The 144,179-nt window shown below is 42.7% G+C and overlaps 1 protein-coding gene across 1 annotated transcript; it reads right to left on the reverse strand.

Annotated features, from left to right (window-relative positions):
* Positions 1 to 43,852: 43,852 nt before the first annotated feature.
* LOC144770853 (killer cell lectin-like receptor subfamily B member 1) lies at positions 43,853 to 116,864 on the reverse strand. The gene is made up of 7 exons (XM_078655633.1): positions 116,480 to 116,864; positions 93,498 to 93,584; positions 88,828 to 88,935; positions 87,735 to 87,842; positions 82,429 to 82,583; positions 54,222 to 54,334; positions 43,853 to 46,755 (listed from the first exon to the last, which is right to left on the reverse strand). The coding sequence occupies exons 1-7, from the start codon at positions 116,568 to 116,570 to the stop codon at positions 46,617 to 46,619; spliced, it is 801 nt and encodes a 266-aa protein (XP_078511759.1). The 5' UTR covers positions 116,571 to 116,864; the 3' UTR covers positions 43,853 to 46,616.
* Positions 116,865 to 144,179: the final 27,315 nt, after the last annotated feature.

Consider the following 144,179-nt stretch of genomic DNA (forward strand, 5'->3'; position numbering starts at 1 on the left):
GCTTTTCTCACTGCCATCAGTATCACTGCTGGCCATGAGAAGAGAAAGGGTCTCTCTGCATGAGGTGCATGCAAGGGGGCACATGGACCCTTGTAGGGTTGCTCCCTAAGTTTCGGCATGGGAAGGAATACATGACATGGTGCATTCCCTCCCATGCAGGAAGGTACACTGGCGGTCCCACTGTGGTGCTGTATAAGGCACACAATGAGGCCACACCGGTGGTCCAACTGCCCTATTAAGACGTTGATGGTCGGATTGCAATTTCAGTGCCGCAACAACCAGGGAATCACGTTTGATGGTGGTCCCGCTGTTTCCTGAGGGCCAAAATATGCTTTTCTCACTGCCATCGGTGTCACTGCTGGCCATGAGAAGAGAAAGAGTCTCTCTGCATGAGGTGCATCCAAGGGGGCACATGGCCCGTTGTAGGGTTGCTCCCTACGTTTCGGCATGGGAAGGAATACATGACATGGTGCATTCCCTCCCATGCAGGAAGGTACACTGGCAGTCCCACTGTGGTGCTGTATAAGGCACACAATGAGGCCACACCGGTGGTCCAACTGCCCTATTAAGACGTTGATGGTCGGATTGTCATTGCAGTGCCACAACCACCAGGGAATCACGTTTGATGGTGGTCCGCCTGTTTCCTGAGGGCCACAATATGCTTCCCTCACTGCCATCAGTGTCACTGCTGGCCATGAGGAGAGAAAGGGCCTCTCTGCATGGGGTGCATGCAAGGGAGCACAAGTCCCCTTGTAGTGTTGCACCCTCAGTTTCTTTTGAAGATCTCATAGCAGTGGAAGATCACAAGAGCTTAGTGCAAACTACAATGGAACCCCATGCTAAACAGGACGCATAATAACAGACAGTGAGTGGAAGAAGCCTATATAGCAATTGGATGTCTGACAATCGGTGCATAAGGGTGTAAAAACCTTTATATATTCTCTTTATTATACCACCAAACCCTGTCCACCACTGGCTTGCATAGGGAACCTTGTTTGCAATGCAGTACTCAACATGGCATGAACAAATGGACATTTGCTAATGTGTCAAGGGTGGAAGGAAGTTTTATTTGAAATTAAAGGACACTTGAAGACACAATATTATGGGTGAAGGATGCAGAAGGTGAAACTTAATCACTCAGGAAACAGTAAGTAGGTGGGAACTCGAGTGACATCTGGAGGGATCCCGGATATATATGAATTGTTGGTCCTGGATTCTAATAAGGGACTTCTCACATTTAAGGGATTAAATTACTATAAAGGAACGAAGTTCAAGATTTTGGGGGCTGCAATCTCAGTCTGGTCTATGATTCGGAAAAAAATTAAACTTGGGAGAATGAATTTTTACACCCATTTGTATAGGAACGAGTCACTCCGAGAGGTGTTCCATGACCAAGTGAGGAAACGGTGGGATAGTCTCGGGGTTGGGACAATAGGAGATTTAATGGATGAATGAGGCTTAATTACATTTGATAAGGCGCAGCAGTTAAACGGTCTGGATCGGAGAGACTTTTTTAAATACTTGCAGATAAGATCAGTGTTACAATAAAATGCAAGCGGGTAATTGCAAATTTAAAAGGGAGGACCTGATGGAGTATGTACGAGATGAGGATGGTTGTTCAATCTCACAACTTTATCGCGAAATATGCCAGTATAATGATGATGACCAGGTAAAGGTATACGAGAAATGGAGAATTAAGCTAAATTTAGTCGGGAATGAGGGTGAAAAATCACTTATGCTTGCAAACACTATTTTAAAGGTGGCGAATATGCAAGCACAGCATTATAAGACCATGTATGAACTCTATTACACACTGTATAGAATAGCCCGCTGGGGGGGAACTAATAGGATATCTTGCCCAAGATGCCAAAGCTTACAAGCAGATACGATACATATGTTCGCATCTTGTCCTAATTTAGACCCTTTTAAACAAGCGTTAAAAAAGTTCCTTGAGGAGGAATTGGGGATCTCTATCAGCCTAACTAACGAGGTTATGAGAGGGGCATGAGACACCTCATCAAGAATTTATTTTTATTGCAATGACCCTGAGCCGACTGTGTATTGCAACGCTATGGAAAGAACCTAACCCTCCGTCATTTCAACAATGGCTTTCAAAGCTGCTAGCTATTTACACCTTGGAGAAAGCTCTGTATGAGAAAAAAGGCTGGAAGGCGAGGCAGCTTGGCAAACGGGTCTGGGCACCGGTCGAAGAATGGAAATTAAGGCTAGATGATTAATCATAAAAATAAAAGGGATGGTTGTCTTCATATGGATTGGGCAACATGTTGCCTCCTTAATCTATATTCTTCGTTTTTTGTTTTTTGTTTTTTTTTCTCTTTCTAGTTCCTCCGATTTCTTTTCCTGTATATTCCTTTATATTAGCCTTTGTATACGGCGGTATGTTTTTGTATCTCTTAAATGAAGAATATATGTTGTATTATGCCTACGCATCGAATTGATCAATTGTTGATGTTTAATATCTGATGATGAATAATAAAAAAAAAAAAGGAAACAGTAAAACACTATGAAACAGGCAAAACAGGCAGGCAAAGTGGGAACTGATTCCAAACATGGGATGTGGGGCATTTGCTCATATTGAGAATAACATAGGAATATGACTAAATGTCTAAAGCCTGATGTATAGTTTAGTTGACAGGGTACTCCATCGCAAACATGATGAAATACCATGTCCGCCATACTCTTGGTCCACTGCAAAGGTCAAACCGAGCAGGGAAGGGCATTCCACACACCCCTATTTAGGGTGGACAGTGTAATAGCCTTTATTCTGTCTGTCAGCACCAATCTTTTGAGGGACACAATAAAATAATGATGGCCACTATAACCTGGGAGGAAATTTGCAATGTATGGGGATCATTAGGTATTTATTTTCATGTTCTTGTCAAGATGGTAAGTGCCTGTCCGCTGTGCTCATTGTGTGAATTCACATCAGATGCTTGCTATTGTCAAACATGTGATTTTGCATTCAGTGCTGTCAATGTAATTTGTCTTTGTTCTATAAAATCATTAAAATTGATTGTAAAAAAAAAAACGTTAAAGTAGAAAACGCAAAGGCTTCCCCTATTTATCTGCATGTTGTGTAACTGGTGATACACTTTCAATTTACCAAGACGATAGCATATAAAATAAAAATAATATCCTATTTGATACTGCGTTGTGCTTTGTGAATGGTAGGGAGTCTAAATGCTCCAATGGGCCCGTATTCTAAGTTTTGTTTTGTGTCTGTGGGAAAATAGCTTGCCAGAATTTGCAATACTAATTGGTGCCTCCCCATACACAACATGAATTTGTTTCCCCTGGAAAGCAGGAATAATACTGGGTCCAATTTTGCCTGCTCCTATTCCTTCTGGGATACATTATGGGCTCAAATTTAGAAAAAATGTTCACTTCCTAGGAAAAGTAATAAATATAATGGGGCTCTTTTTAAAGGGACTAGGGGTGGCTGAATGGTACATTCTTTTTATCTTCATCTGGGGTGGGCTGTTTTTTGCTCGCTCCATTCGGAAGTACAAGAGTGGGTGGGAGAAGCAGCTGCCAGAAGCACCCACAGATGTCTAAAGGTTATGTCTCACTAGGCATTGAAATTTCAAGTCTGCAATTTAGGATCCAAATATCTCTGGTCCCAGAGACACCTAAAATTTGCAGTTGCATCAAACAGTATTCATCTTCCCCCTTGGAGATACTACAGTGGGCGACTAGGTGAAAGCAAGCTATACTGTACCTCTGATCTGTGACTCAGTGTCAATACATATACGTTTTGATGTAGAGTAACTTGCAATAATTGTTCCTCAGATATCTGTAACAAAGTGGTTGGTGGGTCTCCCTTTGGCTCTGCTTACCTGTCTCCTGATGATTACTCTATGGGGACCTCTGAATAGTGACTAAGAATGAAAACTGGTGCATGATTCCATGGGTACTCCTGGGCGAATACTACACTGGGGTATGGTCCACTGGTTTGGAATATACAATAGGCCTGAATTCTGAGATTCATCGCACATTACATTTGGACACAGATGCCTTAATAATCCAGCTGTGATGCCGCAGCACCTGAAGAGCACACTAAAGAAACAGGGCAAGCTTGTGTCTAAGGAACAAGATATGAGCAAAATCAGACATACCCCAGGTGTCACTGTGGTCCACAAATCCCATGAAGACCTTCCATCCCAGCCATACTTGAGAGCAGCCATGGGAAGATGAGCCCTAATGAATGTATTGATTTCTAGACACCTGGCACTTCCCATGTTGGAATGCAGGGCTTACTTGAAAACAAAACACCCAGGGCAAATACAGGGAAGGCTGTGCCCATACACCCATGAGTCCATGGAACACTTAGGGCCTGATTTAGGTCTTGGAAAATTGGTCTCTCTATTGCCAAACTAGAAATCCCATTATATCCTATGGGATTATATTTCAATAGATGGATCATCCGTCACTGTTGTGATGGAGTAACCCATGCACCAAGATGTAAATCAGGCCATAGTATGCTGTGTCCCACTGCTCCTTCCCTAAAGGTGAATCCTCTTAAGGCCATTATTCTTACAGCATGGCATAAGAACACGCAAAGAGAAAAAGTCTTAGGTCTTCTCGTCTAAAATCCCAATGGAGTTGGAAAAGATTGGCAAGTTCCTCACAAGCGTTGGAAGGCTCCAACATGCTCCATTAACCATGAACTAGCACAAACTTACCTAATGGACTTGCAGATCCGAGGACTAGCAGTTTTTTCCCTGTCATGGTCTGTAATGCACTCTATGCATCGTCTTCATTGTATTTATTGTTCCTTTTCATGTAACCCATATCTTAAATTGTTGTTTTGAAATTTTGCCGCAGGCTGGTTTGCACAGCATGTCACATTTTTTGAACACTTTTGAACTTATTTGCACTTCATGCTTTACCTTCAAGCCCTGTGCTCTTGCTCATGTCAAATAGACTCTGCTGAACCCCACACAGCAGTATGATCTTGGGACCCTTGCAATGAGACAAATGACATACACTACTTTCATTACAACGCCTTGGGGCTAATAGCACTGCACTCTGCACTTTCTTACAGAACACACCTGTGCTGGCCTGATCTATAGGTCATTTTAAATATAATAAGGAAATGAGGCCCTGTATTAATAGATATTGCACATATCATGATTTAGCGAAATGCCTTTGTTTTTATTCTAATGACTTCATTATGTGACTGTAACTTGTTAATTTTAAACAAAATTGTAGTACTTGCTTTCTGCCTGCAATATGATGGCTTTGTAATAAATTCACATATTTACTTACTAACTGGAACCTTGCTTAAAGGGTTCTTTAAGTAGGCTTTCATAGATTCTGTAATACGTAATGCTAGATTTTATCACCTACTCTGTGCAGATGGGAAATATCCATTGTAGGGACTATGTGTGTCAAAGGGTGATGAAGAGGAAGTGCATAGGGCATCTGGGACTGGTGAAGCTGTGGCTTCTCTGAAGGAGCCCTGTGTGCTGAAGTAATTGTGTGGTGGCTAGGTAGTGCCTCCATTCACAGCCCCCATCTCATCTTATTCCTGTTACTTCAAGATGGAGAAACTGGGTCCATTGTTTTCAGATTCAGTAATTTCAGGTCCCGAAACACTGGACCATTTAGAATTGCCTGGGTAGCATCCCTGTAGATTTACAACTATGGGCATCTCATAAAGGCTACTTGAAAGTGGCTGAAGCTGCAGTGTTGAATATATGTAGGTGGCCACCATTTCACCAGCAAGCAACACAGATTTAAGGACCCTGACTGTAGGCTACTAGCAGGCTGCAACTGTGATATGGGAGGTGGATGAAGGAATTATACTTGAATTATACGGAAGGCAACAGAAGTGCAGTGCTTATTTATAGTTTTAAGTTCCAAAGTTTAGATGTTTTAATGGAAGTTATCACATGCAGATGTGCATCAATCTGTTTGCTGTCAGCAATGTTTGGTTTAAAGTGATAGACTCACCCCTGAATTGCATTGTGTGGGTAGATTTTAAGTGTGGTTGAAATCATTGCCTGTTTAAAATCCGTGGTGATTTTTTGTGAACTATGTAAACATCAACTGCAACCCATAAGCACTATAAACCTTGCTTTCAAGGTTATGCAAAAGTGAATTTCAAAGCTTTATTTAAAAATCAACACATATTGTCTTTGGCGATGTTTGTTTTAGTGTGGTTCCCATTCCTTCTTTCAGAATTTGAGTATGGCTTACTTTTCTCTCTTTGCCAGGAAGGAAATGTTAAAAGTAATGTGACATCGGGCTGAATTCAAATGAGGGTAGCACCATTTGCATTAGTCAAATGATTGTGGACGTGAATGTAATGTTAACTTACCACAAGCATTTCACTGAATTTTGTTTTCTGTGCCTTGGCCACTGTAGGAAATTAACAGGATCGAATTAAAAAGAGTGAATAGGAGACAGGTTGATAGCATTTCAAGAATATGCAATTATAACATTGGTCAAAATTGTGGAGTTGGCCCTTTCTGGGTTCTTCTTCATTTTGGGACTGATGGGAAACACTTTCATTATCACAGTGAATATTATGAACTGATTAAGCAGCGTCAATGAACTAAATCCCATTCACCTTCCTCTTTCAAGCCTGGGAGTCAACTAATTTTGCCTCAGTTGTGTGTCTTTTATAACTGATGTATGTTACTTTTGCTGGAGAAAAATATATTTTCTGGAGAAAGTCTACTGGTTGGCAAGTTGTGTCATTTGGTTTTGACCTGGTCCTGTGTTTACTACTGCATGAGGATTGTGTACTTCAGTCACCCATCATTCATCCGGATAAAAGAGATATTCCTAAAGATTACGGTCCATTTTCTGATGGGTTCAATAATCATCTCATTGGCAATCAGAAGTTCCCCATTCTGGGGTATCAATTCTATGTCAACAACTAACCTGTCCCCTGGTCTTTTATCCAACACTTCCTACATTACCTGTTGGACTTGGCCTTTTTTGCAAGGTCATCCCTGAACGTTTTGCCTTCCTCCAGTATTTTCTTTGACGTGTTTCAGTTGGTTTTATGACTCTGGACACTTTACCACTGCTGACCAGTGCTAAAGTGCATTTGCTCTCCCTATGGTAAATTGCTTTATGGATTAGTCACTCCATGGTTGGCTGGTTTGGTTTACTTGTAATTTGTGTAATTTGTAATTTATATTTGTTTAGCGCATTATCACCAACGGTCTCTAAGCGCTTTGAGAGAGGTGCCTGCTTAGGTTAGGGGTGGGGAGACGGTGCTTTACTGTGAACCCCAGGCTTCCTTAAACAGGAGGGTTTTGAGTTGTTTCCTAAAAGGTAACAAGGAATGTTCCTTACGGAGGTTGTCAGGCAGTTTGTTCCAGATCTGTGGAATGATAGACGCGAAGGCTCTGCCTCCCTTGGAAGACAAGCGGGAGCGGGGGCAGACCAGCATCCTGGCTTCTGAGGATCGAAGTACTCTGGATGGGGCGTAGTTAGTTAGGCTGTTTCTGATATAAGTCGGTGCCTTGCCATAGGTAGCATTGTGTGCAATGCACAGGCCCTTGAACTTAATCCTCTGTCTAATGGGGAGCCAATGTAGTTGGCACAGAAGGGGGGAAGCATGAGTGCGACGTGGGACTTTAAACACAAGTCGTGCCGCGTCGTTCATAGTGGTCTGAAGTCTGGCCAATTGGTAATCTGGGAGTCCTAGGTAGAGCCAATTACCTTAATGCAGTCGGGATAGGATAAGTGCTACTACCACTCGCTTGAGGGTCTCAAAGGTGAGTAGCTGGGCCAGTTTTCACAGCTGCCTAATTATGTTAGAGCAAGCCCCGACTGTGGTGGATACCTGAGGAGCCAAGGTTAGTTTGTAGTCAATTTTTATTCCTAGGCTTTTAACTACCAAAGCTGGCTCTGGGTATTTGCCCAGCTCAGGTGGCCAAAAAAGACAGTTCCAGGGGTTGGCGTCATTGGTGACAGCCAGCACCTCCATCTTATCTGGATTGATCTTGAGGTGGTTGGCCGACATACAATTGATTGTGAATTTTAGGATGTTCTGTACTTTCTGGTGAGCTGGCAGGGCGTTGTCTATCCAAATGATAATTTGGGTATCATCTGCGTAGTTGTATATCAGGCATTCCAGCTGGTTGAGGGCAGCTATCAGGGGCTGGATGTAAGCATTGAATAGAAGGGGAGACAGTGCAGATCCCTGAGGGACTCCGCATGGGAGGGTGCCTGACCTGGATACTGCATCCCCCAGCTGCACTCTCTGAGAGCGATCTTTCAAGAAGAATGCAAGCCATGTCATTGCTGTGACCTGCACCCCGATGTCAGACATCCGCGACAGAAGTACCTCATGATTCACGGTATCAAAAGCCGCGGATAGGTCTAACAAAATCAGGGCGCAGGGGTCCCTTGAGTCAGCCCTCAGTCTCAAATCACCCAGGACTGCCAGCATCACTAGTTCGGTACTGTGATGAGGCCTGAAACCAGCCTGATTGAATTGCAGAAGATCGTTATCCTCTAGATGGTGAGCAAGATAGGCAAGGACATGCTGTTCGAGGACTTTGGCAAGGAAAGGGAGCTGAGAAATAGGCCGAAAATTTTTCAGATTTTTGATGTCGGCCCCAGGTTTTTTCAAGAAGGGAATCACATGCGCCTCCTTGAAATTACTCGGGACCACTCCTGTTTCTAGAGACATGTTCAGGAGTGATAGAATCTCGCCTTCGATCTCAGGGAGGGCCATCTTGTAGATCCTGGGTGGGTAGGGATCGGCTGGGGAACCAGACTTCACACGTCCAAAGAGTGGCCCCAAGGCCCTAGTCAGACCCTAGTACAGTGCACTGCGTGTGCCCAGGGCTTGTAAATCAGATGTGTACAGCACTGATTGTGCGACCCACAGAAGCAGCCTGTAAAGTGTGCCTAAGGCCTGCCATTGCAGAGCCTGTGTGCAGTCTGGTACTGCCATGTTGACTGGCAAGTACACCCACTTGCCAGCCCCAAAACCTTCCCTTTTCTTTCTATCAGACACCTCTATGGTAGGACTTTGTCAGTATTAGGTAGGACATGCCCTGGTGTGTGTGGCATGTCCTAATAGTGAATAACAACCATTTTCCTTTTTTACAATTGCAAGGCTACCTGTTCCCGATAGGCCAGAATGGGCAGTTTGGTTATAACATCCTAACTGACCCAGGAAACATGGTAGAAATTCCAGTTTAGTGTGCCTGAACTCAAAATACCTCTTTTAGTGAAGTTGGTTTGAACATTCTGTGTTTGAAAATACCACTTTTAGAAAGTAGGTATTTTCTGGCCTAACTATCCAAGCCTGCCTCTGCTAGGTTGTGTATTCCATGTCTGAGTTTGAGTGACAGGGGCTGGGGGATTCCAGGAGATGGGGTGAGTCAGCACAAGGCTGAATAGAGAGATCTATATGGAGAGGGAGGGGAGGAGTTACACCTGGGTCTGAATAGGGCTGTGCCTTCCCTCCACAATGCTGGCTCCACTTTCTGTGGTGCGTCTGATGTCCCTGGCCTACACTGTCAAAGGAAAGAAGGAGTCATGTAAACAAAGTGCTCCAGGACTGGCCAGAACTGGTTTGGACTAGGCAAAGGCCTCTCTGCCTTCAGAGAACAAAGGGAATATGAGTATAAAAAGGGGGACCCAGACCCCAGAACCTTAGATCACTTTTGGGAAACAAGAAGAACCTTTGCTGAGTAGAGGAACCAGAGAGAAACTGGAGGAGGAAACTATCCCTAAGCTGAGTGCTGTTTGGGGGATTGGCCTGCAGTTGTTTTCTGACTGACAAAGAAAGGAGAGAGGAACTTTCTGCTACTTTCATCAACTTGTAAAGGATCCCCAAGGGCTTGAAGAATAGGCTTGCCTCCTGCTGAAGTCTCATGGACAACAGACTTCACCAACTAGCTCCCCTGCATTCCCTTGCTGGGAATTTGAAGTGCCTGCTGTTGTGTGGGGCCTTCTGAGAGACTGCATGTTGCTGGGAGCAAGACTCACGGAGAAGTGTGATGCCGCAGCAGCCACTGTTGTCGCATCACTGAAGTAGGGTTCAGCCGCTGCCGCATCACCAAAGCACCTCTCATCGCCGGAGAAGAGTGTCGCCTTCGCAGCAGATGCCGTTGCATCACAGGAGAAGCGTGACGCGCTGCAGCCGCTGTTGTCGCACCACTGAAGAAGGGTGCCGCCGCTGCCGCTCTTGATTCGCATCATCAAAGCGCCTCGCATCATCAGAGAAGATTGTCACTGTGCAAGCAGATGCAGTCGCATCACCGGAGAAACATGTTGCAGGGCCTGTTGCGGCTCAGGAGATTCACAGAGTCACCACAGGGCCGTTGGGCGTGCACGCATCGCCTCGTAGTTGTTGCATCAAGGAGAAGACGCCATTTTTTTTGCATTGCATCGGATCATCATTGCATCACGGCGCTGCTGGTCGCATCGCCACGGAAGCGCAGTAAGAAACCGATGCATCACCTCCCCACGCCGGTGATTACTGTATGTGTTCACAAATTCTTTATACACTGCCTCTGAGATAAGCCTGTCTATGCGTGCCAAGCTACCAAGGGGATGAGCAGGGGTTATTTTAGTAATGTACCCCCTTTCCCTGACTAGATGCAAGGGTCCCTATTTGGTCAGAGGTACCTATGTCGGCCAACCAGAGACCTCCAAATCTAACAGTACCTCTGTTAATGGCAGTAAAAAGGATGTGTGGACTGGAAGGGGTTTTCTGCTCATTTGGGGCAGATGTAGGTCGCCAAATACCGGTCGGTAACGGCCGATTTCTGCCGTTACCGACCGGTATTTGGCTTTTGAGATGTAGGTGGGTCTGAATTTACAGAATCTGTATATTTACCTATTCGGTAAATTTACCACTTCGGTATTTTACCGAATCGGTAAATATACCGATTCTGTAAATCCATATGTAGGTGACACTCCTAAGAGTGCCACAGGCCCTTAAGAGTCGGGTATTTTACCACCCAATTCTATTGGGTGGTAAAATACCGAATTCAGGTGTGCATGCACATCTGTGCATGCACACCTGTGCCATGTGACACACAGACATGCGCTTAGGGCATGTATATGTGCCACATGGCACACATGCCTGTACTTGGGGTGCTAGAGGGTGTCAAAGTGACACCCCCTGCACCCTTGCAGGATTCGTTATTTACCGAATCTGTAAATACCGAATCGGTATTTCACATTGATTCCTATGGGCTTCAAGGCCCATAGGAATCAATGTGAAATACCGAATCGGTATTTACAGATTCGGTAAATACCGACTCTTACAGATTCGGTAATTTTTTACCTACATCTGCCTCCTTCCTATTTACCGACTCTTAAATACCGATTCGGTATGAGTCGGTATTTAAGAGTCGGTAAATAGGAATTACCTACATCTGGCCCTAAATTCCTTGTTACATTAGTAAGTCTGCATATTATTATTTTTCTCTGGTGTAGCAGAAGGTGGATGGACTACAATGCAGATGGGGTTGGACTCCACAACTATCAGATTGTTCTCAATGCCTTCCCAAAACTGAGCTCTATAATACTAATACTGGGAAATGTCTGTCTGAAGAAGACACTGATCAAGGTCTTTCGTCTCAGTAAGTGCTGCAAAGGAGAAGGAATTGAGCGTGCTTCCTGAACTGGAGATCATTCAATTTCTTACATCACTACTAACAATGATAGTACTAGCTTATTTAGGTAGAGGCTGACTGATAATTTTTTTTAAAATTACTTCAGTGATCATAATCTGCTGGAACACGGTAAAACCTATGACATTTATTAATGGCCAATATTCCAACAATGTAGATTCAACTGGAGTTGCTCCTTTACTGAGAGGCACAACTGGTTAGAACCTGTGGCCAAATGTAAATATTTATTTCTGAGACAAGATGTCCTTAATTTTCATAAAATGCAGCAAAAGTAAAAAATGTGCTTTGTGAAATGAGTAGGGGAGAAATCAGTACAGAACCATACTTACTAAGATTGGCCTGCTGCCAATCTCCTGCAAGGCCCTTAAGGAGGCTGCATTGTGTGATGCACAGCTCTGCGGAAGGCGAGATTGCACTCTGTAGTGTAAGATTAGTACTGGAAGCATACCATAAATTCCTGTGCCTAGAAAAAGTTAGAAGAATTCAAAGCGCTGAATGTGCGCTGTGCACTGCAGCATACATGCAAGGCCTTTGTTTTGCAGAAATACATATATCCCCAACTTAAAACATACTTGAAGGAGGCATTAATTGTTTATGCAAAGTCTACATTGAATATTTTAGAAGACTGTCCTTTGTGTCACGACCTATGGGCATTTGGACTTTAATCTTGTGTTGATCTTAATCTTTTACTTTTTTTAATTCCTTTACAAATACCAGTACAGCTCCAGATGCCTATTGTTTCAAAAAGTGTGAGCAATCAGTTGTATTTCATTCAATGCAAAGAGTGCAAAACAACCCTTCAGCATTTAATCACCACATGATTAAAAAGCATAAATATCAACAGGAAAACTGTCTCCAGACAGACAATAAATAATTTGAAATAATCGTACCCATATATCCTACACCCAATTTGGTGGCAGAAACTTTAGTTCAACGCAATGCCTGAGGTCAAGTCAAGTCAAAACAGCTTTATTCGGTGACAACAAGGCAAACACCATAAAAGCATACTAACACACATATTTCAAAGAGAAAAAATAAAAATGCATTCTGAAGATATCTTGTATATGGAAATTGATTATAGTAAAATATGTGCAAATTTACAGTACATGGAAATGACACAATGAAATATTAAAATCCATTTTCAAAAGACTCCTAAAAGTATGATCTACCACTAATTCGTCCAATAAAGTGCAAACGCGTTCAGCGCAAAAGGATGCGGTCAAGAAAAGAGTGGTATTACTCATCAAATTTTTCATACAACAGAGCATCCAAAAGAGCATATTCTTTTCTTTTCCTGATTGATTTTTGTATGTAACAGGTTATAATTGTCATTGTATCCAAGCTGCATAAAAAATTAAACGCATCCTTATAATTAAAAAGCATATTTTTTTAAAATAGTGGTTTCAATACAGTTTTTCGAATATCCATATAAAAAGGGCAAAAAAGAATAAAGTGCAAAGTAGACTGGGCGGTTCTGCCATCACATGGACAAGGGGGCAGGGTACTATGCAATTTCTCTGTTCTTGGGAAAGCAATTAAATAATGTAAGGTGCCCAACCTTAGCCTAGTCAAGTAAAAACGATGCTGGACATTTCGTACCAAGGTAAGATATAACTGGGTACCGCTCATACATGGGCGTTCACAATAAGCTACTACTGTTTCTTTTTGCTTAATCACCCTATCCCTATTTCGTTTTATAACTGTAAGATATCTCATTTTCAGGTCGCGTTTGCTGTATTCTTGTATGCTTATGGGATCGTCTATGCATGATATTTCACATTTAATCAAAAGTTTAGAAATGTGCCCCAACCATGGTATTTTCATACACTGATCTAGTGCTAGACAGTCAACGATTAAATCCTTTGAAAATTGTGTTTCTTTCTTTGTCCATAAGCCATGCCACAATCTAAGTGCAGCTATATTGAGAATTTCACCTAAATATGGGATGGACAGTTCTTTGTGAACAATCATGTTTGCGGTCACACTGGGGACTGCCAACAGTCTTTTTAGGAACTTGTTTTCATTAGTTTGAAGGATTGTCGTGTTTGCTCTCCCCCATATGGCAGCTCCATAATTAACTGCTGTAACACATTTACTTTTGTACAAAATAAAAATTTCTCGTAGGGGTTTATTCCCAAGTTTTGCTGCAAACCTGAGAATTCCCTTGGTCGTTTTTAAAAACTTCATTTTACATAATTCAATGTGCGAATTCTAAGTACCCTTATGACAAAATAATAACCCCAAATATGAAAATGTCAGAGCTCTACTTATTGGAATCCCACCCACGTGGTGCTGTCTGCACTTTTGTCTCTTTCCCCCACATGCCATTACGAATGTTTTTTTTTAAATTCAACTGAAGGTCTATATTAGTCATGTATTCCCCGGATTTTCCATACCGTACCCTTAAACAGGTGTAGATTTGGGATAAAAAAAACAATTATTTCTAGGGGAGCACCAAGCCCTCTAAAAGTTTCCCATAATTGTTGGTGATTAACTAAATCGAAGACGCTGGTCAAATCTACAAAGCCTAGATGAAGAGTACCTTCCTTGGCTAACGTGTACTTCCCTATTAACAAATCTAAATTTAAACATTGCTCCACCATCCCGATTCCCCTTCTGAAGCCATACTGTGCCGCTGTTAAGATGTCACTGGCCCAGTCTTCTAGCCTCTCTAACATGATTCAACCCATTATCTTAGAGGAGGAATCAAGAAGGGATATTGGGTGGTAGCAATTTGCCTTTTCCCTGTCCCCTTTTTTAAATATGAGTACGATTATGCTTTCAACCCATGTAGTTGGCAAGGCTCCTCCCAGGGTGGCATTAAAAACTATCACTAGTATCGGTGTCTAAAAATCCCAATCATGCTTAAAAACATCTATCGGCACGCCGTCGGGGCCTGCTGCTTTCCCACTTGCACTTTTCTGAAGAGCAATTTTCACTTCCTCTGATGTAACTAACGGGGTAATAACTGGGTTGACTTTGATGCATTTTGTATTTTTTTGGTCTAGGAAGTTTATATCGTCTGGGTTAAAAATGCTCTTAAAATGTGACACCCAATCTTCTGGTGGTATAACGGTGTCAATCGTAGCTGCGTTATTGTCTTTGAAATATGGGTGATTAACTATCTTCCAAAAGGAAGTTGGGTCTTTCAGCTCTGCTACCCGGTTTAAACTTTCCCAGGCCTCATCGCGGATTTCCCTTTTTCTTATTTCCAGTGTCTTTTTATAGTCTCTCCTGGCGGCACTTATTTTTTGTAGATTTCTAGGTATTTGTTTAAGCTCCAGTTTTAATTCCCCATTTGTTCTTGTACACTCATGGTTAAACCATCTTTGTATTGGACTACATGGTTTTTTCATTCTTTTAATCTTTAAATCACCTGCTATTACTCCAGTGATGTTAGAAAAAGCGTTAATAACTGCAGAATTTATAGATAAGCCATCCAAACAGATTTCTAATTCTTTTTGTATTTTCCCATAAAAGGGTTTCTATAAATGTGGAGGGATTAACACCTGTCCATTTAATGGAGACACCGTTGTTACCTTGGGTGTCAATAGCAATGTTTCCATCCTTACCCCTTTTTTAGATGGCAAACTTATTTTTAGGATCAAACTTAAGGACTGATGGTCACTAAACAAACTAATGTTTAACACAACTTCCTGGACCAGTTTTCCACCATTAGACGATCTCATAATATGATCTATATTTGAAGATGACCTTGTTCCCACAAAGGTATGCCGGTTTTCTTCACCCTCTAAGTTAGTTGACTCTAAAATAGATAGATCATATTTATGTATTACGTTATGAATGGCTTCCCCGTATCCATCATGTTTAAAGTGTACGATCTTTTCACCAGTGTGGTCAAAATACCCACATACCTCACCAGCTTCTATATCACATGTGACATGATTAAAATCTCCAGCCCAACTTAAAACATAAGACCCTTCAATTTCCTTTATAGAGCAATCTAAGTCCTTTTCTAATGAATCAATTACAGTGCTCCTTGAGTTGTCAAAGACATTATTATACGTTCACCATGACAACAAATGCCCATCAATCCAGTGCATTTATAGCCCTTATCGAAATCATTGTCCTTATGGCTTGCTGTTACTTTTCATATGTAGTTCATTTGACATGGGGAGCAACAGCAAGGCGTATGTTGAATAAATGCAGTAGGGGTGTTTGCACTGTTGAAATGCATAAAATAATATTGAATTGCTTAAAATCTAGAAAGCTGCACATACCTTCAGGTTTGCTCACATATTGAATAAGGATTAAATAAAGCTCATAGAGGATTTACTTTGTAGATTTTTCATGATGTAAAGTGTGACAAAGCAGCTCAATGGGTTTATGACCTGAGCAAAGGGCATCTTCCCAGCTCTAAACATCTTTTGTACACTGTAGAACATACCCATTCAAGACTTTGGGGCTTTTGGCTGTCAGACCGCCTGAGAACCGCATCTGTGCCCAGCAGTAGCCCGCAGTGCTAGCGTTTTTAGACAGCTGTATTACGGATTGACCATGATGCCTGCGATGTGGATGTGGAGATATTGTGGCGGTGGTGAGAACTTTTTTCTAAATATATTGATGCCAATGTGTGTATTGCAACTGCACATGTGTTAGATGCACAGATATGCATGATACATGCGGGAAAATGCCATCTAACAAGAACAAAATAGAGGGCCCCTGTAGGCAAATAGGGAGAGAGGAAACAGGGGAAACAACATACGAAAAGGAAAACATCCTCTAAATACCCCCTTGTTGAGCAACAATGGTATACTTCCAACAACACAGAAATACATTTCAATAAAGCAGATTGCCAGCATCCAGAGACATAGCACATCAAATATTAATTCACATTTCTTTTTATTTTCACAGAAACTTGAATTTCATATACTTTTTATCTGTTTATCATGAAACTTGGTATATACAGAGTTTAATTATACACAAAATTCTCCTCTACCCATCAAAAACATAAACCTCACACATCGAACACACATACCGCACTATCTTTCATACAACACATTCAATTAAAAGCTAAAATATACAGCCGAATACCTAAATCTTCTCATAGCTGCTTGATAATACAGTGTCACTATTTAATGTATTTTGTGAAAATATCAAAACAGGGGAGTCTTAATAACTCATAGTCAAACAGATATGGACATTTCATAATTTGTATGCCACATAATTAAACTCATAATCTCATTTATTCAGCAATTTGAGGTGACAACTTCTGCAGGGTGAAAAAAGATGAATTGCAAAGGTAAAAACAAGGATGGGGAGGGCGGCATTCCCATACAGGCTCTGGAGAAAACAAATATGCTCATATTAGAACACTTCGTCACCATAAAATGGAATATCGCCCAACACACCAAAATCCACATGGGGTAATTTAGGAAAACCAGTGAAGTTTCAAAGAGCTTACAATTGGTGAAAAAGTCACAACGTTTTTTTTATTACTATTAAAAAACCTAATAGAGTATAAGTCCCAGAGTGTACCAACAGAATTCCCAGTGATAGTGTAACAGCTGAAATAGATGAGATACCCAAATCTTATAAAGAGTGGTACGTTTAGAGTAACGCAAGTCATACCTAATCTGTGCCCCCAAAAGGGCATCAATGTTGGAAAAAAACGACCCCCCTAAATATCCAAGTGTAGAGGAAAGGGAGAGAGAATCCAAACTTGAGCCCTGAAAGGGGTGTCACTACACTGAAGAACAATGGTTACTTGGAAGTGGCTGTAGCTTCAGTGCTGAATATCTGTAGAAAGCCACCATCTCACCATTAAGCAAGGCAGCCTTAAGGCCCCTGTCTGTAGGCTTGGAGCACATTCCTAATGTGATATGGAAGCTGGATGAAACAAATGTACTTAAAGTAAGTGGAAAGCAACAGAAGTACCATAGTTCATTGTAATTTTAAGTTTCAAAGTTTATATGTTTTCATGGAGGTCATCACATGCAGATGTGCATCAATCTGTTTGCTCTCAGCAATTTTAGGATTCAAGTGATAGAATCACCCTTGAATTGCACTGTGTGAATAGGTTTCAAGTGTGGCTGAAATCATTGCCTGCTTACATTCTGTGATGGTTTTTTGTGGGTTATGCAAACATCATCTGCAACCCATAAGCACTATAAGTGAAACTCCTCTTCAAGGGCATGAAAAAGTGAATGCCAATGTTTTATTTAACAAAGCAAGATGTATTGGTTTTGACAATGTTTGTTTGTGTATGTTTCTAATTCCTTATTTCAGAATTTGAGCATGGCTTATTTTCTCTTCTTTGTCAGGCATGGAAACTGATGTTAAAAGTAAATGTGACCTCAGGCTGAATTCAAATGAGGGAAGTACCATTTGCATTAGTCAAATTATTGTAGACATGAATATAGTGTTATTTTACAACAAACGTTTCACTGAGCTTTGGGAATCTGTGCATTGGACACTGTAGGGAAAGAACGGGATTGAATTAAAAAGACTGAATACGAGGCAGATTGTCAGCATTTCAAGAATCTACCATGCTGACACCGGTTGACATAGCGGAGTTGGCCCTTTCTGGATTCTTCTGCATTTTGGGACTGATGGGAAATACTTTCATTGTTGCTGTTAATATTATGATCTGGCTAAGGAGCATCAGTGAGCTAAATCCCAATGACATTCTTGTTTCAAGCCTGGGAGTCAACAATATGTGTCTCACAGGTTTATCTTTTGCAACTGATGTCTGCTACTTTTGCTGGAGGGAAATCTTTTTTCTGGAGATAGTCTTCAAGTCCACAATGTGTGCATTGTGGTTTTTAGGTGACTCCAGTCTCTGGCTTGCAACCTGGCTCTGTGTCTACTACTGCATGAGGATTGTGAATTTCAGTCACCCATCATTCATCTGGATGAAAGAGAGATTCCAAAAGGTTGTTCTCCAACTTCTGATGGGTTCCCTTATTATCTCATTGGCAATCAGAACTTACCAATTCTGGGGTATCAATTCTATACCAACATCTAACCTGTCTTATAGTCTTTTATCCAACACATCTTCCGATACCTACGATAATGACACTAATAACGATGTGTGGACCGAATGTGGATGGTTAAATCTTGTGATCATTGAATTCCTTGTTACTTCAGTAGCCTTCATATTATTCAGTTTATCAGCTGTAGCAGTCATTGCATCCCTGTACAGGCATATGAGGCGGATGGACCACCATGCAGATGGATTTAGGAGACCGCAACTCGGTGCTCACGTGGGTGCAATGAAGACTGTGACCACACTTTTAATCCTTTATGCCTCCAATTACCTTGCAAACAGGCTCATAATGTCAGATGTCTTCCCACCTGACACAGTAGGATCTATAATATGTCAAATTGTTCTCAATGCCTTCCCAGCACTGACCTCCATAATACTAATACTTGGAAATGTCAGTCTGAAGAAGACGCTGTTCAAGATCTTTGCTCTTGGCAAGTGCTGCAAAGGAGAAGGAACTGTGCAAGCCTCCAGAACTGGATCTCATTCAATTTCTTACATCACTACTAACACTAATAGTACTAGCTTACTGAGGTAGAGACGGACAAATCCAATTTTCTTTTAAATTACTCCAGAGACCACAATCTGCTGGAACACGGTAAAGCCTGCAACATCTATTGCTGGCCAATATTCCAACAATGTAGATTCAAACTGTAGGTACTGTTTTAGTAAAAGATGCAACTTTTTAGAACTTGTTCTCAAATGTAGATATTTGAATCTGAGACAAGGGGCAAGATGTACAACCGTTTTTTAGGTCCCAGAGCGGTTTCAGACCCCTTTGCGGCCGCAAAACATGAGTTAGACATGTGCTATTCTCATTTTGCGAGTCTCAAATTATTTGCAACTTGCAAAATAGGAATGACGAGTCACTATTAGGAAGGGGCATTCCAAGGGTGTCCCTTCCTAATAGCGAGTTCTCCAGGTATGTATGACTCTTTTGCGGTCGCAAAAGAGTCACAGTTTACCATTGTTCTCAGAAGGGTGGTAAAGCACTTGCAAATGGGAAGGAGTCCCCACGGGACCCCTTCACCTTTGGGAATGCAGGGAAACATATGTTTTAAGGGCGGGCAGTTGTCCAAGGGACCACTACCTGCCTTTAAAAAATGAAACAAAAATGTTTCATTTTTTCTTTTTTAAATGCATCCCGTTTTCCTTTAAAAAAACTGCTTTATTGAAAAGCAGTCACAGACATGGTGCTCTGCTAACCCCAGCAGGCCACCATCCCTGTGAGGCTGGCCATTCCCAATGGGGTCACAAATTGCAAGTGTCTCATGAATATTGATGAGCCTCTCATTTTGCGATCCAATTGGAAATCGCTAACAGTGTCTCTGACACTGTTGTTCATTGGATTCATCACCTCGCGATTTGCGACTCGCAATTTGTTGCAATTTGCGAGGCACTAAATCCAATGGTCATACATCTGGCTGAAAATTCCTTAATTTTTCACATAATGCACAACTACAAAATTTGCTTAGCGGTATGCGTAAGGGAGAAAATAGTACAGAAACATACTTACTAAGATTGATCTGCGCCTGCTGCTACTGTCATCCCCTGAAATGGCACACAAAGTTGCTGCATTGTGTGATGCATAGCTCTGTGCAGGTGAGATTGCACTGTCTAGCATAAGATTGGTACTGAAAGCATACCCCTCTAGTTTAAATTCTTATGCGTAGACAAATTCAGAGGAAAACAAAGCGCTGAATGTGTGCTGTGCACTGTAGTACACATGCAATTCATGTGTTAACAGGAAATTAAAAATTTCCCCAGTTAACACATACTTGAAGGAAGCATTGTTTGTTGCTGCAAAGCCTACATTGAATACTTTAGAAGACTCATCTTTGTGTCACACACAACCTGTGGGAATATGCACTGACGTGCCTCAGTAATGCTTTTTAATGCAAAGTGTTATCTAAGTGGAACATTACTGTAAGGCCTCTGAGGTTATAATAGAGTTTAGACAGTAGAATTCTGCAAAGTAAATCCCTCAGTAGGCCATTAATGCACGACAAGCTGCAATACATATCAATACATGGACTTTATTCTTGTGATGATCATATTTTTTAATTAAATTAAATTAATTAATTCCTTTACAATATGTCTATACTCCTCCAGATGCCTACTGTCTTCAAAATGTTATGCAATGCAGATTTGTTTCATTCAATTCATAGAGTGCAAATATCCCTTTCGCATTTAAATTGTAAAATGGCCATCAACCCTGTACACCAATAGCCATCATCAATATGTAATTGTCCATATGTGCTTGCAGCTTATGTTAGTTAAACACAGATGGGGTGCTTATGCTGTTGAAACGCATGAAATATTTTGAACGGCTTGAAATATAGAAAGCAATACATATCTGAAGGTGTGGTAGCGTATTGAATAAGGAATTAAATAAAACTCACTGAGGATTTTTCTTGTAGATTTTCTATGATGCAAGGTGACACAGACCATCTCAATGGGTTTTTGACCTGAGAAAAGGGCAGTTTCCCAACACTAAACATATTTTGCACACTGCAGTACATACCCATGCAAGACTTTGTGTTGCTTTGAGTCAGCAGAAAAGCTTAGCCTTAGTACCCAACCAAGATATTGAGATCCGTTCAGATTTGAGATTCCTCCCAACCTTACAACAATTAATGCAGCCTTGAACTTTCAATGAGTTGTGAGAAGGATGGACACTTGTTAGCACAGAATACATGTTTTCACTGCTGCTGTAAAACATAAACATAAAACTAAAAACTTTGCATTTTCAGGTGTTAACTCTATTTCTATAATGTAATCAGTGATGTTTGATTATATATTTCATAGCTTGCTGCAACATGTGTCAGACTATTTTCAATATCTAGCTGCATATAATACCATAGATCACTGAGCTTGTACATGGGTGTACTGTATGCTTCACATGATTATATGTTTACCTCTGACCTGGGTACTAGAAACATGTGTATGTATATTAATTGTATAATTTAGGATTTCCAATCATATCTGACATATGTAGTGGTACAAATGGGAGCAAATAATAGCTGCACTATTTCAGAAGTAGCTTTGGCAGCTCCCGATGTCCACCTGTTCAATGAAATCTCTTATAACTTCTCAGAGTCAGGGAGATTGCTCACCCAGGGCTAATCCAGCTCTGTACCATCCATCAATCATGGGTGAAGATCCACCAGATTGTCCTCCGCCTGTTATCAGTGCAAGCAGATAAGGTACAGTGGATTAGACTCATGGACCACATCCACAAAAGAGCCCTTCAGGATCCTCAGTTTACCACTACATTGTGAGCAGCTGACCAGTCTGATTTCCTTTAGTTTCTGATCTCTAATTTTGGAGAGTGCATTGCTGACAGAGCTGTTTGCAGTCCCCAAAGACAATCACACTTGGATTTATTGAGAGCAGCAAGAGGTCCCTCCTTTAAATTCCATGTACAGATTTTGGAACTTTGTATTTTTTTTTTCTGTCATTATATTGTTTTGTTGCGTTTGATTTGTCAAAGTTAGTGTGGAAGTAGATCAAGTTTTTGTCATGCTGTTTGAGGTGTGAAATCTCACAATAATAAACACTAATATTCTTCTGCTGCAAACCTTTTCATATTTTGCATCCTACAGTCCATTGCTGAGTTAGATATATTATTCTTTTTAAAGATGAAAATGGAAAAATCCCTCTGTGTGACAATGTTACAGCTACTGCAAAAAGTACAGGGAAGTACATTTTGTCTACAAATGCCCAAGCACAGACAACATACATTGTGTCTGAATCTTTATACTGGTTTGGCATTGCCCGACGATGGTACACGATGTAAGTGACAGAACTGAAGGGGAACAGCCTTTACAACGTGGGCATTGCCGCGCGCTACCATTACAACACTGCTATTACAACGCAAGTCGTTACAATGACTTGCGCTGGAGGGCGCTGCTGGATAGGGAATAGTTTAATTTTCTATTCCGACACCTTCCCTACTGTAACGTGGGCTGGAGTTGGAATAGAAAATTAAACTATTCCACTATTCAGCGCTTACAGCGCAAGTCGTTGTAACGACTTGCGTTGTAAAAACAGCGTTGTAATGGAACGCGTGGTAAAAGCCCGCATTGAAATGTCATACAACCGGACTGAATGGGTCCTGTATTATGGTTTTGAATGTACAATGTGCCTGCGAGGGTCCATTCAAAGATTAGTAGAAAACCTGTTAAAATAATCCATGGATGTTCTGACAGCTTTCCTTTGAATTATCGAATAATAGTTTAATAATGAAAATTATTCACATCTCCTACAGGTGCTGCACTGCGGAGGAGTCTTAAGATATGACTCAGATATGGGCAAAACTCCTTGGGGTGGGCATCACCCCCAGAGCAGGGGACATACATGGTGACGTTCAGTTCACTCTTAAAACATGAAAGTCTGCAACAGAATCCTGTCCTTCATGTCACGTTCTGAGGGGGAAAGTAGACTGATTATTTGCAATTTTAGTAATCATGGGATTCTCTCCTGAATCACTTTCATATGTCAACTAGAGAAGGGAACTCCATGGGTAAGAATAGTGTATGAGTATTTTATATATATGTACAATCTGATGGGACAATGTAAAGCCTGTGACATCTTTTGCTGGCCAATATTCCAAAAATGTAAATACAAATTTTAGGTATTCCTTCGGTAAAAGGGGCAACTGGTTAGAAGTAGTTGTCAAATGTAGATATTTAAATCTGGGACAAGATGTCCTAATTTTCCCATAATGTGACACAACTTCAAAATGTGCTTTGTGGTATGAGTAAAGGAGAATAAAGTACAGAACCATGCTGCTACTGTCATCCTCTGCAAAGGCACAGAAAGATGCTCCATGGTGTGATGCACAACTGCACAGGCAAGCTTACACTGTCTATCGTAAAATTGGTACTGGAAGCACACCTCTCAAGTTTAAATTCCTATGTCTATCCATAGTCAGAAGAATTCAAAGCACTGAATATGTATTTTGCACTGCAGCACACATGCAATTCATGTCTTTGCAGAATATTCATAATTTCCTCAGTTAACACATACTTAAAAGAAGCATTAATTGTTGATGCAAAGCCTACAGTGAATATTTTAGAAGACTGGTCTTTGTGTCACAACCTGTGGGTATATGCGCTGATCTGCCTCAGTAATGCCCTTTATTGAAAAGTTTTTATGTAAGAGGAGCATTATTCTAAGACCTCTGAGGTTATATGAGAGTTTAGACAGTAGAATACTGCAAAGTAAATCCCTCAGTGTGTCATTATTGCACAACATTATTTGATGCCTTTACAATATGCTATTGTCTCAAACACTTTACGCAACGCAGTTTTATTTCATTCATTCTTGGAGTGCAAAATACTTCTAGCACTTAAATTGTAAAATGGCCATCAATACAGTGCCTTAATAGAAATTCTCCATATGTCTTGCTGTTACTTTTCATGTCAAGTTGATTTGACGCGGGAAGCAACAGCACAGCTTATGTTGGTTAAACACAGATGAGGTGTTTGTACTGTTGAAATGCATGACATCATATTCAATGACTTGAAATTTAGAAAGCTATACATATCTGAAGGCGTGGTGGCGTATTGAATAAGGAATTAAATAAAGCTCACTAAGAATTTACTTTGTAGGTTTTCCTTGATGCAAAGTGAGACAGAGCAGCTCAATGGGTTTTTCACCTGAGAAAAGGGCACCTTCCCAGCACTAAACACTTTTTGCACACTGCAGTAAATACTCATGGAAGACTCTGTGTTGCTTTGAGCCGGCAGAAAAGCTTAGTAAATCTGGGCCTTAGTACCCAACCAAGATATTGAGATCCATTCAGATTTGGGATTTCTCCCATCCTTACATAAATGAATGCAGCCTGGCACTTTCAATGAGATGTGAGAAAGATGGACACTCATTAGCACAGAATGTATTTATTCACCTCTGCTGTAAAACATAAACATAAAACTATAAACTTTTTATTTTTAGGTGTTAACAGTATTTCTATAATGTAATCAGTGATTTCTGATGATATATTTCATAGTTAACTGCAACATGTCTCAGACTATTTTCAATGTCTACTTTTTAGGAAAAGTGCTGATAATGCCATAGATCACTGAGAATTAATGTGACATAACAACATGCTTTAAATAATTATATTTTAAATTCTGACTAGGGTACTAGTAAAATATGTGTGCATAATAATTGTGTTTTTTAGGAAGATTATCTGACCTATCAAGTTTTACAAAAAGGAGTGAATAATAATTGCACCATTTCTGAAGTACTGTTGGCACCTTGTCCACCTTTTCGATGAAATCTCGTAGATCATTTTACAGTCAGTGGCATTGCTCACCCGCAGCTAACCCAGGTCTGTATCATCCATCCATCATGAGGGCAGTCTGTGCCTCTACAGTGAGGTGTGCCTGTAACCAGGCATTTCCAATGAGTGAGGATAATTGTTGATGTGTATGTGACAATGGTGGTATTGAGCATGTAAGTCATATGTGGATGTGACAGGGCCCCAGTGAGACAAGGTGGATAAGTGTATGTGAAGGGTATACGTCAATTGTGTACTTTGGTGTGCAGAATGGTGAGATGTGTGGTGTTGTATAGTTGATGAATGTTGTGTTTGCATCTGTGTAAGCATGTGTTTCAGAAATGACAATCTGTGGAACTTAAGCAGAGTGGGGTATGTATGGGTAATCTGTGACTGACTGAGGACATATCCATTGAGCAATGCAAGTGTCTTGTTGTGAGATGTGGTGATGTGTAAAGTGTGCATGTCAGAGTGGACAGTAATGCTGCACGTTGTGATATGGGTGCAGTCCAAGACATTAGAGAGGGCGCAACTGGTGAGGTGCGTGCTCCTTTTTACATGTTGCGTTTGACATCTGACGAGGAGGTGATGAGTACAGTACATTGTGTGCATGTCATGTATGTGAGAGTTGTTGTATACATAGTGATGAAGAGTGGTGCTGTGCATGTAGGTGTGTATGTGAGAAGGGCAGCAATAGGTTGAGATTGTGAGAATTGTGTTTGAACAGTTTGAGTACAAGGCTGTAGCTTGTGGGGCAGACATGTTTTCCATCTAGCTGCAGCAGAGGTGGCTAATGACATGCCTGAGTGTTTGATAGTTTTGAAAGTTGAGCATGTACTTTTGGGTTCATGCAGGCCATGATGTAATGTTGACATCTACTACATATGTGTAGATTTTTTGTATGTAAGCAGTCAAATACTGTTGCCAAAGGAAATATGAAGATGTGGAATGTGTTTTCTGCAGCTTGCTGTCTGCCAATGTATTTTCACGAAGGATTGTGTGAAAGGTCTCTTTAAGAACACTGTCATGTGCAAGAACTATTGGCATCACTGGAAGAGTCTGTGCCACCTAACCTTGCCTTGTCTAAGTTGTGGGTTGGGATAAGTGGCATTTCACCCTTTGTAGTTAGTTGAGCTCATCATTATTGGCCTTGGAAAGTGCCCTGGGATAGATGTGGTAATTGCTACATTTGCAATGATATAATCCTGGAACAAAGGATGACAAACCATTCTTTTGAGGGGTACAGCCCCATCTTTGCTCAAGTAATGGATGTGTGTCCTTATTCCACCTGGGGAAAGACGTCCCCGGTTAGTCATGCCCACACTTGCCAGTACTCTACACATGCATGGTTACTGTTGTCATTCTGACTTTGAATCTCCGAGGCATGGTGACACCAAGGGAGATGGAGTCATTGTTGTGATGTCTCTGGTTGTGTTGAGGAAAACACATTGCACTGTGAACAAACACACATTTGACACTGCACTAGTACACCCAGTTGCATGAGTGTTTGCATTTTCAAAACTTTTGTTACCTCTGATCTGGTTATGCAAGTGTCGCCCTTGTGCGTGTCCATGAAGGTTGCCATTGTGCCCCAAAAATACTGCCTTAGGGCCTGATGGTTATATGTGTTTGTTCAAAGTCTCCTGGATATTTTCATAGATGTTGGACATTGTTTCAGTGCCAAATGTGGATAAAGCGGATTTAATCTACACATGTCTTTCATCCTCACAAGATGTACCCATATACCCTGGATGACTGTGTCAATTGTGTTTTTGAGCCACAGATTGAGCCACCACTCCAGCATCCTCCCCCTTGCTGTCAGCTTATCGTACACAGTGATGTGCGCACTGGACACACCAACACTGTGTGTGGATCCTACATTGTGAGACTCATGTGTACTCCTACTACTATGCAAGACACAATTTGCAGATTAAAAATGTGAATATTTATTTCCAGTACAACCAACAGCTTGAGGGGCTAGATGCAGATTAGCTGCGAATGACATACTCCAAAGATGACGGTAGACACATGCAGATTGGGAATTGTGTGCAGTGGCACCAGTCCTCACATAAAGACTGGTTCCTACATTGTTATTGGCCTATGCTTCTTTCAAAACCAATATGTAATTGATTATTGATATTGACACAACCACTTCTGTGTTGTTGTAGTTGGGGACTCTGAAATCAGGACTGAGTGGCTGTGTACGTGTGTGTTGTCTGGGCCTCTATGCTCTGTGCTTTACTGCACACAGATGCTTCACAATGTCATACTTTTGTGAGTACATTGGAGTTCTACTGTCCTGCATTGTTTCTGTGTGTGTTGTGTTGGACTCATGCATTCACTTTGTGATACACACATATGTGTATTTATTGCAATTCCTGGTCCAGTGTCAAATATGTGATTCTCCCAGTATTTAGCATGCTAACTGTACCTACCTAATGATGATTTTCCCTCATTATACATACATGACATGCTTTTGACCTATGTCCGTATTGTGATCACAGTGCTCATCAGGGCCACAGAAAGGAATTGGCACACACTCTGTGATCATCTCTTGAACCTGGTCTTTGTGTTTTTACCTTGCAGAGGATGTATTGTAAAAGGCACACTGCAGCTGATCAAGGGGGTGGTATGTAGGTCAGATTGTCCAGTGGTGACTTGCCTCCCTGCAAGGCCCCTACATACAACGCAACCTCCCTGCACCTGGCATGACCTGAAAGTGTTGCTCGTGTGGTGGAGATGATACTACCTCTGCAAAGGCATGTAAGGCAGTGCACCATGGTGGATATGCTCCAAAGGCTGTCCCCCGGCCTCTGTTCACAGAGCAGCTGGTGAGCCATGAAAATCCTGCCACCATGTTGCAGTGGCCTGGTGGGGACAGTATACGTGAGTAAGTCCATTGTGTGGTATACGAAGGCCCCCAAAACTGTGGCTAACAGGTGACGCTGGTGGACCTGCCCATCAACCAAAGCGCAATTGCCATCATGGCTAATCCAAAGGTGTACTGGACACTTTCTGATTTGATCTCAACAACCATATGGGTCTATGGGCTTTAGCCCCCAGTCGTGTGTGTCATCCCAAGCTAAGACAGCTTCCCCACACACACATACAGTTCTTCAGCTTTTGTACATGGCTGGTCTGTCTTGTTTGCGCGTCAGCCGCAGGATTTTTACAGTTTTGTAAGAGACCATTTAGTAGATGATGAGTCTTTGTTTGTTTGTTAACGGTCCCTGGAGCACTTGCATCTCCACTCTACCCATTCCTCAACATTGCCAGTTACTTTTGCCGCAACAGTATGGGAATACATTTCATTGAAAAAGTCCTTTGTTTTTGTTTATGTAGACATTCCTGCAGCTTGTACTCCACCTCTAGGGATTTATGCACTTTGCATGAGCAGAAGTTATATTGTTCATGTACATATTGCTGGGGGTAATTGCCCCATCAACCCCAGATATGTATCTACATGTAGGGGGTATTTCCCCACCAAACCTCAGATATGCATCTACACGAATGGGGTATATCCCCAACCCTAGATATGCATCAACAAGTATGGGGTATTTTCCCTCCAACCTCAGATATGCATCTATGTATTTGGGGTATTTACCCCCACCCCATATATGCATCTACACATATGGGGTATTTCCCCACCCAACCCCAGATATATATCTACACATATGGGGTACAACCCCAGATATGCATCAACACTTATAGGGTATTTCCCCACCCAAACCCCAGGTATGCATCTATACGTATGGGCTATACCCCCAACCCCAGTTATGCATCTACCTGTATGGGGTATTTCCCCCAACCCCAGATATGCATCTACACTTATGGGGTATTTCCCCCAAACCCAGATATGCATCTACATGTATGGGGTGTTTCCCCCAACACAAGATATGCATCTACACCTATGGGGTATTTGCCCCAAACCACAAATTTGCTTCTACATTGCTGTGGGTATATGTACCGACAAATTGACTCTACATTGCTGTGGGCATTTGCCCCCCCCCCCCCACCACCAATTTGATGCTACATTGCTGTGGGTATTTGCCCAACCCACATTGACTCTACATTGCTGCGGGTATTTGCCCAACCCATATTGACTCTACTTTGCTGTGGCTATTTGCCCAACCCACATTGGCTCTACATTGATGTGGGTATTTGCCACCCCCCATATTGACTCTTCATTGCTGTTGGTATTTACCCCCCAACCACCTCTTGGACATTACATTGTTGTGGGTATTTGCCCAACCCACATTGCCTCTAGATTGCTGGGGGTATTTGCCACCCCCATATTGACTGTACAAGACAGTGGGTATTTGCCCCCCAACCAACAATTTGATACTGCATTGATGTGGTTATTTGTCCAGCCCACATTGACCCTACATTGCTGTGGGGATTTGCCACCTTCCATATTGGCTCTACATTGCTGTGGGTATGTGCCACCTCCCATATTGAATCTACATTGCTGTCGGTATTTGTCCAACCCACATTCACTCAACATTGCTGCCGGTATTTGCCCCCGCATATTGACTCTACATTGTTGTGGAAATTTGCCAGCTCCCACATTTACTCTACATTGCTGTGGGTATTTGCCACGCTCCATATTGAGTCTACATTGCTGTGGGTATTTGCCCCCAAACACCAATTTGACACTTCAATGGAAGTGGTATACCTCCCTTTTGGCTGTGGTTGCGGCCCTGCTTTCTGTTGTATTGCCTTTTCCCTGGTATTTACGTTATTCTGTATGTGTAGGTGTCAGACTTACCTTAAGCGACGAACGTGTGGGTTGTGGTTTTAGTAGTGCTCAAAGAGGTAGAGTATAAGGATGACATGCACAATCAGATTCATGGCTGCACCGTCATGTTTGCAGGAAGCATATTCTGGTGTGAATCAGAGCTGAAATACTCCGGATGCTCTTACGTGTTGTTTGTGGTGACGGATTTGGTGCATGGGAAGTACGCGACGTACTTTGGCGTTTGGAATCGGGTTTGTAAATACCTCGGGACAACTCCATTTTGGGTTTCCAGAGGCTTCTCATTTGAAAAAGGGGGATGGAATCGGAGTGACCTGGGTTACCATATTGTTATTATTGATCAAGGACAGTACAAGCTGCTGCAGAAAGACCCCAGTTCAGGACATCAACAAGGTTGTCATAGAGTGTTTAAACAAAATATCTAATTAAAACATCGAGAAATAGATATTATGATACAGAAATATTGTGATAAACAAATATCATGGACCAGATTATTGTTTTTAGGTAAGCATTATAGTTTTTAATAATATCGGTTTTGATATAGTTTTTAATTATATAGTGGTACAAACATCACTTTTCAAATTATTTGAATTTTGTTTTGTTAATATATTGATTGTATGTGTTACTATTATTTATATAAATGTTGTTTTAATGTAGCTTGTAATTTGAAGTAATATTGAATTTTGTATTTTATTTTTTATTGTAGCAGGTTGCCGGATTCATAGGGGGTTAGTTAATTAGTTAAAAATAATTATGAATTATTTAATACATTTTATTTATTTATGTGATTGATATTTGTGTTACATGATATATGTTGGCTATTGGGTTTGTACGGCTACAGGGTGGGAAATAAATAAAAAAATAATTAATTAACAATTCACTACTAATTCATTATTAAATTGATTATAATTATGTCATTTAGGTAATTATTTTATTTATATTTTAGTTGTGGGCTTCTAGGTTTGTAGGAGTCTAGGGTGGGACGATAAATAACAATTAATTAATAATGTTATAATGATGTGTAATTATTTATTTAATTGATTTTAATTACGTAAATTATGGAATACTGATCTATTGTACTAATATTGTTACTGGATACCATGTTTTTAGGGGTATAAGGTGGACAGTTATTTGATCATGGAAATAACATTATTAATTACTATTTGAAAATGATTAAGGTGGGCAGTTATTTGATGATGAAAAATGCGTTATTAATAATTATTTGAAATTATTCATGTAATAGGATTTTGAAAATTTAATATATATATATATATATATATATAATATATTATATATTATATAATATATTATATAATATATATATTATATAATATATCTATTTAATATATATTTATTATATATATATATAAATATATATATATGTTATATTCACTGAAAAAACAAAGGGTACAGGGTTGTTACAGTGAGGCTTAGTTTTCAATTGTAAAAAAACTTTGAAATTCAGCAGTTCTAAATACCTGAGCTAACTATACGTTTTGCCTCCTCAATGCACTGCTTATGACCTAACATTTTACTTCACCCATGAAATTGTCAGTGACATCACTGATGACATCTCAAATCACATCACTGACGACAACATCCAGTGATCGTGAGTGTTTTCCAAAGGTTTATGAGTGTTAACCTTATATACTAAGCTACTGTAAAAATTATATTAGTATACTTTTGTACTGCTGATGAATTATACCATGTCTATGATATGTCATCTCAGTGGCTATGTGACTGGTTTGTATCAGTGTGAGAATAGGTATCTGTTGGGTTGCATGGGTGTGTGAGTCAATAGGTGGGTGTATGAATAGATGTACGAGGTAGGGACTGGTTGTGTGAGTACCTGTACTGGTGAATGAGTGGGCATGTGAGTGGCTATATGGATAGATGAATGCCTGCATGCTGGGTAGTGCACCTGAGACACCGCATTTCATGGGTCTTAATCATCCTCATCCACTTTTAAAAGAGTGCAGAGTGCAGTGGCATAGAGTGCAGTGGTGTGGTGTAACGTTGAGTGGTGCAGAGTAGAGTGGAGTGGTGTATAGTGGAATATGCTTAGGGGCTACTTCCGATTCTGGTAGGAAGGGCTCTGAACGATATTCGGACCTCTTCCGACCGCATCGGAATGTGCCGGCCCGAATCCTTTCCGACCGAGCCATTCCGATGGGCTCGGTCGGAAAGGAATCCGACTTGGATTTTCAGATGGCTTACGGCAGGCTCGGAGAGCTAGTCTGCCGTCCGGAAATCCTCCAGTGCTCCCTCAGTCGCCTCTTTATGACCGAGGGAGAACAATGGCAGATTTTCACTGCCTTTTCATGCTAGTGTTTCCGGCACCAAACGGCAGTTGGAAACTGTCTCTAGGGGCCCCCAGCAGGGCCCCCATGGGTGCGAGGCCACTTATGGTGCCCCTCCGTTCATCCCTGCACCCGGTGGCTGGCACCTTGGGGTGCCGGCCACAGGGTGCAGGGATGAACTGCACTCCTGCTTTACACAATGCAGGCAGGGATTCTGCTCTGAATGCATGCTCCCATTGTGAAGCATACGAATGCGACCGAACATACGAATGCGATCGAAGCATACGAATGCGAGCGACTTCGTCAGAAGCGGTCGCTCCCACGCCCCCTGGCTCCTGGTGGTATGGTTACTCACTTTGACTGTCTGTGCCTTTTAAAACTGTGTGTTTCGAAGACGTCACTGCGCTCATAGCGCTTCTGGTGATTTTAGCATTTGCATTGTTTGTGCCATTTAAACTGTGTGTTACGAAGACGGCACTGCGCTCATAGCGCTTCTGGTGATTTTAGCATTTGCATTATCTGTGCCTTTTAAAACTGTGTGTTACGAAGACGGCACTGCGCTCTATTTTTGCCCACTAGCGCCGCTTGTGTAAAAGCACTCCGAGTATACTCTCGGTGGCCCCAGCCTCACTCGGCTTTACACCGCCTCCATTTTGTTTGTTTGTTGTGCCCCAGAGCCCTTCCTCCCCGCCCCGCTCCCGCCTCCCAGCTGCCCCTCCCACACTCCGCCCCCCTCCACTCTCCATTTAGGACAGATGGCCCTACGCGCAGCGTCCACGCGCTGCGGCCGCGCCGAAGGTGCGCCAAAGGTAAGCCCGTCTATGCCCGTCCGCGCCTGGACCGCGCCCAGCACCTGTCCCCCTGATCCCCGCCATTCCCAACCCACTAAAACCACATATGATGCCGCAACTCTCCACGCCCTCAACCCCGGACGCACACCACAATGCTGCCAAGCCACCCCAGGACGTACCCACGGCCCATTCGCCTGCCTCTCCTGCAAGTACAACTGCTTCAGGACCCTCACCAAACCCACTCCCTCCACACACAACTCCGACTCCAACCGCCTGAAGTGCATCCTGCTTAACACCCGCTCGGTCCACAAACCCACCACTGAACTCTGGGACCTACTCGACACTGCATCACCGGACATCGCCTTCCTCACAGAAACATGGATGAACACATCATCAGCACCCGACATCGCCATAGCCATACCGGACGCTTACAAGATTATCCGAAAAGACTGCACCAATCAAACAGGAGGAGGCATCGCCATCATCCACAGGAACACCATTAAAATCACGACCAGCTCCGACGATAATCTTGCAACAGCCGAACATCTCCACTTCCAGATCCACACCGACCCCAGGACCACACTTAGAGGCACCCTCATCTACAGGCCTCCAGGCACCCGCACTCAATTCTGCGATGACATCACGGACTTCGTCAGCCAACATGCCCTCGCCTCCGAGAACTACATTCTTTTAGGAGACCTCAACTACCACCTTGTAAATAAACACGACAGCAACACCACCACCCTTCTAGACAACCTGACCAACATCGGACTCAAACAACTTGTTGACACCCCCACCCATGCTGCCGGACACACACTCGACCCTATCTTCACTTCCAGCAAGCATATCACCTTCGATCGCACCACAGCTCTCCATTGGACGGACCACAGCTGTGTTCACTTCAGGTACAAAACCACTCTGAACCACTACCGCCCACAACCTATCCCTCGAAGAAACTGGAACAAAATCACATCCGACCAACTCCTCACATCACTCAACCAAAACCCTTCCACCCTCTCACTGGACCCAAACCAAGCGGCCGCCAATCTCAAGCAATGGATCACCCTCAGTGCGGACGAATTAGCACCCCTGAAAAAGCACCAGATCAAATCAGCCAACAAAAAGGCTCCCTGGTTCAACGATGACCTTAAAAAATCCAAGAAGCTATGCCGCACCCTGGAGAAAACATGGAGAAAAAACCCAACCACCGGCAACATGGCCACCCTCAAGGCAGCCACCTGCAAACACCACCAACTGATTCGATCCGCCAAAAAATCAGCATTCAAGGATCGTCTCGACAACAACTCTCACAACAGCAAGGAACTCTTCAACATCGTCAAAGAATTCACCAACCCCACCGCAGCATCTAACGACATCACTCCCTCCCAAGACCTCTGCGATGCGCTATCCTCCTTCTTCCACAACAAAATAGCCGACATCCACAACAGCTTCGAGAATACCCCCAGCGATCAGCCCTCCCCACCCCCCTCAGATCCTAATCCGCCAACTAACACCCTTAGCAATTGGAACCCAATCACCACTGAAGATACCACCCGCCTAATGAACTCAATCCATTCTGGCTCGCCAACCGACCCCTGCCCCCACTACATCTTCAACAATGCTGACTCCATCATCGCACCCCATATCCGTGACGTCATCAACTGCTCGTTCAACTCTGCCACCTTTCCAGATAGCTGGAAACACGCCAAACTCAGCGCCCTCCTGAAGAAACCCACAGCAGACCCCTCAGAACTCAAAAACTACCGACCCATATCCCTCCTCCCATTCCCGGCCAAAGTCATTGAGAAAGCCGTCAATAGCCAACTCTCCGTATTCCTTGAATCCAACAACTCCCTCGATCCATCTCAATCTGGGTTTCGAGCCAAACACAGCACCGAAACCGCCCTCATCGCAGCGACTGACGACATCCGAACACTACTTGACAACGGAGAAACTGTGGCCCTCATTCTACTCGACCTCTCCGCCGCTTTCGACACAGTCTGCCACAGCACCCTTATACAACGCCTCAGCAACATCGGCATACAAGGAAAAGCCCTGGACTGGATCATCTCATTCCTCGCTGGGAGAACTCAAAGAGTTCGACTTCCCCCATTCAACTCAGAGGCCACTGAAGTCATCTGTGGCATACCACAAGGATCCTCACTCAGCCCCACCCTCTTCAACGTTTACTTGAGTCCTCTCACCTCCATCGCGCGTCAACACAACCTCAACATCATCTCTTACGCCAACGACACCCAGTTAATCTTGTCCCTCACCAAAGACCCCAAAAGAGCCAAAACCAATCTTCACGAAGGCATGAAAGAAGTAGCCGAATGGATGAAACATAGCCGCCTAAAACTCAACTCAGACAAAACCGAGGTGCTCATCCTAGGATCTTCCCCCTCTGCCTGGGACGACTCTTGGTGGCCCTCCGCACTGGGCACAGCACCCACTCCCACAGACCATGCACGTAACCTTGGCTTCATCCTAGACTCCTCTCTCTCGATGTCCAGACAAGTCAACGCAGTCTCATCCTCCTGCTTCAACGTACTTCGCATTCTCAAAAAGATCTTCCGCTGGATCCCCCTCGAGACAAGAAAGACTGTCACCCACGCACTGGTCACGAGTCGACTGGATTATGGAAACACCCTCTACGCCGGAATCACAGCAAAATTACAGAAAAAACTCCAACGCATCCAAAACGCATCAGCGAGACTCATATTAGACGTCCCTTGCCAAGATCACATCTCCGGACACTTAAAAGACCTCCACTGGCTTCCCGTCAACAAAAGAATTACTTTCCGCCTTCTCACCCACGCACACAAAGCCCTCTACAATCTAGGACCCGAATGCCTCAACACTCGACTGTTATTCTACAAACCCACCCGCCAACTAAGATCGTCCAATCAAGCCCTCGCCGCAGTCCCGCGCATCCGAAGATCCACCATGGGTGGCAGATCATTCTCATTCCTTGCTGCCAAGACCTGGAACTCACTCCCCACTCACCTCCGCCTTACTCAAAACCACATCTCCTTCAGAAAAGAACTTAAAACATGGATATTCGACAAATAATGATCCCCTCCCCAAGCGCCTTGAGACCCTCTGGGTGAGTAGTGCGCTATACAAATGCTCGAACTTGAACTTGAACAGGGTTCGGTCACATCGTCCTTGCAGGGCCGTAACCGATGACAGCAGGTCGGTCCGTTACAGCTCCTGACCGATGTCAGACGGACCTGAGTCCGTCCGACATCGGATTCAGCCCCTTGGTGTGATAGCACACTGCTATTACAGACAACACATTTTCAATTGAAATTACCATTGCATTTGCACAGATATACACTGTTATTAATAAAAGTATACAGTGCATAGACAAAAATGTGTGGAAATTGCATCACCTCAGTGTAATGTTTTGATCATATTAAAATATTTGTTTCCAACGTACTTCAGAATTAACAACACATTTGCTAATTCTAATATATTCTGAAATATTTACACAGTTCTTTTAAATATTGTGTGCTAGAAAAAACTCCTTCCTACCTAACCTTAGTATCCTCCAAGATTGTCACATAAATCCCCTCACTTTGAAGTCATAGAAAGAAAGGTAAACAAGCGCCCTTGGAAGACAGCACCTGACATTTGACCTTTGTGTTTGAATTCAGAGCCAAAAATAACAAGATTTACAGAGCTATTTACGGAAAGAGATCACTCAGAAGGATAAGACAGTGCCTGACATTTGACCACCGTCTTTCAATGCCCAGAAGACGTGACGAGATAAGAACAAGATATAAAGGTCTGTATACAGAATGGGAGTTTGTGAAAGAATACCATAAATATGACTCAGGTAAGGGGGGATGATTGAAATTAGACAGCGTAAAACAAATAAAACCACTAAATGGAAAGCAAGAAAACATGAGTTTCAAACCACAAAAGCCTATGGGAAGCAACGGGCGGAATGCATTCCTAGGTCAACTTTCTGAAAGTCCCCAAAATGTCTTTAGCAAACTCAGACATCTGTGGTATCTGTTAGGCTGCGACCTAAAAATTAGTTCCCACACAGTGCTCCCTCTTTGGACCATCTCTTTGGCAATATCCATTAATCTTGCTCCTTTCCTCTTTCTCCTGGACCATTACTGTGAGGCCCCAGGGGTGAGGAGGATCAGGGCTCAGCCTCTGAATTCAATCCTAGTGGCCTTCTCCGTGCCACTTAAAGGACTCAATTTTCACACCAAAAAACTGCCTTGAATGCTTATTGCTAACTTGGAGATGCCCCTGCTTGAAAGAAAAGGGTGTGGTGGTAGTGCAGAGAATTATAGAAGAAACAAGCCCTTTTATCAACTGTTAATTGATCGAGTCACTTAAAGCCAGGCCCCCTGGAATTATGAGTTTCTGCAGAAGCAGCATTTTCTGTAAAATGATGGGTTTACCGCATTTGCTACAAAATACATCATCTGCTGCAAAATCTGCAGATTTTAACAAAAAAGATTTGATTCTAGCTCAAATGGATCAAAAGTTACTGTATATGTGGCAACGTGTTCCAAAGCAGTGGAAGATTGACTGGTAATCTTCTAGTTGCTTATTGCTGTACCTGGGTCAGCGCTTAATCTGCTCAAATTAAAGAATAAGTGCCAGGGCTCAAAATGTCACTCAGAAGCCCATGGCGGTGGTGGGTGGTGACTACGAAGCCTGTAGTCTTGGTTCCACCTCATGCCTCTTTATTTCACCACCAAACACTCCCTGGGCTTTTGTCTCTGTGTTTTTCCTTCTTTCTCTTCCGCCTTCATTTCCATTTTGTGTTTTTCTCCCCTTTGCTCTGAATAAAAGTATGTTGAGGATTAATAAATGGCAGTCCTCAAAAAAGGGTACAGGTGGGCCCCACCTGCAACCACTGTCTCGAATTAAGCACTGACCTGGGTGTTAAACTGGTGTTAATGTGGTGAAATATTTCCTCTGACAGTGTTACCAGGAGTTAAAGTGGCAAAAAAAGGAAGTAATGCTTACCACAAAATGTGCCGCATTGCGCTGCATAATTTACCTTTTCTTGCTGCATAATTTAGTCAACCCTGATCCATAATTTAGTCCTCTCCTGCTGCATAACTACAGTGGCTCTGCTTAAAGTTTCATTGTGGAAGAGATGTATTCTTTTTGAGATGTAATGTAGGGATGTTATTAGCTGAGTTCTGGAATAATAAAGACACTTCTAAAATTGTTTGCATTAGATACAGTCTGATTACTATATTTTGTAAGAACTTGTTTTGTCTCCAAAACTGCACCATTTTGCAGAAGCCTGCCTTAGACTGTGTAAAATACTATTTTAAAATATTGACTTACATATTCACATTGCTTTCTGCCACAAGCAGGGACTTTAAAGCAATGTAAACATGGCCACTGGAATTTTGCGGCAGGCCAAATTATGCAGCATGGTTGACTAAATGATGCTCATGAAAAGAATAATTATGTGCCATAATGTGACACATTTTCTGATAGTTTACCTGCACTATTTTGTCAGTGTCCCTGCATATATTGCCCCTCATACATACCAGTTTAACACCCACACATAGCAACAAGCAACAGAAAGGTGATCAGTCATCCTTTGCACAGGGCCTTCCACTGTGTGGCAACAGGTGTTTTTGCATTTTTAGTAACTTTTAAACCATTTGAGATAGACTTTTTTTTGTTAACATCCGTAAATTATACAGCAGATGATGGATTTTTTGGCAATACAGACAGTCCATAATTATGCGAAAATTGCTGCAGCAACACAATCACATAGTTCCAGTGGCCCTGGCTATAAATAGAAAAATCAGTAGTACTCTATGTGTTAAATATTGGACAGATTTTTTGGCATGAGCTGAAAGCCATTTTGTATATCTGGCGGCCATTTTGTCTGCCATGTGCTCTGTCCTACCTTTCTGTTAACTGCTCTTGTAGCCTGCCTAGAGACAAACTATGTTTAGCATCCTCTACTTCACACATGCCCAGAAGGGCCTAGCTAGTAGAATGCACCTGCCTCTCTAGTATAACTGTCAGGCTATTTTTGCTGCTGTATGGAGAAGTAACTCTCCTCGCGCTTTGTTGAGCAAGCAGTTCTTGTATGCCCATCTTGGTCATTTTGTATGCTTACATGAACCAGGACTGCCCCTTGCATTATGCTTACTATGTAACTCTAAAGCATATATAAAGCCCCAGTTTTCTGTACTCTTTAGACTGCCTCATTCAGTTGCTAAGGCTTCTGTGTGACGTAGTCTCACCTCATTTGAGGTTAATAAAACTCTCTGTTATATTTCAGCTTATTTGCCAATTTCTTCTTTGTTGGTTAAAATGGACTAAGGTTCAGTGGAAACCCTGAGAAGTGGATTTTTGATTACAACATATGCACCAGCATGGAATCAATTATGAGGCGCTAAGATTTAAGAAACGCAGACATCTGCAATAGGTGGTAAGTGAGGTTACATAACCTTAAAGACTACATTTATCAATGGTTAGTTTAACCTGCATTTACTTTTCACTTAAGCCATTAGTGCATTATTTTAGCTGCTGTTGCCTCCCAATGAAAAAGTCAAATCACTCCTTTGACCCTGCCACCACACTCACTGCCACCTACACTCCGATTCCAGTTCTCATTCGTTTTTAATCCACTTCAAGGGCTCTGTGTAAATGAAGACAGCCTGGAATTGTGGCAAATAAACAAGGCCATACTCCCAGGCTGTCTTAATTTACATGAACTTGCTAAGGTATTTGCACCCCAAGCGAACCCTAAAACGGCCTCCCAGGGGGGCTACCCAGAGTTTGAAGACCTCCGACTTAGTGGCACTTGCATTGAACACATTGATTTAGCAAGGTGACAAAAAATAATAACAGTGGAGCACATAAAGCCCTTTATGGTCTCATAAAATGGAAACTCTAGATGGATAACTATATATACTTTTGTATTAGCCTGAAAATTGGCGTATCCTGATATTTTGCTACTCTCCTCTCTCTTTCTTGCTTCTTCTTTCTCTTACTTATTTCTAGCTTATATAGTCATTTTTTTAGTTTTCTACTTCCGAATAAGTATTATTTGTTACCTTGTTTGAGTAGTTATTATGTAACATTGAAGGGAGGAAAGCAGCAATAGAAGGAGATTAGCGTTGTCAGGTGTTTTGGTAGTGAACGGGGAGGTGGATGGGAAAGAAGGTTGGGGTGGGGCAAGTGTGACGATGGGGTCAAAAGGTGACACCGCTATGAGATGGATTTCTTTTAAGACAGAATCTTATTAAACTGGCTGAGCAAATTTGCTAGTTGCATAGAATCCCACAGGGTCACTGTTAATAATTGTAGGAGCTTTAATGAAATGTATTTGTGGTGATTGCATTATCTGGCTGCTGATTCACTGATAAACTGAGTTGTAAAAGCAATAGTAAAAAAGAGATGACATTTCTCATAAACAAAACAAATCAAACAAGCATTGGCATAGCCAATAGGTCTCGCTTTTGGGACCTTATAAGTGTTTAGCCATGCAACAGTTGATGTTGTTGCACCAAGGATATTGTGTTGCATAACTAAATACTTATAAGGTCCCAAAAGCGAGACCTGTTGGCTATGCCAATGCTTGTTTTAATATGGTAGACGGCTGGGTGGATGGTTAAACGTGCTAGTGTATGTGGCATAAACAGTATGGACTTTAAATGTGCAGTCTGGAGAGTTTGAATATAAACCTGTAGAAAACAAATACAACCTATTAGAATCTGTTTTCTACACATAACAAAATGTAGTGGCTTAGTGGACTAATGCATGGACTCTATGGGTCTATGTTTGACCTTATGGTCACAGGTTCAAACCTGGCATCTTAACTGAGCCTTTCATCCTTATAAGGCCGATAACAATAATAATAATATTGCCACGTGGAAACGGAGTGTCAGTGTGAAATCACCAATGAGGAGTTTGAATTACTTCAACATTACTGAATTGCGTATGCCTCAGGGTTGTACAGCCCTCCCCAGCCCGGTAGGATGCAAATGACAACACAACACATGGAGCTCTGTCGTGCACTTCTTTAGTCTTCAGAGCGCAACCGTTAACTACATGCGCTGCATCATAAACTATATTAACCACACCCAGACACACCTAACCAATTACGTCATTATCCTACAGAGTCCATCAGGGACCAGAAGAGTCGTGTGATGCATATTCACAAGAAAATGACATCGCCCCCTTTGTTTGTTAAAAAGTACAAATATTACATATATACATCATAGTTCCTTAATGAGTTGTTGGTGCTTGAACCAATCTTCCAGATCTCGTTGTGCAACGGTGAGGTGTAGGAGAGAGGCCTACCTCAGGTACAGGCAATGCAGAGGCAGGTGTATGAGTTGGGCTCTCTGGACATGTCTCACTTCTAACATCTAACGCGTATAGAGGCAGGTGCATGAAATGTGACAGGTCTCTCGCGATGGACTCTCTGGGACATTGAGCAGTCAACATATGTCCTTTGCTCATCACTAACCTCTCGGGACCAGCATCAAACAGAGCATCAGGCTTGTATTTCCTTTTTTGTTTGACCAGGACCCAGTCTCCTTCCTTGAAACTTTGTGCTGAGCAAATCAGTGTTTGTCAGCATAGGGCTTCATCTGGACTTGTGAAAGGAATCCGTTGTATGGATCTCGTCAGCATCTGTTGACCTATTAGTTGTCCATTGTGGATATTCTGCTTCCATGGCTCTCCCAAACATCAAGGTGGCGGAGCTTTTACCTGCAGTGGAATGGGGAGTTGACCTGTAAGTACAAAGAGCTGAACATAAAGCTGATTTGCAGTCACTTCCTTCTAGCCCAGCACACTGAACTACTTTCTTTAAGGGTGCCCACGAATTGTTCAACGACAGCATTTGCCAGTGGGAACAGAGGTGTTTCTGATGTTTAACAATCGTATTGGTGAGAAAGTCGTTCAACTCCAGGCTATTGAAAGTTGGGCCATTGTCAGACTTAATAAGGAAAGGAACACCCAATGTTGCAAGAATGTAATTTAATGTCCCAATGACTTTGTCATGAGTGGTTGATGATATGTCTTCCATAAGGGGAAATTGTGACTACTCATCAATGACTAATGTTTGATTTTCCAATAGAATCAACTGAAATCCTCTCCAACACTTGCTTTTGAATGTTAGATGTAACTACTGGATGCTGTGCTGTTTTGGGAGATATGCAGTACCACAATGACAGGCCTTTAAATCACTTTCAGCTCTTTCAAGAAGATGAGGAAACCACACTCGGTCTAGGAGAGGTCTCTCAGTGGCGACAATGCCACGATGACCCTTGTGTGCTTGTTCAATAACTTGTTGTCTCAGACTCTCAGGAATGACATCTCTTGAACCTCCTAATATAATGTCTTCATTAATAACAGACAGTTCCTATCTCACATATTTGAACTTTTGATTTTCAAAGTCATCCGTAAGTAGATGAGTATGTTTTCTCCAGGAATGCTGTGTAATAATGTCCTTGAGGGCAAGCAAATCTCGATTGGTGTTCTTAGCAGCAAGAATTTGTTTCACAGCCATAGCTGTAGGTGTGATTTACTTGACCATGAAGCTAATATATGCCTCAGCTTCTTTAGATGTTGTACTCTGACACTGTAATTGTACTTATGAAAAATAGTCAGCAGGTGTTTGATCTTTCCCTGATCTATTCACAATAGTGTAATCATACTCTTGCAGTAGCAACCCCTACCTCTCAATTCTAGGGGGCATCTTGGATTTCCGGATATAGTGAGAAACGTCAGGTGATCAGTGATGTCCTTTCCATATAGAAACATATGAAAGTGATCACAATCCATAAAGGACCCCCTCCCTGTAAATTTTAGAGGGGTACCTTCCTCCTTTTTGACAGTGTTCACAATCCCACACTACAGCTAGGCTTTCTTTCTCAGGTTGGGAATAAGCATGTTTGGTCTATTGCAGACTATTGCTCACATAAGCCACAATGTGTCTCTGAGCTTTTTCCTTTGCGCTGGGCAAGGATCACACCCAGGACTACCGGGCTTGCATCTACCACAATCTCTGTATGGAGTCACGTTCTCAATTGCATGTTTGATTTTCTTAAAACTCTGATCATATTCATGCGACTACTTGAACAGAGTACTCTGTTTTGTTAAATCTCTCAATGGGGCACTGACTGTGACAAAGTCACAAATGTTCCTGGAATAGTAAGTGCCCATGCCGAGGACAGATCACAGCATGTTCACATCCTGTGGGGACAAATGGATGATACAGCTTGCACTTTAGCTGGATCTGTTGTAATCCTCATTTTAGAGAAAATATGCCTGAAGGCATACTTGTAGGGGCTTTGTCAAATTCCTTTTGAGTGGCCCCAAATACCAGTATACCAGCACTGTAATAAAAAGCAATGGTGACACGCTGTATTATGTGGCGAATGACATCCTGAAAATGTTCTGCAGCTGACAACACCCCAAACCTCAGGGCCTGATTTTAATCTTGGCGGATGGAATACTCTATCACAAACGTGACCGCTATCCTGTCCACCATATGACGATCTCCGTAGGAAATAACAGGATCATAATACGGCAGTCGAGACATCCGTCACATTTGTGATGGAGTATTCCCCTCTGCCAAGATCTACATCAAGCCCTTCGTCTTTTATATCTGAGCAAACCAACCTGGGTTGGAAAAGGTAGAAATGTACCTTCAGTTTTCTTCTACTTTGAGTTGATGATACCCCTTGTTCAGATCAGGGTGAGAAAAGACTTTGATGCCATTCAGCTGTGTAATCATGTCTGCAATGTGGGGACCTGGATGTCATTCTCTCTCCATTGCCTAGTTTGCTTGGCGCATATCAACAGAGCACCTCCACCGTCACATTTTGGCCCTACCACTTTTGGCGAAACCCATGCTTCAACAGTATTTCGAGTTCTTTCTCAACAGCCTCCTGTAGATGAAAAGCAATTACAATTTCCTCCTGTGCCTTCTAGGAATATTAGGAAGAAGCAGTGTGCATTGTCACCAAATATTGGTCCCAAAAATAAGAAACAGTTTATTAGCACAGCTGTATTTTATTTTCTCTAGAAGACAAACAGAAGTTCAGCTTATAAAGGAAAAAATTAACATCAATAATGTGTTAACAATAATTAAGATTCCATATCATGCTATCTACAAATATTCATAAATGCTACCACTACACATAACATTCAAATCGCGACAATGCAGCATAAATTGCAACTAACAACCTTACAATGAAAAACAAATGAAAGGAAATTACATGCTATGCGAGAAATAGACCTTTAAAAGAGACCCTCACAAAATTCAGCCCTAACGAATCCAAAGTGAGCAGACTAAATCATCATTGAGATTCTAGCAAAGCAGATTGAGGCAATGCAATCCACAATCATTTTAGTTTTGTTTAAAATAATTTTCAAAATGTCTTCCTCTAATTGTATATAATACAATGGCTGGTTAATGAATGTTATTAATGTATGCAGTGAAGGATTCTGTTGTGCTTAGATACGCTTGTTTGGGTTCTATGCAGAACCTCATGTGTTGTCATGCTAGGATGTAAGGAATTGAGTCAGTTGGTGCCTCTCTTCTGTCGTGAGAGGAGCGGTGGCTCTTTGTTCCCACAAATATAATCAGAAGAAATCTGCCAAGACAGTCAATTTTTGTCCAGGTGACATGGTTCGCATCAAAAACACTAATTTTGTAAAAAAAAAGGAGGAATGTCCTTTGGTGAATCTGTCTGTGTCGAGAATGTTTGTGGTGGTGCCCTTATGGCACTTGGTGGGCATTGGTGGAATTCAGGGAAAGCTGTGAAAGTTCAGTCTGCTGTTCATAATTGCAATGGCATCAGAGGTGATACTGTTTTACCTTCCGGTATAACCAACGTTTCTGCAGGTATCTCTAATATTTCTGCATGTAATTCTCTTTCTGTACCAGCCAATGTACCTTCAGGTAATGCTTTTGAAACCACTGTAACAGGACATGTACCAAGGAGGTCTATTCATGTTTGACGTGTTCCGTGGAGGTTGCGGTAATCTTTGTTCTCTCTTATGCATGAATTGTTTAATATTTTAAAAAAGTGTTCCTCTATCTCCATGTTTATGTATTTTTTCTAATTTGTATCAACTGTTTCATACTATATATTTATTTTAGTTTTTTCTTGCTTTTTGACAATTGTTATTGTTTTCTCTGCTTAGATTATTTGCTTGAATTTGTGTTGGTTTTTTTTAACAAAAAGAGGTAATATGTTGTGCTTAGATATGCTTGTTTGGGTTCTATACAGAACCTCATGTGTTGTCATGGTGCTGGGATGGTGGGAATACCAAGAAGAGTCAGTTGGTGCCTCTCTACTGTCGTGAGAGAAGCGGTGGCTCTTTGTTCCCACGAATAAAGGATTAAGAGTTAAACTACTGTGTCCTGTGGTGACAAATTAACCTAAGATTCATGCTGCAGGGATTATGTCTTATTTGAAATGATATTTAACATGTTCAAAATACTTCTTCTAAAATGTGCTTTAAAATGTAATTCCAATAAAATAAAAACCTCACACTTTCTTCATGTACTGGACGTAGTATGGAAGCTGAGAAAGTTTGCATTAAAGTACTTATTGAACTTTCACTTAATTTTTCCTACCAAAGTATGCAAAGACTGATACGTCAAGCATGCAAAGACTGAAACATCTAACACTTGGGATCAGAAATAACATAACTGGACTGTAAATTTGTTAAGGTAGCCGAATAAACATCGTTATCTGGTAAGATCCTGCATTTGTGAAATCAGTGAAAACCCCAGTGGATCAGTGCACACCCTCCAAGCTGGCCGGTGTTTCTTCAAAGTAAGCCTAGTTGGTAACAGTTACTTGAAAACACGGTTGACCTAATGAATTTGATCATGTTAACTTTATAGTTGAGGTGCAACAGAGTAACTCTGATAACTGTAGTTGTCTTGAAGTGAAGAAACGTAAAACTATCTGTCCATGTATCCGTAAATAATAAGCCTACAGCAGTGATCTTACAGGTCTCCCATTTGTGGACTGGAAATGTATCTCCGTTGAAGGCTGTTAACTTCTTTTTGCCCAGGTTCTTCCAACTCATGGTGGTATGTCATCACAATATGAGGAATCAAAGCGTACTGGAACAGATTCCTAAATAAGAGCATGTGAAAGCCTAAGTTACATTCATCTTGAGGGGTCTAGGTTTCCTGCATTGTGCTGTCCTATGTGTATGTCAGCATATAACATATAAGGTCCTGATTTAGATCTTGGTGAACAGGTTACTCCATCACAACATTGACGTATATCCCATCTGCCGAAATATAAATCCTAAGGGATATAATGGGATGTATATTATGGAGGACAGGATATCCATTATATTTGTGACAGAGTAACCCGTCCACCAAGATCTAAATCATGCCCTATTTCAGTTGTTCTGGCTCTGTCAGGTGGAACGATAAAAGAAGTGAGAGCTTTGTGGTTTTGCACATTCTAATGCAGGAATCTAGGTCAGTTCATACTGAGATGCCAAGAGCAGAGTTCACCTTTGATCGTAGTAGGGTGCTTACTGAGTGTACTGCTTGTAACACAAGCATAGCTGGAGTAAGGAAGCAATGAAGATACCACATCCTGCTCATCATCGTTGTAAGCCTGCTGCTTTAGGACATACAATTTGCATTGTGTCCCAGCCTCAGCAACAGTGTCCTTTGTTGCCTGAGTTTGCAAAAGTCCATGAACAATGTGGTTCCACAAACAAGAAATGGCTCTGGCATCCTAAATGTACTTACTTAACTTCAACCCCAAAGGTTAAATGTCTGGTGTGTTCATTGGATGGTGGTCCATAAACCTACAACCCACAAGACTGCATCACAAATTAAACCTAAAAGCAGATTTTACACATATCCACTGGTTCGAGGACATACACGAAGCATGGTGTATCTCTCGCGCTCTGTAGGCTCCACAGCTATCGCCCTGGTCCCACAAGTCTCCACTCCGCATTCTCACTCTGAAAGAAATTAGAAGAATAATAAAAACCATGCTTTTTATGCACCATAGCTAACAGATTGTTGTTTCTGTCTTATTCTCAGTTGAAGTGATCTTTCACTTCTGTTTACCCTTGTTTGCATCCTTAACAATCGCTAACAATAGGTTTTCTGCAACATTGTTTTATTTGATGACATTTGCTGGGGTTTTGGAATGTATTGTGACATTGTTAACTGCAAGCCCGCTTTAATGTTAAAGTGATGGAATTATTAATATCTGATCACTTTCCCACCATTTGTTCGTCCACCAAGACTGATTGGTCACAAAAGGTCTTACTTTACTTTTTCCCACTATAGGGTATCTGCCCCAAGGGTAACAGTGGCCTGGATGGGCATTGGGGGCCAGATGTAGGTAATCCCATTTTACCAACTCTAAAATACCGAATCATACCGATTCGGTATTTTAGAATTGGAAAATGGGATGTAGGTAATTTTTCTGTAAAAAATACCGAATCGTTAAGATTCGGTATTTACCGAATCGGTATTTACCGATTCGGTAATTGCCATTCAATCATATGGGCCTGGAGGCCCATAGAAATAAATGACAATTACCAAATCGGTAAATACCGATTCGGTAAAAGGGGGAAAACATTGAAGGGTGGCAGGGTGTTACTTTGACACCCTGTTGCACCCCTCAATTGTGTATGGGTACACATGTTGCAGACATACATGCCCTAAGGGCATGTATGTCTGCAACATGGCACTGTTGGAAAAGCAAAGAAAAATGCTTTTTCAAACGTTTTCATTATTTACCACCAACTTGTAGTTGGTGGTAAATAACGAATCCTTAACTGAGGAAGGCACTAACTTGAGTGCTCCCTACCTCCAGGATTCGGTAATCTACTGAATCGGTATTTTAAGAATTCGGTAATTTACCGATTTCTTAAGTTACCGATTCGGTAAATTACCGAATCCTTAAACATGGCCCCTACATCTCAGATGCCTAATACCGGTCGGTAACGGCCGAAATTCGGTAATTTCGGCCGTTACCGACCGGTATTGGGTGACCTACATCTGGCCCTGAATGCCCCTAAGATCTGCAAGAAGTTATTAAACTGAACTATAGGAAACAAACTGGAATGGAAACTGAAGTAGGCTCCCCTTCCCCTAGTGCCAGTCATAAGCAGAAACTCTCTGAGATGGACCTCACAGTGAAATATGCATGTATACGTCAATACACCCGACTCTGCCTAGTTCTACCTGTGGTATCCTGAGGTTACTTACCCAGTCTTTACTCACCAGACCCTAGACTTTTTTATAGTCTTAAAAACTGGAATACTCTGTGTGGAGAATCAGGGGTCCCTACCTCATCTGAAGGGCGGAGCAGACAGGGGTCTCCCGCCCCCACGCCGGCACGAACAGCATCCCTAGGTCATCGGACTTCCTCTCTTCACCCACAGGATCCGCTAACCGACGACGACCCGGAAACTGACAAACCGGAAACCGGAAGTGAAGTCCCTACTAGTGACCCGGAACCCGAACCATCCGGAAGCGGAAGTGCGTCAACTACGCTCCACCCGGAACATAGAAAAGTCGGGAGAGCAGTCAAGACAGGGTTCAGCCCAGCGGACTCGTGGCAGGAGAAAGCGAACGGCGCGGAACCCCCGACGGAGAGCGGAAGACGAGAGGAGATCGTAGAGAAGACGGAAAGCGGAGAGGAGGAGGACGAAGAGGACCTGTGGTCGGAGGACTGGTGGCGACCTCCGGAGGTGGCTGGAGAGCGGCCGCAACTCGGATGAGAGTTGCGGCGGGGCACGTGAGTACCCTCTATCCTTTCTCCGTGTCCCTTTGTAATTATAGTGTACATACCTGTAAGACCTGTATATAGAGGGTCACGAGCACCCTGCACTGTCCCCATAGATAAAGGAAGTGTCACGAGCACCTTGTATATATATCTCACCCTCCTCGCACTGACCCCGACACCCCAGGCACCGTACCCCTCCCGCTTGCTCAGTCGACCTTACCCCTCCTCTGCCCTTCCCCCTCCCACACGTTTCCTTTCCTGGCCACTCACTCCTGGTGAAGGTGACAGTACTCGGTAGTCCTTGTCGGACTGGACTAACCCCACTTTGTTCTCTCTCTTACATATCTCCGAGGAGACCCATCACTCGACCGACATCTGATGACAACAAACCACCGAGGACCCGGAACAAGACATCAACCCTACAACAGAACCCACCCGCCACGACGTTCTCTCTGGACTACCTCCCCTATATCTCTGTGGAACACTACTGTGTGTGCTTTACCTGTGAATAAAATCCTAAACCATAGCTCACTACCTCCGGCCTCCCAGCCTGTTATTCGGGCCCGCCCAACCCACATCTCTACACTCTGCTAATCCATACAGCCCATACGACTAGGTAGTTGTAAGTAGTGAAGAATGCAGTTGCTTTTGATGCTGAGTTGTGTCCCTCTCCTTTCGAGCTGATTTCAATGGTCACCTTGGATCCAATATGTCAATGTCATGTAGATACTAATGGCATGTATAGGACTGCAGGGTCCACCTGCACTTTCAGCATGTGTGTGTCATAGGTCTGATGTTCACCAGTTAGGAGCCTATTAATACATTCCTAAAAGCTCCTACTGGTTTTTGTGGACCCTTGCTAAGGCCTGGTTCTTTAGATTTGCTGTCTTTGATGAAGGTGCAATGGACTAGAGCTTGAAATAGAGGTGATATCTCTTCTTTAACTGAAAGAAGATGGGACTGGGACTCCCATTTCATTTTTCAGGCAGAGAGCCGGGAAACATCCTTTACAACGCAACTTTTACCACGCAGTGCTATTACAACGCAGGTTTTACAACGCAAACCATTACAACGCATTGCGCTGGGGGGCGCTCTAGGATAGGGAATAGATTTAATTTACTATCCAACACCTTCCCTAGTGTCCACGGGGACTGGAGTTGGAATAGTAAATTAAACTATTCACTATCCAGCACCCCAAAGCGCTATGCGTTTTGATGGTATGCGTTGTAAAAACCGCGTTGTAAAAGCATGCGTGGTAAAAGCATGCGTTGTAACGTCATACATCCCAGAGAGCCATCTTAAGGAATTATGGGTCCTTGGGCAAGCTATATTTTGGGCCCCCTGTTTGAAGCAACCTTAAAGGTATTACCACTTTTCAGCTGATTTAAGCCTGTGTGATGCCAAACAAAATCAAATTATATGGTAAACCTTCAGAAACATGAGTCAGGAAAATAAGCCAAATAGAACACCAAGTAAGCTTGAACTAGCATTGATAAAGCCATTTATTTTTGGAGATTAAAGCTAGATTTTTTTTACTTTTAGCAACAATATTTTAATGTGGAATTCAGTGCTTAAACTGCTTGTCGCTCCCATTGTAGGAAAAACAATGGACTAAGGTTAACTTGTTTTATGTTTAGTGAACTAGTGCATGATTCTAAAGTAAGACATATGCACTTAGTGATTGAAATTAAAGCTTTAGTTGCTGAATATTTGTAACCAAAAATATATCCCTCTTCACTACTGGAATACTTGCTGCAGCAGTCAAAAATAAAGCGCTGCTCTGTGGATTTTCACCATTCCATTGGTAAAAATCTAATAACTTTCTCTTAATTTTTCACCCCCTCCTTATCCTTTTTCTAATCTTTATATGTTAGCACCTCTCTGGCTCAACAGTTACACGGGACCCTCCTGAGTAAAAGAAATGGTACCAGCTGCAATCCAAGAGAGGTACAGGAACATAAAGAGTAGTTCAAGAGACCTGAAGTAGAGAGAGAAGGGGTAGAGGCATAGACAATGTAGCAAGATAAATGAGACAGTGAGAAGTGAAGTAAAAAAAGAAAGGTGCGGTACCCATAAGAAAGAAAAGGAGAGGTAGAAAGAGGACCATCTAGGTAGAAAAGACAGGTAGAGAAAACGAAATGGTTCTGAAGTATGGTAGAGAGAGCTGGAGATAGGGAGAAGGAAATGGAGTGGCAGAGGAGCACAAAGCTCCAGAGGGCGAGATAAAGAAAGAGTTAGTGTATAAAACGGAGAATTAGAGCAGGGTAAAGGCAACGACAGGTAGGCATAGGCAAAGAGAATTTAGTAAAATCAGAGGGAAGGTAAAGAGAGCCAAATGTGGCACTGTATAGAAAATATGCAGTTATTTGTGTCTTGTTTTTGTTTTGACTTATTCTGTTTACAATAATAATTTACAAGAATTGTTTTTGATTATATGTTGTCACTTTATTATTATGATTATTATTATGCTTGTGGTAAGGCCAGCCTGGATATCTTCAGTAGATCAAGCTTTGCTGCAATATAAAAAAAAAAAAATGGGTGTTTGAGCTAATCCACCCACGTCATGCTTTCATAATGCTAAGCGGTGCAAAGCAGAGCACTTTGCTCATGCCTTAAAACGTCTTCGCTCGGGCATGCCAGATGAATATGACACTGGTCTCTGCTCCACGTGTGAAAACCAAACTCCATGTGCTCTGCTCCCTCCAATGCGACACCTGTGCTGTTACCGAACTGCACTTGCTTTCCTAGTTAGGCAGAGTTTTCTAATGATTTATAGGGGAATTATCAATCAAATTGTGTTTTTGACATTAAATACCACACAATACAAAATCTAGGCATCAGGGAATCATATTCTTGTTCACTATGTGACTTCTGTAACTTTTTAAGTCAGTTCGTTTCAGTTGTCTGTTGACAAACACAGCTGTTGAATCCAGTTTTGAAATACAGTGGATTTTGTGTCCACTCCTTGGTCATGATTTGATGGCTTCCACTGATTCTTTAAAGAAGTACTAAGACTCTATGTTGCTTCACTTAAGTCTTATGCCAGCTTTGACCCGCGAAGAGAACACTAAGGGGGCCATTAGGATGGCGGCGGGATTCCGTCCGCCCGCCAACCTAGCGGTACTGGGACCGACCGCGAGTGGTGCGGCGGTCCTGCCCCGACGATTAGGATGCCACCCCCACCGTGGCGGTGGCATCTTCCAATCCCAGCATTGTCATGCACAAGGTGACAGGCACCGCGAGGTGCCTGCCACCGTGTCCATTAGAATGCAGGGGGGTACCTACCAAGTGCACCCCACGCACCCCCAAAAGCAGAATCCGCATGCAATGCCGCCAAGGAAAGGCATGTTTCTGCACCCATATTAATATGGATGGCGGTGTCTAGCAGACACCGCCACCATATTAAACCCTTTTCCGCCAGGTCGACTTGTCCACCGGACGGAAAATTGGCGGACGGTCTACCCATCCGCCGCGGTACCCCCGCCATACTAATATAGCGGGGGTAAATGGGTGGCGGGCAGGGAAGGATGTAAGGTGGATTGCCACCGCCCGCATGGCGGTGGCGATCCGCCCTACATCCTAATGACCCCCTAAGACTTGGAATTTCAATGGGATATATTGGAAACCGTAAAAGTTCAGTCACCCGAGCATGCATTGCACTAAGTTAGTTATATAGATGCTGTCTGTCTTTTAGATAAAATGAGGCTGCGCCACCAGAGCATAATTTTTGGCGACACTCCTGTGGTGCAGCAGCCTGCTCCATATTTACCAGGCAACACTAATCCACTTTACGTGGCTTAATACGGCCTTGTAAATATCGTTCATTTTGGCACCGTTTTCTGCATTAAAGGGGAATGCAATGGGTGTTCCCACCAACACCTATGGCTTTTTGACACTGTCCCAGATTTACAAAGAATTGTAACCCTGAGGCAGAGTCAAAAACATACGGCTCCCCAGGGGAGGCGTAAGGGAGGCGCAATGAGGAGAAATAGCACACTTAGGGCCAGATGTAGGTCGGTCGGTAACGGCCGAAAATCTGTATTTTCGGCCGTTACCGACCGGTATTTCAGAAATGGTATGTAGGGGCATTATTTTACAGAATCAGTAAATTTACCGATTCGGTAAATTTACTGATTCTGTAAAATACCGAATCGGTATTTTTACCGATTCGGTAAATCTGAGATGTAGGTGGGACTCTTCTGAGTCCCACAAGCCTTACCGAATCGGTATTTTACCATCAAATCCAATTTGATGGTAAAATACCGATTCCGGTGTGCATGCACATGTGTGCATGCACACCTATGCCATATGACAGGCAGACCTGCCCTTGGGGCATGTATGCCTGCCACATGGCACCCGAGCCTGTTTTGGGGGGGCCAGAGGGTGTCAAAGTGACACCCCCTGCACCCTTGTGAAAATTGGTATCGGTAATGCCCATTCATTCCTATGGGCTTCAAAGCCCATAGGAATGAATGGGCATTACCGATTCGGTATTTACCGAATCGGTAAATACCGAATTGTTCCGATTCGGTATTCCAGCACATCTGGAATACCTACATCTCCACCCCTCTGATTTACCGATTCTTAATTACCGAATCGGTAAAATTCGGTAATTAAGAATCGGTAAATCAATTTTACCTACATCTGGCCCTTAGAAAGAGGAAAACGCCTCTAGTGATTATTTTTGTGCAGGAAGGGTTCCCTTCCTGCATAAAAACAATCATCCCTCAGTGCATGCACCCTTGCAAATTGACGCAAGAGTGTTTGCTTTGATGCATGGCAGACCCTTGTGCGCCAGCGCAAGGGAAAAGGACAGGAATGCACCATATCTGATAGATACGGCTCATTCCTGCCCTTTTCTTCTGCTGTAGGGCAGCACAGTTGGAAGGCCTGCGGCGCTGCCCTACAGCAAAATGTTGTAAATAAGGCCATTAGTTTATTGTACACTGCTTGACTACTGTCTGAAAAACGTCTCTTCAATCTCACTGACTTTAACTCTGTTAAAAACAGTACCTTTCTGAACACATTCCTCTCCAATTAAGATGCACAACACAACTAACTACCAAATAAGACCCTCGGCATTGTTAATCACAATAATGCCTATGAACACAAACACTAACAATTTACAATTCTGTGACTCTGGCAATTTCTTGAAAAATATAGATTTACCACTTGCTGTATAATCCATATCTGCTGCATAATATGCAGATTTGGTGTGGTTTCTAACTCAAATGGATCAAAAGCCGACTAAAGAAACATCACTAGGTGCAATGCAGTGGCAGCAACTTTGTGAAGGTTAACTGATCACCTTGTAATTTTTGATTTTATGGTATGGTACTTTGCAGTATCCTATAAAAATTACAAAAGTGCACATTATACCATCTAACATGGCATATTCTGTTGTGTTAAAGTGACATAATGGTGGAAGAATACCACAACAGAATATGCCATGTTAGAAGGTATAATGTGCACTTTTGTAAATTTGGTAGGATAATGCATTGAGCCTTGTCACATCCTTTGGTATCCCATTGTCACATAATTGTAGGAGCACAGCCTATGGCCAGTCTAGTGATATATAGGGGCTAGTAAGACATTTATATGCATACACTCTTACAGGTTTGCAGATCACAATGCCATGGAACAGTTTGCTCATAGCACTGATCATATGTTATAAAAATTGCCTACTTGTGTCCTTGCACCAAGGAGTCATTCGGCCAAATCCACCAGTTCTTGGTCTTGCTGAAGCGAAAAGCCGTCCAGAGGAAGTCCGCATCATCTCGCTTTCTGTCCAGTAAATCCTGAAATGAATAATTGTACGGTATTGTGTGGTTGTTTATATAGCGCTTTCCAGACCCCTGGTAGGGTCTAACTATTGGCAAAATTGCCACATTTTTCATTTCTAGGACAGAGTCAGAGCCACTAGCTGTATTCCCCAGAATGCCCAATGTCACCATGCAAATGCTTCTTCCATTTGCATGCTATTATGCCTAGAAGATCACAACAGGCAGGTGCTATGTTTCTGAAGTGGTTAGATTAAGGGAAAAGGAAGCAAGAGGTGGAAGGGAAAACTACCTTATCATGTCGATCACGTTTCTGATGGAGTTGAAAGTCATTCACTTGATCGGATGTCCATCATTTAGTTGCATGTTCAATGATGGCCCAGACTTGTTTCTATAAAAAACTTTGCTTGTGCTTGCTGTTTTGTGGTCTTTGTAGTGAATTAAAGGGTTTTTATGCAGGGCGTAGCTTTAACAGGGGTATTTAGGGTTTGAGACTCATTCTTGGGTTGGTAGTTTGGTCTAGGGTCCCAGAGTTGGGTCTGCTATGTCTATGTTGGGTTTTATCATCATCCTCATTTCACTAAGAGGTTTTTTTGTGTTCATTTTTGCATCAGCAATCTAAATATATATAGTGACCGGTTACTGAAAAAGTGTTAAATTTACACCCACAGATGTTTTCCTTAAATGGGGGCTAATTTAGAATTGTTGCTATTCACAAACATTAGTAGAAGTAGACTTGAAACCTGCACCAGTGTGGGGTTTCCAGGCTTACTTCTGGCAATCAAACACCCAAAAGGTGATGGGACAAATGCTTGCAAATAATCTCGCGACTGGTGTAGTGTTCCACATTTTTCTCCCACTGTGCCGCTCCAGAGGCCCATGTAATTGAAATAAGTACTGACGCAGTTCCTCACAGGAATAATCCATCCCAAACCATGGCCATCTCACTCCTCCAATCCTGCTTTTTTTTAGTTAGGAAATTTGAGGTTCACACCACGCGGATCACACTGACCAAGCTTCTCCCCTGTTTGTATAATATCAGTGGCAGACTTACTGTACACTTCATTATCAAAAGTACTTCATACTACATTGCAGCAATAATAGTTAGTACAAGAGGAGAAAGCAGGGTTAGAATGAGGGCAGGCAGTTTAACTAATTCCATAAGCTCATTGGTGAAGTGATGGAAGCTCTACCGCCACCAGTGTCAGGGTAAGAGACTTGCTTGTTCTATCCATCCTGCAAGGAAACAGGCTTTTTTCAGGTCCCGCCAATACGTTTTGCCCTCATTCAGACTATTGACTGCTGTTGTTTCAACACTGAGAGGGCACTGACTTCTCATAGCCAGACCTCAGTGCCAGTGTACAAACCCATTACAAAGTGTATGTGGCTTTACCCCCCCCAAACATGGCATAAGCTGACTTACTTATAAGTCCCTAGTTTATGGTACCCAGGGTAACCAGGGCATGTAGGTTAGAGAGTCCACCCAGAGCTGCAGCCCTGATTGTGCCACTGAAGGAGGCTGGCTCTTTATATGATATATCAAAGTTACATATATTGTGTGTTGAGTCAAGGGGTTCCGTTATGAGTGGACAGGGGCTTGCTCTATCAATCCCAAGCTGCTCTTCTAGGAGGTGTGGTCAAGCAACCTTAGGCTTATCTTACAGGAGCGCAAGACATCTGCAAATACATGCAATAATCAACACAATATACACCCGCCTCAAGAAGAAGATTCACACCAATTTATAAAAGTATCAAGTATTTTTATTTATGTTTAGGCACCAGGATCAATTCATTTAGGTAAGAAAGTCTTTATGGAAATAAACTTTAGAGTTCAAAACATTGACAAAGTGCAATTCTTGAGATCTGCAATGTTAACCTATGGAAGGAAAATCAATTGCGGTTTACAACCTCTTGTCAGCAATCAAGACTAGAGTCAAGAAGAGTCAAGCCACAGTATAACCCATCAGTTGTGACAGAGGAGCATGATGAAAGGCCTGGATGAAGAGGTGAGTGTGCAGGGAGTTCCTGAGTTTGAGGAGATCATTTTCAAGTCTCAGATGTGGTAGGGAGTAGATTAGGTTTGGCAGACCCTGGGTAGGATAGTTTAAGTAGAACCCATGAACAGCCTTGTAATGAGGATGGAGTTTTTCAATTTCAATCTTGCTTTCCTCAGCTGTCAGGGGAGGAACAACAGTGCTGGCAAGACATGGCTTTGGTTTATTAGGCTAAATACCAGCCAAGCCACACAAATCTCTTTATAGTTTAAGTAGTGATTTCTCGCAATGCTTTGAGAGATTGTAGATAAAAACCCTCCTCACATCCTCCTGTGTTTGGGTCATGGGTTGCTTCAACAAAGATTGGAGCGACCGTGTAAATCAACCAGGCACTCTGGGCAATACATGTAAACAATCAACAGTGGTGTGCTGTTGTATTTATGCAACAGGTTAACACTAAAGCCGTCAACTCCTCATCAACTAACTGAAATATGAAAAACAATGTTAAAAATATTGCTATCATGATAAGCAGGCAGAAAGTTTAATTATGTTTTATAATCAAAAGCTATAGGAAAGGTGATTAGTGCTCTTGCAATCACAGTGATAAAGTAAAGGCCTCTATTAGAAATAGGAGCAAACTACTATATGAAGGTTTGAGAAAGGCGATTATTAGTTGGGGTGAATGGTCGTCCACTGCAAGTAATAATGTTACTATTCTTGATTGGTACAGAAAAGAATGTATTCTTTTAAACCTGAGCTCAACCCTTGTGGTTATGATACAGAAATGAGAGGCTCTACTTAAGAAAATAAGTAAAGCATTTAAATGTACTAGAAGAGCTAAACTGTTGAAAATACAACACTATAACAAATCCCACTATAACTTATAAAACAACAACAAAATTACAAAAAAAATCAATATGGGACCAGAGATATATATTTTCAAAGTTTTAAATAAAAATTGCTCTAAAAAGCACAACTTCGGGTAACTGGTCACAATAGACTGGGGCAAGAGTAAGGTTTAAGGCCAACCACAATGGAGTGCCGATCATCAGATTTGCCCCAGTCGGAAAGATACATTCACACATACAAAATTTCATCAAAGGGAGAGTCTTCAGTGGGGCAAGGCTGCAGGGCGTATCCGAAGACTGATTTGTAGACAATGGGTTGATGAAGGAACTAGGTCTAGGTGAAGCTGTTGACTAATGCGGAAAAGTTCAGAGCAGGAATAGTCTGAAGTTTGCACCAAGAAAATCATTGATTTTAATCAGATGCTGCTCAAAGTTGGGCCTGGAGACCCTTTCTTCCTTCGGACTTAGACTCTTTCCTGGAAGTCAGATTCCCTCAGCAGACAAGGCTGTAGCGAAAGAGGGTTCGACATTGAACCCGCTGAAAAAGGTTTGCTGCTGTTGGGAAAAACATAGCAAGAACTGCAGCAAAGTTATTTCTCCAGTGATGCAACCTTGGATGACCAACTGGTAGGTTGGTTCTGGTCCGTTGACTGTTCACCAGGCAAAAAATAAACAGTTTCTAAGTCCCATGTTCAGGGTTAGGTATGGGACATGCACTCGGATGCCAGCCAAGGGTTCTAGGACCTTTGGAACAGCACTTGGGGGTAAGGTCTCACTTCAACAGAAGCCACTAGCAGGGTCGACGGCAGGTCTAGTTGAAACTGTACAGCTTTGCCCTTCCAGGAAAGAGGGCATTTTGCAGCTTTTGCGTCCCTGTAGCCTAGCAGGAGGTCAGCCAACTGACCCTTAGAGTTCACACCTTAGTCCTGTGTACAAGTTAGAACAGGTCCAGCCCTTAGGATTTTCCTCATAGGTTTCAAAAGCAAGTGCATCCTTCTACCGTCTGTCACAGGTCCTGAAATGATCTGACGAGGGTGCCACGTGGTGCTATATTTATCACTAACACAAGCTTGTGGTTGGGATAACTCCTAGCCTCTCACTAACCAAGAAGGAAACACTTCCCTGGGCTAACTTATTCCACTTTTAAAGCACTGCAGTTCCTGTTTGCCCTATTGCAAACAATCTCAAATTGCCCCTCTACCTATTTGAAACATAGCTGAACATTTCTTACCCTGTGCACAGCTCCTGTGCCAAGAGGTGTGGCCAGGGGAATGACCAGCCATTCATCTGTGGTCACTCAAAACCAGTTCTGGGGGCAGTTCCTTTCCCACTCAGATTGGTGCCTGGCTAACTAGAAGAACAGACGATTGGGCAGGTCCTGATGTTAGCTACATCTGCCTGTGACATGTAGGCCACTTTGAAGCAAATTAAGTTCCTGGGCACAGCTCAGATGGCATCCTGACAAAGGAGCAGAAAACTCCCCAAATGCACAGCCTTTGTTTTAGCTCAAGCAAGAAAGTTCACCCCTCATCAAGGTCCAAGCTTTTACAGATCCTAATTTTAAACACCATGCAGCCTGCCATATGGCCCTTTAAGACCTTCTTAGGAATTACTTATTATATGTAAAAGGAGGGTTTAGGTCTGTCAAAAGGGATTATTTTGGTAGGCTAAATGTGTAGTTTTAAAACTGTGCAGACAGACCACATATGTAGGTCTGGAGTCATGTTTTACACTGTCACTCTATTAGTGGCTTAATGAGACTTGAAGTAGTGACATTTAACTTACAGGCCCTGGGTAGACTTTGTACCATATACTATAGATTTATATTTAAGTTAAATAGGCCAACAAAAAGACTGCCCCCATCGCCCAGGAGGAGGACTCTCCATTGCACACAAGAGCTCCAGATGACTCTCCACCTCCATGAACTACATCCTCATCAGAGTCCTGAACTTCCACCTTGACAACCGCAGCAATTCCGATTCCACCACCCTCCTTGACAACCTCGGACTAAAGCAGCTCATCACCAGCCCCACCCACACACCCTTGACCCCATCTTTGCAGGAGGGTCAAACATCCACTTCAGCCACACCACCCAGCCCCTCTGGACAAACCACCACTTGCTACACTTTACCTTCAACACCACCACTGCACCCAAACCTGCCCCGCACCCATCACAAAGGAACTGGAGCAAGATCACTGAGGAACACCTCAACACCACCTTCCTCCATGACCCCCCACAGCCATGACTGAGCCCAACTTTGCAGCCAAATAACCACATCGCTGGATCTCCTGCTGCGCTGATAAGCTCGCACACCTCCGTCACCCCGTGAAACAACACCCCATGAAGGCCGCCTGGTTCACCACCGACCTCCAAGAATCTAGGCGCTCCTGCAGACGCCTCGAGAAACTCTGGCAGATAAGTAAGACTACTGAAGACCAGAACAACTACTGGAACGCCATGAATGAATACCACCAGCGCATAAGAACTACCAAGTGGACCTTTATCAAGACAAAATCCACACCAACGCAAGTAACACAAAAGAACTCTTCAACGTCAGGCAGCAGTTCACAAAAAACCCCAGCGCAGCCACGGACATCACAACATCTCAGGACCTTTGCAACCGGCTCAGCTCCTACTTACACCTCAAAATCAAGACCCTCTACGACAACTTCAGCACACAGACTCCGGAAACCACCCCCTCTCGACCACCGACAATGAGCCGACCATCTCCACCTGGAAACCTGCCACAACTGAAGACACCATGAATAACACCCACTCAGGAGCCCCCATGGACCCATGCCCACTGAACATCTACCACGGACCCGTTGCCGCCATAGCACCCTAACTAGGCCAGACCATCAACACCTCCCTAGCATCTGGCATCTTCCCCAAGGACTGGAAGCGGGCAGAGGTCAGGCACCTCCTCAAGAAACCCTCAGCCGACCTGATGGACCAGAAAAACTACTAGCCCATCTCTCTCCTTCCCTCGTAGCCAATGTCACCGAGAGATTCATCAACACCCAGCTGGCCACCTTCATCGAAGAGAACGCCAACCTCAACTCCTCCCAGTCTGGATTTCGCAGCAACCACAGCACCGAGACTGCCCTCCTCGCCCCCACTGATGACATCCGCATGCTACTCAACCAGGGCCACACTGAAGTCCTCATCCTACTAGACCTCTGCGCAGTCTTCGACATGTCTCACACCGCACTCTCGCAGCCATACCACACAACGCAGGTATAAGAGGAACCGCCCTTGACTGGATCCGCTCCTTTCTCTCTGGCAGAACCCAAAGGATCAGACTCCCTCACTTCTTCTCCGAACCTACAGAGATCAACTGTGGATACCCCCAAGGATCCTCACTCAGCCCCACACTCTTCAACAACTACATGGCCCCCTTCGCTGCCATCGTCAGACAGCATGGACTCAGCATAGTATCTTATGCCGATGACACCCAGCTCATCCTTTCTCTCACGAAGAACCCCGTAAACACCAGACTCAGCTTCCAAGAAGGAATGAAAGATGTTGCAGCGTGGATGAGCGACAGCTGCCTAAAACTCCGGCTCCTCCCTCACCTTGACCCGCCAGATCAACGCCGTCACCTCCACCTGCTTCAACCCCCTCTGCATCCTCCACAAGACCTTCAAGTGGTTACCCCTAAATGCAGAAAGACAGTCACCCACGCACTCATAACCAGCAGACTGGACCACGGCAACGCCCTTTACGCCGGGATCAACAAAACCCTGCTACACAAGCTCCAAACCATCCAGAACACTGCAGCCAGACTTGTCCTCGGAACCCCACGACACAAGCACATGACCCAGCCCCTATGAAACCTCCACTGGCTCCCCATCGAGAATAGAGTAACCTTCAAGCTCTCTCCACAACATCAGACCAAAAAACCTCAACGAAAGAGTCTCCTTCCACGCACTGAAAGGAACCTCCGCTCCGCTGACCTCGCCCTAGCAGAGACCCAACGCATATGCAGAACCAGAGCAGGCAGAAGAGCCTTCTCCTATGTCACAGCAAAGACCTGGAACAAGCTCCCAGTCAACATCAGACGCTCCCTCACCCTGCACACCTACAGGAAGAGCCTCAAGACCTGGCTGTTCGACTGATCCGAGCTGCCCCCCCCCCCAGCGCCTTGAGACCCTCACGGGTGAGTAGCGCGTTTTATAAACCCCTGATTGATTGACTGATTGATTGAGTTAGAAGAATAGACAATTTTAACATGTTTTATTGGTCAGAGCACATGCACTGGGGCCTAGTTAACAGATTCCTCGTATAGAGAGTAAAAAAACAGCAGTGTCAGTTGAAACAATGGGTGTGATCATGCAAAAAGATGTATTTTCCTACAAAAGACAAACATTAGAGGTAGAGAACAACATGTTATGATATTCTAGCAAGTCTAATTTAGGCACAGAGTTTCCAAGTCTCATTGACCACAACTCCAGAACAACTGCATGGTCGTTATCAGCCAAGAACAATTTTAAAACATTAGCATAAAGCATTCCTAAAATGTCAAATAACAGATTTATAACTATTAAGCATGAAATTGGAGACTATTTAAATTATATGTTGCAGCGCCAGTATGACTCTGTACCACTATAGCGCCTGGATACCCCCCAGGGCAATTAGTGCGCTCTACTAATCTCTGATTGGTTGATTGACTTACTATTTACAGATTTTTTTTGTTGATATTTCAAACTGGAAAAAAGTACCCAACAGGGCTCCACATTCTGTTAAATAACTGTGCAGAGCACATATCACGGTTATTAACTGTCCCATTAGGGGAAGAGGTGTTGCTTGGTGGCCAGGGCGACTGATGCTGGATATCACGATTCGATCCCCGGCTCCGGCGGCAGGGGTCTGCCCAGCACCATGCGACTCTGGGCAATAGCTCGCTTAATCTTCCCATCGGTCCCCAGCTCTGGGATACCCCTATGGGGGTGAGACGTGTGCTATACAAGTACTGGATTTACATTTTACATTATGTAGCCTTAAATATTTGAGTGCAATATTGTCACTAGTTACCTGGTGCTATGATCATAAAAAAAAAACATAAGGACAAACATTTACTTGGGTGGATAATCCAAACGTTAGGGAGGCCGAACAATTTTTTAGACTTTAATATATAGAAAAAGAGAGGAAAGGATCTAATTTTGAAGAGTACCTACAGCTCTCACTGGTTATGCAATGTGCACCTTCTCTCATGTTCAAAGTACAAGTTGGAGTTAACCCAACCAACAGGAGTGAAGTAATCGTGAACTGAACACACAGGGCCTTATCAGAGCGTAATGTATAGGATACCCGTTACAAATGTGGAGGATGTCGCTGCTCCCGTATTTCAAAAGCATCATACACTTTATCAATATGGCTGACAGAATATCCACCATGTTTTGACGGAGTATTTCATCTGCCAAACTCTAAATGAGGCGAATTGATACTAGAATTTTTGTGAAACATGACTTACTCTAGTCAGGGGAACTGTAAGCTTGCTGTTGTCAACATCAGTGCCTGTATTAAGCAAAGCATGGAATGAGAAGCACTGACGAGGTTAACAAATTCATCAAAATGCCACTTAACCCCTTCAGTGCTCAGGACAGTCCCCGGTCATCAAGCGTCATGGTGGGCGTGTGCTAACGACAGCTGGGGGCCGTCCAAACTCTCCATTTCACCCGCACAGCGAGGAAATTTGGCCAGCGCTCAAGGGTTTCAACAGTTACAGGGCAAGTCCTACCTCGCACAACTGACACGTGCCTGAAATTCTAGGTGTGCAGCTTTAGATCATTTGAGGAGACCTGTATGGTATGTTCCCTGTAAAGTGCGCATGTGTGTGCACACTACACTTTCACAGCTCCCAGCACCTCTGCAGGAGCGCACATCGATTACTAGCATGGAGAGAAAGACTTCCCCAGCTGCTCATTTAAAAATAATGCAACGGCGTGGAAGTTTTCTCTTCGTGTGAGCATTGCAAAAGGGGAATCCAGTTGAAAAGAGATCCTGTAGGGGTCCCATCAGTATTCTGATGGGGCTCTTCAGTTTGGCAGTAAGATGAGGCAGCTCTTTAAGTAAATATGGTAATGCTCTTCACACAGTTGCAAGGCCGTTTGCTCTATCCGTTTGCTTGAAAGGACTTGACGAGATAATTTATGTGCGATACCACGTCAGCAGACTGCAAGGGAGACATGCAGGTTCACTGGTCTATAGGCCATCAGCCTGGTCTTGCAGGCCCATTTTTTGCCTGTTTGTGGCCTGTTTTATGGACCGTTTTTTACTGTTGATTTCCCTGATAAACACAAACACATGGAGTGTCGCCTGTCTTGCAAAACACTTAGAGCCTGATTTAGATCTCGTGGACAGGTTACTCCATCATAACGGTGACAGATATCCCATACACTGAAATATAAATCCAATTTTTTCCTATGGGATTTATATTTCAGCGGACGGGATATCTGAGATCTAACTCAGGCCCTTAAACTGCATATTTTTACATGTTCAAAACTGCCCTAATTTGCAAATGTGGGCCACATTTTTTTCATTCTCATTCACTAATGGAGGCTACTTGCTTCCATATCCAAACCTGAAGACATATGCATGGCTACAGTAACAAGCATTGGCAAAGCCAATAGGTGTTACCTATGCAAGATCCTTTGGTTTTGTCAATGTTTTATTAGATATGTTGCACAGCAGCACAGGCTTAAAGTAAAGAACAAAAAGTGCTATGACACAGCCTGCGTTGACCGTGTCATAGCACTTTGTTTCCTATTTAAACCATGTTGCATAGCAGCCCATGCTGCTTTGTAGCATATCTAAAAAAGCATTGACAAAGCCAAATAGTTCTCTGGTATGTGCGTGCAATTTGGCTTCATTTAATGCTTTTGTGGTGGACATGAGGTGGAGGACATAACAGAGTGAAACAGCCTTTAACACGCATGCCACTACCACACAAGGTAAGTGCAGTTAAGGCAACTACACACACACACACGCACGCACGCACGCACGCACACACGCACGCACACACACACACACACACACACACACACACACACACACACACACACACATATATTACCTACTGGCGGTCGCCAGTAGGTATATATAGTTAGGATTTTTTCTCTATGGGTTTTTTGAAAATTCTATGTCTAATAACTTTGGCGTTTGTGGACGGAATTGGCTGAAATTTTCAGGAAAATGGCACATTTTGTTTCTGAGCAGCCCCTGAAAATTTTGGGGGGGTTCGTCAAGGGGGGGCCGAGAAAAAAGGGGGGTCCCAAAACGTGTTTTTAACATTGAGTTTTCCATAGGGCGGTTGGCCTCACTTTTAGCCCGAACGGCTGAATGGATTTGCACGAAACTTGGCAAAATTGTAGGGACTGGTAGCCCGATGTGCCTTTTGTAGGTCTCAATATATATGCTCCAGTGGATTTTGAGAAATTAACGTTTAAAAAAATATATATATCTGTAACAGCGGACCGGGCAGCGCTCTGGTTCGCGGACTTTTCGCGCAACGGAGCTTTGTGAAGCGAAGCTGATTGGTTCTCCGGCGTCTGTCAACATTCCAAACAGTCCGTAGCGGCCGCCATCTTGTCTCTCGGTAGGATCGAGAGACAAGAGGAGGCCGAAGCGAAGGGGCAAATGACCATAAGGGGGCATAGTACATTGTCGCTCACCCCCTAGGTTTGATGTGGAGGTTTTAAAAGGGCCCCGCGGGGCAAAAAAAAATAAAAATAATAATAATCGAACAGCTGAATGGATTTGCACAAAAGTTGGCAAAATTGTAGGGACTGGTAGCCCGATGTGCCTTTGCTAGATCTCAATATATGTGCTCCAGTGGATTTTGAGAAATTAACGTTCAAAAAAAGATATATATCTGTAACAGCGCACCGCTTCGCGTACTTTTCGCGTTACGGAGCTTTGCGAAGCGAAGCTGATTGGCTCTCCGGCGTCTGTAAACATTCCAAACAGTCCGTAGCGGCCGCCATCTTGTCTCTCGGTAGGATCAAGAGACAAGAGGAGGCCAAAGCGAAGGGGCAAATGACCATAAGGGGGAATAGTAGATCGTCGGTGACCCCCTACGTTTGATGTGGAGGTTTTAAAAGGGCACCGCGGGGCAAAAAAAATAATAATAATAATAATCGAACGGCTGAATGGATTTGCACGAAACTTGGCAAAATTGTAGGGACTGGTAGCCCGATGTGCCTTTGCTAGGTCTCAATATATGTGCTCTAGTGGATTTTGAGAAATTAACGTTCAAAAAAAGATATATATCTGTAACAGCGCTCCGCTTCTCGTACTTTTCGCGTTACGGAGGTTTGCGAAGCTGATTGGTTTTTCGGCGTCTGTAAACATTCCAAACAGTCCGTAGCGGCCGCCATCTTGTCTCTCGGTAGGATCGAGAGACAAGAGGAGGCCAAAGCGAAGGGGCAAATGACCATAAGGGGGCATAGTAGATCCTCCCTGACCCCCTAGGTTTGATGTGGAGGCTTTGAAAGGGTCTCGCAGGGCAAAAAAAAAATATACAGTTTTTTTTAGTTTTTTTGCGTGGAGTGCGCTCGGTTCGCGAACCGGGAAGCGGTCTGGGGAGCGTACTTTCTTGAAAATTAGTGAAAAAAGTTAGAGTAAAATAATAATTGTGAGTGATCAGATGTAGGGTAGCTCTGAGAAGAGCTTTTGGGTTTATGGTACATTTAGGTACTTATAAGTAGGTACCAATGCACAGTCTTAAATTCAGAGTGAAAACTCTGTTGCCCTCATCTGAGAAGTGAACTCCATCTGCTCTGTAGATATCTTGCATGTAGTAACGCAAGTTATTGTTGTACAGGGAGCCCATTCCATGGTCTCTCATGTAAGCTGAAACAGATTTGTTTACATGCTTCCTCGATTTCTCAATTTGTGGACAAAATTGGTTCGACCACCTCCATTTCTGTCTTTGGCATATATTTGAATATACCAAGGCAGTCTGAGGAAAAAGTGCCATCAATTGCTCAAAGGTGTCCTTTAAAAGCATTTCCAGACCTACCCCAGTCAAAGTGCCCAAATCATTACCTCCACAGTGCACAATTAACAGGTCAGGTTTTGGCAAATGCATAAAGGTTTTCACCAATGGTATCAATTGGTGACATTTTAATCCTCTGTGGCCAAACCACTTAATTTCCACATCTTGTAAATTGAGGTTAGGTAAATTCCTGTTTTCAGCGTACCTTTGAGCCCAATAGATGTAGCTATGTCCAACAATCCAGACAGAAAACATGGCGAGAGAAGGTTCTCCTGCAGTCAGATGAAGTGTGGCAATGAAATGGCAGTTGAAAAAATGAGAGTGTAAAATGAAAAAAACTGAGGAGTTTCTGTGTTAATGAAGCAGTAAGAGTGATTGGTGGATTTTGATTGCTGAAAACAGAAAGTTAGTGTGCATGGATGAGTTCGTTGAAAGATGTATTTTGAGTGGCGAAGAAAAAATCATTAAATGAAAGAATGCTTTGGATATGCAGGTGCACTGAGAGTTCAGAGTTCAATTGCAACATTGTTGTGTGAGAGGTCTTGCAAGAGGTGGTTGCTATGCAGAAAAAGCAGAGAGGGGGCAGAGGGGGGAAGGGTTTTGCTTTGAAAAAAAGTGAGGGAAGAGTTTTGATTGGGTGACATGAGAGATCTGTGTGAGGAATTACAGCATTTCTGTGCTTTTGATAGCTGCAGACTCTGGAGTGCATACCTTTTGCTCTGCTGAAGACAAATTGGTGTGTTTCTGAGACTGTTTTGAAACTCAAAGTATTTGCTAAGGTGAGAAAAAATGTCTTTAATTTAGATAGAAAATAGTGTGCTTTAAGGAGAAAATTATGAAGAAAGTTGTGTTTTTCAAATGTTGTTTTGTCTCAAGTGTTTCACAAATAGATTTTGTTTCTTTGAGAAATTGTAATTGGAGAAAATGTGAAGTATTAGTACTGACAGGGCTTTTATGTGCATAGGAGCTGTGGAGTGTTTTCAAATTATGACTTGTAAATCGTTTTTGAGAAAAAGCAATGGTTTTAATATTGATGAGAAGGACATAATGGTGTCTGCTTCTTTATAAGGTAATTGAGAGTCTCTGATGTTATTTTTCCCATTTCAATGTAAGAAGTTTGTGTGTGGAGCAAATTGCTTGTAAATATGCTCCCACCTGTGCATGGCAAATTTAGATTTTGAATGTTTCCGTTACATAGGCATGTTAAAGGTGACTGAAACATGCTGCAAAGGCAATCAAAAAATGCTTTTATGTGTCTTAAGGACATTTTAAGTCATTTCCCCATGTGCAGTGTTTTCAAATTATGAGTTGAAAATCGTTTTTGAGGTAAAGGAATGTTTTCAAAATTTATGTGCGCCATATGACCCCAAATTTTTTTTTCAGGGGTGCAGCAGGGTGTTCTTGAGACACCCCTGCACCGTCGGAAAAATTCGTAATTTGCGATGAGGTAATTGCTAATCGCAAATTGCACCTTCATTCCTATGGGCCTCCTGCTGCATGGAAATGAATGGGTAATCTTGCTGAAATGCAAAGTCGAATCTGTATTTAAAAGGGTCTGCACCTCTGTACGGGTGTTCGCTATGTGAAGCACGAAAGTTTCACGGGCCGAACTCAAGGCCACCTCTCTCTGAGACAAAAGAACTCTTATTCTTGCCATGCTGTTGAAATGTGCTCCCAAGGTTGGTATTTGTGGCCAGATTGAAAACTCCCTATGTTCATGTGTGGGAGGAAATAGAACATTTCTGCAGCAAATAACCCGTTCATTTACTGTTACGATAAAATGAATACTTTTAATTAACCCAGAACAATCTTCATTATTGAGCATCAAATAACTACCATTTTCCAAGAACTTGAACGTGGGGTTGATAGCAGGAACTGGCGTGCCTTGCAACACGCAAGCCATATTTGGTCGGTGTTTGTTGCATGAACCGTGTAACTGTATGTGCCTACACATTAGTGAATGATCTGGCGTCTCAGTGCATTCCTCTCCATTCAGATAAAGGTCTTGATCATCTTTGAAAATCTGTATGTGTATGGAAGCGACCAGACCTCATGAAGAAAACCACTACCTAAAGGTTAATAACGACCTATTGGTATATATTTCATACAATTTGAAAACTTATATAAAGCAAAAGGCAGCGTTATTAAACCGTGGATAAGGCACGTTGCCAAAGCAGTGAACCTTTTGGATTTATACTGGAAATGTTAAAGGAAGAATTACGGAGTAGGGCCTGTAAATCTTTAATGGACAACGAGTAAAATTACTCCAACCATCATATTCCTCTAACTCCGGGATAGTAGGGGTGTTTAATTTTTTAGAAGTAGCCAATCCAAAGCATTTGGTCTGGGAAATTGTTTCATTCACAAACAACATATGATTTGGGATGAGACATGCACGGTGGAAAGCCGCAGTGCCTTGTACCTGCCAGGTTCGTGAACCCCAAACTGATGTAGATCCTGGATATTTTTACACTGTGTTACGTTAGCATGGGCTCATTACTGGTTTAAACGCCATTTTTCCTTTTTTGTAACTTCTGCACACGATACTTAGTTGTTGCTTTAGCTTTCAGCCTACCTGCGTCAAGATCTATGCCTGCTTCAAGCAGGCGCAGGGTTTTGATGTAGCTTTGTCCTATCTGATTGTAAATGCGGCACACCGAGGGTGGCAGAGCAGCGGTGCACGTTAACTGGTGCATCCCTGGGGATGTGCTAGTTAATATAAATCTGCCCCTTTACATTTAATTATGTGCAGGGGACACAGAGTAGGTGAGGTTTATCCAAGGTTAAGAAGAGATGAGTCCTGTTCAGTGAAAAATTGGAGATAGGCTTCAGTATATTATATACTTAAGTAGTGTGTTAAGTTTTTGATGACTGTTATTAATTTACTGTTGGGTAATAGTGGTTAATAACATTTTTTATTATATTTTACCACAGATTCAACTGCAGATTATTTCAAGATTTTAGGATGCCTAGCAAAGAAAGAGTAAGAAAGGCTGCAAAACGTCAAAGACAGCAGGACCATGGAAGAATGCAGCAGTCCTCTAACAAAAAGATTTGTCAAGTCACCAAGAAAGCACCGGGTAAGAGTCGAAAAACAGTCATAAGAAATATGTGTAGTAAAAAAAGTATTACTACAGAAAATGTTTCACTCCAGAAAAGGAGACAGAATTCAAATGGTAAGGAAAGGCCAATGAGAAATGTTACTGCTAGAGTAAGAGATAACTCTATGCATGAAAGTAGAAGGAAACAAGAGTTTAGGGATATTTGTAAACGAATGTTCCGCAACAGGATAATTGGGAATTTGTTAAAAAATATTAAGAAAGGTCAGCAGAAAGTGGTTTTTTATAAGAGAAAAAAAATTGTTGAGAAAGTTATTGATCAGGCATTTGAAATTAAACGTAAGTTATTTATTTTGACAATCAATAGAATTCGGAAGCTAAACAAGGTAATTTATGATTTCAAAAGAAATAGTAGATGGAAGAGAATAGTTAATCGTAGTAATTTTTGTGAAGTTTTTTCTGGAGAATGGATGCATAGTTCCAGCTCTGAGGCATTTTTTAATGAGGAGAGTTATTTCCAGGATAATGATTTGGTGCATGCAGTTGACACCAGTGGTCGAGCTTATGAAGTGAAAGATGGTTGTCCAGTTGAAAAAGAAAAACTTGTGACAACAGAGATAGAAGAGGTGTTAGGTAATGAGGTTTTAGGGAGACGTCCTAAGGGTCCTGTGTACACCTGGAAGTGTAGTAGTATTTGCAGTGTACAACAGGATTCCATCAATTTGCTTTGTGATTTTATACGGTCATTTAGTAAGAACAGTTTGAAGCAGAAAATGAAGTTGTTGCAAGAATTAGATCCTTGCAGAGTGAGAGAAGTGATAGGTTTGCATGGTCATTCACTGGCTTGTCTTTCCAGGAGAGTATGCCAGAGTGTTTTTCATCATTTCATGATGCTAGCAGTGCATCATAATAAAGTGAGGAAATTAGTTAGAATGTTGTATTATGCTAAGAGTCCAGCAATTATGCTTAAACAATTATGCGCTGCTCTTTTGCATGGTTCTGAAATAGATGTGAAGAATATATGTGAAGAAATTGAGTTTTGTTACTTTGGAAGTAAAGAGGAGAATGTTGAAATTGACCAAGAAGAAGAGAGTAATGTGGAAGATAGTGTACAGGTTTCCAGTACAGATAATTTCCAGAGGGAAATTGCGACGTTTGAGGTGAAATCAAGTGAGAGGCCAAATTTCACTTGTGTGTGTTGTCGACGCACTTATTATAAGAATCAGACTAAGTTAGTGGATTTATATGGAAAAAGTGAAAGGGAAAATAATAGTGAATGGAAGGATTTTACAACATACTTGATGGTAGAAAATTGTTTTGATTTGGGATTGGATCTACGTGTGTGTACTTATTGTTGTAACAAATTAAATCAAAACCAGATACCTGCTAGAGCGGTTCATAATAATCTGGAATTGGTTGAGATTCCTTCTGAATTGAAGGATTTAAATACTTATGAATCTATTTTGATTCAAAGTATCCATCCCTTTCAGGCTATTGTAAGAATGGAGCCAAAGACAGGGAAATTGCCTCCATCAGATTTACAGAGAGGATTAAAGGGAAGAGTTGTTTATTTGCCTCTAGATTTGAAGAAAAACATTAACACAATTGGAGTAGAAAAAGTGGAAGAGGAACCTCTTGTTATCTTAGTTAATGGGGTTCCGACAAAGAATAAGAAAATATGGCAAGATTTAGTAGATGTTAGGAAAGTCAAAAGGGCAACATTGTATTTGAAAAAATATAATAAGTACTATAAAAATGTATATGTTGCAGAAGAGGAAGTAAGTGAGGAAGAGGATAGCGATTTGTGTGCTGGTCAAATTGAGAAAGTAGAACCCTGTACTAGTGAAGAAATATATGAACATTATAGTGTTCATCCTTTGCATTCCAAGGAAGTCATGGGGAATGCTATTGAGTTGTTTCAAATGAAACAAGCGAAAGGGAGTCCCATTAGTGTTTGGGAGGAAAGTTTGGAAGCTCGGTGTTTCCCACAGCTTTTTCCAACAGGTCAGGGAGGAAGATATGATGAGCGACCTCATCAAATTCCTGCTTCTGAATACCGGACTTTGCGATTGTATGCAGGAGATCCTAGGTTTCGACAATGCATTCCTTATTTGTTTCATCTCCTGTTTGAAAGCGATCTGTCTGGACTGTCATATGCAGTGAACCACATCTTGAAAAGTGGTATACACATGCAAAACATCTCGGCAAGTGACTTTATGGATAAAGTCAATGTCCAAGACAGTATTTTGGATTCTCACCTGATTAATCTCATGGCGTGTCAGCGTGGTACTAATGAGTACTGGTACCGTCGTCATGGTGATTTAAAATGTATGCTAAGGAACTTAGGAACTCCCACATGGTTCCTCACTTTGAGCTGTGCTGAGTATGGCTGGGAAGACTTACTTGAATTTCTACGAGAGGCAAATGCTAACGTAGAAAACATCGAATTCAAGACACCCGGAGAACTGTGCTCTTTGGATCCAGTCAATGTATGTAGGTACTTCAATCATAGATTTGAAGGTATGATGTCTTTCATCATGAATAAGAAGAATCCACCTCTTGGAGAGGTGTTGGATTTCTTCTGGAGGAAGGAGTACCAAGCAAGAGGTGCTCCTCATATACATATGTTGCTGTGGATCAAGGATGCACCTAAATTTGGAACGGATGCAGAAGACTCAGTGATGAGTTTCATAGAACAGTATTCTACGTGTGCTGTTCCAAACGCAAAGGAGAAAAAAAGCCTACGAGAAAAAGTTCTAAGTTTCCAAAGCCATCGATGTGGAAAGTACTGTCGTCGTAAATTCCGGAACAAAGACAAGTTCTACACCAAATGTCGTTTCGGCTTTCCACGACCGGTGATTTCTAAAGGAAGAGTGAACAGTTTGATGTCTTCGCTGCGACATAATGTGATGAAGAAATCACCTAAAAACACATACAATTTGAAGAGGAACGAAGAGTCTAAGTACATTAACGACTACAACCCGGTGATTTTGTCCATGTGGAATGCTAACATGGATATACAGTTTGTGGCTGATAACTATATGGCTGTGGCTCGGTATGTGACATCTTACATCACCAAAAAAGAGAAGACAGAATTGAAGGATATGTGGGAGGACATTTCCCATGAAAAGAGCCTCAGCAAGAAGTTGTACAGTTTCAGTCTGAAGATGTTGTCGCATCGAGAAATCGGAGCTTACGAATGTTCTGACCGGTTGTCTTCAGCAAGTCTCTATGCCAAGTCCAGGAGTATCGTTTGGGCGAGTGTTGGTCTTGCTGCAACGCGTAATCGAGTTCTGAAACCTGTGCGGGAAATTGAGTATTTGGCGGAAAAGGAGCCAAACAGTACCGACATTTTGAAGAGCAACATGTTGGATACATATTATCCAAATCGAAGCAGTCACCTCGAGAATGTTTGTCTGTATGAGGTTCTGCAAAATTACATATTCAAGAGGAACATCAAAGAAGATACTGAGAAAGGAGTGTATGCTGTAATAGGAAGTGAGGGATGTCTGGTCAAGCAAAGAAAATGCCACTTGATAAACCATCGAAAATTGAGTGGCGAATCTCCTGAAAAAAAGGAGTTTTTCTATTTAGCACTTTTGCAACTTTTTAAGCCTTGGCGTGCAGAAGAGGAACTGCTTGGAGATTTCCTTTGTTACGAAGACTCATTCAATGCTGCCAAGGAGACCATAGAATGTCCTGCTTTTCCCAAATATGTAGAAATGTTGAATGTGGAAATTGAGCAGGAAGCAACGATTGCAGCCGAGATTGCCAGAGACAGTTCTCAGGACAGTCAGAGTTCTGCTTCATTGAGTCAGGATCCACTAGGAGGACCTCTTATCGAAAATGAAGCTGCCACTGCTATGAATGAAGTGGAAAGAGCCATGGCACATGCTCAGGAGGATGCGGTTAACTTAGAAGAGTTGGAAAGACAACTCAACGTTGAGCAGAGGAAAATATATGACGAACTTACCATGCAAATTGATCATGGATTAAGTCATGACAAGAAAGAGTGCTCATGTACGTCGTTGAAGCCTGTCCAACTGTACGTGAGTGGAGAAGCGGGAACTGGAAAAAGTTTCCTTATTAAAGCAATTTCATGTTATTTGCAGGAAAGGACAGAGTCATCGCTGTCTTGTGTTGTCACCGCTCCAACTGGACTGGCAGCACATAACATTAAAGGGATTACTTTACATCGTTTACTGATGCTGCCAGTGGAGCATGACAACAAATTAGAATATCACAAGCTATCTGGAGATGCTTGTTTTGAAGTTTCAAGAGTCTTGAGGAAAATGAAACTTCTTATCATTGACGAAGTAAGCATGGTTTCCAATGTCATGCTTGCCTTTGTGCATTTGAGAATGCAAGAAGTTCTCAAAACAGAGTATGATGTGTTATTTGGTGGCAAACACATCATTGTTTTCGGAGATCTTCTGCAGCTGACACCAGTGAAAGGGCAACCTGTGTTCAAAATGCTCACGCATGAAGATACCAGGAAGTGCTTAGGGAGTATTGGCAACGTGAATATATGGTTAAACTTCAATTATGCTGAACTGCATGAAAATATGCATCAGGCAAAGGATGAAGTTTACAAGACTATTCTACAAGATGTTAGAATTGGAAAAGTGACCGAGCATGGGAAAGAAGCTTTACATGCACGATTACTGACAAATTTATATCCAGAACAAGATGTTGTGCCTGAGAATATTTTTCAGAAAGTTACTGAGAAAAAATCTGGAATATGTTTGATGCCAACTTTTGCAGAATGTGCCAAATACAACAACAAAATGTTGCATTTAGAAAAGCAAGAGATTGTGAAATTGGAAGCTATTGACAGAGTAGAGCATATGGGATCAACAATTATTTTGTCTGAGAATCTGAAAACAAAATTGGATTCATTAGAGAAGAGTATATCTAAAACTGCGGGTTTTGAAAAGACTCTGAATGTGTGCTTGAACTGCCGTATAATTTTAAGAAGGAATTTACATGTTGAAAGAGGTCTGGTAAATGGATCAATGGGTAATGTTGTTGATTTTGTGAAATACAGAAATAGAGATGGAATTAAATTTTTAAAAATTAAATTTGATGGCATTGAGGAAGTACAGCTAATTGCTCGTTGTTCTGCTAGATTTTTGCTTGTAAAAGACTTATATGTTCGTCGTAAGCAGTTTCCTGTTTGCTTGGCATATGCGGTGACAATTCATAAATCGCAAGGTTTAAGTGTAGACTGTGCATTGGTGAATATTGGCAGTTCTGTGTTCAAGGAGGGTATGGCATATGTGGCATTGTCACGAGTTAGGACTTTATCGGGATTGTACTTGATTGAGTGTGATGTCACAAACATTTGTGCGGATCTAGATTGTGTTAAGGAATACAATAGGTTGAGAAGAGAGTATGCGCCACATTTGCCTCAGTATCCTTTGTTTGAGAAACGTGTGGTAGGCCGGAAACGAAGAAATGTGACCAATACTGGGGAGGTTGTAGCAAAAAGACGAAAAGTCGATGAACCTGAAATTACAAGCAGAAACAAAAAGGATTCTGTTGAAGATGTTGTTGGTTTTCAATTTGAAAACAGTTCTGGTGTCAACTGCTATGCTAATGTAGTAGTTAATGTTTTGTTTTCTCTAGAAAATGTAAAAGAAGAGATTGTGGTCAATTCTGATCAAAGATTTTGCAGTTTGTTAAATTCTGTGTTAGAGAAATGTAGCACTGATAGAACAAACATAGAAAGTGTGTCTGAAATTCGAAATCTGTTAGACAGATGTTCAGGCCAAACACAATTCTCTCAAAATAGTCAGCAAGATTGTCAGGAGTTTTTAATGTACATGCTTGATGTATTGCATGATGAAGGTGTAGATGTAGATCACCTGTTTGGGCTTTCTTATCAATGGCAGCATGACTGCGAGAACTGTAGGGTATCAAGTACTACTAGTGTAGACTCAGAAAGATTTATATATTTAACTTTGCCAGACAGTAAATCAGTCTGTTTTAATAAGCTAGTAAAAGCAGCTGATCACAACATGGAGTGTAGCCAATGTAAATCTGAAATGATGTCCACATTATTTATACGAACATATGGCCAGTATGTCATTTTAATGTTCCAACGATGTAGGCCTGATGGAACAAAATTGACAACTTTAATTAAAAATTTTGTGGCTTCACAGTTGTCAATATCAGGAAGGACTTTTGTAACTGTAGCAATTATATATCATGATGGTCCTTCAATAACATCAGGACATTATACAGCTTATTTAAAGTGTAGAAATGGCTGGTCATTCTGCAATGATTCTGTTTTAATTTTCAAAAAAAAATTGCCGTTTGACCTTAAAAACTCTTACCTGGTGTTTTTAAAACCAAAATTTTAGGGAAAGAATCTCGGGATGTGCTCTGAGGAATTTCAAGAAGTTCTCATGGCTCCTACACGATTTGGCCTTGAGGATAAGTGTAGTACAGAGACATAACTTCTTACCATAACACTGGACTTTATGGAGAAATACGTGCACTTTGAATGAGTTCAGAAAAACTGTTTCTTTTTATAAGCTAATTGAAGCAGCCAATCAAAACATGGAGTAGAGGGAATGTAAGTCTGCAATGCTGTCTACTGTTTTACATTGCTTTGTGATTAAAAGTGATGTAGAGAATTAAATAATTGTACTAGTCATAAAGGTAGTGTAAGTCTGCTTCATAGTAAGCAGTATCAGTGTGATAGGAAATGTAGAACATGATTGAGGAAGAAGGGGAAGATATTACTAGTCCAGGATTGTGTAAATGATCTTCAACATTTTAATTCTGAAAGTTGTGGAAATGCGAAAAGACGGGATTGGCTAACAAGAAATCCAAGAGTTATACATGGCTCTGACAAGATTTGGCCTTGTGGAATCTTGTGGTAGAGAGCAAGAAGTCATTTATTGTATGTAACATGTTTTTGAAAACGATGGAGGTTTTCTTTCAGAAAGTGGCGGGTTGAAAGTAATAACAGCACAACAGAGTGTAAGCTGTTCATAGGACATCCTTGGCCGTCATGGAAAGTAAGTTAACTTTAAGGAGTTCTGAATTCTGATTTTTAATGTTGTATGGGTTTTTTAAACACAATCATTTTGATTGTGTTTTTTTCCCCGCTGTTATATGATGAATACCTTCAAGTCACTGTTTTAGTGAAATTTGATACATTCTGAGAACAGCAAAAATAAACCATTTAACATGTATAATTAATTCTGTTCTGTTTGCATTTATGATGTACATGTAGAACTGTGTAGGAGGCATGGAGAAGGTGAGGCTTCTGTAAGTGTCAAAGTTGTTGCATACAGTCCTCATATTCTACGTAGTCTTTTATATTTCATTACTTTCACTGTTTCTGACTGATCTAAAAAATTTTTTTTAAAAAGAACAGTAAGTATAAGGGAAGGAAACAGACAGTTATGTTAAAAGAAACACAGCTATAGGGAATAAACTAGGGATACTGTTACCCGCAATCCTCTGCTGATGATGTCACTGAGCATGTCATGAATGATGTAATATGTGACATCATCAGCAGTGGATTACGGGTAATAGTATCTCTAGTTTACTCCCTTATAGCTGTCTTTCTTTTAACATAAGTGTCTGTTTCCTTCCCTTATACTTACTGTTCTTTTTTAAAAAAAAAAATTTGGGGTTCGCTTCCGGTTCGCGTACCGGGGAGCGAACTGGGAAGCGAACTAAGAGAAATAGAGGTTGGCACAGTTGCAAATATTGTACCAATTTTTTAATAACGGGGAGGTAGTTCTGAAAAGAACTTTTTTTTTATTGTTTTTGTTGTTTTATATTTTTTTTATTTTTTTTCTGAACATTTTTTTACTTTTTTTGAATTTTTCTGAACAGTTTTATAATTTTTTTGTTTTTTTTTCGGAGGGGGCAACGAAAACGATTCATTGTAAAGGGCTCAACAGGAGCAAGAAAACAAAAAAAAAGAATTTATTGTTTGGGGAGTTTCGGACAAACATGAGCATGATTGTCAATAGCTCTGTTGATCAGAGTGATGCTACTTTCTGCGTAGCAAATGAATCCACTGCAATGTAGGCAGACTTGTTTTACTTCACGAAATCTCGTTTGTATATTTGGCACCATCTCCCTGCCCTCTGGTCCCGTTACTTCCGGTACAACAGATCTTCTGGCCATAATAGGGAGATTATCTAGGTCGTCCTGTTCCTCTTCTTCGTCTTCTTGCTGAATTATAACTTTAGCAGGTGGTCCACTCTTCCTTGGATGTGGTGGAGGTGGTGGGGAAGCACCAGCTGAAGCTAGTAAAGAAGCCATTGCTCACTGGTAACAAAGGGTCTTTCTCTCACAATGATGAAAGTCAGAGTGAGGAAAGAAGGAGGGATTTTCACCATTTGGGAAAAAAAATAGTTCTCAACCAATGAAAAGTGTTCATTTTAGATCATATGACCTAGTCTTACATCATTAGGAAACCGAAAGTGAAATGAACCAATGAAAAGTGTTATTACCAAGTCACATGACCTGCTGTGTGTATGTTACGCGCTTTGCAGGGCCTCCCGGTTTGCTTCCAGAAACCTGTGCTTTGCGACTCGGTAAGCGTACGAGTTCGCTAACGTAGCACGTCATATGACGTATCACGCGACAACGCGAAACGTCATGCGGACGGGAGGCGTCACGATGTTGTTTTCTAACGCGGCAGTTGCGGTAAAGAAACGTTTACCGGCTCGTGGTCTATTTCGCGGCATCAAGGTCAGCTAACGGGAAGCTTCCCGATTCGCGAAGCGGGAACGAAGAAAAAAAAATATTTTAAAAAAAAGGTATTAATAAACATATAAAATATATTTTTGGATTTAAAGAAGAATACATTTTACAGCTACAGATATTAGCTGTTAAAAAACCAATGAAATTCACTGAAAAAACCATAGGTTATAGACCATATATAGTTAGGAATTTGCATTTACAAAACCTTGAAAATTCACTGAAAAAACCATAGGTTAGAGACCATATATAGTTAGCTGGACATTTTATTGACATAAAACCAATGAAATTCCATATATAGTTAGTTGCACTAACTATATATCGTGCACCCGCAATCCACTGCTGATGATGTCACATATTACATCATTCATGACATGGTCAGTGACATCACTGATGACATCACTGATGACATCTCAAATGACATCACTGATGACATCACTGATGACATCTCAAATGACATCAATGATGACATCATGACACACCAATACCAGTTACTACATACGCACTCACTGATTCCTACGTCTACACACACATTCACTCATTCACCCATACAATCACTCATACATACAGTCACTCATTATTACAACACTATCATATGCACTCATACACCTATGCAGACACTCACACACTGCCACTCATCCATGGAGTTACTCACACACATAGTCAGTCCTGTAAAGAATCAATCACACTTCCATTTCCTCATCTATACAGTTAAACACAGAACACCATACTTCAGTGACATCACTGATGACATCACTGATGACATCTCAAATGACATCACTGATGACATCTCAAATGACATCACTGATGACATCATGAAACACCAATACCAGTTACTACATACGCACTCACTGATTCCTACGTCTACACACACATTCACTCATTCACCCATACAATCACTCATACATACAGTCACTCATTATTACAACACTATCATATGCACTCATACACCTAGTCAGTCCTGTGAAGAATCAATCACACTTCGATTTCCTCATCTATACAGTTAAACACAGACCACCATACTTTTTCACACATATACTAACACATACTTACTCTCTTATACAATCACTGATACAAGTACACATTGATATGCACAGAGTCACACACCTCCCAGCCAGCCACACACACACTCAGTCTTCCATACATCCACTCATTCTTCAATATGTAAAACATATTTGAACTTTACAAAAACACAGACACTAGATGATGTCATCAGTGATGTCATTTGAGATGTCATCAGTGATGTCATCAGTGATGTCATTTGAGATGTCATCAGTGATGTCATCAGTGATGTCACTGACCATGTCATGAATGATGTAATATGTGACATCATCAGCAGTGGATTGCGGGTGCACGATATATAGTTAGTGCAACTAACTATATATGGAATTTCATTGGTTTTATGTCAATAAAATGTCCAGCTAACTATATATGGTCTCTAACCTATGGTTTTTTCAGTGAATTTTCAATGTTTTGTAAATGCAAATTCCTAACTATATATGGTCTATAACCTATGGTTTTTTCAGTGAATATATATATATATATATCAAAACAATACCCTTTCAGGCATAGAGTGGCACATAAATTATGCAAAAAAGGGCAGAGAATCCTGGGTAGTTCTCAAGTTTAGGTGGAAAGCAGCTGCTGCATAGAGCACCCTCAGCACCAGTGACACTCTAGATCTGCTCACCTCAAATGTCTGCTTTTCTATCAAAGTCTTTAAGCACAGGATTAGCACAGTGATTAATCATTTCAGGTTGGCTTGGTAGGTATTTTACCAATTCAAAGCTGTAATACCCTGCCTGGAGTGGCAAATGGCTTTTGTCATTTTACAGTTCGGCTTGGACAGCGCTGTGCTAGTCTTATGCTTAAAGACTTTGCTGTAGAAATGGCGAAATACTTTGTCCCTTCCTATCTCAGTGTGGATGGAACTGTGCACTGTGCACATGCATCCACTTAGACATCCACTCAGACACTAATGTACTCACTCGCAGACTCACTCAGACTCACACACCCATTCAAAAACTCACTGAGACACTTATGCAGCCACTCCCAGACCTACTCAGACACTCACATACCCACTGAGACACTCATGTACTCACTCACTCTAAAAAATTACAGATTACAGTTGACAAATAAAATAAAAAATAAACCTTAGAAATTCACTGAAAAAAACAAAGTTTACAGGGACATAATAGTTAGGCTCGGATTTCACTTGTAAAAAACCATTGAAATTCAGCAGTTATAGTTAGCTGAGTTTACTATAACTTACTCCCCCGCAATGCACTGCTGATGATCTCACATATTACATCAATCAAGACATGGTCAGTGACATCACTGATGACATCTCAAATTATATTACTGATAACATCATGATGACATCATACACAGAATCCCTCACACCCCTATACAGCCTCTGGGACTTGAAGGTTATGCACATTTAACCCCTTCACTGCGGCGGCTATTCCGCCGCAGTGCTAAGGGGGCGGGGCGGCAGCGCGGCCGCCGCATGCTGGTGACGGAAGCACTCCGTCACCAGCCGCGGTTGGGCTGTGCTTGTGATGGAGCGGTTCCGTCATGGCCCGCCCCGCTCAATAGAACGCTCAGCGCAGGCGTGTAATTCGCACCACGCATGAGCGGCGAGCGGGCCATGGCGGAACCGCTCCGTCATCAGCACAGCGCACCCGCAGCTGATGACGGAGCGGTTCCGTCATCAGCGTGCAAGGGGTTAAACCATGAGCTAACAACCCAATTTCCACATGTCATTGTTTAAGAAATAACGGAGCATCATCATATACTATCATAATGTAAGATTTACCAGAATACCATTTTTTGCTTTGGCACATACAGACAGTTGATACTGCCCAAGTTACCTACACATGATAAAGAGTGATAGACTGTCTTTATAAACATTGGAAAAAAGGGTATTCTGGTAAACCTTAGATTATGATATTGTTACAATGTTCATTGTTCTCTGCGCCCCTTTGTTAGAATGTAGTATATGATGATGTCTCATTATTTACCAGAATGCCTCCTTGTCAGCAGAACGGGACTGTTTATAAGTTAACATCAAGAAACCACTCATTAACCGTGAGCAAGACTCGCCCAGAATCGAAACACATTGATGTTTGCCAACTGTCCCAATAAAGTTTTGCATTTATGAGACATTGGAATGTGGCCTGATTATAGATTAACAGCTTTTTAAAATCTATGTGGCTTGGCCTGTCTCCATCTGGTACAGGACAGATCACGTAATCTCTCGATTTTAATGTGTTTTATTTAATTTATTGAAATTTCATTGCTCTATAAATGTCATGTATAATTTTTTTAAGTCTTCTGTAACAAAATGTGCTGATTGCTGGGGTGGGGTTGCTAATATAATATGCAGGGTATGTGGGGGTTCATGTACTTTTTAGGATTTTACATATTTGTAATTTTACAAACTGTGTGTAGATTGGAATAAAATTATGATGATGATGGTGATAAAAAATTTTCCTAATGAAGCTCAAATACCTGCAGCAGTACAGCTGTTCTATACTGCAGATGATGTCAGATAGCTGAATTGTACTGTAAATGGCTAAAACTCACTGGACATTTAAACATGAGTAACCATTCGTCACTTAAATAAACGTCACAACATATGTATTGCCCCATCATACTTCACGCTAAGCACAATATAATTGTGGATAAATACAAATAAAATTACCAAAAATAAACATGGGCAAATACAGACAGACATGTAAAAAAATTCAATACCATGTAACCGGGAGCCCTAAATATAATACAACAAAAGAAGAAACAGATTCTGCAGCATATGCAATAACAAATACAACCCATGCATTGTGGCTACACTTCTCTGCTTTGATGCTCTCAATGAGTAGCTGGGGGGTGAACTGGTCATGTGACAGCATTCGGCATGCAGGGCCGGCTTTAGGGCAGTGTGACCGGTGCGGCACACTGGGTGCTGACTTGGAGAAGAGCCCTCACCTCGGGGGTGCTGGGTTTAGCAATAACTGCAATTTACAAGCACCAGATGCAGAATTCCTTTTGCCTCCATCTTTAAGGCAGTAATACAAATGTCAAATTAACTCTTGTGAATAATGTTCCTGCTGGAGAGAGAGAGATCAGAACTTTGGCAAGTGGCAATTTTTGACTTGCCATAAAGTAGTGCAGAGGGTAATATGCCTACTTCACAGAACAGATGTGCTTTTTATGTTGATAGTTGAGTGGATTGGTAAAGTCAGCTTTTACCAGCACTTTAAAACAAATTAAATGTTTGTGACCGAGGGGCTGTGGAGAGATGAGGGGCACTTTTACCAGGTAGCAGTGAGGGAGTCCGAGGGGGGGTTCATATAGGGGGTGGCAAAATAGTTTGTTGCACCAGGGCCACCAGCGCTAAGGTCAGCCCTGTTGACATGACTGTTCACATTTTATTGGGAGACTTCTTTAAAGGCAACATCTGCACAAGTAATGTCTTACCATCTCAGTCTCATCCTGAAGGTCAAGGAGGTTGGATGTCTGTGACCGACAGTGCTCCCAGCTGGACTGCCATGACCTCTGCACCTCAGAGAAGAAGAAGCACCGTCCTCTGGATAAGAGCCATCCGCTGGGGCAAACTTCACACGGAGAGTCTCCTGGGAAGAAGAGCAGGGTCAAACCTTGGGAGCTCTGTTAGACCTGGCATCTTTTTACATGTTTCCCCTGTCTTTTTGCTTTCTGAACTCCTGTTTTCGTGGTACGCTGGTTTCGCATCTCTGCACACTTTTTCACTGCTATTCGGTGCTAAAGTGCCAGTGCACCTAAGGTAAATTGTGTTATAATTGATTTTCCATGATTGATATATTTAATGCATTACTAAGTTCCTAGTACAGTGCACTGTGTTTGCCTAGGGCCTGTAAAACAAATGCTACTAGTGGCCCTGCAGCACTGGTTCTGCCACCCACACAAGTAGCCTTTCAAAGGTGTCTCTAACCTGCCATTGCAGTGTCTGCATGCAGTTTTTACTGCCATGTTGACCTGGCAAGTGCACCCACGTGCTAGGCCCTGACATTCCCTTTTCTGACATGTATGTCACCCCTAAGGTAGGCCCAAGGTAGCCCCATGGGCAAGATGCAGGGTATGTGAAAGGTGGGACATGTAGTAGTGTGTGGTACATCTCCTGATAGTGAAATACTGTGCATTTTGTTTTTCACGATTGAAAGGCTGTCTTTCAGGGGTGGCTTGTACACTAGAGCAGACGGGTGTCATCCCACTGCTTTCTCTCAGTGTAAGAAAGCCAAAATTTAAAATGGTAATAACTTAACTAATAAAATGTACTTCTACTCAAACTAACCTCTTTTTTGCAACATTAGGATCATAAAAGACTGAGGAAAAACAAAACGTTCTAACCTATTCCTTGCAGTTTGCATGCAGCTCTATGATGACATTTTATAGGTCACTGAGCTATATCAGGATTGTAGCCTATGAAATTCAAGATAGAACAGGATCTCTTTGGCAAAAGAAGTAACTCTCAGAGCTATCCACAGAAAATACAGTTCTCTCATCTTCATGGTACTGGTTCTTTGCACCAGGCCCATTAACCCTCTGTGCTACTTTATACTGAGTCAAAACTGCCACTAGACAAACCCCATCTTCCTCCAGCACGAACATTATGTACCAGTGCTATCAAGACATTTCTATTGTTGCTTGAAAAGGCTGGATACATAAGGAACTCTGCAGTGGGTGTGTTTAAACTCATAAGTTATTTCTAAGGACAGCACCAGAGTTCAACTATAGGTGCTGTAAAGCCAGCCCTGATGTTTCATAATTATTATGTAAGATTTTTTAATTGATTAACTTTCTGGTGCAACAATGCATCCAAGAGGAGCAGAAATCACACAAGAATGTTCCCAAGTCACACGTCTTCCACTGGAGCCCATTAGGGACCCGTTTCAAGGCCCGTTGATTCTTTTATTTATTTGCCCACACTTGCCCCTAACACCAACTTGCAGCATCTGTAGGGTCCGATCTGCTTCATCCAGAGCCTCATGCGCACCTCATACATTTCCCAGCTTCTTCCAGGATGAGGTAGGGCATGGAGGCTTGTTCCCACCACACCATGTGGTAGGGTTGGATTGGGATTAAAAATCGGCCAGGGCATGTTAAAAAAAGTGGCCTACATTTGCATATTGTCTTTCCGCAAAACACTACTTTGGTGAAATTGCATAAAAAAGGGGGTGGGGTGTTAAAAGAAATGCACGGATTAGTTTAAACATGTGAAACACTTGAAAACAAGGCCACTTCTGCTCAGGCCCCTGCCCTGCTCAATATGCACACAATCTTTGGCTGGCCAAGCGAGAGAAAGGGAGTGACACCTCTGCCCATTGATTAAAGGGAGGTAATAGACGCCTATCTGCCTCCAGAACGGCCACTCAGGGCCCCCCTGGGCCGCTGGCGGTATCCAAACAATGCAGAAAAAAACAAATAAGCCCCCCCAGTCTGTTAAAAAAAGCAGCCCACAGCTGGAACTGGACATCGGCCCCTTGGGCATTGCCCAAGTGCCCGCGTTACCAATCCGACCCTGCCATGTGGCAAGTTTGGAAATGGGTGGGGTTTCATCGGTACACAGCTTAGCCTTGATGATTGACAAGCAGCCTGTGGAAACCCCGGTTTTAAGCTTAAACACCCAGGCTGTTTTCAATAACAGAGTAAGCACTGCGCAATAGGAGACAGTGGCCTTGCAGGGCGCAGAGGGCCAGGGCTGAAATTAGGTAAGCCTTGAAATCCTGCAATGGCAGGCGCATGCGCATTAGCACATGTGTCTTTCAAAGATCCTGCTTTTGCCTGACCTCTCACAGAGCAAGGGTCAGAAGCTCCAAACAATTCAGTACTTACGCATTTTTTTTTATATCAGTACGAGTTAAGAAATGAGGCCCGGGGAAGGGGGCCGCAGCCCTTAGGCCCTTATAAAGCAGTCATGCTGCCTGCAACAGCTGCAAGCACATAAGAGGGAATTTCTTATTAACCGTAGTCCCATCGACGTGTAGATGTTCCTGAGACTCTGCTCTCTCCAATACTTCTCATAAGTCACTTGATTTTGACTTTTATATATTCCGCCACTTATACCCCGAAGGATGGCCACCCCTGGACAGATAAATGATATTTTAAACGGACATATTGATTTCAGTGTTTAGGGGGTTGAATGAGGCAAGTGTGTTTTCAACTGAATATCCCAGGACCCAAGGTCATCTTCACTGACCATATCCATGAGAAATTAAGAGTGCCTACAGCTTGTATAAGATCTGACTATTAAAGGACACTTCCTTTAAATAGATATTAGTAACTTTCTAAGTCAAGGAAAACCATTCACCATAGGCTTTGATAAATGTGGTAGGTATGAAGGCAAACCAATGTTACATTTAGTCAATACGTGTCATTTTTTTCAGGTTTCCAGCACACTAATTTCAGATTTCAGTGGATCCCAGATCTCTGGGGTGAGGTTGACTATAGGCTTCAGAAATAGCTATTGGGTTTCACAGGAGATGTATTCTCTTTAGTGGCTGAGGGTGAAAGACCACATTGCATTCATATGCCTATACCTCTTTTGGGCACATTTTTAACTCATAGCTTGACCAAACCCTACACTGAACCTTTATTCTACTTTGCCTCTACTAATCTTATGCTGCAACTTGGCTAAGCCGGTGTACGACGGAGTTCTTGCCTACACAATAATTGTACATTTCTCTTTGCCAGTTCTCAGGAAAGATTGCCCTCCGAAAGACACAAACTTCTTGATGGATTTCAGAACTGGGACGTCGCTTTCGGAGCCATGAAGCGATGTTCCTTGGAGATTCTATGCTCCATGTTTGACGTTCCTGAACCCTGATCTTCTTCACTTTATCCCTTTATATTTGAGTATTGATTTTTGTTGTGTTATAAGCTTTATTTGATATTGGTGGTCTGATTGTTATCAAATTCAATATGGTTTCTTTTACCTTGCTGTTTCTTCACTTTTTCTTCTTGGTGGTTGGCTGTGACTGCATATATAAAGGGCACTAAGCAGCCTACTTTTTAGTTTCAAAGTCACTGTCCTCCTTGTTGGCCAATTCAGATGGTTCCAGTCCTCCTTGACTCATCTGTCTTCTGGCGGTTGTTAATTAGTCACCTGCTATTTCTTAGAGGCCTTTTATGCTCTGATTTATTTTTTCTAAGAAGAAGAATTGTACTACCATCTGTTTCTCTCTAGCCTCCTCTTACTCCTCCTCCTCTTCTGTTTTTTTCTAGGATTTAGAAAAGGAAAGGAGACGCAAAAGACTTTATCTTTTTATCAAGGAGCACCAGACTGCGGGGGGGGGAGGTGAGAAAGGGATTAGTGCATGTCAATGCCACTGTTGTTTTCTTTCCTTTGTTTCATTGCAGTTGTATAAAAGTCATATTTGTGAACAAGTTCACGTTGGAAGGATCCACCCTAAATTCTGCTAATGTACTAGATTTAGCGTGTGGACAGTCATGGACAAATATGGGGGCTGCCCTCACCCCCCCTACCCCCCCCGGACACTCTACGCTCTTGCCAGCTTTGGGCGCTTATTCTTTGATTATGAAATATGGTGCCTGTGACATTGGGTCCCACACATGTTAAGGTGAAATGTGCATGGGTGCTTGTTTGCCATGCCCAGATTGCTGTGCTGATGTTGTTGAACTGCCTATTGTACCATGAAATCTTTGAAATGCTAATAAACTGATTTGACAAAAAAAGAAAAAAGTAGCACCAGACTGCAGTTTTAAGAAGGCCTGCTATGGACAGTAAAACTGCTCATTTGTTCACTACTGAAGTCCTATTGTCAACTCATGAGGGAAGCAGCTTCTTAAAACTTTCCCACAAACACTTGAATCTACTTGCTCAATCATGGTATATTCAATGATCACACTAGCAGTTCGGAGTTATTCCTAAAGCCTATATGTTTAAACATGTAGCCTTTAGTTATTTTAAGGTCTGTAGTAGCAGTAATAAATTCAATGCCTACACGTATCGTTTCTCAAATAGCAGTTTTGGAGAACTGCTTCAATTCATGAATGTATCCACCCACTCATTTGTTCATTGATTCATTCACAGATTTCAACTCTGACATTGTCCTCCACAGATCTTTGTAGAACTTCTTTAATTAAATGTTGTAGGTTAACAATTGGGAACATTCAATATATTTTTCCTAGCTTCTCCTTAGTTAAAAAGAAGCAACAGACATTAGAAACATGCATGACTTTTGGGGTGCGGTAAAAGATGCTGTCAAATGAAAATGAATGACATTACAATGCAAACATTTACAACGCATGCCTTTACATTACAGTTTTTACATCGCAACATCCTTTACAATGCATGTTTTTACAATGAATTTTTAGAAACTACATTTACAACGCATTCCATAGGTGTATATGAAAGGATGGAAGAATTTGAAGGTTTGTTTGCAAAGTACTTTGGTTAAAGAAGTTAATTAGAAAACTCTTTGAAAGATCCTACGTTCATTTTTTGTCAAAGAATACATAAGATAAAATTGTTCTGAATAAAATTTCAAATTTTCTGGCTGATCATTTAATTTTTTCCTCCGGAACAGTTATTTTAACATTTATATTTACTGCCATAACGTCAATTGGTATCTGACCATCACAATACTTCTCGTGGATTATCCCTATGGACTCCACGTGCGAGTCGTGGTGGGGGTGGGGCTTGCCAGTCTTCTTTGCTCATTCAGTACAATTCAGGGAGCAGCACCCTCCTGTTTCAAATAACAGCAGCTACCACAAGGCCTTACCATTTTTCTCATGATCTGTCTCCCCACACAAATGGTCCCTCAGTCTTTCCAGCATCATCAACGCACTTCTGTCTGGGACTATGGGATTCAGCGTAATGTAGGAAGTGGCTGAGAAGAAATAAAGATGACGTGAGTGTCAATTTTAGCAATGAAATAAAGTTTCATAATATATATGCAATCCAGGAACACTTACAGATGAAACCCCATTTTAATGCAAATGACTGACCATGAGAAAAAACACAAAATTGTAGTAGATCTAGCATTAAATGGCAAGTATTGTCTGAATGTGGCACCACTGCATTAGCAACATGAGTGCGTGTAACAACTCGCTTCCAATGGAGACATCACTATCCTCCTTACGAAAAAGTCTGATCAAGATTGACAGGGGATTGCACAAGCAGGTATCCTCCACCATCAGAAGCCATTGCCAAGAACCACCAGGGGACCTAGGCTGAAGCACTGGATAATCCCCACAGCCCAGGAACATCCACCTCTGAAGCGTTAGATTGATATGGCTGAGTGTCTGATTAATGGAAACCACTCACTATTTCATCTTATTCAGACATTTCTGCCTTGAAGACAGAAATGACATCCGCCATTTCAAGTGGTACCTCTTCTGTAGTGATTGCTCTTCTCTTTATATTGCAAAAGTCAGAGATTAATTTATTTTCTATTGTACTCTGAGTATTTGGAGCAAAACAGAAGTTTTTTTTGTGTGGTGGTGACCACTTGTGAGTTCAACCGCAATAGTGGTAACTTGGTTCACCCAGGTGGTTACTAGAAGCTTCAAGTATCATTATCATGGACCCTCATCTAATCTGTATCTCAAGAATGCAGTTGAGATTGGCCTCTGTAGAATAAGTTGTTAGTGAAAAATAATGCATCACTCAATGATATACGAATATGAAACTTACATTCCAGCGACTCCATTAGTGACTCTTTAATGAGGTAATATTGACAGTTTTATGAGTCATGAAGCCTCCATCATAGTGTTCAGTGTAATTCTAAGCCAGAGTGAGGACACATTTATCAAGTCATTAAGTGCACCCCTTATATTAGTCTCAATTAGGGCAGATGCTCAGATTTGGCTTACTTTCTTGTTCACTGTTGGGCTGCCTCCACACATGGTCTGCCATTTTTCCAAGCATCAGTGAGGCATTTTTGTTTGTGAGAGTTGAATTCTGTGACATCTGAAATGCTCCTGTTGAATTAATTTTAAAACATTGAATTTGTAATGCTTTGTTATTCTATGTTATGTGGATTTAAACAGCATGCTAACAACCTGTGGGTGTATCCACGCTTTAGAAAGAGAATGCAATACATCATGTTAGAATCACATATAAGGCCAGAACACAAATGAGATCCAAAATAAACATAAAAAATCTGATGTTTTGAATACATGCAAAGATTTAGGGTAGGAAAGACCTAATGACTTTTCTTAAAAACATTTGCTTCTAAAAGAATAGCTTTTATTAAAGATAACCCATTTTTCTAAATAAATTGAATACTTCACAACCAAGTGTGGCAAATTATGGTGTGCTCAACAGACCTGTTAATAAGCAGGAGTGTGCAGGAGTATGTCAAGCTATTATAAAAAGGGTTGGAAAGGAATAGATGTGCTGGCAGCTTTCAAAAAACCTTATCTGGGCAGATTTCACCAGTCTGAAATTGAGCATTCAAATTAAATATAGTCAATAATTTATTTCTGAATTCTGTGAAGACACAGGCACTGCTACTGCTCAAAACAGATATAAAATATGTAATAACTACCCCGGGTCCGTTTTTAGTCCTAGATCATTAACTAACCTAGACCATACATTACTCAGCCCATGAAGACAAATCTGGATTTAATTAAATCTAGGAATGGAGCAAATACTATTAGACAAAGAGTGAACATGCCTTAACATACCAGAAATATGTCAGACAATCATCTTTTAGTAAGTTTAAATGAGGAACCTGCTCATTACCATGCTTGTTAGAAGTGTCTAGCCAACAGAACTAAAACTAATTAATTTTGGAGCTATATATTCTTTTAAAAGCTGTTATGCCCATTGCAGCCAAAAGAGGTCTAGAGGAAGTAAGCGTAGAATCTTACATATTTTGCTGGAGATTCGGTTTCAACAAGTTTGAAAATTTGAAGTACCAACAAAAGCTTTATTTTATTACAAAAGGTTAAGTGATCTATTTGTATAGCGGGTTGATCGCCACCGCCCGTATGGCGGGGGGCGATCCGCCTGCCAAATGCCACCGCCTGCCTACCATGCCCCACCATATTACGATGGTGGGGGGGAACCTGGCGGGCGTAAAGGCCGTCTGCCGGTTTTCCGCCGGTTGGACAGGCAACCGGGCGGAAAAGGGCTCAGATATAGTGGCAGTGTCTGCAAGACACCACCATCCATATCATGACATGCGGCGGTGCAGGGCTTTCCATGGCGGAGATACCGCCATGGAAAGCCAGGCGGAGAACACTTGCGGGGGCCCGTTGCAAGCCCCCAGGATGTTGGGGGTGCGGGGGCTGCACATTGGGGGTACCTATGGTACTCCCCTGCATTTGCATGCATAACGTGGCAGGCACCACGCCGTGCCTGCCACGTTGTGCAGGCAACTGCACAACATGCCATTTTTACATAGCATAGCGGCGGGTGCTGCTGAAAGCACCGCCCGCCGCAATGTAAAAAATGCGGGATGCACCCGCCAAACTGGTGGCCGCATCCTAATCTGCATCACGGGACCACCACACATATGGCAGGCGGTCCCTTTTGCCGTTACAGTGGCGGGCGGACATCGTAATAGACCCTTTAATGTTTCAGCTCAATATCTGGGAAATTACTCTCTGGAATATTCAGGATTAATGGCAATCTTGAAAATGCTTAACCAATCAGATTCGGAGCACCTTTTGTTTAAAAAGAAATCAAAGAAAACAAACAAGTTAGGATTAATGGTCATAAAAACATTAAAGATACGTTGCCTTAAATGTGAAAAGGCACTAAGATGATCTAGATATTGCCAGATGTATTTTTAAATGTAGTTTTAATGATCTAATCTCCCCTTGAGAACACTTAATGTCTGCCAGTTCCAGTTTTACCAGGGAATTCAAAGACTGAAGAGAAGAAAAGTGTAGAGAGATAAAGCATGCAAGGGGAGAAAGAAACAATCATTGACATTGCCACTGGTTGTCTTTTTTTTGCAATTCTAAATGCAACACTTGCGCCTGAGCATCTGGATGTATCCTGGTAATGATTGTGTAATGTTACATGACATTGAAACAAATGTGGTTTAGTGGTTAGGGAAGAAACAGTGGTTTCTAATATTAGCTTCTCCGTTTGACTATACTTCATAATTAGATATATAGCTGTATCTTTAGGTGCCTTTTTTCTTTTATGTACTAACATTAGAAGTGCTCCAAAAATAAGCTATCATCTGCATGTGTAACACTTGTTGGTGGTCTCACTTGTGAAGGTGCAGACTAAACAGTCATGGAGTCTCAATTACCTCTTTACCCTCCTCAAGAGAAACAGAGATACATGACAAACCATTTTCTCTGCAAGGCAGTGCTAAAATCATAGCTCTCCAGTGGGCTCCGGTCCACACCACTTGCAGTACCAGAGTTGGCCATGAGGTGGTTTTGGACTTACTCCAGGTCTGTGCTAGAGCCATTTCTTACTATTTTGGGTCCTTTTGGCTGTAGTAACTATAGATGTGCTGTTTGCTAATAGCAAGGGGATTACCCTTTTGATGGTTGGTGCATGCCCTTCCCGAAAATGCCTCCTTACTGCTACCCTTACTACTTACTAAATCCCTCCCATTTATTAGTAAGTATGCCCTTTTGTTCCAGCCACTACTCCAGTCCCTATCAAATTTACTACTCGGTAGAATGGAGGTGGAAATGTACACTCGTAGGTTTGTGAATAGCATGTTGTACTACTTTAGTACTACTAAACATACTACAAAATGCAGTTTGCGAATAGGCCCATTGTTTTCTGCAAAACTCAAATAAATAATTGGAAGAAACCAAGGTCATTGTGCTATGGAACAGTCACAGGATCCTCTTAGAAGAGTGCATAGTATTTATTTAAGCTTTAGAGCCACGATCACTGCTTGCTGGCATCCTTACCAGGGAGGGCATCCTCGGTAAGCCTGTTGCAAAGGAAGCTGTAGACAGCTTGGAGGATTAATTGCTTGCTGGGGCTAGGGAATGAGACTACATCTGCCAGAGGAGAACCCCAACATTTGAAGTTATCAATCCAGCTGCCAGCTGACAAATGCTAATCCTTCTGGGAGCTGCAATCATCTTGAAAGAAGCAGTTACACTCACTAAAAAAGGGTGCGAAGTGTGCCCTCAAAAATGATGCCATCTAGAAAAAGAGCTTCAATTGTGCAAGAAAGTAAAAAAAAGACAAGATCAGCAAATCCTGGGGAACAGGGGTCTAACTCTGATAGAAAACTGAGTCACCTTTTGCTTCGGTCTTAGATGAGAGTCGATTGTTATTGGGCTCTGGCAAAATTATTTTTTGTCTCTCAGGGTCTTTATGTTAATATTGAAATGCATTGAATTTCTCTGAAGATCTCCTTAGGAAGAGGCCTTAAGTTCATGCTTTTTGCTAAACTCTGTAAGTCTGGTTTAACAAATGCTGTAGGCCTTTTTTTAATGTGATTACTTAGACTGAGGGGCTGATTAAGAGTTTGGCAGTCCTCCTGCGAGTTCAATCCAGGGCGGGTGGGTGGGATGTGCTGCGGCAGTCTCACAGTGGCAGCTATATTAGGCTCATAGGAGAGCCTTAACAGCAGACTGCTGCTGTGACAGCACCTGCAGCATGTTCCTGCATGGTGTGGCATGTACCATGTTGTGCATGCCACACCGTGCAGGAACGGGGGTGCAATTCCAGGGGGACACAACATGTTTCCCTCCGCATGCACCCCAAGGCCCAGAAGTGGCAGTATGTTGCATCTCCACAACCCTTTTCATAGCAGGCTCACTGCCATGAAATGGGCGGTGGAAATGCAACTGGGAAAATGCTTGGCGGTGCAGCAGTGGCACCACCAGCATATTCCTGCCCCTTTCTGCTGTGTCCATGTTGCGGTACCTGGATCCTGGATGTGGCAGTGGTCCTGAGGTGGTTAGACTACCACAATTGAAATTCAGCGGGCAGACCCGCAGTGGTTGCGGTAGTAAGACCACCACTGCAAGTACGCCGGTCCTGGGACAGCTGTACTCGGAATAAGGCCCAAGAGTGTAAGACTAACTATGTTGATCATAGAAAGTTCATGTCATTTCAATAAGCCTAGTTAGGGATATTGTGATTTTTAAGGCAGTTTTTCACTGGTTACCAGCAGACTAAATTTAGGGGTTAGTTTCCCACTGTGGTTTTTCTTTGGCTAGGTGGCTCATGCCTTACTTATCTGTGAGGACACTCTTACAAAGGGTTTGAAATTGCCATTCCAACAGGAACTCCTGTACTATTTGATACTGTTTTGCCTACTGTATATTAAATACATACATTCATAATTGTATGTTTAGCTTTAGATCTGTGTACATTAAAGCACCTTTCCTTTATAAGAGTAAAGCACTACTGTCAGGGAGAATAAGACGTTTCTGCTCCCCTTCAGACCTCCCAACACAATTCTCAAAGGGAAAGCTGCCCCAAACAGACTGAATTCTATTTCTTAATAGATGTTTAAACATATACTTCAATTGTACACTCATGTGATAGTAAATGTATAACCCAACTTATTCAATATAATAATATTTAAATAAACACTTACTTAGTGTGCCAAGGGCTATGGCAGTCACCATCAACAGAGCTGCCAGAACCTCTAACAGTGTAATCAACAATGGGTCTTTGGATGATTCTGAAAATAAAAATAGAACCATTAGAAAGAACTACAGCCACACTCCTTCCACGTAGACAGATGCCCCCGGTGAACCTCATGCTAGCCTTTTATTTAGGTAGCTGCAACGTCATCACAGCTCCACACAGGTTCAAGGGATTGGAATGAGCTGTTAATTACTGGGGAGAGATGAGGTTCACTGTCAAATAGCTCCCAACAGGAGACCTACATTGTACAGAACTGTGGTGCAGGCATTGTGTTAATATTCAAGGGAGGATGGCTGCAAGAAAGTGGTCAAGATTATCTGCCACATCTCCAACAACCCACATATAAGGTGTACATATATGTGCATGTGTTCTTACATGCATGTGTGTGTTAGTAACAGAACTCTGAAGCAGGACTGAGACAAGCAGTAATGTCCTGTGAGATGTCCTCTACATTGCACCTGGAGTGATTGTTGAGGGGTAGTTTTTTGAGTCAAATTGGTAATTCTAGGAGCCAAGCATCAGACACAAAGCACACATGAGGGGTATATTTATTTATACTAAATCAACTGTAGACAAATAGTTATATAACTCATTGCCATTTGTAAATGTATATTTGATTTAGGTTTCATTTAGTTTCTTATATTTGTAAAGTGCTCAAATGCCCTGAGTGGTTTCAGTGCTGTTTTCTGACTTTGGGAGGACAGAGTCACTCTAAGGATTAAAAGAGCAAGGATTTGAGAGACTTCCAGAAGGAAAGAAGGCCTGGGCAGTTCTTCAGTTTCATAAGAGGAGATTTCCACAACTTTGCTATGCCTGTAAAGAGGTTCCCACCTCCCTAAAATGCACCTTTTGATCCTGGACAGCACTAAAAACTTAGCATCGCCAGATCTAAGTGCTCTAGATGGAGTGTACCAGATAATTCGGTTCTACAGGTAGGTTGGACGAATTGTATGCAGTACTTTATAAGCGATGCATGCTTTAAAATGAATTCTTTTTTTAGCTGGCAGGCAGTGCAGCTTAACCAGGGAACTGGACATAGATTGATGGTTAGGAATTCCTAACAAAAGCCCAGCTGAAGCATTTTGCAGCATCTGAAGTTTGAGAAGAAATCTCTTTTGAAAGCCCATGAACAGGGATTAACATAATCCAATGTGGATAGTGCTAAAGTAGTCACAACCACTGTTCCCTCCAAGCTGCGCGGATGAGCGGGCGCGCACATCTATCGCCTGGAGCGCGCATTATAAATTACAACGCGCGCACTGGCAATTGAGGACCTTCGCGCCGCCGCTTTTAAAATGCGTGCGGCGCGAAAACGGTAAGATGATGTCCCTTTTTGTAAGTATTTACAACAAGGGGTGGTGATGGACAGAGTCTCTGAATTAAGCAGAGTACTCTCACCCAGTCAAGAGATCAGGGCTAGATCCAACACCGTTTTTTAGCTCATTGCACCATCCCAGTTTCAGAACCTGGCTGTATGCAAATTAGTCTGTCCCTGGCCCAGTGCATCATGGGAACAGGGCAGACCAGACTACAAAAGCCAATTCTTACACTGGGAAGGAAACAAGCTTCCGGGGACCGGTTTCTGGCATTACAGCCGTCTTCGGCCCGGCTTGCTTGAATCCTGATGGTGCAATGAGCAAGGGACTCACAACGGTGATGGATCAAGCCCTGATCTTTGGACTGGGTAAGAGTGGTCTGCTTAATTCAGACACTCTGTTCATCACCACCCCCTTTTCTGAATCGTTTTTGGCCACTATAGGTGTGGCAGGGTATACTCAGACATGAGTCCCTTTCTCACTGCTCCATCAGGATTCAAGCAAGCCGGGCCGAAGAGGCTGAAATGCCAGAAACCGGTCCCCGGTAGCTTGTCTCCTTTCTGGTGAAGAATTGGCTTGGTAGTTTGGTCTGCCCTGTTCCCATGATGCACTGGGCCAGGGACAGACTAATTTGCATATAGCCAGGTTCTGAGCTGGGATGGGGCAGTGAGATAAATAACGGTGATGGATCAAGCCCTGATCTTTGGACTGGGTAAGAGTGGTCTGCTTAATTCAGACACTCTGTTCATCACCACCCCCTTTTCTGAATCGTTTTTGGCCACTATAGGTGTGGCAGGGTATACTCAGACATGAGTCCCTTTCTCACTGCTCCATCAGGATTCAAGCAAGCCGGGCCGAAGAGGCTGAAATGCCAGAAACCGGTCCCCGGTAGCTTGTCTCCTTTCTGGTGAAGAATTGGCTTGGTAGTTTGGTCTGCCCTGTTCCCATGATGCACTGGGCCAGGGACAGACTAATTTGCATATAGCCAGGTTCTGAGCTGGGATGGGGCAGTGAGATAAATAACGGTGATGGATCAAGCCCTGATCTTTGGACTGGGTAAGAGTGGTCTGCTTAATTCAGACACTCTGTTCATCACCACCCCCTTTTCTGAATCGTTTTTGGCCACTATAGGTGTGGCAGGGTATACTCAGACATGAGTCCCTTTCTCACTGCTCCATCAGGATTCAAGCAAGCCGGGCCGAAGAGGCTGAAATGCCAGAAACCGGTCCCCGGTAGCTTGTCTCCTTTCTGGTGAAGAATTGGCTTGGTAGTTTGGTCTGCCCTGTTCCCATGATGCACTGGGCCAGGGACAGACTAATTTGCATATAGCCAGGTTCTGAGCTGGGATGGGGCAGTGAGATAAATAACGGTGATGGATCAAGCCCTGATCTTTGGACTGGGTAAGAGTGGTCTGCTTAATTCAGACACTCTGTTCATCACCACCCCCTTTTCTGAATCGTTTTTGGCCACTATAGGTGTGGCAGGGTATACTCAGACATGAGTCCCTTTCTCACTGCTCCATCAGGATTCAAGCAAGCCGGGCCGAAGAGGCTGAAATGCCAGAAACCGGTCCCCGGTAGCTTGTCTCCTTTCTGGTGAAGAATTGGCTTGGTAGTTTGGTCTGCCCTGTTCCCATGATGCACTGGGCCAGGGACAGACTAATTTGCATATAGCCAGGTTCTGAGCTGGGATGGGGCAGTGAGATAAATAACGGTGATGGATCAAGCCCTGATCTTTGGACTGGGTAAGAGTGGTCTGCTTAATTCAGACACTCTGTTCATCACCACCCCCTTTTCTGAATCGTTTTTGGCCACTATAGGTGTGGCAGGGTATACTCAGACATGAGTCCCTTTCTCACTGCTCCATCAGGATTCAAGCAAGCCGGGCCGAAGAGGCTGAAATGCCAGAAACCGGTCCCCGGTAGCTTGTCTCCTTTCTGGTGAAGAATTGGCTTGGTAGTTTGGTCTGCCCTGTTCCCATGATGCACTGGGCCAGGGACAGACTAATTTGCATATAGCCAGGTTCTGAGCTGGGATGGGGCAGTGAGATAAATAACGGTGATGGATCAAGCCCTGATCTTTGGACTGGGTAAGAGTGGTCTGCTTAATTCAGACACTCTGTTCATCACCACCCCCTTTTCTGAATCGTTTTTGGCCACTATAGGTGTGGCAGGGTATACTCAGACATGAGTCCCTTTCTCACTGCTCCATCAGGATTCAAGCAAGCCGGGCCGAAGAGGCTGAAATGCCAGAAACCGGTCCCCGGTAGCTTGTCTCCTTTCTGGTGAAGAATTGGCTTGGTAGTTTGGTCTGCCCTGTTCCCATGATGCACTGGGCCAGGGACAGACTAATTTGCATATAGCCAGGTTCTGAGCTGGGATGGGGCAGTGAGATAAATAACGGTGATGGATCAAGCCCTGATCTTTGGACTGGGTAAGAGTGGTCTGCTTAATTCAGACACTCTGTTCATCACCACCCCCTTTTCTGAATCGTTTTTGTAAGTAATCATGTTAATCTCGCGCCCGTCAAGCGCTGCGATTAACATGATTAGTTTAACAACGGCTCCCAATCAGCCCCCCAGTTGTGCTTTATTAACAAATGAAAGGCAGCATGTCTACACCACGTCGTGCTTGTAGACTTGCTGCCTTTCATTTGTGAAAGGCAGACAAAGCAAGCAGGGGACAGAGAACCGGAACGGGTGTATCGAAGCCGAGGGTTGTTAGGGTGAAAGCGTGAAAAAGTGCCGAGGGTTGTTAGGGTGAAAGCGTGAAAAAGTGCCGAGGGTTGTTAGGGTGAAAGCGTGAAAAAGTGCCGAGGGTTGTTAGGGTGAAAGCGTGAAAAAGTGCCGAGGGTTGTTAGGGTGAAAGCGTGAAAAAGTGCCGAGGGTTGTTAGGGTGAAAGCGTGAAAAAGTGCCGAGGGTTGTTAGGGTGATAGCAAGAAAAAGTGAAAGAGGACATGCTCTATCCCCACACCATTAACAAGTGAAAATGAATGGCTGGCTGATTGGGTGAGTGGAGAGATGAAGAAGGTTTAGAATGGAAGTGGCCGAGAAAGGGAAGAGGCAGCGTTAGGTGGGAGTGAGCAGAGGAAAGAGATCATGAAAAGGAAGAGAAGAGAGTCTGGGAGAAGTAATGGCAGAACAGATGCTGAGAATGGAGCATATAATATAGTACAACGTATTATTTTTTCGTATACGTGGATGTAGCATATTCAGCTCATCTATCTCTGAATATTTGGTTACTTATTTTGCTCATGCTATAATTCTAGATCCGGACACAAATGAGATGCGTGGTGTTTGGTAAAAATCCAGGCATACCGTTAATGCATACTGCTTCTGACTTATATATTGTAAGCTCATACCGTGTATGTGGTCTGACATAATGACAACAGATAGATGTACATAGCTGTGCCGCACACTGTGCAAGCTGACTCATACAACGGACAGCCACTGTACCTTATGACTGATAAAACAGTGCCACACGCTTACTGTTTAAGGTCGTCCAGTCTAAAGTCACTGTGATGCACTGTACATGTGGTTGACCTATCACATACCGTTCATGCTACCAAATGCCGCTGTAAAAGATGTTTGTGAGGACCGGGGCTATGACAGTGTTGCCTTCTTTGCCTAACGCAAGAAATACATGAGCTCCGAGGTCTTGTGGTGTTGCATTTTTTCACCCCATTGATTGTGCGATAGTGCTTTTCATCAGAGATGTGTGATTATCTCGTTCCTCTCTCGGTTGGGGATGGGGATTTTGATGGTCCCTTGCCAGAGGCGCAACTAGAGTGAACTTATCGGGGGAGGAGGGGGGGGCTAAGAACAAATTTCGGGTGGGGGGCTGAATCTTTAGGCAATCGGCAGAGTCGAGCTGCAGGGGCTCTTAGAAGTGTCTCTTCCCGGGCTGCCACACACAAGATGGGGGGTGGTGCTGAAGCCCTTTGAGGCCAATGGGTGTTGCGCGCCTGTCCCTTGCTCACTTTGCCACTGGATTCAAGATAGCCTGGCTGATGAAGGTTTTGAACCCGAAACCGGTCCCAGGATGCTTGTTTCAGGTCCAAGGAAGACATGGCTTGGCAGTTCGGGCTGGACTGTTCCCATGAGGCACAGGGTCAGACTGATTTGCATATGGCCATGTCTGTACTGGGGTAGTGGAGAGAGCTAAAACTTTGGCATATGTATTTGCCATCTTTCAGACATGGGAACATCTGTTGCCTTTGTGAAAGGACTATGTTATAGAAGTGTGCAGTGATGTGGGTAGATCCATCCTTGGGGCATAAAACTACAATTTCCAAGGAGAAAGTATAGCCAGGTTAATATTGGCGTATTCAAACCCCACATATTGTCCCAGTGGAAGAGAAACCATGGACAGGAACAGAGAGAGGGTTCAGATTCCCATATTCCCAGAGAGCTCTTCACTTTACGTTACGACATTTGTTTCCTAGTCGTCTCGCTGTTCACAGGCAGTTCTCCTCAGGAGTTTCTCACTCTGGCTCCCAGCAGTTCTTGCTTCTTACAGGGCCCCTTGCATAAGTGTAGCTCAGTTCCTATTGTGACTCACAACCATCATTTGTAGATTAGGTGGAATACAAGGGCTGATTGTCCGGCTAGTCCTTATGATGAAGAATACAGAAGAGGCAGGAGCATTAACCTGACCTTCATAGTTCAGTGTATTGTCAAAGACAATTTCCAAGTTCTTAGCTTTCCTGACTGGAGCAGGGAAGGCTCCCAATTCCTGAGGCCACTGCTGGGCCCCCAGAATGAGCTGCTGTTACAAAGAAGAAGAACCTCTATATTCCAGGAGTTAAGCTTTAGAAAATTAGCCCCCGTCTAGCTACTTATCTGGGCCATAAACGTGCTACATTTTAGTGCTGTTTCTTCTAGATACCTGGATACTGATATCACAATATAGGTATCATCTGCCTATGAGAAACCATGTGACTTGATCAGCCTTGTATTTGGGGTGACGAAAAGATTGAAAAGGGTAGGACTCAACGAGGAGTCCTGTGGCTCCCCACATGGCAAGCCTAACTGGTCAGATGTGAATTCTCCCAAAGCAACTCCGATGCCTAGGTCTATAATCATGATCTAAGTCTGAGATCTGTTTTAAATATTATTCATTTTTGCTTTCTATTGATCATCACCCGATAAAGAGATCTAGACATTCGCAAAACATGTGCTGGTTTTTCAAAGATACTTTCTCAAGAACAAAGAAAACATTACAAATAAAGTGTACTCAACTCTATCTTCTGGATTAAGGGTTGATATTTAATTACCATGACATTGAGGGACTTTCCAAGTTGAATGTCTCCCTCAAATGATGTTTATGATAATCTAATATCAAGCTGTAAAAGGCATTGGAGCCAGGCAAATGCATAAAAATCTAAAACAGTTTCAGATTACTGTTTATGTTTATGTTTATGTTTATGTTTATGTTTATTCAATTTGTAATGCGCACAAATACCCGAGGGTGTCTCGGCGCAGAGGATTTGAACAGTAAACTGAAAAGAAAAAAGTATTTATTGATCAAAAAGCCATGTTTTGAGCTGTTTTCGGAAAATAAACAAGGTTGGACTGATTTTAATACAAAGAGGAAGGGAGTTCCATAATCTCGCCGTAGCTACCAGAAAACGTCTGTCTCCCCAAGTAACTGTTCTGGTGCGAGGAAGGGGGAGCAGAAAATTAGATGCCGAACGAAGAGACCTGCTAGGGATGTAAATCCTGAAAGCATTTCTTAAAAATTGAGGGCCTGAGTTATGTATTGCCTTGTATGCAATACAGAGGGCCTTGAATTTTATGCGGCTTCTAACTGTAAGCCAATGGAGTTGACGTATGGCAGCTGCAACAGATTTATACTTGGGAATGGAAAGAAGTACCCTGGCCGCTGCATTTTGGACTAATTGCAGTTTATCCACAACCTGCTGTTGGGCATTCAGCAGGAGGGCATTGCAATAGTCCAATTTCGAAAATATAAGTGTGGAGATCAGGGAAAGGACTGGATTACTGTCAATTCAAACCCTTTGATTCATATACATTGGGTGCAAACAGTGTTTATGCCTTGTTTTTGAGAAGCAGAATAAAGGCTTAAGCAGGGGTGTCCAATGTAAGTCAAGTACTGCTGTGTAGACTTTTAATAGAGCCACAAAGTGTATCTGACAGTCATTAACCCTCTCAATATCTATGCATTCAGCGTTGTTCCACTTCTTTGCCATATCTGAGTAACTCGAATATGCTGGCCATATGTACTAGACAGAATACAAACACTCAAGCCACTCTAGGTATAAAAAGCAGCATCCATTTAAAAGGTGCAATTCCCTTCCCAAAATCCAAAAAGGGGACTGATTTATGAGGGGTTTTGTAGGCAGTCTTGTGGCAACCCTTTCTAGATTAAGACAGCACTAAAACCGTTCAGGTTTACAACAGTTTTTAGATTTTTCAAACTCATGGAAATAATAATAAATCAAGTCATGTTTCTTAGAGAAAGGCAGGTTTGTCAAGTAAGTCTTTAGTAAACCTGGCCGAAAACTACTACACAGTGCAATAACATGGTCAACTTAATATTGCATTCACAATGCTTGCACAGCAGAGGAGGGAACACAACAGCTGGATATAAAAAGAAGACAGTGACTAAAGGCTACCCTTTTTCACATGTAAAATGGACACAAAAGGTTTTAAGAACACTAAATGTCTTTTATCTCCCAGAGACTTCCAAAAGAAGGCAAGCTCTACCTAAAGCCCTTGGGGAAAACTCTAACAGAAGGATGATGAAAGTGCAATCCAGTCCTTTCCCTGCCCAAGACAGAAGCAACAAGCAGCAGGCTAACACATCAGAGTACGCAGCAAAGTGGCAGTTCCTCCTGACAGCTTTTCCAGCGCTTCTTCCTGGCAGGTTCTAAAACAATCTAAAGTTCTGGGATATGGGTCCCAATATTCATACCATCAATCCTTTGTTCAATGAAGGCAGAGAGTGTCTGTCCCCAGCCCAAACCAGTTCTGTCCTCTCTGGCCCAGCTCCCCAACAGGAGTTGGAGACAGCACTATCTAAGGCAGACAGGGCCTATTCATGTGCAAGGGAAATCTCTTCCCACCACTCTAAATGCTGAAAAGGCCTATTCAGGTGCTAGTGACAACTGATCACTCTACTCTGAATGCAGCCCAGGTCTATTCAGCCCAGCCCTGACTCATTCAGGAAAGGCAGGACACACATCCACCCTCCCCCCACACCCCCTCCCCTGTGGCTGTCTGAGAGAATGCACATCCCCAGCCCCTGGTACTCCAAAGTCAGACAGTCAATCCACAAACCAGCAGAGGCACACACAATGGCTAAGTCTTTACTAAAGATGCATTTTTATATTCTTAGTAGGTATTTTCTTGCTTAGCCATCCAGTGTGCCTCAGCTTACTTTTGTATTGACTGTCTGGTTCTGGAGTGACAGGCGCTGGGGATGTGCATTCTTTTCAGACAGCCACTTGGCGGGGGTGGGGGGTTAGGTGTGTACTGTCTTTCCAGGGTGAGTCAGGCGTGGGCTGAATAGGCCTGGGCTGCATTTAGAGTAGGGAGGAGATTTCCTCTCACCTGAATGGACCTGGTCTGCCTTACACAATGCTGTCTCCACCTCCTGACAGGAAGTTACACCAGAGAGGACAGAACTGGTTTTGACTGGGCACAGGGCTTCTCTGCCAGCAGAGAACAAAGGATTTTGGTGTATAAATGTTGGGGGCCAGACCCACGAACTTTAGACTGCTTCTGGAAATTAAGAGGAACCTCTGCCAAGGAGAAGAGCTGGAAGAAGCTGGAGTGCTGTCTGGAGTTGGCCTGCAGTAGCTGTTTCTGACAAGGAGAGGAACTGTGTGTGTATCCTGCTGCAAAGTGTCTCTAAGGACTTGACGTGGAGCTTGCCCCCTGTTCAAGAGGTCTCATGGACAGCAAAGACCTCACCATCCTTCTGGGGACCGTCTCTGGAGCTGATGGTTTTAATCGCCACAGAAGAAAAGGGCAACCATCTCTGTCACCGAGACCGTCGCAGTATTCTGTGTCCTGAAGGCACCACAGAGAGCACCGCCTCGCTTCACAACTCAACCCTGGTCTCACTGACTCTGAGTCGCTGCTTGCACCGCATGATGCAATGCTTCCATCTCACATCGCAACCACAACGGTTGCCCCTATGACTGGCATCGGTGCCTTGGCCACAACTAGAAAGGTACTGTCTCCGAGTCCATCGATGCTTAAGCTGACCTGTACAGACACGGTTAGCTGGAATTGTTACACTCTATCGCAGAGGTCTTCAAACTTTTGAAGGTTGAGCCCCCCAAGCTACATTTTTTTAAATGTCGGGCCCCCCCACCACCTGACAGAAATTTCTGGCATCTGGTACACTACATAATTGACCGACACTGGCATATCCCGGCCCATATCCGGCAAATACCGTTCAAAACAATGAGGGTTTCCTCGTTCTCCATGAATTCCCTCACTACCACTCACAAACAATGCACCTCATCTCTCTATAACACCTTTCTGGCAAACATATAATTTTTTTATAGTGCTACTCATTGTTTCATCATACTCAGGGGCATATGTACAAGCCCCTATAGACACCACACCGTCACTTTTTACGACGTTGTGGTGGCGATAGGGGCATTGCCGTATTTACAAGGCAGAGTTAAGCCACTTAACTTGGCTTAACGCTGCCTTGTAAATAAGGCCCCCTTTCATGCTATGCTTAGCGTGAAAGGGTGGGCAGAGGGTGTTGCGGTGGGCGTTCCACTGCACAGGCACTGATTTTGATGTTGCGCCCTATTTACAAGGGCAGTGTAAAAGTGAGGCAGCGTAAAAATTAAGAACAGGGAAAACCTGGTCTTAAGCTGGTGGAACTAGGAGAAATGCATTATTTCTCCTAATTTTTGCTTCATCCATGTGTACTGCCTTGTGCAGTACACATGGTAAAAGCAAAATGCCTTGTATTTGTAATCTAGTTTGTGATTTCTGTGTGCTGCATTAAGCAGCACACATGGAAGTGGGACAAATGGCATTTAAAGATTGTTTATGTACAGGAAGGTCCCCCTCCTCTACATAAACAATCTTTTCCTTGCACCCAGACACCCTTGCACTATGGTGCAAGGGTGTCTGCGTTGGCGCTACACTACTAAGTGTAGCGCCAGTGCAGGGAAAACGCAAGGCTGCACCATATTGTTGTAAATATGGTGCAGCCTTCTGTTTCTGAAGTGGCGGAGAGAGGTCTTAACCCATGACTGCTAACGCCTCACTCCGCAACTTCCTTGAACATATGCTCCTCAGTTCTTTGATCTGCATGGTATACCTTCTTTGTAGCAGGCACAATAACCCTCTGTGCTGCGTGGGTGGCAGGAGTGTTCATGTGAGTGCACAGTGAGGTATGTGACAGTGTGAGAGTAGGGTAAGTGGAGTGACTGCAGGGTGAGTGAGGTGACCATATGAATTTGGGTGTGCATGTTAGTGCAGAGTGGGACTATTGAATGCATGGTTAGTGATGGGCTTGTTTTAGTGAGATTGCAGATTGAGCAGTGAGGGGGACAGGTGAGTGAAGTGTCACATGAGTTCAGGGTTGGTAGTGTGCTTGTGTGGCTGCAGGTTGAGGTACAGGGAAAACCGCGCCAGTGCATTGTGAGAGCAGAGTGATCACTGAGTACAGGGTGAATGGGAGTCATTGTGAGGGAATTGTGAACGCTGTGAGTGCAGGGTGAGCATGAAAGTGAAGGGCGAGAATGAGGAGCAAGTTGTCTGAATGCAGGGTGCATTCCCAGACACTTGCAGTAACTCAGCATGCTATTGACGGCAGCGCAGGGTTTCAGATATGTTAAACTATTGCTATTGCAATTATGGCATTAACCAGGGATCGAGGGTGGAGAAAATAAATACTGGGCTGATTTTGCATCAAACTTCCAGTTTTATGATTAGGGTTGCCAGCTCATTATATTGATGTCCCAGGTGGGACAAAAATAAGCAGTCACCTAAAGCTCTAATTTCAGCACTTATCTGTGCATACTCTGAACAGCAAATATAAATAGAAAGCACTTTAAATTGTGTTTTAGGCCTGCCTGAATGATATGACTGATTATAAAAGGGAATAAAGACAGAAAAGTCATATCATAAATGAATACGTACTTCTTTATAACCCATATTTAGTGTCAAGAGAAGCAATTTGCAGGCTGTTTAAACACCTGAGGATTTGTCTGTTGGCAACTTAAAACCCTTTTAGCCCTGTGATCATTGCTCTCCTGCCAGTGTAAAAAGCAGCATTGTCACCTTTCTGGGAAGAGCTATCCCTCCCTGGACGAGGTTAAATTCCAAGAGCTGAAATGCTTCAGCTGCAGTGGGAGGCAGAAAGCCTTCTCTGCTAAAACTGAAAGCAAGTAACAGACATTCATTTCATCTGCAGTGTAAGGCAAGGAGTCTCCTCTGCTATGAAGTTGTTGCTTTCAGTTTTAGCAAAGGGGGCTCCTTGCCTCCCACTGCAGATAAAGAATTTCAGCTGTAGGAATTAACCACGATAGCCCCCCCAAACCCTGTGTGTGGCAGCCTGATAAGACAGCATCCCAGCGCGCACACAGCCCACCTGAGTATTTCATAGGTCTTTAAAAGACCTTTTTCTTGTTAATGAGGCTTTGATGGTTTTCACCCCTTCTTAGGGCCCCTGCAGCTCCACTCTGCCGTTTGTTTGAAGAATCAGTAGAGGACAAAGGTCGGATTTTAGGGTGGAGTGCGCGCCCCACAGATTGAAGAACTCTGCTCTATCGTGTTCAGTATCATGGTAGCCCGGAACAGAGCTACATAGTCAGAGGAATTGTGTTTTCACATGATTCCTACAATTTAAAGGTTATCTTGCACAGTAACTATTTACACAGTATTGTATGTTGGATTTTTGGTCTTGTTGCTTTAGATAATGTTTTGCTTATTTTTCTAAGCTGGTGTTGTCCATTTGTAGTGTTTTCACTGTGCTAATGTATGCATGCACAAATGCTTTACAGACTGCCTCTGATAAAAGCCTGTCTGCGCATGCCAAGCTACCAAGGGGGTGAGCAGGGGTTATATTGGAAGTGTATCCCCCTTACCCTGACTAGGAAGAAGTGTCCCTACTTGGACAAAGATGCAAACCATTGCCAACTAGAGACCCCCATTTCTAACACCTTTCAATAGTGAAAAACAAAATACACTGTAATTCACTATCAGGACATTTCCTATCTTTCACATACACTGCACCCTTCCCACAGGGCTACCTTGTGCCTACTTTAGGGGTGTCTTATATGTAAGTAAAGGGAAGGTTAGGACCTGGAAAGTGGGTGCACTTGCCAGGTCGACATGGCAGTAACAAACTGCGCACAAACACTGCAGTGGTAGGTCTGAGTTACATTTACAGATTGCTCATGTGGGTGGCTCAATCAGTGCTGCAGGCCCAGTAGTAACATTCAATTTACAAGCCCTGGGCACACACAGTGCACTGTACTAGGGACTTACCAGTAAATCAAATATGCCAACCATGGAATCACCAATCCATAAACACAATTTACAGGGACAGCATATACCATTTAGCACTGAATAGCAGTGGTAAAGTGCCCAGAGTCCTAAAACCAACAAAAACAGGGTAAAAAACAGGAGGCCAAAAATCAAATTGCCTGGGGGTAAACATTCTGAAAAAGCCAAGTCCTACATGTGTTCACTCTAGACAGTCACACAAAGGAAGCTGAGGTGTGCCCTGAATATCCTGGCTGGACCATCACCAGGCTGTTGAGCCTTTCTGATCTAGAGTGTGGGAGGAATTGTCACTGACACCTGAATAGGGCTGTGCCTGTCCTCACACAATGCTGTCTCTACTCCCCTGTAGTGTGTCTGCAGCCAGGTCAGGGTACGTCAGGTCCTTGTGCACTACAAAGAGTATCCTTTGAAATATGCCTACTTAAAAGGTGGAAAGGGGTATAACTCCTGTTAAAGTCTCAGGGCCATTAAAACCTTCACCTGCAGCCCCTGAACTCCTCTGTTGGGGGTTCTGACCAGCCAAGTGGTGCCAAATTCAGTCCTGGGTCCTTGGTGGTGGCTTCTGCTGCAAAAGAAGATGAATTTCATGCAATGATCTGTCAGCGTCTGTTTTTCCCACCAGCAAGCTTGCTGTGTGGTTGAAAAAACAATGCATCACCGCAGCATGGCAAAAAAATCAATGCAGTGTCTGTCGTGCAGCTCCAAGATTGCAGCTGCCTGAATCCTGAGTACCATATCTCAGACGTCGAAGACACCCACTCCGACTCTGATGCAGGCCCTGCTGTGCTGCTAAAGATTTGATGCATCATGATTAGAAAAGGTACGCAGTGCCTGTTTCACTGCAGCTGCATCAACCCAGTGCGATGGGATTTTCCATGCATCATACCTGTGCTCAAGTCTACATCCAGGCTGGCAGTAAGGTACGGAGGCCAGATGTCCATAGAAAAAACGCATCACCTCCCCTCACAGTTCGATACCGATGCATTGCCTTCCCTCGCAGTAAGAAACAGATGTATCACCTCCTCGCACAGTAAGAAACCAACGCATCACCTTACTTGCCTGGCAGTAAGGAACCAATGCATCACCTCCCCTGAGACAAAGGAACAGACCATCACATCCCTGCGAGAAAGAAACCAACGCATCACCTTCCCTGAGAGTAAGGTACTGGTTCATTGCTTTACTTTTTCCGGCGTCTCACTGCTCCTGCTCCTCTTTCCCTTCTTGATTTTCACGCATCCCAGGTACTTTGCACTAAAATGTGATGCATTCATAGTATTTTATGGACCTAAATGTGTAAACCTTGCTAAAGTGATATATTGATTTATGTACATTGGATTTTTTTTATTTGGTCTTGTGATTAGATAAATATTGGCTATTTTTCTTATCTGGCATGAAGTACTTTTGTGGTGTTTTCATTGTGGTACTGTAAACGTGCACACATGCTTTACACATTGCCCTGCAATTTTGCCTGACTGCTCTGTGCCTAGCTACCAGAGGGTGAGCACAGGCAAACTTAGGAGTGTACTTTACTGATCCTGACTAGAGTGAGGGTTCCTGCTAGTACAGGGTGCATTCCGACTGAAAACCAGAAACCCCATTTCAGGCATGGAAAAGGGGGCAAGTGCTGGAAAGAGCTGATTCTTACCTTGGACAGGCTGGTTCAAGGGAAGAATGCCCCTGATGTGTTTTAGTGCATCTAGACAAAAATAGCATGGTCATAGGAAAAGGTTTGGCATTTGTTAAGGGCCATGAAGAAAGATCTGAAGAAGGTGAAAGCGCAAGGGTTAGGGTGCTTAGTAGGAAAGACGGAATTCGTTCCCTGGACAAATTAGAGGGGTGCTAACAAACTGGCAACATTTGACAAGGCGAGGAGGACAATTAATAGAAAGATGTGAAGGTTTTGTAGGGACGAAGGGCTAGGCCGAGTGCAGTAGTCTGCTTTGAGGTGCGAGACGGCAGATTTCTTTAGGGTTGATGGGTTGCATCTTTCCAGGTGCAGGATGGTGTTATATTTGTTGGAGGTGAAAGAATTTTTAGCACTGACACTGAGAATATGAAGGTGAGCTGGCCAGGCAGCGGGCGGTGGCAGAAAAATGCCAAGTTAGTGCCTTTTTTCTGGTGGTTCTTTGCCCACAAGTTTTCAAGGGTTCAGATACGGTAATTGTTGTTGCCATAGGTGAACCGGGGGAAAAGGTGGGTGTGAACAAGGTCACACGAGAATGAGGCAGGAAGTTAAAGGTTCCGTTATAGGAAGTTAAGTTTAGTAGATGTTAATATATTTATTGTTAAATGGTAGGGAAGTTCAAATGTTGTAATTGCAGGAGTGCAGTATGTCATGATGTAGATGATTGCTGGGTTACGTTATGTGGGGTGTGGGAACTTACGGGTGGGGAAAGGAATGGTAGATTCCAAACTTCTCTAGTGAGGTTTTAGTTTTGTAAGGCGGTATGCCTAGGTTATTTTGTGATGCACACCTGTTTCAATAAAGCAGCCTTTTTCACACATATAAAAGTGTCAGTGGTCTGTGCTGCACTCCCTTTCACCAAATGCTTCTTTTGCTCACAATCTGCATGTGTAAAACTTTCAACTGTCATCCCAGCACCTATCTAACAGCTCTTTGTGCCTCCCAGCGGGAGCACAGCGGTCACACGTCTCGGCTACCGGTCGTAACACGTGCACAATGATTGCGCGACTCGGCTCACAGTGATGGCCAGTATCTTCAGAGCAAGCACCGATAACTCCCACCAACTCGCAATACCATTCATGTGCACGCCAGATACCACTACAATGGCGTCAGACCATGAAATCTTTTTTCTATCTGATTGCAACACCAAGCATGACGTACCCTGTAAGTACACAGAATGTGTCCAATAAACGAGTTCGGCTTCCACCACAGCTGGCTTTGAAATTCAAGCAGGCCCTTGCCACCAAACTAAAGTAAACAATTTGACGAGAAGGTGAAGTTTACACAAGTTTATTGCCTAAACAAACTAGCTGTGAAGCAAAGCTCCCTTCCTGCTCTCCAGTAACCGTTCAATCCTCCTGAACTCTGTGACCTCATACCTCATAGCACTAGGGCAATCAGGATTGTTGAATGGACTCTCAAGAGCAACGATTAGTCACCCTACCGTGAACACAGGGGTCAGAGTGGGTGGGATTAGCAGGGCAAGGAATGCCCCTTCTTTTTAAATTTAATACAATCCGTTCCCTTACTTTTTCATTTTAAAAATGCGTCCCAGTACGGCAGGAATGGTCCATGCTTGAAAGTGATTACATGATCATCCGGCCCTGTGCGGAGCACATCCAGGATTGCCTCAGCAGTCGCCACTCCCTTCCCCTCCCCCTCAGTGTCTGGGGCAGGGTCCTGCCCAGCAATACTGAAGGGGCCGCCAATCTTCAGCACGCTTGCAGAAATGTCAACCTATTTCGGCCCTGCAGTGATTGACACCTCATCTAGTGATGCTACCTGCCTGCCCCCTCTGTGACCAATACAACGGTCACATCAGGATGCCTTGGCCCTTATTTTCAGGCTCACCCAAACTGATGACGCCAGCAGGAAAAGACAAAGATTGCTTCAGTGTGGAAATCCTGTCCGACTCCACCCTTCCATTCTCCACCCTACTAGACCTGGAAAATAAGGGAAAGGAGGCTGCAGTTGAAGAGGCTCTCCGCTGGTCCCTGTACCCAGTGCCTTCTCAGCCCCACCAGCCTCTCCTGGAAATCATTTAGTATGCGCAAAATGAAACACTCACTCCCCTTCACTTCTGACACGCCTCAGCGCCCACTGGGCCCAAAAAATATCCAAAATCGGCTTGTCTGGGTCCAAGGAGACAAAGAGGAGGCGATCCGAGGGACGCCGCCTTATAAACCTAAATGCGGTAAGTTTGGGTTTTGAAACGTGTACCCACACGTCATCAAGAAATCTGGCCACTGAAAGCAGGCCCTCTAACCAGGCCCGGACTGGCCGTTGCAGGCACCGGGCAATCCCCCGGTCGGCCGCGAGGGTGGGGGCCGGTTTTGGGCCCCTGGGGGCCGGTTTTTTACAGGGTCGTTCTTTGCAGCATAGCTGCAAAAACGGCACTGTAACAAAATCGGCCGAAAACCGGCCCTAGCAAAGAGTGCGGTCGCACCCCCCAACCCCCCGGGGGGAGGGGGGGGGGGGGCAGCCGAGCACTTTGCCTGGGCCGGTTTCCGGTTCCCAGTCCGGCCCTGCCTCTAACTGAAGCTCGGTTTCATGGCGCGACTAAGGGCGCCCCTCCTCTAGGCGAGGGGGGCGCCTAGTCAATTCATGCCTGCCTACGGGTCCCCAGCCCCTCCTTTGCAGTCCTGCTCTTTTCTCGCTGCCAGAGCAGCCCGGACTGTCAGACGCTGAACTCTGTGCTCTATAGAAACAAACATCAAGTAACTTGAGAAACAGAAGAAACCTGAACCCTTTAATTAATGACTGTGGAAAACGCTTATTGTGATCCGTTTCAGCTGTTTTCCTGATTTTAGTGTATGCAATGCGTACTGCTGCTCTGTCTGTGTTCAGGGACATGTTTTTTTAACCATACTGCTTATCCTATGTAAGGATATAAGCGATGTACATTGACACAGGTCCCTTCTGGGCCTTGTATTCATGTAATTACCTTTTCAGGCTAGAACACTCCTTGATTTCTGAATAATGAGTTTAAGATCATTAAGGTAACCATGTTGTTCCAACTTACATTTCACATGTTTTACTAAGTTTTGCTTTCCCTATGAGTGTTAGCGTGTTCCAGGTTGTTGGCACCTTTTTTTCAGGCAGCGTATTTCACTTGTGAAGTGCATAATTTGAAATGAGTCACACTCATGTGTTTATAACAGGGCACAATTAGGCTGCAGCTGAAGGCAGTGCAATTTTCTTTCAGTGGGTCAGAAAGCTTTTAGGGGAGAGAGGATGTGGCACTATGGCCAGAGCTGCCAAATTTGGAACTCGGGAACCAGGTTCAGCCTTCATGACCAGCCACTAGCCCACTCTCCTGAGGATGCACATTCCTCTGCTAGACCTTAGAAGGCCTCGCTAGATCTTAGAAGCTCTGGTCTCTTAGCACCAGCAGGTGGGCCCTAGTGGTGGCCACTGTGAGTTGACCTTGAAGCCCTGTCCACCACAATCCATCCTGACGTTCACCTCCATTCTTGTGGAAAGGTCGACGAAGCTGCACACCCTTGAGAAACAGTGACTCTGTCATTGAGGTCAAAGGGCAACTAGAGGATAGTCTGATTCTCCCATTGGGGCCTCCATTGGCCTTGTTTCAGCAGTAGTAGTGCAACTCACCAATGATTGTCAGTGCAGGATTTGCACGCACACCAAACTAAGTTCACAAACGTCATGGTCTGTCTCTTTCATGCTCAAGCACTTTTAACATGTGCTGCCTACTTTGGGGCCACTGGAATTGTGCAGCAAAGGAAGACAAAATGATGCTGCAGTGTTGAATAAAAACACTGCAGCATAACATGGTAGGTTATTTGATACTTTATTATTTTGATATTTTTACACATACGAACAGTCACTGCAAAGCTTTTGCCTCATTAGTACTAGTGTAACATACAAGAGCAGCAGTGAGAAAGGTGACCAGTCAACCTTTGCACGGGGCCCTCCACCTCGCAGCAACACAAGTCACATTTTTTTGTAACTTTTGATCCGTTTGAGCTACAAACAATTTTTTTTTGTTAAAATCGCCAGATTATGCAGCAGATGATGTATTATGTGGCAAATGTGGCAGAGCCATATTTATGTGGAAAACATGCGCAATCTAGAATATTTTGCCATTCATGTTTGAACTTCTCTCATATAAAAAAGGGAGAAGTGCAGATGACAGAAACTGTACGGCTTGGAGACAAATGGCTTGTGCTTCCACTTTTAAGCGTCTGTGATTGGAACTGTATCCCACTGTCCATTGACTCACTTCTCGCATTCCCAATTAGGTGATTCTTTCAATGACAGTCTTATTTTATCAGAACTGATGTACGCTAACGATCCCGTAGACCCCCCTGTAGACTTCAGACCCACTTTCCATGGAAGGGGTTTTTCAAGTACTATAGACTTTATTTTATGTTCTCATATTTTAAAGGGCAAAGTTCTTAAGTTTACCACTGGCTCGGAGATCTCAGGTGACCACTTTCCGAATAGTATCATCCTTAAGATAATTACGGAAGATCTCCAGTCAAATAGGAAGAGTTTACTGACCCAGAAATCTTTGGCCATGGATAGAACCAATGGATTTTCTGTGAAATGGTCCAAGGTTGATCCCACAATAATTACCAGTAAGGTTGTATCCAAGGCACTTCCCTGGATAAATATCTGCCTGGCGGATGAATCTCCACCTGAGCTGATCATATCTAGTTTTCAGGAGATTCTAAATACTATACAGGCCGAGTTACTCCGTCATCACAAACCGGGAAATCAGACTTCCCCAAGATGGTTTAACTCAGCCTGTCGTAAAGCACTATCTGCCCTAAAAAAGGCAATACATAATCCTGTCAGAGATAAAAATGAAATAGCCAAACTTAGATTAGAGTACAAACAGGCCCAAAATAACTGTAAAAGGGAACAAAAGAAAAAATTATGGGCCCAATTACATGCGAGCTGCCAGAGTAAGGACAGCTCCCAGTTTTGGCGGGTAGTTAAATCTCCTTCTTTGGCCGATGTAAATTCACACCAGCACCTGGACGTGGCGGTGACTGCAGACGAATGGGTGACCCACTTTTCAAAGATCTTCAGTGGCTCCCCTTCGGTCTGCACAACACAGGTCACGATGACCGCCGACTCTTCCAGGATGCAGCTATTCCCAATAGACCTCCGCTTTAGTCTAAGTGAGATCATACAAGCCTTATCTTCCTCAAAAACCGGAAAGGCTCCTGGCCCTGACGGAGTCCCCCTTGACATCTTTGTTACCAACATAGACCTGTGGTCCCCCATTGTCACTAAGGTGATGGCGGCAGTATCAAAAATTGGCTTATTAGACTCCTGGTCCTCTTCCATACTCCTTCCAATCTTTAAGAAGGGTGATCGAAATAATCCAGCCTGTTACAGGCCTATTTCCCTCCTGGACTCCTTGGGGAAGGTCGCGGGACGCCTGATTCTGGAACGCCTCCAGGATTGGGCGTCAGAGAACAACATCATGACCGACCTTCAGTATGGTTTCCAGGAGGAGCTTGGCACTGTGGAACAGGCTCTAAATCTAACCCTCTTAATAGGCAAATATGTGGGGGCAAAAGGGGGTAACCTTTACCTGGTCTACGTCGACCTTAGTGCGGCGTTTGACTGCGTAATACATGCCAGATTGTGGTCCATCTTAGAAGAACTGGGCGTCGATCCCCCACTCATCAAGTTTTTACGTGAGCTCTACTCTGACGCCACGGCTTGTGTAAGATATGGGATAGGCGGAGAACTCTCACCCTCATTTTCAATTACAAGAGGAGTCAGGCAGGGTTGTGTCCTGGCTCCCTTTTTGTTCAATTTATATACTAACGGGCTGGAAACAGCCATGCTAGTAAGGAACCAGGATCTACCTACCATTAGTCATCGCCCTATCCCAGCATTACTCTATGCTGATGACTCTGTCATACTAGCCAGAACATTAGTCCAGCTACAGAAACAAGTGGACAAGTATTGCCAGTTTATGCTTTCTCTGGGGTTAAAAGTGAATAAAAGCAAAACCTTTGTTATGTATACAGGACCTAAGGTAAAGAATCCTAAACCTCTCTATATTGAGCAAGTCAGATTAGAACGAGTTAGGGAATACCCATATTTAGGTATGTTAATTGACGACCAATTGTCTTGGAAAAGAGGGATGGCAAGTAGGAAGCTGCTCTATCAGAGAGCGACCTCGGCGCTTGTCTCCCTTTCTAGGAAGTTGGGCAAACCTGCCCCATCTGAATTGCTAAAAATCTACCATGCTAAATGTCACAGCATAGCAACTTATGGCGCAGGTGTCTGGGGTTATGCACCCACAGACGAATTGCAAAAAGTCCAAAACGGCTTCCTAAAATACCTATTGGCACTTCCATCTAGTGCTCCAATTTACGGATGCCATATCGAGCTTGGCATAGACTATCTTTCTGATAACATCAAATGTCAGCCAATTCTCCTATGGCACCGTATCTGGAACAAGCCACAATGCCACCTAACACGCTCCCTGATTTCTGATTGCTGAAATATGGTGCGCTGGAAGAAAATTCCATGGTTAATGTATGTTTTCAATTTTCTAGAGGACCTGAACTGCACACAATACTTCACTGAGCCCTCTACATTGGTTGACATTAGCAGAAGTGCTTTGAAAAACCTATGTCTCAACCATCTAAGGGAATTACGTCTCTCTCTTGAAGTAACCAAGCAAACAAACGTGCAAGTACTGATGGTCCAAGCATCTGTTGGTATCCAGCCCTACCTTACCTTTTATCTATCCAATCATGAAAAATATTTACTGACAAGGTTTCGTTTTAATCTATTTTTTCGTCTTGTCACTTTCCCCACTGTCTCAAATTGGTCCCACGATTTAAACAAATGCCCATGTGACCAAGAATCTCCCCAATCGACTATTCATCTTATTTTGTTTTGTCGATACTATAAGCAAGCGCGCAAGCGTTGGATTATTCCACTCTTGCGCCAAATGGGGTTAAGGACCTGTCGTCCAGCATTTCTGGCACTTCTGTTGCTAGATTCACAATACGTGGCAAAGAATGTGGCTCTTTTTTTAAAATCATGTTTAATGACTCGCAACAAACTAGGGTTAATGTCTCACTGATTTATGCATATTTGAATTAATTTGTATATAGATGTCATGTAAAGTCTTTTTTATCTGGTATTTTATAATGTAATGTAATAAGGTGATTTTATACAACTGTACTTAAATTGTATGATGTACTTTTCATGATTATCTAAAAGTAAATCGAATAAAAGTTTTTGAACAGAAAACAGATTGGAACTGTATCCCACTTTGTGAATGTATTTTAACTCGTTAACGGCGGCGGTAATTCCGCCGCGGTGCGGGTGTTTCCTTGTGCAGGCGGGGCCGCGTCGGCCGTTGAACGTGCGCAGCACTAGGAAGGTAGTGCGCGCGACGTTCAACGGCAGCACGCAAGGATTTAATGTTAATGACCTTAAACCAAGATGTTTATTCATTGGCTGAATTAAATATTAATATGTAAATAATGTAATAACCTGTAACTATCGGAGAAATGCCAAACAAATGCTAAAAGTTGAGATGTTTTGCTGTTTCAAGCCACACTTCTGACTCCGCCCACTGACCCGATCCTCGGGTTATTTCCGCCCCTGATTCTCCGTCCACAGTTCCCCTACTTTTCCCCCCACTTCAACCACTGTGTATACACATCATAACAGAGTGAAATACTGTAAAATGTGTAGTAATGTAAATGATCTATCAGCCTTTCTAAAGCTTGTATTTTTCTAAAACTGTAAAAAGTTTTAAATATAAAGATCTCAACTGAACCAAAATGACAAGTGATCGAGACAGACAAGGAAGGCAGAGAAAACAGCAAGTAAAGATAAAGGGAAGATGCAGTAGAGAAAGAGAGATACATTGAAAATAAACAGAATGTCTTTGTGTGAGACACCGAGGGGGAAAGTGAAAAAGATTTTGCGTCAAAAACGAACATTGAGCGAAAGACAAATGTCCCCTTTAACTGATATCAGAGATGGTTGCTGGGCTGGGCAGCGCCTTAAAACGTGGCTCACGCTGAGGTCACTCACCCTCACTGCGGGTTCAAGAGCTTCTATACTGAATAAAGCAGAATGAGAGGTCCCTGTCGCTGTCCAGACCCAGGGCCGCCTTTCATCTGTGCGACGTGAATAACATCAGCGCCGCTGAGCTGAGACATGACAGCTCGTGTGATCTGAACAGAAAGGCACAATATACCTTTATTGTGCACCTTATAAATGAACAAAATTATATCGCTGTTAATGTCATGAGTTAACAATCTGACACATCTTTCAGTAGTTACTCTGGTGTCTTATCTACGCATCTCATCAAAGTAACAATTACCAAAGTCTCTCCCTATCAGATGACCCAGTTTGCATGGGTGGTTTGCAGTTCTCTCTAAGGAGGAGATGTCCCGCCTGCTCACCTTGCTCCTGTGATTTCGAGCCGTTTCCGGGTCGCTCAGCCTGGCATCCACACGGATGCCCTGCGTGGTACCCGCCTCTCTCCTCTGCCATCAGTGCTGCAGTCCCAGGGAGCGGGGAAGGGTCTGCTGGTGGAGCCCTGGGGCTGCAGGGGAGGTCTGCTCACAGAAACAAGCTCCCCTGTGCACTCACAGGAAGGGCAGACCACAGGAACCACAGAATGCTCCAGTTACAAACCGAGCAGAGGAGGAAGCGGCTGTGGGGGCGGCCGGACAGGAAGTGCTATGAAAGTACCTGTGGCCAAGGGTGACAAACAATGCCAGGGTTATGGGAAATCGAAACAAACACTCCTAGCTTATAGCTGTCAGGCAAGAATTACCAATCTCTTTTGGTTTTGGGGGAAATACTTCTATCATCAGAACTAACCAAGGAGGGCGGTGCGGTGTGTTCTGTAGGTGGGGGGTTTCATACCAAGACGTGTGATCAGGAGATGGTTTAACACAAGTCAACACGCTGCTCTGGTGTGTGTGAAAAAGGATGCTTTAATGATGCAGGTGCACAATACAACAAGCATAACCCTAACCCATGGACATAGCCTCACAGACTTACAATAAGGTCTCAGTGTACACAGCAATACCTGTAGCCACATTTCAAGAAGGTAAGTTTCAATGCATAAGATTTACTGCAATTAAATCCAACTATATATATATATATATATATATATATATATATATATATATATATATATATATATATATATATATATTCACTGAAAAAACCATAGGTTAGAGACCATATATAGTTAGCTGGACATTTTATTGACATAAAACTAATGAAATTCCATATATAGTTAGTTGCACTAACTATATATCGCGCACCCGCAATCCACTGCTGATGATGTCACATATTACATCATTCATGACATGGTCAGTGACATCACTGATGACATCACTGATGACATCTCAAATGACATCACTGATGACATCTCAAATGACATCACTGATGACATCATCTAGTGTCTGTGTGTTTTTGTAAAGTTTAAATATGTTTTACATATTGAAGAATGAGTGGATGTATGGAAGACTGAGTGTGTGTGTGGCTGGCTGGGAGGTGTGTGACTGTGCATATCAATGTGTACTTGTATCAGTGATTGTATAAGAGAGTAAGTATGTGTTAGTATATGTGTGAAAAGTATGGTGTTCTGTGTTTAACTGTATAGATGAGGAAATCGAATTGTGATTGATTCTTCACAGGACTGACTAGGTGTATGAGTGCATATGATAGTGTTGTAATAATGAGTGACTGTATGTATGAGTGATTGTATGGGTGAATGAGTGAATGTGTGTGTAGACGTAGGAATCAGTGAGTGCGTATGTAGTAACTGGTATTGGTGTGTCATGATGTCATCAGTGATGTCATTTGAGATGTCATCAGTGATGTCATTTGAGAAGTCATCAGTGATGTCATCAGTGATGTCACTGAAGTATGGTGTTCTGTGTTTAACTGTATAGATGAGGAAATGGAAGTGTGATTGATTCTTTACAGGACTGACTAGGTGTGTGAGAAACTCCATGGATGAGTGGCAGTGTGTGAGTGTCTGCATAGGTGTATGAGTGCATATGATAGTGTTGTAATAATGAGTGACTGTATGTATGAGTGATTGTATGGGTGAATGAGTGAATGTGTGTGTAGACGTAGGAATCAGTGAGTGCGTATGTAGAAACTGGTATTGGTGTGTCATGATGTCATCAGTGATGTCATTTGAGATGTCATCAGTGATGTCATCAGTGATGTCATTTGAGATGTCATCAGTGATGTCATCAGTGATGTCACTGACCATGTCATGAAGGATGTAATATGTGACATCATCAGCAGTGGATTGCGGGTGCGCTATATATAGTTAGTGCAACTAACTATATATGGAATTTCATTGGTTTTATGTCAATAAAATGTCCAGCTAACTATATATGGTCTCTAACCTATGGTTTTTTCAGTGAATTTTCAAGGTTTTGTAAATGCGAATTCCTAACTATATATGGTCTATAACCTATGGTTTTTTCAGTGAATTTTCAAGGTTTTGTAAATGCTAATTCCTAACTATATATGGTCTATAACCTATGGTTTTTTCAGTGAATTTCAATGGTTTTTTAATAGCAAATATCATAAGCTGTCGAATGTCAAGTACGTGGTAAGTAAAAACATTTTCGTGTTTATGCACACTGATCTGCTTTGAATGCTGCCCCCCCCTCATTTCTATTAGGAGTACTCTCTCTTTGCAGATAGTGAAGGGTAGTTAACGCAGGCCTTTGCCCCCGTTGTAATCCGTCGTGCCTGCTTCTCTCTCCATTTCATTGATTGTTCTCTTTGGTTCATTCTCTATTTACAAACAAGCACAGAGTCGCAATACTCTGTTTAGTCTTTGCAGATAGCGAAAAATCGTGTAAAAAAACAAAAGGAATCGAGCAAAATCAGTAGGCCACTAATGGGATCTCTTTTTGACCTGGCTAAAATAGAAACATTAGGAACAACCTGTTGAAAATAGCAATGTGTATGTACATAAGCGGCGTTCATTTGTGTTCACAGTACCCCTTGTTGATTGTTTGAATCGAGCATTGAATTGTTCGAAGTTGGTTCTCTTAAGGATCTTCTCTGCCTGCAAACGAGGAAGAATAGGAATATTCTCTCTCCCTTTGCAGATAGTGAAAGGTAGGTAACGCAAACCTTTAACACGTCGTGCCTATTTCGTTCCTCATTGATTGATTGTTTGCCCGAACATTGACTGTTTGGGAATTGGTTCTTTTTGGAGGTATTCCCTGTTTGCAAATAAACGTAGGAAAATCTTTGCAAGTAGTGAAAGGGTAGGTAATGCGGACCTTTGTCCCCCGTTGTAATCTGTCATGCCTATCTACTCCCCACTGATTGATGCACCTGTTTCACCCGGACCATTTACTAGAGATAGGTCATCTGGCCCGACCAGAGAGCACCCCTAGTGAAAAGGACATATGCAATAATAACGAAGTGATCACTGTATCCTGTTAACAGAAACTTTAGCATGAAACAACCTGGAAAGAAAGGAATAGGAAAACAAAAATCAGTAGGCCACTGATGAACTTTTTATTAAATAACAAACAAAGAAACGATAACAATACGTAATGATAAAACCTATTATTGTCCTAGAAACAAGAAACGTTAGAAGTAAGCCCGTAATAAGAAACCTGAAAACAGTAAGAGAAACCAAGTGTGACATTGCAACGGCCACAAGGCAACGAGGCTTCATCGCCCCTCACTGCCCCAAAACGTGTCTGTCCCACCGCCTGCCACGCCCAAATAACGGCAAACTGGAAAAGATACAAGTCAGCAGACATCCGCCCCATTCTGGAAACTTTATCGGGATTGTACTTGATTGAGTGTGATGTCACAAACATTTGTGCGGATCTAGATTGTGTTAAGGAATACAATAGGTTAAGAAGAGAGTATGCGCCACATTTGCCTCAATATCCTTTGTTTGAGAAACAGGTTTCCGGCTACGCCCAGCCGGAAGCAACACATATAAGGCGGGTCCTGCTGCCAACCGTCGGCCAGGAGATCATCACGTAGGGTGTAGCCGGAGGAGAGGCCGAGGCCAGCGGGACCCGGCCAGGGGGATTGCTACGACCACCCTGGAGAGTTGCAGGGGGGGGAATGTCCGTGTCCTCGACCCTCCCCTGTCTCTCCCAGTCCGGCCACCATCAACCAGAGGCCGAGGCCGATGGGATCCGGCCGCGGTGGCGGTAACCCTCGAGAATTGCAGGTTAGACCCTCTCTCTCCCAGTCTGGGCCAGCATCCATGGAGGGCCTGGGAGTGGAGAGGCCACTGCACGAAAGGCCCAGGAGAGGCACCACACGCCAAGGCCTGCCCCACCGGATGAGCCAAGGAACCCGTTCATGGGGCCAGAGCAAAGGGCGTCCGGCCGCCATCCACCGGAGGTCCGGCCCAAAGACGGACGGGACATTTCTTCTTTCTTTTATAATGGCTGCGACAACACTGGGGGGGGATGTCTTGCACATGCCTCCGACCCCCCCCCTCGTCCTCATCGCCTGGTCCGGACATAACAATTGTCAAGCGAGACGCCGTGGGGTGCACTGGGTGGGAGAGACGGTGCGAACAGGCCTCTCCCGCCTCCCCAGGTGGAGGCTTCCCAGCTGCACCCTCAGCGCTCCAGGCGCCCGGAAAAGGGTTCTTCCACTGTGGCGATGCTGCAACGTCTCGCCCGGCAGGGTGGAGCCCCTCCGCTCATTCGACCCCGCGATCGCCAGTAGCTACCGAAATCTCAAAATGGCGGTCGACCTGGCAAGAGCGGGCCCAGCATGAAGAAATGGCCCGGTCACTGGTTGACTCCACCACCGTAGTCCTCCACGACCTTGAAGATTCTAGAGGAGCCGCGGGAGTCCCCGACCCCCGCAGACACCCCCGATGGGGAATGGCTGCCATGATCGCCCGTGGAGTGACGAAACTGTAGCTGCGGGACGTCGGCGCTCCCATGCTGGCGCCAGCCTCAGTTTGAATGACTAGAAACCTGCAGACCTCAGTTCCGGTGAAAGCACAGTGTGACCCGGTAGGAAAAATTGTTGCACCCCCTCCCCTTTTTGACTGATGGTTCAAACCACCGATCCTTTCCTTTGCCCTTTTAACGGAACTTTGGACTGCCTCCCCCCCTCCCCCCCCGCGGCGCCCCACGCCGTTATTTGCTGGGCGGCAACTTACTAGACATCACCTTCGTGCCATCCAGATTTCAGCGCGTTCTGCTGCCTTGGAACTATTCGCACAACAGACCGCTACTGACAACCCACCCCCCGGGACGCCCCACGCCGGATACCCAAATCAGTGCGGCACCCAGGCAACATCTCCTGAATTTTCATAATTTGAAAGAACTAGTAACATGTCCTCATCAGGAATTTCCTCTTCAATCATCTCATCAGGAATCTCCTCATGAAAAGTCTGCAATGATGATTCTTGTAACTCTATGGTCTCCAAACATTCGATAAATTCGCCATCAAGAGATTGATCAAAAAAATCATTCAAGTCATCTCCTCCTTGTGAGAATATTTCATTATTGGTGCTGTCAATTTCATTAAATGTAGTGGATAATTCAAAAGATATTGCCACGTTCTCTTCATTGTTTAAATGTTTTTACTGTTTTTGTTTTGTTGTATATATTTATAAGTTATTAAAGTTTTATATTCCTACTACTTTGTTGGAGTGCTATATATTTTTAATGTGACACATAATTGTAAAAACTTTGATGTACAAAGAGTCATCCCTGGAATCTTCCGCTTCAGGCTCGGTCCCCTCCCCAATCACAATACAGGATGGTTTTCAGATAGTAGGAACGCGTGTGGTTTGACGGATCTCATCGGGTGTGGGCCTTGATCTACTATAACTCCTTTGAAGAGGGGTGATTCTTTACAGCTGGGGCCATAAACTACATCTGCAGGGCTAGCTGATAGCCTGGACAATCGGACACAGAGGAAGAGGAGTGTCAGAGGGTGCGGTAGTGAATAGGGCGAAAGGGAGGTGTCGGGCGGGCACAGAGTGTGATTCTCAGGGAAGAGCAGCGCAGATGGGGGGAGGTTTATTGCCGATGCATAAGACAGAGAGCGGGGTTGACCAGTGCCTGGGGAAGATGCTTGCGAGGGTGGTGAGTCATGCTACGGATCAACAGCATGCAGAGAGTGGGTCTGGTCAAGGCATCTAAAATGGCTGCCGTGCACGACAAAAGTGTGGCATTTCAAAAAAGGCAAGATGGCGCAGACAATGTTTTTCAACACTTCCTCATTTCCTTCGAATCGAATGTTAACAGACGTTGGTGCATATTACCAAAGTTAAGCGATATTTATCGCTAACAATGCTTAGCAACGAATTTTTTACCGTTAAGCATCGTCAGAAATTATCGAAGATAAACCTTGCTATTATCAAGGTTTATCGCAAATGCGATAAAAAACGGCCGCAATGCATGAATATCGCTAAAAAGTCAGCGATATTCATGCATTACTGAGCTAATGCTCTTAGCCATGTTATCCACCTCCCATTGGATAACATGGCTAAGAACTGCTCAGGGCAGGTGTTAGTTTTTGGAGATATTCGCGCTTAGCGCGAATATCTCCAAAAGTTGGTAATAGGAGATAGATATCTTGCATGTTGTAATGCAAGTTATTGTGGTATATGGAACTCATACCATAATCTCTCAGGAAAGCAGAAACTGATCCTTTTGGGACCGCCTGAGAAGGCCTAGGAGGTGAGGGGTACTCTACTTTGCCCCCTTTTCACGTTCCGAACTATTTTTTTTTACTCTCTTCTGTAATTACACAAAATGGCAGCGATAAGATGCATCAGAGACAGACAGTGAGAGAAAGGAGGCCGGAGATGAAGAAAAGATGTCAAATACACATTGGAGATAATATAGTGGGAGAAGGGAAGTAAATATGAGTAAACTTACCATGTAACATAAAAATGTTGCACTCTATACTATAAGTCTCATTTTATACTACAATCACTTCGCTACAACCTCATAAATTAAAAATAGAAATGAATAATGTCTCAAACAATTTTTGATTTCTAAATATAAATTTATTCTTCTGAATTTTCAAAATTTGAAAGAACTAGTAACATGTCCTCATCAGGAATTTCCTCTTCAATCATCTCATCTGGAATCTCCTCATGAAAAGTCTGCAATGATGATTCTTGTAACTCTATGGTCTCCAAACATTCGATAAATTCGCCATCAACAGATTGATCAAAAAAATCATTCAAGTCATCTCCTCCTTGTGACAATATTTCATTATTGGTACTCTCAATTTCAATAAATGTAGTGGATAATTCAAAAGAAATTGCCACGGTCTCTTCATTGTGAGCCATTTTATTTTGAAATTGTTTGCTGTAAATTGCAGAAAAAAATAATCACTTTCATTTATCGTTTTTAGTAATACATAATATAAAACTAACTTTATCAAGTATTTAGTATAACAGAAGGACTGTAAATAAATAACAGAAAACATTTTTCAAATTATCTTCAAGTGTACAACATAGTTCCCCTTACAAATTAACAACTCACCTTTTTAAAAGTAGGAGAAGTGTTAGTACTGTGTAAATCAAACACCAGCAATTGACCACCAAAAATTCCTCACAAATGTACCTCAGACAGTAGTATCACAAAATGGCTGTGGTTTCCTCTCATTTTAGATATATACATAACCAATTAACTTTCATCACACACAAATACAAAACCAAAGTAACATTTTAATTGGTTCTAAATTTCAACACTTTCAAATGTGTTTTCCCCATGCAATTTTCCATAGGACATTTAGATACGTCTACAGCCTGAATGGCTGAACGGAATTACACCAAACTTGGCAAAATGGTACATCAAACCTAAGAGGTCAGGGAGGATCTACTATGCCCCCTTATGGTCATTTGCCCCTTCGCTTTGGCCTCCTCTTGTCTCTCGATCCTACCGAGAGACAAGATGGCGGCCGCTACGGACTGTTTGGAATGTTTACAGACGCCGGAGAACCGATTATACAAGACATTGCAGCAAGCCAAAGATTAAAGATTAGTCAAGCGCAAAACAGCCGTAATGTGGAGTGAACTCTATAAAGCCACTTCGTACTATATATATAGCCAAAACAGCGTTTGCTCGATATCTCCATCTTGACTAGATCCGAGTACACGCTGACGGAGTAGGAGCAGGGAGGCCGAATTTAAAGCCCGAGGTAAGCAGAGCACGATCGAACCTATCACCGGTATACTTGTCCCCCGCTTTATAGAGTTCACTCCACATTACGGCTGTTTTGCGCTTGACTAATCTTTAATCTTTGGCTTGCTGCAATGTCTTGTATAATCGGACTGGCGGGTGGTCTCTAAATAAACCGCATATATCCTCAGCGGTTAAATAAACATGACACGCCGGAGGCTTTCTCCATAGTATGTGTTACTGCGACGGCGCCTCAAACCAAATTATAGTTTACTTGCATCATCGTCATAATAGCAAACCAGACATGCTATTTAACTTTGCGCAAGGTTAAGGATTCTGGTGCGAGTCTAGAGTAAAAAGGTATCAAAATAAAGGTACTCAAATACCAGCAATATTAAAATATGTGCAATAAGCCTAATAATAAGTTAGTTACCCATAAAACTCGTTTTTAAAAAACAACTTGTATCATGCAAGTATATACTAAATTAACAGAGAGGTTGCAACTAGTAATTTCACATTAATAACTTTAAATGCGAATTATTGAACAAATTGGGATTCTAACAAATATTCCACTTTTTAATCAAACAGTGGCAGGATGATCCCCACTATGGTATGAACGCCAAAACTGATACACAAGCCCATTGAAAAGCTCGTGATAATATTTAGTCGCCAGACATTTGAAACTGGGTAAGTATAATTAATTAAAATCCGACATGACAGTTGATAATCACTCCTTTGGTTACAATATGGTAAAAGATGTGTATTTATCTACAGTACAACTGAAGACCCATATCGGTGGCTCCTACTACCAGAGTGACATTCATTCCCAGACAAATATAAGGTAGTGACGTGGTATATTGACCTGTTACACCCAAGTTCAAATAGAGCACACATATTATTGATCGATACTTTATTATCACTCACAGATATCGATACAGCGTATGTCTAAACTGCGCGAACTAATAACAGTTCCTGACCGGATTCTATAATCGGCCCATGGTATTCCAAGATTTATCTGGAATCCATTTCTAAATACAGGTAACTTCATCGTTAGACATTATGAATTAAATGTCTAGATTATGAAAATCTTTCCCGTTAGCAGAAACTGGGACTCACAAAATGGTACTATTGTTAATATGTTACGTGTTTTAGCAATACCAATAGTGTTAATAACCACCTACTTTATGATTAGCGCCATCCACCGAATAGTGTAGCCAATAAATAGTGTTGTTTTGGTAAAATGCTTTGTCCGAAAAATTGGAAATGCAAAAAAGTAATTCTCTGTTTCTTTTTAGAACTTGGTCCTGAAGAAGGTTGTCTATTGTTAGCCTGTAACCGAAACGCCGCGTCGACCCTCGTTCTTTTTGAACTTTTTAACCTATGTTTACTTTATGTGATTTTTTAAGTTTTTTAATGAAATGTCTAATGTACTTTATGTATATTTTTTAATGATTTGTTATCACTGTGATAAAATGTTAAAATTTGAATAAATACACAAAGTATATATATTTTTCCATACAACTATTTTCTGGCTTTCTTTTTTATCTTGACTTGAATTTAAAGGATGTGTGCTATAGTGGTTTAATTTTGCAATCTTTGGTGGTCTATTGACTGTATTGTTTGGCCTATGTTCTGTAATTTAGCCTCCTGCTCTATATACAATTGTGTGATTGGTATTGTTAAACATTTTATACTAACTAGGTACCATTATTCCACTCTTCACCAACTTAGTGGTAAATTTGTGGGACAAATTTGGTTTATAACATATCTCCCCTGTCCCAAAGTTGACAGATAAGGGGGCCTCCTTTTTACTTTTTATGACTTATACCCAGCTTGTTAGCTGAGGAGGTACATTTCTTGACATAAAAATACACACATTTAACATTTTAGCTTTTTCCCAATCCCATTGCACCTTTGGTCCACTAATTTCTTTCTACATACATACATATAGGGGAACCCATGGAAGGTATAAAAGTACTTAGCTACACGGAGGATCATTTTAACAAAATAATCAATGGCCCCTCGGTTAAAAATGTCTCCACCGTCCGTTTGGACAAATCAGACGAAGAGCAGTGGCGTGCTCTTTGGAATTTAAAAAAGAAGGTAGTTAGGGCTGAGCTACACGCAGATTTTCTGGTGGAGTATTGTAAGAAAGGAGTGATTCCCAAAGGTCTTCAGGTTGTCAATGAACCTGGAATCTTCATTAACAACAGAAAATTTATAGAGAATTGGACATTGGTAGCAAATCGCTGCAGTCGCGATTGGATTATCCTTATTATAGAGACTGCACAGGAGGTATTAATAGTGGAGCGCAAAGAAATAGAAGAAATGGAAATCAAATTAAATAGCACAGCACTCCAAGAAGCTAAACAGAAATTAGATGAAATAGAGAAAGATGTCTCCAGCTATACCGACTACCTAGCCAATAAGAAAAGTAATAAATTACGTAAAGACATCTCTAACTACAACCCAGAGTATGTCTATCCGTACCTACAGAAAGACTTTTATGAAAGAAGTAGGGAGAACCATCCACATCGTAGACCATGGCAGAATCAACCTCGCAATTCCCAGAAGAAAGTAAGGTTCTTTGACACCTCATATACGAGCTCAGACTCAGAGGGCGAACAACATAATGATAATGGTAATACAAAAGAAAGAGAAGCACCTAATACATCCAGCTCTAACAGCCTCTCTTTTTTGGAACAGCGCCAACAAAACTTCGGTCCCCCAAAAGGAAGGGGCCGAGGACGAGGGAACTACAATGCGACACCCCAGTTCCAACGACGTCCCAATACGCGGAGTCAGAAACACTGGGATTAACTAGCGAGAATAAAGCACCAATAATCAATCTTTCTAAACATACACTTACCAACCAACAAATCACCTTATTAGAAAAAGGATTAGGATATGCAGTTGCTTCCAATATTGACAGGTATTCACTGGAGAGAGACCTCCAAAGTTTCTTTAGAAAAATTAGGTTAGCTATGTACTTTGAAGGAAAAGAGAAACTTCCCAGCAATAATAAGTCAGGCCTTAAAAATAAATCTGTATGGACCCCCAATATTAACATGATCCCTAAAGACATCGAAGCTTTTGAGCGTAGCATTGATAAGAGTGTGGATGACTTACTGAAACAGAGACATTGGATCTGCCATAATCTCAGTAAAGATGAGACTTTGGCACTACAGTCTTTACAAAACAACATTGAACTGACCATTAAACCGGCAGACAAGGGAGGTGGCATCGTGGTGATGGACACCCCCGACTATAACATCAGAATGCTGAATTTACTGGCCAATGAAGAACATTACAAGCTAGCACATATGGATGAATGGATGTCATTGAAGTTATCTATATCCAATTTATTGAAACATGCCAGAGATGACGATGTTATCTGCGATGAGGAATTTTCCTTCCTCCTAAATCAAGATCCAATTATCCCAGCCCTTTATGGACTTCCGAAAGTCCATAAGGACATCCAGAACCCTCCGATGAGGCCTATTGTCTCTAGTATCGGGTCCCTTACGGAACCACTTAGTAAGTACGCAGATGTCTTTTTACAACCTTTAGTCACCACACAGAAAGCGTACACTAAGGATACAACAGATATCATCCATAAAATAGAAGGTCTAGCCTTTGACCCCCATTCTCAATTTCTAGTTACACTAGACATTGAATCATTATATACAAACATTCCCCAAAACGCAACAATAGAAGTTATCACTTCCATGCTCAACCAAGAAGACAGGGATCTCACAGCCCATGAACAGTTCATTATAGACTGCATCTCTGTGGTATTGAAAACCAATCTATTCTTATTTAACAAACAACTGTTTAGACAGACGAAGGGGACCAGCATGGGGGACACCTGTGCCCCGAGTCTGGCATGCCTGTATGTCTCAAATTTTGAAAAACAACACATTTTCAATACAGTATCGCCGTTCTATGAAAATGTCTCAATGTGGTCCCGTTACATAGACGATGCCTTCTTCATCTGGACGGGTCCCATTGAGACACTTAGAGAGTTCATTGCATGGCTCAATCTTGGTGACAACAACCTTAAGTTCACTTCTCACATAGATAACAACAGCTGTGAATTCCTTGATTTGATTATTAAAAATGCTAATGGCACACTCAACGTAGAACTCTTCACAAAACCCACCGACAGAAACACTATGCTCCACCATAAAAGTAACCATCCACCTAGTCAAGTTAATAATATTCCATTTGGTCAATTTCTGAGACTTAAGAGAAATTGCACAACATCCCAAGATTTTGAAAAACATGCCAGCGTTCTTAGAACTAAATTCTTAGAACGCGGATATCCCAAACGATTGATCAGACACTCATATAAGCGTGCCAAATATTATAACCGGGAGAATCTATTTCAACCTAAAGAAAAGGGAGAATCCACTAATCAGCCTATAATCTTTGTCACTAACTATAATCCAATCAGCAATAAACCTAAAAATATTATTAATAGAAATTGGCATCTAGTTACTGACAAACATCAAAACAGATTACCTAAACCTATGTTTTCTTTCAGAAGAAATAGAACCATCAGAAATAGCTTGGTTCATACATATAGGGAAACCAATCGAGCTATCCAACCCTGTATTGATAATGCACCGACGCCTACAGGAACTTTTCCCTGTTCAGGTTGTATTAACTGTAAAAACATCATTCGTGGTAATACTGTTACCATCAAAGACATTGTGCTAAAACCAACGAGTTTCATGAACTGCAGAACATGTAGTGTAATCTACCTCATCAGTTGTCCCTGCAAACTAATTTATATAGGGGAAACCTCTAGAGAAGTTCGAATGAGAATGAATGAGCATAGATCCGCTCTTCGAACAAATAAAGTAGGGGCCCCTTTAACTGAGCACTGGAAGACAGCTAAACACGAGATTAATGATCTGCGTTGGTGCTGCCTGGAGCATGTCAACCTTGGCACAAGAGGTGGCAACTTGACCCAGAAAAGAAAAAGACGTGAGCAATTCTACATGTCTAAATGCAACAGTGTTCGTGCCGGTCTTAACAGTAGAGAAGATTGGGAAAAGATAATTTAAAATAGGTGAATTATGACCAAATAACACTATGACCAAATAACATTATGCACGAGATAACCCTTACAGCTGTACCCAGCATTTATGATCACAAATTCTCATTTATTGTAAATATGTACAGATTCTTGCTGTACAATAATACCGTATTCCCTTCGGGTTGACAAACTACACAGTATTACATTACTTAGTAACCACAGGCGGTGTTGACAGCAGCCTCTATTTTAATTTTATTTTTATTTTAATTTCATTCTACAACACCCGCTTTTCAGCTGATATATAACATACCAAGTTGATCACATCGCGATGTAGAACACGCCACTCGCGTATGTTTGTAAACAACACGAAAGGTCAGGTGACAGCCTGTCGACCAATAACAAAGTAGAAGACTAACCGCCCAATCAGCCACTTCGTACTATATATATAGCCAAAACAGCGTTTGCTCGATATCTCCATCTTGACTAGATCCGAGTACACGCTGACGGAGTAGGAGCAGGGAGGCCGAATTTAAAGCCCGAGGTAAGCAGAGCACGATCGAACCTATCACCGGTATACTTGTCCCCCGCTTTATAGAGTTCACTCCACATTACGGCTGTTTTGCGCTTGACTAATCTTTAATCTTTGGCTTGCTGCAATGTCTTATATAATCGGACTGGCGGGTGGTCTCTAAATAAACCGCATATATCCTCAGCGGTTAAATAAACATGACACGCCGGAGGCTTTCTCCATAGTATGTGTTACTGCGACGGCGCCTCAAACCAAATTATAGTTTACTTGCGTCATCGTCATAATAGCAAACCAGACATGCTATTTAACTTTGCGCAAGGTTAAGGATTCTGGTGCGAGTCTAGAGTAAAAAGGTATCAAAATAAAGGTACTCAAATACCAGCAATATTAAAATATGTGCAATAAGCCTAATAATAAGTTAGTTACCCATAAAACTCGTTTTAAAAAAAAAACGTGTATCATGCAAGTATATACTAAATTAACAGAGAGGTTGCAACTAGTAATTTCACATTAATAACTTTAAATGCGAATTATTGAACAAATTGGGATTCTAACAAATATTCCACTTTTTAATCAAACAGTGGCAGGATGATCCCCACTATGGTATGAACGCCAAAACTGATACACAAGCCCATTGAAAAGCTCGTGATAATATTTAGTCGCCAGACATTTGAAACTGGGTAAGTATAATTAATTAAAATCCGACATGACAGTTGATAATCACTCCTTTGGTTACAATATGGTAAAAGATGTGTATTTATCTACAGTACAACTGAAGACCCATATCGGTGGCTCCTACTACCAGAGCGACATTCATTCCCAGACAAATATAAGGTAGTGACGTGGTATATTGACCTGTTACACCCAAGTTCAAATAGAGCACACATATTATTGATCGATACTTTATTATCACTCACAGATATCGATACAGCGTATGTCTAAACTGCGCGAACTAATAACAGTTCCTGACCGGATTCTATAATCGGCCCATGGTATTCCAAGATTTATCTGGAATCCATTTCTAAATACAGGTAACTTCATCGTTAGACATTATGAATTAAATGTCTAGATTATGAAAATCTTTCCCGTTAGCAGAAACTGGGACTCACAAAATGGTACTATTGTTAATATGTTACGTGTTTTAGCAATACCAATAGTGTTAATAACCACCTACTTTATGATTAGCGCCATCCACCGAATAGTGTAGCCAATAAATAGTGTTGTTTTGGTAAAATGCTTTGTCCGAAAAATTGGAAATGCAAAAAAGTAATTCTCTGTTTCTTTTTAGAACTTGATCCTGAAGAAGGTTGTCTATTGTTAGCCTGTAACCGAAACGCCGCGTCGACCCTCGTTCTTTTTGAACTTTTTAACCTATGTTTACTTTATGTGATTTTTAAAGTTTTTTAATGAAATGTCTAATGTACTTTATGTATATTTTTTAATGATTTGTTATCACTGTGATAAAATGTTAAAATTTGAATAAATACACAAAGTATATATATTTTTCCATACAACTATTTTCTGGCTTTCTTTTTTATCTTGACTTGAATTTAAAGGATGTGTGCTATAGTGGTTTAATTTTGCAATCTTTGGTGGTCTATTGACTGTATTGTTTGGCCTATGTTCTGTAATTTAGCCTCCTGCTCTATATACAATTGTGTGATTGGTATTGTTAAACATTTTATACTAACTAGGTACCATTATTCCACTCTTCACCAACTTAGTGGTAAATTTGTGGGACAAATTTGGTTTAGCACATATATTGAGACCTAGCAAAGGCACATCGGGCTACCAGTCCCTAATATTTTGCCAAGTTTCGTGCAAATCCATTCAGCCGTTCGATTATTATTATTTTTTATTTTTTTTGCCCCACGGGGCCCTTTTAAAACCTCCACATCAAACCTAGGGGGTCAGGGAGGATCTACTATGCCCCCTTATGGTCATTTGCCCCTTCGCTTTGGCCTCCTCTTGTCTCTCGATCCTACCGAGAGACAAGATGGCGGCCGCTACGGACTGTTTGGAATGTTTACAGACGCCGGAGAACCAATCAGCTTCGCTTCACAAAGCTCCATAACGCGAAAAGTACGCGAACTGGAGCGCTGCCCGGTCCGCTGTTACAGATATATATCTTTTTTTGAACGTTAATTTCTCAAAATCCACTGCAGCACATATATTGAGACCTAGCAAAGGCACATCGGGTTACCAGTCCCTACAATTTTGCCAAGTTTCGTGCAAATCCATTCAGCCGTTCGGGCTAAAAGTGAGGCCAACCGCCCTATGGAAAACTCAATGTTAAAAACACGTTTTGGGACCCCCCTTTTTTCTCAGCCCCCCCCTTGACAACCCCCCCCCCAAATTTTCAGTGGCTGCTCAGAAACAAAATGTGCCATTTTCCTGAAAATTTCAGCCAATTCCGTCCACAAACGCCAAAGTTATTAGACATAGAATTTTCAAAAATCCCATAGAGAAAAAATCCTAACTATATATACCTATATATATATATTACCTACTGGCGGTCGCCAGTAGGTATATATAGTTAGGATTTTTTCTCTATGGGATTTTTGAAAATTCTATGTCTAATAACTTTGGCGTTTGTGGACGGAATTGGCTGAAATTTTCAGGAAAATGGCACATTTTGTTTCTGAGCAGCCCTTGAAAATTTGGGGGGGGTTCGTCAAGGGGGGGCCGAGAAAAAAGGGGGGTCCCAAAACGTGTTTTTAACATTGAGTTTTCCATAGGGCGGTTGGCCTCACTTTTAGCCCGAACGGCTGAATGGATTTGCACGAAACTTGGCAAAATTGTAGGGACTGGTAGCCCGATGTGCCTTTTGTAGGTCTCAATATATGTGCTCCAGTGGATTTTGAGAAATTAACGTTTAAAAAAAGATATATATCTGTAACAGCGGACCGGGCAGCGTCCCAGGACGCGTACTTTTCGCGCAACGGACCTTTGTGAAGCGAAGCTGATTGGTTCTCTGGCGTCTGTCAACATTCCAAAAAGTCCGTAGCGGCCGCCATCTTGTCTCTCGGTAGGATCGAGAGACAAGAGGAGGCCAAAACAAAGGGGGAAATAACCATAAGGGGGCATAGTAGATCCTCGCTGACCCCCTAGGTTTGATGTGGAGGTTTTAAAAGGGCCCCGCGGGGCAAAAAAAATAATAATAATAATAATCGAACGGCTGAATGGATTTGCACGAAACTTGGCAAAATATTAGGGACTGGTAGCCCGATGTGCCTTTGCTAGGTCTCAATATATGTGCTCCAGTGGATTTTGAGAAATTAACGTTCAAAAAAAGATATATATCTGTAACAGCGCTCCGCTTCGCGTAACGGAGGTTTGCGAAGCTGATTGGTCATTCTGTCACTGGGCTATAGTTGGGCTACATCTGGCTGATATTTGGGCTACATTTGTTTTTTTGTGTGTCTGGCGGCCATCTTTGGGCTACATTGGGCTACATTGGGCTTCATTGGGCTACATTGGGCTACATTTGGGCTCCAACATATATATAGGCCAATGTAGCCCAATATATATTTTTCAAAGTTAATTTTCGTAAAAACCACTGGAGCATATATCTTGAGACATAGCAAAGGCACATCGGGCTACCAGTCCCTACAATTTTGCCAAGTTTCGTGGAAATCCATTCAGCCGTTCGAGCTAAAAGTGAGTCCAACCGCCCTATGGAAATGAAGGAAATGAATGGGTAATTTGTAATTAGCAAATAGCTAATCGCAAACTAGGAATGGTAAAGAATCGCTATTTATTCCTTAAAGTTCGCTATTTAGGAAATGCAAAAAACTTTGATGATACATATGGCGGTTCATCTCTAACAAGATAAGAAGCATAGGGATACATTTATGATGACTGGCGCATCACCAGGGATGTGTTAGTCATTCTGTGCCGCTGTTCCGTCACCTATGGTGTGCTGCATTTACAATGCGGCGCATCATGGGGCAAAAACAGCACAGATGCGTGATGTATCTGTGCCGTAAAGGTGGCGCATTGCTGGAGTTGTATCGCAAGTGTGATGAAGCTCCAGCAAGGGTCGGGGGTGCCCCTGTCGCAGGGTTTCTGTTCTCACACAGAACTGTGGACAGAGGATTGGAACCTCGGCGAATTAGGGTGTCCCAAAACTCACGTTAGTAATCAAAAACCCCTTAGCAAGCTAGGTACAGTGTCACATTGGATATAACAAACTCTCAATGTTTAGACAATCCAGAATATGAACTTATAGTACCTCAGGATACGTGGAACTCATGAACAGTCGGTCGTTATATATTTCTTAGAAACCAGAACATGGAGTTAAGAAGAACACATGTGTATTTGAAATGTTTATTTACTAATGCCGTCTTCTCAGGCGTAGTATCTTAGATAATACAAGTACACATATTATCAGTAGCAAAATTACCAGCATAGTTACTAGTACATAAAAAGCGAATGGTGATAGTATGTTAACATGCTGTAAATGAATAAGAGTTAGCAACACTTATAAGCAGCCGCGGGCCGTGGAGGGAGTTACGGTGAGGCAGGGAGGCGGGGAGGGGGAGAAGCAGGGTGGAGAATACAAGTACACATATTATCAGTAGCAAAATTACCAGCATAGTTACTAGTACATAAAAAGCGAATGGTGACAGTATGTTAACATGCTGTAAATGAATAAGAGTTAGCAACACTTATAAGCAGCCGCGGGCCGTGGAGGGAGTTACGGTGGGGCAGGGAGGCGGGGAGGGGGAGGGGCAGGGTAGAGAGGGCTCCACCCTGCTTCTCCCCCTCCCCGCCTCCCTGCCTCACCGTAACTCCCTCCACGGCCCGCGGCTGCTTATATCTCACCCTCCCTAATACACATATTATATTATTTGCTAAGAAGGTCTCTTTGTGTTGGTTTAGGGCGTGCCCATACTTTAGTGTCTTAGATTTGAAGGAATCACATCAGCATACACCAGCTCTCTCTTCATGTGAACCGCATCAACTGTTGTGTATGTGTGTTCGGCAAAGCAATATAAAACCCGCCTCATGCCCAGAATTGGCAGAAGTTGCACTTATGTTATGAGTATGAAGTCGTGGAGATCAGACCTCATAACAATTAGCACTCGCTGTACAGATATAGTTTAACAAGCAAAGCAGATAGTAGAGCAATAACATATTATTCTCATGTAAACCACGATGAACTACTAGGTGGAAAGCTAAAGCAACAACTAATTGTCGTGTGCAGAAGTTGCAAAAAAGGAAAAATGGCGTTTAAACCGGTAATGAGCCCATGCTAACTTAACACGGTGTAAAGATATCCAGGACCTAGATGACACCTCCCCATGATCCGGAAACGAACTGAATAAGATAATAGAAGTGCCATCTCATGAGAGCAGATTGCAAGTTTATATGTGGACGGTCCGCAAGGTAAAGCATTAAAAACTAGGAAAATTTAATGCTAAAGAAAAATAAAACAGCCAAGTACTTTATCGAGTCTTAAGCCAATAGGCAAGGTAAATAATAAAAACTTGACAAATAAGTCAATGAATTGTCAATGAAATGCTAGTACTCAGCATATCAAACATGAAAAAGGTCTATGACATAACTGTGTATGCAAAATAAGCTGCAACAGCCTCCAATAGGAAGTCACCGTCTTCATCCGAAAACAGTTCAGCCATCCAATTTAAAAGCGGAAAAGAACATACGTGCTCTCCCAGCACCGGATCCTCTATCACCATCAGAGGACAGCTCGGTGGGTTTTCAAGAAAGCTCTGTTCCAAGAAAGACTGTGCTGCCGCCAGTAAATTCCAGGGACCAAGTAGTCCATGCATCAATGCCACAGCCATAATCCTTTCGCCAGGACAAACCAACTCGTGAGTAATGATAGGAGTCATCAGCTGATTAAAGTCGACGTCAGGAGAAACCGGTCCGCAGAGACACAAATCAATGGCCCAATCGAAATCACAGGTCAGGCAGTGAAATACAGGCTGGACACAGGTGAAGTAGGAGAATCGAAAAGATAATCCATATGCCGTGCTTAATATCGCCAACGGCATTGTGCCATAATATTCTAGCATGCGATTGCGGAACAGTGTCAGCAGCTGCAGGGTGGGAGGTTGCATAGGAGGGACATCCATATTTAAAAATGTAAAAAAGCACAAGAGCGTCCGCTGGTAATGCAAGTAAAAATGCCAATCCACGAAGCAGAGTGGAGAAAATAGAATGAAAGAAAGCAGGGATGACTCCAAAGATTTTCTCAAATGAAGTCACGAGACCACTGGTAACAACTTTAAAAAAGTGCGCCAGGGCCTTTGTGGAGGATGCGTTAAAGATAGTCCGAACCATCTTGCTGAAATTGAAAGGCAAATCTGAATTGAAAAGGGTCTGCACCTCTGTACGGGTGTTCGCTATGTGAAGCACGAAAGTTTCACGGGCCGAACTCAAGGCCACCTCTCTCTGAGACAAAAGAGCTCTTATTCTTGCCATGCCGTTGAAATGTGCTCCCAAGGTTGGTATTTGTGGCCAGATTGAAAACTCCCTATATTCATGTGTGGGAGGAAATAGAACATTTCTGCAGCAAATAACCCGTTCACTTACTGTTACGATAAAAGGAATACTTTTAATTAACTCAGAACAATCTTCATTATTGAGCATCAAATAACTACCATTTTCCAACAACTTGAACGTGGGGATGATAGCAGAAACTGGCGTGCCTTGCAACACGCAAGCCATATTTGGTCGGTGTTTGTTGCATGAACCGTGTAACTGTATGTGCCTACACATTAGTGAATGATCTGGCGTCTCAGTGCATTCCTCTCCATTCAGATAAACTTCTTGATCATCTTTGAAACATCTGTATGTGTATGGAAGCGACCAGACCTCATGAAGAAAAGCACTACCTAAAGGTTCATAACGACCTACTGGTATATATTTCATACAATTTGAAAACTTATATAAAGCAAAAGGCAGCGTTATTAAACCGTGGATAAGGCACGTTGCCAAAAAACCCGCAATCCTCTGCTGATGATGTCACGAGCGAAACAAAAAAAATATTTAAAAAAAAATTATTAATAAACATATAAAATATATTTTTGGATTTAAAGAAGAATACATTTTACAGCTATAGATATTAGCTTTTAAAAAACCAATGAAATTCACTGAAAAAACCATAGGTTATAGACCATATATAGTTAGGAATCAGCATTTAAAAAACCTTATTTTACTCACACAAAACCATTGAAATTCCATATATAATTAGTTGTACTAACTATATATCGCGCACCCGCAATCCACTGCTGATCATGTCACATATTACATCATTCATGACATGGTCAGTGACATCACTGATGACATCACTGATGACATCTCAAATGACATCACTGATGACATCACTGATGACAACATCCAGTGACTGTATGTTTCTGTAAAGTTAAAATATGTCTTACATATTGAAGAATGAGTGGATGTATAAGTGTCTGGATGAAGGATTTAGTAGGTGCATGACTGACTGTATAAGTGAGTGATTAAATGTGTCTCACTGAGTGCATGGGTTAGTGACTAAACTGTTTTAAATTGTGCATTATTGTGTCTGTTGTTCTGTAATCTGATGCATGTGTTGATCAGTAGCTAAATGAGTAACTATATGGGTTATTGATTGGTTGCCCAAGCATTTGTATGGGAGACTGAGTGTGTGTGTGGGTGGCTGGGAGGTGTATGACTCTGTGCATAGATGTGTGAGCAGTTGATTCACTAGATGTATGGGTTCAAAAGTGCATGTGGAAACAGCTGTATGGGCGGTTGACTGTGTGCATGAGTGTATTGGTGAGTGAATGGATATCTCAGTGCTACATGTCAAAGTAAGTACATATGTAAAATACAGTACATGTGAGAGTTGACATATATAAATAACTGTGCATAGGAGCCAGTGAATGTGTGAGTGGCTGTATGCATCATTGTGAACTTGTATCCAGGATTGTATAAGAGAGTAAATATGTTTTAGTATATGTTTGAATAAGTAAGGTGTGTATAACTGTATAGTTGAGAAAATGGAGGTGTGATTGATTCTTTGCATGACTGACTAGGTGTCTGAGTAACTCCATGGATGAGTGACAGTCTGTGAGTGTATGTTTACACTGAGTGTATCTAAGGTTATATTAGAGTCTGAAGAGGTTCATTGTATTATCACATGAATGATGTCAACAGTGATGTGATCAGTAATGTCAAATGAGATGTCATCAGTGATGTCATCAGTGGTGTCATTTGAGATGTCATTAGTGATGTCATCAGTGATGTCATTTGAGATGTCATCAGTGATGTCATCAGTGATGTCACTGACCATGTCATGAATGATGTAATATGTGACATGATCAGCAGTGGATTGCGGGTGCGCGATATATAGTTAGTACAACTAACTATATATGGAATTTCAATGGTTTTGTGTGAGTAAAATAAGGTTTTTTAAATGCTAATTCCTAACTATATATGGTCTATAACCTATGGTTTTTTCAGTGAATATATATATATATATATATATATATATATATATATAAATATATATATATATATATATATATATCTTCAAGGTACATAGAGGTGGGGTTAAGAAGAGGAAATCTATACTTACCTATTTGCACTTACCTTCTCAATACTTTGGTGCTCAATCTTGACCATTACATAAATTATCATAAGAATCATAAGAAGATCTGTTTCTTGGTTAACTAGACTCCGAGGGTAATATTATCAAGAACGGCAGAAAACTGGCACTAAAGCGGCGATAACGGGCTTGATAATATGCCGTGGAGAATTCCCATAGAAGCCCAGGTTCACACCAGAACCTGGGCTTCTATGGGAATTCTCAAGGGCATATTATCAAGCCCATTATCACCGCTTTAGCGGCAGTTTCCTACCGATAAAAGTGGTGATAATTTTTAACGTTGTCCTTGATAATATGCCCCCAAAAGTCCCCGCCACTTGACTCCCTCCCGAGCTGATCACGAGCCCAGGAACCAGCCTGGCTGTGGCCTTCAATCCATCACTCTACTTGCTGGTGTTTTTCTGCTGCTGAAGTAATGTAAATGTAAATGTAATGTAAATTGAATACTTGTATAGCGCACTACTCACCCACAAGGGTCTCAAGCCGCTTGTACGAATACCGCAGTGGAACCCATCCTGGCTTTCCCTGTGAGGCGTCCACTCCTGGGCACCCCCAAGGTGGAGGCCAGGCATCCTTAGCGTTGTGGGCGCCATTGTGGAGATTAAGCAAGCTATTGCCCAGAGTTGCAGAGTGGGACTCCATGATTGGAATAGGCACCGAGGCGAGAATTATCAGGTCCGTGGAATTTTTGAGCCCAAGACCCGCCGAGGTGGGGAATTGAACCCTGGTCCCGGGCTAGACCTCTGCATCAGGGTCTGCCACTCTAACCATTGAGCCACACTTCTCCAGTAGGAAGAGCAGGAACATATCGACCAGAGGGTAGTGATGAGTGAGTTGTTGTAAAAACCACCATCGACCCCCATCCTGCCCATCTTAATTCTGTACTACAGGGATAGAGGAGAGAATACAAAATATTTTTCCACACTTAACAGAATTTTAAACTAGTGGGACCAACAATATGTCCAATAGAAAGCTTAGGGGATTCTAATGAGACCGCCAAGAAGCAGTATTTTCTGGCAAAGAAGCCAAGGATTAACCATGTGACTCTGGGTGAGGGATTGCAGCCCTTTTTAAAGAAGAATCCGGTGAGATAGAACAATGTCCTGTTATGAAAGGGTTAAAAATGACACCCTGATTCTAGAGCTTTCCCTTCATTGGTGGAAGTATGCTCATGTTTGAGGGACAAAGCGGTACAAAAGGGGGTGGTGTTGGACGGAGCATCTGAACCAATCAAACACTCACACCCAGTCAAGAGATCTGGGTTTAATCCATCACCGTTCTTTAGCCCACTCTGCCACCCCAGTTCAGACATGGCCAGTACCACTTTGTTCGCCATAAGTTGGCAGGGTATGCTCAGACGTGAGTCCCTTGCTCACTTTGCCACTGGATTCAAGCAAGCCGAGCTGAAGACGGCTGAAATGCCAGAAACCGGTCCCCGGAAGCTTGTTTCCGGTCCAGGGAAAGCATGGCTTGGCAGTTCAGGCTGGACTGTTCCCATGAGGCACAGGGTCAGACTGATTTGCATATGGCCATGTCTGAACTGGGGTGGCAGAGTGGGCTAAAGAACGGTGATGGATTAAACCCAGATCTGTTGACTGGGTGTGAGTGTTTGATTGGTTCAGATGCTCCGTCCATCACCACCCCCTTTTGTATTACTATGTTTGAGGGACAGCACTGGGTTGCTTTTAAAAATACTATGTCTCTCATTTGGTTATTGAAAGAAGAGAAGCGCTATGGTCTAGAACTGGCTCAAGGAGGTCTTGACTAAGCATGGGCGTAAAATCCGTTCCGCTTGCGGATTTTGCGGATTTTCGGCAAATTCGCAATTCGCGAACTCTCGCGAACTTGCAGAAAATTCGTAAATCCGTGCGAAGCGGATTTTTTGCTTGGTCGCACTTGCCAACTAGAATACTATATAATTTTGCGGGAGTAAACACTTGCAAACACGTAGATGCGGCGGGCAGCGGCAATCTCGCAATTGCAAGATTGCAAAATTTACAATTTCGCACAAGAAATCCACCAGCAGGCAGCATAAACCTTGAAAATTATGATTTTTATCAGAATAACTCCTCAGGTTGGAGTCCATTTTGGGGAGGGGGTGGGAGGAAGGAAGTGCCCCACAGTCTCCAACTTCCTGTTCCTGTCCAGCAGGCTCCTCCCAGTGCTTTCTTCATGTGCTGGTCACTTTGATTTGGATCTTGACCTGAAAGGATTACTTTTTGTGGATGCTGCTGGATATTTGGATTTTTGCAAAACTGAAAGCACTCAGCAAGTGCAAAAGTTCAATCTTACCATTAGTAACCATTCCCTGTAGTGCCTGGAAGGATTACTTTTTGTGGATGCTGCTGGATATTTGGATTTTTGCAAAACTGAAAGCACTCAGCAGGTGCAAAAGTTCAATCTTATCATTAGTAACCATTCCCTGTAGTGCTTCCTGAGGGGCCCCTTCAGAGTTCAGTTGCCTACTTGCAACTATTCTATGACCCTGCTCTGACCCTCACAGCAGGCTCAGAGAATAGCTACAAGTATACAACAAAGGTCCTGTTAAAAAAATTACACTGCAACAGAAAGCAATTACAGATAAGGAAGCAGGTGCCAGCCTGGAAGTTCAAATTCAGTGACACATTAATCAGCCCCTAATTCATTCATGTCAGTTGAGGCACGGCAGGTGTGCTTTTCCCCCCATAATCTACAGTGATGAACTAGAGGGTGGCATGGGTGAGCCAGAGGGTGGCATGGGTGAGCCAGAGGGTGGCAGTGGTGAAACAGAGGGTGGCAGTGCTGAAACAGAGGGTGCTGTGATGAAAAAGACGTAGAAACAACATGGTCGCGACCGTTGCTACCCGACAAGTAAGTTTGCATTTGCAAACTGGTAAAAAACAATTGCGAAATGGCAGAAACACTTGCGAACACAAAAAAAAGAGGAATCCGCAAAATTCGCGAGAGTTCGCGGATTTTGCGGATTGCGAATCCATAAATACGCAATTTCGCGGATTGCTAATTCGCAAAATCCGCCCATGCTTAGTCTTGACCATATGCCTAAATCAATTTAAGACCCTAATTTTAGTAGAATGTACTTCTCTGGGTTGTACTTTTCTGAGTTTGTATTATTCAGTAGAAGGTATTATTTGACAATATATTTTTCTAAAATATACAATGGTGAAATACCAATAGAAAACGTCCTGGTAACAGGGAAAACACCCTACCCTGCCCATATTTGCGTAACCATGAAGGTTACAGAAATATGGGCCGGGTGCTGGGTGTTGGGAGGCCATATGATTAGGGGAACCAATGGGCCCAGTAAAACATGCCTTGATAACTTTATGTATTGAGTAAAGTAAAGTAGAGTCCACATTTGTAAAGCGCACAATCACCCGTAAGGGTCTCTAGGCGCTGGGGGCCGTCGGGAAGATTAAGCGAGCTATTGCCCAGAGTCACATGGTGCTGGGCAAACCTGCCGCCGGAGCCGGGGATCGAACCGTGGTCCCCAGATTCCGGAGTCAGTCGCCCTGGCCGCGGCGCCACACCTCTATTGAGAAGGGGTACAGAAATTGCTGTCTTAGATTGGCATATATTACAATCAGGGTTCATTAGCTTTGTGTGCGTCTTTGTAATAAAAAACTGGCATGTAATGCAGTTAAAGTGGTGTGGTCGTGTACCACTATGTCACCTAGGTCTGACGGATGTATGACGTTACAACGCATACTTTTACAATGCATACCTTTACAACGCATTTTTTACAACGCAACATCCATTACAACGCATTCCATTACAACGCATGCCAACACAATGAATTTTTAAAAACTATCTTTACAAGGCATTCCATTACAACGCATACTACCTTTACAAATCATACCATTACAACACATAACATTACATTGCATGTATGGTAAGTATTGGATAGTGTAGGAGTAAAAATTACTATTCTAACTCCAGGGGGGTGCAACAGTAGGGTAAGTGTTGGATGGTGTAGGGGTAAAAATTACTTTTCTAACTCCAGGGGGTGCAACAGTAGGATAAGTGTTGGATAGTGTAAGGGTACTATGCGTTGTAATGTCATGCATTGTAATGGTATGCGTTGTAATGACATGTGTTGTAGTGGTGTGCGTTGTAATGATTGTGTTGTAATGGCATGCGATGTAATGGATGTTGTGTTGTAAAAGTTTCGTTGTAATGGTAGTGCGTTGTAAAAGTTGCGTTGTAAAGGTTGTTTCCCAGGTCTGACAGTATCACAAGGGCTCAACTCTCTCTGTCGATGTCCCTTTTTCTCTTTCATGGTCAATTATTCTGTGCCATTAGTCCCGGTTATTACATATCAATGTTTAACTACATTCCCAGCTACCCCGCATAGATCCACCCGGCATCTTGATCCTTCCAGATTATAAATGTCTCCAAGCGCTGACATTTGTAAAATTGACAATGGTGAGAGTGCAGCACATTTTACAATTCTGTGAACAAAACCTGTAAAGTTCCAAAATATGAAAAATAAATAATCAAGCATTTGCAAAGTGTGGCACGACAGTGCAGATATGGCTGGCAGCCTAGCCCAGCATGCAGCAGGGACACACACAACCTCTGGTGCTCGTCTCGGCCAAAGGTCATGTGCAACCTGGGCCCATTTATTTATACCCTCGGAACAAGCCCGGTCACGAGGGGTGCTGGCACGATACATTGTTGTGGAGTAGCTGGATGGCTCTCTACATCCCTCCTTTATTTTAGATAGATGCTGCTAAACAGAGAACGGAGAATAAAGAAGAAAGAAAAAAGCAAAAGGAAGGAAATGATACTAAGCATCATCATAGAGAGAAACAATGTATGTGGTTACCAGCATGATGCCTGCTGGTGCAGAGATTATTCAACACATAAAGTCTCTCGGTCTTTGGCTGGGTACAGGATTTGGTTGTAGCAGGTATCTCTGACTCCGGTGATTTTCCTCTCCAGAGTGGCATGTTGTATTCTCAGAATGCCCTACTGAGGCTTTCTGCAACACTTGTTCACCTTGATTGCTTCTAGGGATACTGGACTCTGGCGGCGTCACAGAGGGCGCTGGATTTTGGACTCTTTCAGGAGTGGATGTCATGTGCGCATCTCCGGGCTCTTCATCTTCCTTGACCAGATTAACCATTGAGGGTTAGATTGCCGTTCAATTCTTTAAATCAGGACACATTCCTCAACACTGTGTGCCTTTCTCTTTGTGCCATGATCATGGTGCCATCAACTCGAGTTACAGTCCACACCGCAGGCTCATATGGCGTATGAAACTTCCAGCCCGGGTGCCAGTCTTTGAGGACTAACTTGGCCCCTACACGCAGTGTCGTTACTCGTGCTCGGCGGCTCTCGGTCACCTTCTCATTGGTCACTGTCCATTTTTGCTGGGTCCTTTCGACATCTAGGCAGGGCGGCGTCCATTCTGGATCTCTGGGATCGGGTCCCTCGGTGACCGGGTGGGCAAGAGCGAGGCTGGAGAACATCCATTTGTCGAGTAGGGTGTTTGCCGGTACACGAGTAAGAAATGATGCAGGCATACTTCAGTGTCTTGGTGCTGGTCTACTCTGGTTTTGTGGGCCCTGTTGAACCTCCTCTTGAATCGCTCCACCTCCCCGGTGGCCTGAGGCCATTGAGGGGTGACCCGGCGATGTTTAACTGCTCTTCACGCAAGGAAGTAATGGAAGTCCGGACCCTGGAAGGGTGGGCCATTATCTGATTTGACTTCTTCAGGAAACTCGAACATGGCGAACGTCTTCTCCAATGCTGGTTGGATGTGGCTGAACGTCATGGACGG

Source organism: Lissotriton helveticus, chromosome 7, assembly GCF_964261635.1.
Source record: "Lissotriton helveticus chromosome 7, aLisHel1.1, whole genome shotgun sequence".
NCBI classification, from domain to species: Eukaryota; Metazoa; Chordata; class Amphibia; order Caudata; family Salamandridae; genus Lissotriton; species Lissotriton helveticus.

Excerpts from the sequence above, each read along its gene's own strand:
- LOC144770853 (XM_078655633.1), bottom strand. The coding sequence starts at position 116,570 with ATGGCAGAGGAGAGAGGCGGGTACCACGCAGGGCATCCGTGTGGATGC. Across the intron at positions 54,335-82,428 it reads TTCAGGATGAGACTGAGATG|GATTTACTGGACAGAAAGCG; the intron begins GTAAGACATTAC and ends TATTCATTTCAG. Across the intron at positions 46,756-54,221 it reads TCCTTGGTGCAAGGACACAA|AGTGAGAATGCGGAGTGGAG; the intron begins GTAGGCAATTTT and ends AATTTCTTTCAG.